Raw genomic sequence first — 125220 nt, forward strand, 5'->3', positions numbered from 1 at the left:
CGAGGGGTGAGTGACCTGTTCCTTAACCGAGGAGCACTGAAATACCTGACATACCTGTTCCAGTCTCCTGGGGCAGGATTGCCAGTGGAAAATACCACCCCGCCCGGCCAAACACAAGTCTCCCAAGGGCCAGCGGCGAAGGGAGACTTCTGACTGGAAGGACAGGGCGGTTAATTTTTTTCCCCCCGCTTCACTACAGACCGGCTCGGCCTCCCCCCCCCACCAAACCTCCCCTCACGGCCCCTTTAAATCCACCCCTTACACCCCCCCACCCAGACCTCGCCACCTCGTCCCCTCAGGCGAGCCCGGCAACGGGGGAAGCGAGGCGAGGCGGGGCCCGCGTTCCCCAACGGCCGCCCCGGCGGAGGGCAGCGCGGCGGCCCTTTATAAACGGCGGGCGGCGGAGCGTGGCCGCGGTTGGCACGGCGGGGGCGGACGAGGAGGAAGCTGCTGCGGCGGTGAGCGGGTTGGCGGCGGCGGCTGGCTCCTCGGGTTGGCGGCGGCGTGTTCTCCCTCGCCCGGCCGGCGAGGCCGTTGTGGGCTCCGGCTCTTTCAGCAGATGGTCGCGCTGCTGAGGGAGGACGGGGAGCGCTGCAGGCAATCCCTGTAGTTGCGGAGGGGGGGGGGCTTCACTGGCTTTCGTGCTTGTAAGGAAGCTGGTGTCTTGCAAAGACTTGCCACGGAGGTTGCTAGCTTTAGTCCTGTGGTTTGGGGGTTTTTATTTATTTATTTGTTTCTGATGGTGCTTTGCTGCTTGAATACAGTCTGGAGCTGTGTGTCTGCAGTGTAATCCATGCAGTTAGAAAGTATTGCTTGGATAACTATCTTGTGCGTGCATGCTTATATTACAGGTAATAACTTTTTAGGACTAATAACTCATTTAGCATAAGCCTTCTGTAACATTCAGGGGTCAAATCCATCTCAAATAGCTAAACTCACTGTAATCTGGAGTATACTGTGTGCCCAGTATACTCGCAATGTTGTTAACCAATAAAGAATTTAATATGTGACTTTTAAAGCCTGTTCTCTAACAGAGAAATATCTAAATATTTAAAGTGATGCGTTCTTTTATGGAACCTTGGCTTTTGATTTTATTTCAGTCACACTGCTAATGAAAAGCAATCAAACTTGCTTCTGACTTTTGCAAAGAGTTTGTGGATGAATTGCTCTACTAACCCAGTGTCCTTCAGGGGTAGTATTGCCTCTGTCATCTTAATGATGTTCGGGGAACAACAATGTATGTTTGATAAGGCTGATTTCTTTCTAGTAGAATTGAAGACCTCAATTTATTCTATAATGAGGGCTGGACTTCATTTTTAAGTAGTCTGCCAATTGAATTGCCAGTTGCCAATGGAATTCTTCTAAGGAGATGCTTCCTATTTTTATCAGTGTAGGGAAGAATTTCTGAGAAGAAGCAAAACAGGAATTCAGAAAACGAGACAGTAGAGGAGAAAAGGTGAAGTTGCTGATATGCCTTGGATTTTTTTTTTTTGAGGTAAGCTCTGCCACTCTGTTTTAATTTCTTCCTGTAAGTATGGAGAGGTAGAAGGAGGGATGCTAGGAAGAAGTAAGTGGAAGGATTCGGATGGTTAGTTTAGCCTAAATAGCAGGAAAGGAGACTAGTAAGCATTTCAGAGTTACAAACCTCCATAATGCTATGTGAGGCCTTTACCTTGGGATCTCTCAGAGGAACAGTGTGCTATAAAACTTCTGCATTAGGGTATCCTATACATATATCAAAACTTCAGCTAATATTAGTAAATCTGTGTATGAATTGAAAACTTTGTTTGGCTGTGCTTGCATACTTCTACATTGTGTCAGTGCCCCAGAATTGCATAGAAAAACTGAGTAGCCTTCCTTGCCTAGGCAGGGTGAAATACAAAACAAACAAAAGTACAGATATATATTTTAAGGGTTTTTTTTTTTCAGTGTTATGGGATTTGTGATAGATGAATGTTTGTTTTGATGTGTTGAGGGGAAAAAAGTTAACTCTATTATCATCTTTGATAAGTTTCTCAAAAGCAAAGATGCTGTGTGTGGCTGATTAGTGGGGAAACTGATCTTGGCTTTGTCTCCCTTAATTAAATGATCTGCCATTAATCACAGCAGGACAGGAATATGAGCGTCTTGGAGCTGGAAGCGGCCAGCCTCTGGCACAGTGCTGTAGCCATGTAGCTCTGCTGCTTTCATATTGAAAAAGCTCGCATAGTCTGTGCCAGTGGGTCCTGATCTCTGTCTGTACTGTGCTCTTTTTGGCAACATAGTGGGTGCCCTTACTTGTGTTTTCTTTGTGGTTTTTTTTTTTCATCAGTGCTGTTCTCTGCAGTCGTCTAAAGAGTAAGATGGATTTCTGTGGGCTTAGTTTTTGAGTATTTGAAATTGTGTGCTTTGAGCTCCTGGGGGTTTTTTATTGTATTGAGTGTCAGAAGACTGAAGACCCAGGTTAACTGCTTCCGAAGTAAAGATGACAGAAGGAAAACCAGGGCTGCAGCAACTATTTGGGCATGCCCAGTGTCTGCTACTTCTGTTAACTTCATTTGGATGCTGGATTATTGGCACTTCTAGAGGAAGTGACCAAAGAATGTTTATCTTTACAAAAGGTGGTGCTAAGTAACTGGTGTATTGGCGATGTTTTCCAGCTGGGCAGTACAAATGAATAAACAAAATAACAGGGGATGGAAGTGCCAAGGGAAATCGTTTCAGGTGCAGTTATTCCACAAAAGTAATTGGCAAAAAGGTAACTGTAGAATCCAATGTTTAGGAGGATATTATAGAAAATGGGGAATGGAAAGTATTTATATTATGCGGAAGGGGAAAGATAAGCTGTGGAGAGACCTACCTGGCTTTGCAAAGGGCAATCTTGTGTGGGCTGGACTAGTCTGGTTTTGCAGTTCTTATCTCTTTTCTAAGATAATTGGATTACTTTAGCATTTTGCAAAGCATATGCCATAGTTAATTATGATTTGCGGCCACTTGGACAAATTCACTCAATTGACCTCTAAGTTAGAGCAGCCTTTTTCACTGTAAAAGGCCTTAGGCACCCGATTACGCTATTTCCATATAACATTCACAAGGATGAATATTGTGAACACTGGTAGCAGAAATAGGCCTTAAAGTATGTGCCTCTATTTTCTGTACAGGTATACCAGCCCATGTTAATGTTGATGGGGGGGGGGACAGGACACAGAAGTTTGGTAATGACTGTCCCAAAGTTCCATTTGATTGCAGGGTGTAGTCAAAGTAATTCAGCTTGGTAAGAATCATTGGAGGCTATTCACTGCAGTGCTCCTTAAAATCATGCCTGGGAGACAAACTACTTTAACCTTGCATGCTGATGATAGTGGTGGCCCAAATATGTAGCGGAGACATTGATTTGAACCCAGATGCCTTTGTGCAGTATTACTGACTGACTTCTGATTGTCAAAGGTATTAAATGCTTTTACCCTTAGCTGGTTTGGAAGGTCCATCTTAAATGAACAAGGCACAAAGTTTTATTAAATGTTAGCATGTATAAATATACAACAGATGTAGTTATAGAAGCATTAAATCATTGTCTTATTTCACAGAAAGAAAAATCAATAATGTCAGCACTAAACTGGAAGCCCTTTATCTATGGAGGTTTAGCATCAATCACTGCAGAATGTGGTAAGCTTTTCCTTTAACTGTTTACATGATTTCTTTTACCCAGAAAATCCCTTCCAAAACAAGCTTGGTTCCATGCTGTCAGTGACACAGTAGCATATGGTGGTCTACAGAATAGGAGGTTTTTTCTTTAATGCTGACTGAAGAGTTGCTCAGGACTCTGTTACAATGTCAGAACACTTCTGTCTGTAAACTGATGTCCCATATAAGTCTTTGTTTGTTTTTGTTGGTTGTTGTGGGTTTTTTTTAGTGTGGGTTTTGTGGTTTTTTTTTTTGGGGGGGGGTTGTTTTTTGGTTTTTGTTGTGGTTTTTTTTTTACAAACTTTGCCTTTGGATTCTGCTATTTGCTGTTTGTTGATGTGTTCTTAGACAGTGGTCATAAGTATACACAGCTTTTGTTTTTCTCTCCTAGACAAGTTAAGCTCTTAGCTTGTAAAATTTTTCTCTTTTCTCAGTAGCTGTGTTGCAGTTTAAATTATCTTTTCTTGAATGCGAGTGGCTGATTAGATTTGAACACTTAGATTCAGTTAGCGTGCAACATAGAATAATTGCCATAGTGAGATGGTGTATCTGATGTTTTAGTGCCTACTCTAAAGACAAACCTAAAATACTAACATCCTTTTAAAGTCTTACCTGAAATGCATGTACATGACTATAAAGGAAATCTGTTTTTTCATAGTAGCAGAGTGTAGTCTGACATGGTGGGCTTGCATGTGAAGTCTGTCTAATAACATCGATGTAGTATAAAATTACACTTAACTATTTTGTTTTTCTATTCTACCTTCTCATATGAATCCTGTTCAAACTTGAGTTTGAAACCTCTCTGACTTGACTTAACATGGCCAATAATACCAAAAGCTTTGTGTGGAAGACAAGCAATTCATAAAAGCCTTGCTTGTCTGGTAAACTGCGTTAGAACAGATGTAGTTAATACTGACTGCTGTTAGTGTTTAGGTGAGTATTGAATGTTGAGCTGGTCTGTTTTCTAAAGATAAGGTCTGGAAGAATATGCTTTCTGAACCCTTTCATAAAGGGAAGATGGAGAGTATGAACTTGACATAGCAGTAGGCTACAGGAAAGCAATAACAGAAATGGATACTGCTGCTACTGGTTTTTTAGATTCTAGACTCGAATCTGTATAGCTTGTCCTATGGGATTTCTTTCTTTGCTTTCAAAGAAATGCTCTTCAAAGATGTTGGTAGAATACACACCCAAACTCTACTTGATTGTGATTGCAGAGTCCTGTTCAGTGTGGCTGTTTACAACCAGGCAATACCATGTTGCCTGAAAATATAGTGGATGCAAAATGTAAACATGAGAAGTAGGTAGGGCTTCTGACAAGCTTTTAGAAGCAGCAAGGTGACATAAAATGAACCACTTGTTTAGAAGAAAGTCTTGGTAAGGGAGACTTTCTTCCTTGGGAGTATTTTTCTATGTTTTAGTATATAATGAACACTGTTTCTTATTTCATGTTCTTTGTTGTCTTTGGTTAGGTAAGTACTTGATTAATTTTCTCTCTGATTTTTCTTCAAGGTACTTTCCCCATTGATCTGACCAAAACACGTCTGCAGGTTCAAGGTCAAGTTAATGATGCCAAATATAAAGAGATACGCTACCGTGGAATGGTGCATGCGCTAGTCAGAATATGCAGAGAAGAAGGATTGAAAGCCTTATACTCTGGGTAAAATTAACTGACTTGCAGTAATGGTTTATGAACAGTATATTGATAAGTATAAGCCCATAGAGTGTGAATTCTTGGGCCTCAGATTTACAAGGTATTTGGTTAGCTTCAATTAATCTGGAAGTTGATTGCTTCAATCTTTGCACTCTGCAATAGCATTTCATGTTTTCTAAAAAAAACTTGAAAAAAACAGCTAAGCCTAAAGTTATTCTATACCATGCTGCTATGGCTGTTCCGTCTCTCAGAAGAAAAACTGAATTAACCTTTGTGTATAAATGGCATACTTTTCTTTAAAACATGCAAGATGGTGGGGGAAAGATGTAATCTGCAGATTATGTTTCAGACAAGCTTGCCAGTTACAGATCACAAGGTGAGGTATGCTCTAATAGTAATTCTTCCACAGTTCATTCATGTTCTTGCAGGCTTTATTTAAAAAAAACAACACCCAAACAACAACAACAATAATCCCCCCCCAAAAAAACCAAAAACAACCCCAACTGAAAACAAAAACAACCCCAACCCAAAACAAAAACCATGAAAGCTTGTTTTGTCTATAGTGAATTTAAATTGTTGATTTAAATGAACAAACCTTCCTCTGGTAGGTATCTTGTGTTCAGTCTCTCCTGCTCTAAAAAGTATTTGCTAATCAGTCTTTTGCAATTTTGAGCATAAATATTATCACTGCCTATTTTTACAGGATTGCACCTGCAATGCTACGGCAAGCTTCATATGGAACTATAAAAATAGGCACTTACCAGAGCTTTAAAAGAATGTTTGTTGAGCATCCAGAAGGTGAGTGGGTTTTTTTCAATTTAATTGAGGACTGTTTTGCTTGAAGCTGGTTGTTTCCATTTCATATCTTACCATAGTGGTTTGAACCAAGGCTACTGCTAAGACATTCCTTGTACCAATTACAGCAAAGTGAGTCGGCAAGGAAAACTTGTCAGAGCAGTTTTTAAGGCTTCTGTAATTGGCACTCTCTCTGGTTAAAGGAGGGGTGGCATCATCCTGGCCTTAGGCATATTAAGCTTTGTAAATCTGCAGCTAAACTCTTTTTCTTTGTTTATGGAATAGATGAAACCCTGATGATAAATGTTCTATGTGGCATTCTTTCGGGAGTAATCTCATCATCTATTGCTAACCCTACAGATGTCTTAAAGGTAATTATGTGTTACGTAGACTTTGTCCTTGGTTTTTGTCCTCTCCTTGAGGAAATGCAGAATCTCCTGATGAATATAGGATTTGTTGTTTTGTAACCCTATTTATTCTCATCTCTTAACTTTTAAAAATCAGTAATGTTCTGAATTCTTGGAATGTCCTTCTGGTCTATACTAATTATTTGGAAGTATGCACCAGGAAACTGATGGCTGGGGAGGTAGTTGGATCCATATAGCTTTTTCTGGGGGTGGGGAGAGAATAATTTAAGATGACTCTTTTTAACTTCCATGCTGTAGTGTTTGTGTGGAAGCCACACTGTATATTTTATCTATACTTTTTGGTAACACTTGCACTAGGATGTTTCTAGAGCTCAAAGTAGGTGAAGATCAATTCAGAGGCAAGACTTTCAGTGAGTGCTACTTGTACTGTGTGATTCTGTAATCCTGTAGAGAGGCTTTGCAATCCAGTGTCCCATGGAAACAGTGTTCCAGCATCAGTCCAAGTGAATTGGTGAAGGATCACCTCTTTAAGAAGCTGTTAGCTTAATGATAGTCAATGACCTCTTTTCCAGTTACTTAGAAGGGTTGATGGTATTTAGCTTGCAAAACTGTAGCATGTGACTTACATGACTGTCTCTAATGAAAAATTCAAGAAAACTCTTTCTGTTCTTCTAAAACTACTAAAAACTTTATGCTTCATAGGGCTAGTGTGGTTATGTAGAGGCATTTCAAATATAAGCTTCTATTTCAAGTGTAGCTTCAATTAGTTATTTCCCAAAATTATGTCCCTGTACCAACTTGCCTGTCACCAAACTTGTATTTGGTGATTACCATGGCAAGTTCCCAAGGACATTCTTGGGAAGTACCCAAGGTCAAAGACCATGAATCTCACTAGCTGAAACCTTAATCTTTTTAACCTTTCCTTTTCACATGTTCCTGTGAGAACACTGTGAAGAACATCCTGCAGAACCCATCTGTCAGTCTAATCTAAATGGAGTAGTGTACAAGTACAGAAATAGAAGTGACTTAATGCAGTTAAGAACTACACCACGTACTCGTTCAAAATTAGCAGCTGCATTTGGATAGTTAAGGCGCTTCAAAAGATTGCATCATGGTTATGATAATGTCAGCTCTTAATCTGTAGTCAAACAGAAGTTGACTTTACTACCTAAAAGATTGTAACTTCAAATGTTAATGAAACTGTATTAAACTATTATGGGTTGTATGTTTGAAAAGTATTTATTTTCTAATTTTATCTTCAAATGAATTTCAGATCAGAATGCAAGCCCAAGGTAGTGTGATTCAAGGAGGAATGATGGGCAACTTCATACAGATTTACCAAAAGGAAGGCACTAAAGGATTATGGAAGGTAAGTTTTTTTTAACTATATCCTATGCTTCAAGTACGCTTTCTTGCTCAACTGAATTTCACGTACTTCTATAGTATTCTCAGCCAAAATACGGAGAAGTCAGTAGCTAATATGTGTGTAATTTGTCATGACTACTTCACTGCTGGTGTCTTGGTGCATTTTGATAAAGAGTTACTGCCACTGTTAAGTTCAAGGATTAGCCACTTCTTAAAAAAAGGGGAAACAAATGGAGGCTTAAATTATGGTGACTGGCTCTAGGATCAGTTCAGCAACCCTTTGCAAGGCACTTCTCTGTCTGTATGCTCTGTTCTTTTTAAAAGATACCTTTACTTCCTAATGTTCTTTAGTGTATTAATGAACATCCCCTCTAGCTCAGGAATTCTTGTACTCAGTCTTGTACGTTGTCTCTTATGCCAGTTACAGTCAGTGACTGTAATAACTGAAGACCAAGAACAGACAATTGTTCTGAAACAGCTGGAAAATAGAAATGTTTTTCTATTGGTGTGCTTTTCTCTGCAAAGTTTCTTGATTTCCATTTTTCTGTTCATCTTCCTTTGTCAGTTTTTCAGTTAGCAGTGAGGGGAGCCAGTATCACCTGGTTGTTGAGGTCTTAGCTGACTGTTGATGTAAGAATTCAGATGTTAAGCAGAGATGGGATAGCATAAAGGAACTGAAATTGCCGTTCAGTGTGGAAAAGTGATTTTGAATTTGCATTTTTGGAGCACATATGCATAAGAATTTTACTAATTAGTCTTATTTGAATTTACAATGTTCTTAATGCATTCATGGTGTGTTGCTCCGTATTGTAAAAGCTAGGCTTTTCTGATGGTGCACAAAAGTTCAATTTAAAATTTCAACTCTATCCTTTCTTCTGACAGGGAGTATCATTGACAGCGCAGAGGGCTGCTATTGTTGTTGGAGTGGAACTGCCAGTGTATGACCTTACCAAGAAGCACATAATTATGTCTGGATTTATGGGAGATACAGTATATACTCACTTCCTGTAAGTTTGTTTAATGATAACTGTTTGCATAGCTCATCGTTGTTTAGTTCTCATTATGAGGGATTTTTCTGTAATCATTCTAGATGTAAATATACTTCTGATGTGTTTATACTTTTTAATGCAATAGCATCTCAAATGGTAGCACATGGCATGGAAGCTAATTTTATGTAGGACTTGGATTTAACTTTATTTTGAATATAGAATTTTGTTTTGTGGATGGTCTGAATCATTCAGCTTTGCAAATTGAGGTTAGAGGAAAGTTCCATCAAATATTTGCTATTTTCAGAGGCACAAACATTTCTTCAGGTATATCAAAATTGTATGTAAGGGCTGTATATCAAATCTTCAAAATGATGCTTTATAGTAAATAAAAATGATTTTTCACATGTATTAGCTGGTGTAACTGTGGTTTAAGCCCAGCCAGGAACTAAGCACCATGCAGCTGCTCACTCACTTCTTCCCCCACCCAGCAGGATGGGGGAGAAAATTGGGAAGAGAAGTGAAACTCGTGGGTTGAGATAAGAACAGTTTAATAGAACAGAAAAGAAGAAACTACTATTGATAATGATAACACTAATAAAATGGCAACAGTAATAATAAAAGGATTGGAATATACAAATGATGCACAGTGCAATTGCTCACCACCCGCTGATTGACGCCCAGTTAGTCCCTGAGCGGTGATCCCCCACTCCCCCCAGTTTATATACTGGACATGACATCACATGGTCTGGAATACCCCTCTGGCCGGTTTGGGTCAGCCGTCCTGGCTGTGTCTCCTCCCAAATGCTTGTGCCCCTCCAGCTGTCTTGCTGGCTGGGCATGAGAAGCTGAAAAATCCTTGACTTAGTCTAAACATTACTTAGCAACAACTGAAAACATCAGTGTGTTATCAACATTCTTCTCATACTGAACCCAAAACATAGCACTGTACCAGCAACTAGGAAGACAATTAACTCTCTCCCAGCTGAAACCAGGACAATAACTTTTAACTAAAAGCAGTAGTCACTCATTATTACTACATGTTCTCTGGGGAGGGGGAATTCTTGTGCACCTTTAAATGTGCTAGGTCAAATTTCATTAAACCTTTCTTTTATTAGCTCAAGTTTTACTTGTGGGTTAGCTGGAGCCGTTGCATCCAACCCAATTGATGTTGTGAGAACACGCATGATGAATCAGAGAAGCCAACATGGAGGACACTCAAACTACAAGGGTACTTTGGATTGCTTGTTACAAGTAAGTAGTTCATGTATCAGCATAAGTAGAAACTGGTGCCATCAAGCAGTGATTTTGGTGTAGAACCTGAAATTGTTCCAAGTTACCTGGATTAACTTTTAAGGAAACTTAAATGTGCTTTTTGCCCTTATGCTCAGAAGGACTGTACTGCCAGTAATGCAGTTGGTGTGAAAATTATCTACTGTCTTGACAGAAGGGCAGGAAGAAAGTTAGCTTGTACTGCAGGCACTTACTTCCTTTTGGTACTTGGATGAGTAGACTAAGTCTCTCAGCAGCACTGTCTCTTACTTAACTTTTTATGATGTTAGGATATTGATAGGAAACGGTAATTTCATAGGTCAGTTCTTAAAGAACAGCATTTTCCAGGGCAGATGCTTTTCTCTGTTGCTTACTGCATAATAGGAAGCCTAGTACAGCCAAAGGCAGTGTCAGTCTCTGATTTTGGCTTGGTTTCTTCAATCCCTAAATTGGGTATGAGGTAGGAGCATGATGGCCTTTTACATGGGGAATAGTGGGTAGGAAGCTGCTGTTGACTGAACAGTCCAGTTTAACAGTCCAAGTCACACTGTCCAGTGCAATTTTGTGAAGTCCATAAAGCAAACTGAAAAATTTCAAGGGGGTGCCTAACATGAACTGCAGGCTTACATGCTGCTCTCCGCAAGGTTTTTGGGAAAAAAAACCACAAACAAGTCCAGGAATGCAATTAGGATGAATCTGGGTTGGGTACTAAATGACATGGACTACGTCTTTACCTGCCAGGTAATGCTGCAGGCATTACTAATCTTGGCTTTATCTAGTGAAATGTGTCCTTGTCCATCATACAATATATTTAAATCAAGGTTACAGCACTAAGCAGTCCTTCAGTGGTATAGAATCTTGTTAGCTGAGCTGCTGTTTAGATTTCTCACTAATAAAGAATTACATAAGTGTGTTCTTGCTGTGTGTTTTTTTTTTTTTCCAGACATGGAAGAATGAAGGCTTTTTTGCTCTATATAAAGGGTTTTGGCCAAACTGGTTAAGACTTGGTCCTTGGAATATCATTGTATCCTTTTTTCAAAGGTGTGCAAAACGATTAAGCTAGCCATACAACAGCAAGTATTGACGGACAGTTTCACAGAGTGCTCTGTGGAAAGTGTCATGTCAGCACAAATATTCCTGTTTTATGAATGGAACATGGTGTAGTTGACCACTTTCTTATCAACTGTTGCTGGTCAGATTGAATTTGTGATTCACACAGTGAATATTAGAATGTCATCTTGCAAAACACTTTTCTGTTCCGCCAATTTCATACCTGTCCATTTCCTTAGTTTGGAGCCTAGTTTTAAATGAAATTTACCAGATGAATTAGAAATGGGGGCTACTTCTAGAACTAGGGAAACTGCTGGCAGTTAGCCATGAAGTCTTTTTCTATTTATCTTAGTCTCACACAACTTGGTTTGTGTTTCAAGAGCCAGCTGATTGGAACCCTGGGAAGTGGGTTGGTAGTAATTTTTTTTTATCATGAGCAAATCTACTTTAGCTTATCAAAGCTAAGCAAGTGAAGTCTCTAAGGGCTTTTGTAGTACTCTCCTGTCAGTCCTGTGTTTAAGATCCTGAGGAACAGGGATGGGAAAGCAGGTGGCATCACCAGCCTTAAAGCTTTTGATGTACAGGAGTGCCCTGAAGCAAGTTTTACTGTTCTGCGTAACAAAAATGGTCAACCACCACCATTACATAGGAGGGAACTAAGAGAAGAGCAAAATTTCACACAGATGCTGCTGCCCTTTAGAAGTGAAGTGACCATTTTGCACTGTGTGAACAGGAAACAGTTTTCCTTAATCAGCTGTTCCAGTTCTTTTTGACATACGAACAGCTGAAGAAATTAGACTGCTGACATGCTGAACTGTATACTGATTTCTGTTAATGTACAGTTTGAGTTCAGAGCAACTTGTAAGTTACCCTGAGTATCTGCTCTTTATTGTCTGAGATGCTGCCCAAAGGAAGAGGTCATTACAAGACTGTTGCAAATGAGAACAACTTGGAAGTGATTTCAAGGCAAACTGGCTCCCGTAACAATGGCTTGCTCACGAGATTCAGTGGATGCTGTGCAGTATTTTCTAGACTGAACCAAATGTGGTGGAATACCTTCTGTCAACTGTTTTAAGTCGTCTTGAATGTGAAGATGTGTAGTGCAACTTTATGCTGTTGAGACTCAGATGCATGGTGTTTAGAGGTGTAAGAGACAGAACAATCTTTCTGTAAAGGAAGATGGGTAGTTCCAAGGAGGTGGGCTTCTCCTGTTTTCAGAAGCGTATACAATTTGACTGTAATAGCTTCCAATGAACTGAAAGTGTCACATGACATCTTTGCAGGCTTTCAGTTCAGCAAAATACCTGTTGCAATACAAAAATCTGCTTCTGGTTTTGGAGCTTTCCTGTGTTCCAAGTCCTTAGATGTCTGCATAATTTGCTGGGAATTACCCAGCTTCATTTGAAAGTGTGGTTGCTGCAGTTGTCAGTTTTGCATAGCTTGAGGAAAGTTTTTTCCAATGTATCATTCTTGATTTTTGGCATAAGTGATTCTTCAGCATATTCATATGTAAATTGCAAGTAGGAATGACGTTCAGACAAGTCCATGCTCATCTGCCTGTCTTGCAGAGAAACTTTCCATGCTTCTTCCATTGTTGGGAAGAACTACTTGTAATGGTTACTGGCTGTTATGTGTCATCTGAAAGATGCAAGTTTTATCCTGAGCAGCTCAGGCTGTGTCACGTAGGTGCCTGTGTGAAAAGAACCAACCCCCTCCAAACGTTATGTCCTCTATAAAGGCTGCTTTCCTCCCTTGAAAAGACACCCAAACCCAGAACTACAGAGCACTGTCATATAGCAGACAGGCCCAGGTTGCTGTTACACGCAGGGAAACACTTTGTGTAGAAATCAACTTCAAGTTCCTTTAAGCATTACTTTTTTAGTGAAATGTATATCAAAACTTCAGGGTCATTAACTAAAGTTACATCAAGGTTCTTATTAAATGCTGTTGATGAATTCCAGGAAAGGCAGCGGGTGAGATGCAAGTTGTAGAGTGGTCCTTCTGTGTTCACAGAGGGTGGCAAAGCAGGATGCATAGCTCTGCATTTTTGTGGCATTGTGTTAATCTCTTAAATGTTTTTGGTTAATCATGCATTCCACTTAATTTTGAAATCACAATGACATTTGCTATAATCACTTCAAACTATTGATTTTGAGTTCACAAATGGATTTTTAAATGCACAAGGCACTTTCTTTCCTAAGGCACAATGTTTTTCTATGTATATGGGTATGCTTATGTGCAGTGTTTTTCCTTACAGTCATTTCTATGCATTAATAGAAGTATTTGTAAATATTTTTTTGTACACTGTGTAAACTAAGTCTATGTTTTACATTTTTTAAGCTTATTAAAAGTTTCAAAATCCTTATGTAGTGACTGAACTGCTTTAAGTTTCTAAGTTTCAAGGTAGGGGAAGAGGGGTGAGTTTCCAAATACTGCAAGGTGTTTGAGGAAGGAAAGCCGTTGCTGGCATTGAACCGCACGATGTTGTTGGGTTATTTGGGCAAGGTGGACTGAAATTGTAGTTGAAAGCTTATGTTTCTGTATCTTACTCCCCCAATAACAGGTGTTAAGCACATATAAGCAGCTCTGAGGGGATGAGGAACAGGGCGGGAGCGTGCCCCACCAGTTCATCCGTGGGGGAAGCCGGAGGGGCACTGGTGGACGATGTGGAGTGTGAAACGAGCTGCCAAGCAGGGAGGGAGCGGGAGTTCGGGATCTGGGGTGGAGGCGGCTGCCGCAGCGAACACCCACCTCCCTCCAGCGCTTTTCCGAGCTCTCGGAATTCAGACGTGCCTTAGGATATAGTTTAATGGCAAAAGACTCGGTTTTGGTAAGCGTAACAGCCCACCCGAGGTCCCGAAGGCCGGTTTCCACGGTAAACCATGAACTCTGCGGCACGGTGGGGAAAGCAGCTCCGGTGCCCGCCCTCAAAATGGCGGCCTGCCTCCCTTCCCGCCATGGGTCCTCCTCCCCGGCAGGGGGCGCCATTCCCCCCGTGACGCCACTGCCACGCGCCCACCGTGCTTCCGGCTTCCCCACCCCGGAAACGACGTCACGCTCCGGTCCGGGTCTTCCCCCCCCGCCGAGCAGTATGGCGGAACCGCCGACCCCCGAGCCGTCGGGGAGGGAGCTACGGGATCGCCTGTGCCTGTGGGACCGCCGCCCGCAACCCGCCGCCCCCCTCAGCGACCGGCAGACGGATTCGGTGTTGGAGCTGAAGGCGGCGGCTGAGAATCTGCCGGTACCGGCCGAGGTGAGGCGGCGGGGCCGGGAGGGAAGGAAGGAGGGAGGAAGGAAAGCGCCGGGCTGCCACGTCGCCTGGCGGCTCGGCCCGGCCCGACCGGCTACAGGCCTGCTGGGCCGCCGCTCTCCCCTGTTTTGGGGTGTTTTTACGTTTTTTGGTTTTGACGATAACGTGTCGTTAGCGTGGAAGGGGTGGTCTCCCGCTCACTTACAAAATGTCAAAACTCCGGCAAGGTGGTTCTTTACGAATGCTCCCCTGTCCGCAGAGGGAAGGAGCGAAACGTTTGCGTTCCTTTCCTGCGCTCTCCAGGGGAGGGTTTGTATTTGACGAGGGTCACGGCACAGTGCCACAAAATCCACAAAGCTGGCGCTCAGCGGGTGTCCGAAAGCTCAAAATAACCAAGGGGAGGGGGCAAGGCAATCCCTTCCTGAAATGCACCTGCTTCACAGTCACGCTCCCTGGTTTCTTTCTGGTGTCAGCTGTGTGCAACCCTACTAAAGTAAATCCTGGCAGGCATCCCAAAGGATTGTAGAAGGATGTGCTGCTGCCCGCGGGCGCCCTTAAGGATCTTCAAACAGCTCTGCAACAAGGCAGGTACCAGATTTGCCAGTCAGGACAACAGGGATGCCGAGACGTTGAGTACTTCAACTGGTCTAGGCTCCTGCTGAAGTTGATTGGGACAGTGGCATCTTGTCTTTTCCGAAAAAGCGGGTGCTGATGGACTCGTCTTTTCCTCAGGAGAGAAGCCCGGGCTCCCCAGCTAGGGTCCTGCCTGTTTCGGATGGCGGGAGGGGTGCGGGAGACATGTGGAAGTTGAACAAGATAGGTCAATCTGTCTTTTCTCAAATAGTTGAAATCCTGATTGTTCTGTCTTTGCCGGACTAATGTTACCAGGCAATGGATATTTTACTAAGCAAGTAATTTTCTAGAGAGATACCAACTTCTTTTTAAGTAGTGTTTTCTGGTTTTATGTTACTGATGTTCTCAGCAATAGAAAGCATACTTTACTCGCCAAGTGAATTAATTGCATTCATTAAGAGTATATAATGATATTTGTTTTCTTGAATTAGTTTCTTCCATATGAGCTAATTAATAGTCTCCAATCATCCCTAAATACAATTTCTTTCAAGTTACTTTTTTCCGTATTTTTCTTGCTTAAAAAAAAGCGTTGTGGCCGATAATTCCCATTCAGTGGAGCTATTCCTTGTCTTCTAAAAAAAGCCTTTCTTTTTAGCTTGGCTTCTTCAGTAAAAGGCATTTGAAAGAATATGTGACACTATTTCCTGAATAAATTCTGGCAGTGCTAAGTCTTGAATTTTCTCTCAGTTTCTGGCAAAAAAACCTGACAATTCCTGTGCGGTGGTGTTGCCGTGTAGTGTAGATAGTAGTGGCATTTATTTTTGCTTCTGAATGCATTCTGAATTCTTATGTTCTCAGGTACTTTTCTAGTGCATTTCTCTGTGTATAGAACCAGTTAAATTGGAAATCAAAGTATAGCTCATCACGATGTCAGGCACATGTACATTCAGTTTCTGCTCTTACACAAACGTGTACTTACATAAAATGCTATATAATGTTTTCTGACTTAAAAAAAAAATTAGGTGTTTCTGGATATATAGATATGGTAGTTGTTGGTGTATTATCCTATTGGTAGATAAAATGTCCATTGCATTTGTTTCTTCAAAACTAGATGCCTGTAATTTTCTCAAGTTGATGCTTTGGATTGTGTCATTGTAGTTGAGCTGAATACACTTATTCTTGGTAAGTTCACTAACTAAATTTTGTGGGTTTTTGTGAGCAGCTTCCAATTGAAGATTTGTGCAGCCTCACATCCCAGTCGCTAACTGTTACGCTGACGGCCGCAGTGCCAGAATCCACAGAGGATGTCCTCTTGAAAGGATTTGCCATACTGGGGATGGAGGATGAAAGAATTGAAACAGCACAGCAGGTAGGTGATGCTGAAAGTAACCTCCAAGTTGCAGTGATCTTCTTCAGAGAATTCTGTGAGTTTCTTTGCCTCTTGCCTAGCTTTTGGTGGGTTTGTTAAATTTTTTTGGCCTTTTTCCAGATGCATGAAGAAACTTGCGGGGGGGGGGGGGGGTTGGAGAATCGTTAAACTCTTGGCTCTTAAGTGACAGATACTTTTCCCATTTCAAGTGGAATCTTATGTGAGATTAAGGCACCCCTTCAGTAAGGTGGTGTTGCTCATCATGTAGAAGCGTGCCGTGCCCTCTCCCCCCCTTTCTAATGTGACAGGCTTGTTCTTGTGCAAATAAAAAGAGATGAAATTCAGTCTTTCCCATTTTAATTTGGTGGAGGAACAGAATAGAATATTTCAGTTGGAAGGGACCTACAATGAGGAGTTAATAGTTTGTTTTCTTGATTAATAATAAAGTTCTGAAACAGCTCTGTTTTTAACAAAAGCTCATCTTCATTTCATAGATCTGATTTTTCTTTTTTTTATTGATTGCATGTGATATCTGTGTTGTTCACACCATAAAATCTCTTCTAGTTCTTCTCCTGGTTTGCTCAGGTACAAACACAGATGGATCAAGATGAAGGTGCCAAGTATAGGTACGTGTTCTTCCTTAGTTCCTTTCACTGTAAGCAATTTCAACCTTGAAGGACTTCATCTTGTCCATATAATGTTAGCATGTGTTCAGATTCAGCTGGCGGGGAATGGGGGAGTGTGTTGGAACAGCTGAAGCTTTCCAAGGCCGTGTGCCCCACTCCCATCCTGAAGGCCATTGCCCTTGTGGAAGAGCAGTTAAAAGGGACACAGATTTCCTTCTGAACTGCCCAGTACATTAAGACAGATTAAAATTAGTTTTGGCTTGTAGACAGGGCTGTAGAGAAAGGCAGTCTAAGAGCTTTCATATGCCTTTTCAACTGCCGCTGCTGTTGAAATGGCATCCTCTGAGGGCGAGACTGTGTGAGCAGGTGTAGCTGATAGTCATTTCTTTTCTAGCCATTTGGTTCACCAGTGCCAGTGGCTGTGATTTGTGATTCTCTATCTGCATTCCCTGCATTCCTTGACACTGAGCTCAACTCCAGTTTTGAGACTTGGCATTCTCATCTATTTGTGTCTAATTGACTTTTCTGTCGGGCTCCCAAGAGCTCCTTTCCACTGACTTCTGCAGTTACTCCTCAAGAGTCTGAAGTACAGCTGAATTGCTTTGCCAAATCTGCTGATGGCTTTTATGGAAACTGGCTTGTGTTTTGAGACTTTATAAACTTGTCCTTGGCCACAAAGTGATGCTGCTGTGTTCCCCTCTTCTGTTTTTCTCTGCTTGTCTTTGGTCTGCCTCTTCCTCTCTTGCTCTGACATTTGAGGATGATGGTTCTTAAAAGTAGAGGTTTAGGCATATACTGAGCCCATGATCAGATCATTAACAACCTGAAAAGAGTAGCACCCTTACGCTTTGTCAGTTGACATGTTCATAATAGCACACACAGATACTTAAGTGTGCCGTGGATGCAGAGTGGTCTGTAGGATGGCCAATATGTAATTGTTTGCAGGAGGCCAGAGGAGCAGGAGGAAAGTAAGTTCTTTGCCTGTTGTACACTAAAGGGTTTTGCACGCGACTACGGAGAATTGTGATTTTACTTGCTGCTTTGTATGTGGTAAAGCAGAGCTCAGAAGTTTTAGCTGAAATCCAAGAGTGATTCATTTTAAATGATGTTTTAGTCAAGCTCAATGCTTGACACATATTTAGTGATCATTTAGAGTTTATATCTGTGTTGAGCCTTAGACAAACTTGGTGACATTAGATACTGGATCTATTTCATTTAAGCCTCTTTCAATCCTCGCAGTAAGTTTTGAATCCTCTGGATAATTTCAACTACTTTAGGAGAGTGAAACTAATTTCTAAATGGAAACCGAAAATTGTGTAGGAGAGACCCAAATTAACACCCCTACTGGAAGGCAGGCAGGTAGAATTTGCCTGCTAGCAGTAGCCTGCAGTAGTAACTATGTTTGTGCTGTCCATTTAGACAGTATTTGTGTGCTCTAGACTAGCTGTGGTGCATGCTGCTGCTTTCTGGGTATGCTTGCTATAAGGAATGTCAGGGAAATGGAGTTACTGCAGTGGCTATTCCAAACCCTATAGCTGTGTTATTTCTGTGGGTCACGGAACTTCTGCTTATTGTGTGCTCTTGCTTGATGGAAGTGGTCTTTTATTCCTAGAGAGGGAAAGGTAGTGGCAGTGTCCCTGCAGGCAGCCGGATTTGCAAATTCAGAAAGTGAAATTTTACTTCTGTTATCTGTTGATTCTCTTTTTCCAGACAGATGAGGGATTACTTGTCTGGCTTTCAGGAGCAGTGTGATGCTATCTTGAATGATGTGAATAGTGCCCTTCAGCACCTGGAGTCACTGCAAAAACAGTATCTTTTTGTGTCCACAAAGACAGGAACGCTGCATGAGGCCTGTGAACAACTTCTGAAAGAGCAGGTAATCTTTGATGGGAGCATTACTGGAAACTTCTAAGATACCATAAATGAAAGTTTCTTTTTCTCAGGCTGGGAAGAGTTGTGAGCTGTGGTGACAATCCCTCCATTTGCTTTGGACCTTGTTTTTGGTGTGTTTCACCTGCAGCTAGGGTGTCAGGCTCTGTGCAGTAAAATGTTCAGTATGTGTTGATACACGCTTTAATCAAGAAGGATAGCTAGCTGAGGTGAGCTTTTGTAACGGATGGCTGACAAGTGCAAACTTTATTGAGATTAATAATTCATATCCCTTAAAAGTATTTTAGCTGGTTATTGCAAGAAGAAAGATTTTTTTAAAAGTTACGAGCTTATTTCCACATACTTTCTTTCTCCTCATGAACTGTTCCAATAGCGATATAACAAATGTGTCTTTTTAGCATAACTGGATAAGGGGGAACTTTTAAAGGCTCCAGTCCTGAAATACAGGTTTTCTACAGTTCTCCATAATACTGATGACAGCATTGCTCTTTGTATGCAATAGTATCTGTGGAATGCTGACAAACCTGTAGAATATATGTTTTTAAATACACTATTGGGAGTAATGTGTCTTTTCTCTGGTAAGAGAGAGCAAGAGAGCACAGCTGTATTCTGCATCTTTTGTTGTACTTCTTTAGTTGCAGGTTATCTAAAGCTAGTTAACACTGGTGCATGCTGAGAGCTGAAAGGGAGGCTGAATAATTTTATATATATATATTCTAATATATGTATATAAATATATATTTAAAGTACTTGCTAGGTTGCTGATTTTCTTCTATATATTGTTTTTTAATAGTCAGAACTTGTTGACCTGGCTGAAAACATCCAACAGAAACTTTCCTATTTTAATGAGCTGGAAAACATCAACACAGTAAGTATTATTTCACTGTTAATAGTCTTAGAAAATGAAAGCATACCGATCTTTTGAACTTTGCGGCCAACATTAAGTTACTTGGGTTCCTTACAATGATGCTTTGTCTTGTTTTCCAAAGAAATTGAATTCCCCTACGCTGTCCGTGAACAGTGAAGGATTCATTCCCATGCTGGCTAAGCTTGATGATTGTATTGCATATATTTCATCACATGTAAGTAATTCTATATTGATTTTAGTTAAATCTTAATAGTTTCAAAACTATGCATTCATACTATTTTTGTGATGTGGTTTTTTCCCCCTATAAAATGTTCTTTCTGCCAAATACAGTGAGAAAGCAAAGATGATGGTTTGTAAACATAAGAAATTTTTACTGAATATATTTAACATTCTGCTTAATTTTTATAAAATACTGCTTTTCATTCATATAAACTAGCATTTCTAGCTAGTAAAAAGAGTATTTTAAGTTTTGATAAACTTTCGACTCTTACTGTTTGTATTTAAAATGGATTTTTTTATTTCTTTCAGCCAAATTTTAAAGACTATCCAGTATATTTGATTAAGTTTAAACAATGCCTTTCTAAAGCTATGCACCTTATCAAGACGTACACTGTGAATACACTACAGAACCTCACAAGCCAGTTAATGAAAAGGGTAAGGTGAATCAGTAAGTGGTAACTCAAGCTGTACTGAAATGTCTATCGTAACACTATACAGTTTTCTTCTCTTTGTTTTTTTGAGAGTGGGACGCATCAGCAGTTTTGTGTGAAAATAGGTCAGTCCTGTACCACAGTGTTTGTGTAGGTTGGCCAAGTTCCAGCCGAATCTGACAGAGACCTAGTGATCCAGAAGATTTAAAAATAGTAATAATTAAAAAATCCTGGAAATTGACGAAGGTGAATTAGGTGAATTGAGGTAGGTGAACAGTAACCTCAGTGAAGGCCAGGGATGGATAAATGGTTGTGTTGGAGAGGCAGCAACCAGCTGGCCAGGCAGCATGCCTTCCTGAACCCATTTGTGCACTGTAGCTCTGAATCAGCTGCAGTGCACGCTGCTATCTGTGTTCCCAAATGGGGAGGGCGCACAAGAGAAGTATGGCTACTGTGGGGGTCTCTTTTGGAGATGGATCGTTAAGAGACAGAGAGGTTGCAGGGAATACTTGAAGAAAGTATTCAGGAGCTGGGTGTTGTAGGATGAAAACTGTTAAAGCGCAACAACTCGTGAGTTCATGAAATTACTCTTTCAGTGTTATATTCCAGTAAGTATTTTGGGTTTCCTGCTCATCTAAATATTTCTTTTTGATCAGTCTGCAGTGCTTTGCATTGCTGCAGAGAATAACTGTGATATGTTCCTACTAGTATTGGTAGTATCGTTTGGTTAGTTTTAAAATGGTGACAGCGATGTTAGAGAGTCATTAGTGCTAGAACTGCCTAAGTTGAAGCTGCCTGCCCAGCTATGCTGGGGAGCCGCAGGGGGAACTGCGTCAGAACTTGATGTTCCAGTTGAAGCTTGAATGTGAGCTGAATCTTAGCTTCTCCACCCTGGGACTGGCAGATAAAAGGGAAATTTTGTTCCGTTTTAGTACAACAGATTAAGGAGCAACAATCAGTACTACTGTGGCAGGTCCAGAGAAAATTGTTGTCTCTAATGGAGAATGCTGTAATTACTGAAAATGTTACTTTTGCTGTAGAGACTGTTGGTTGAAACTTTTGTTTTGGGTTTTGTTCTTCCATCTGGCTCTATCCAAGTTCTGAAACAGGCATGCCTTTCTAGGTGGAAAGTGGCAAAGAGCTGTCCCACTGGCAATATAAGCATAGAGAACCAATATCCTGTTTTAGAGCCTAATTATCTCAGCCATTAAATACTAGAAGCCAAATATAGTATTTTCCTTTTTGACCAATTACTCATCTCTTCTTTCAGGATCCTTCAGCTGTGCCAAATTCTGACAATGCCTTCACGCTGTTTTATGTAAAATTCAGAGCAGCTGCTCCCAAAGTCAGAGTAAGTAGGCTGGTAACTAGCTGTTAAGAAGGAAGCTATGAAAATGGGGTTTGAATTTATTAGTAGTGTGAATGCAATGATTGCATATTGTGCAAGTGTGAATGTCCAAAGATTGCATATTGTGTCCATGGAAAAATACTGCAAACTATTTTCCAATTATTAGAAGAAAATCACTTACTGATAATACTTTTTTCTTTTTATTGGGCAGACTCTTATTGAACAAGTAGAGCAAAGATCTGAAAAAATGCCAGAGTGAGTATGTCTACGTAATTTATTTTCAACAATTTTAGTTTTGAAAATCTTTACTTTTGTTTAAGTGCTGTTTAACACATTATTCGTTCAAAAGAAAGTTTTAAAAATTGAAATTACGTAGACCTTAAAGATGGTATTAGAATGAATTTTGTGTTTAGCAGAAAATGAGCTTCAGGATGCAGTTACTGTTTTAATTTCTTGGCTAGGTATCAACAAGTTCTCAATGAAATTCATCAATGTTACCTTGACCAGAGGGAGCTTTTGCTTGGTCCAAGTATTGCTAGCACCGTTACAGAATTAACCAGTCAGAACAACAGAGATCATTGTGCACTGGTAGGTAAAGTAGTCATGTGTTGTGGGGTTTTTGTTATGTTTTAATCCCCTGTCCCCCAAGTAAAATGTGCTTACTTAATTTAATAGTTTACACGTAGAATTGTCACTTTTATTTGTGGTTTTGAATCTGTCGTAGTTTAACCCCAGCCAGCAACTAAGCACCACGCAGCTACTTGCTCACTGCCCCCACCCAGTGGGATGGGGGAGAGAATTGAAAAAAAAGTAAAACTTGTGGGTTGAGATAAAGACAGTTTAATAGGACAGAAAGGAAGAAAATACTAATAATGATGAAGATAAAAAAAGAATTAGAATATACAAAACAAGTGATGCACAATGCAATTGCTCACTACTTGCCGACTGATGCCCAGTTAGTTCCTGAGCAGCGATACCCGCCAGGCCAACTCCCTCCAGTTTCTATACTGGGCATGACATCCCATGGTATGCAATACCCCTCTGGCCAGTTTGGGTCACTGCCCTGGCTGTGTCCCCTCCCAACTCCTTGTGCCCCTCCAGCCTTCTTGCTGGCTGTGCTTGAGAAGCTGACAAATCCTTGACTTGGTCTAAACACCACTTGGCAACAACTGAAAATATCAGTGTGTTATCAACATTCTTCTCATACTGAACCCAAAACGTTACACTATACCAGCTACCAGGAAGAAAATTAACTCTCTCCCAGCTAAAACCAGGACAGAATCATTACAATTTTACTAATATTTTCAAATAATGCATGTTTTGGGGAAGATTATTATGTAAAAATTCTGCTCTGCTACAAACCTCACAAAGGAGTGTTTGCAAAAGCATAAAATGTGGTTACTTAAATTTCATCTGAAACGAAAAGGGACAGAAGTTGCACAATGAGCTTGTATTTGGCTAGTAACATCTTTTCAGTCCTTAGTTTTATAGTTGATCTCAATAATTTTGAGTTCCACAAAGCTTCAATTTAATCATAGCTACTGTAGTAATAATACAATATAGAATATAATGATTTAGTATATAATAATAATAATATCTGTAATACCTCCTGTGGTACTGATGCAAGGAAAATAATTTAATAATCAAGCATTTGCATTTCTGTGAATACAGGTACGAAGTGGTTGTGCCTTTATGGTCCATGTATGCCAGGATGAACACCAGCTCTACAATGAGTTCTTCACAAAACCAACACCAAAACTGGAGTAGGTGGTACATGCTGGTTTTTGTTTTACTGCATGTTGTATTTACTATGCTGTGATATAGCAGACAATGTTATATGGCAAATAGGGTTGTATTGAAGTGGTTTGGTAAGAACCAGCAAGAAAAAAACCCTTAATCACTTCCTGCATTGGAATTTGATGTTCTTTTGTTTTCTTTTTTCTTCAAGTGACGCTGATAGTTTACATTCTCCATAAGTAATCCGAGTAATGTAAATGCTCTGTAGATGGTCTGAAAGAAGTAAAGAGACACAGTTGCTTTGGAAATAGCTGTAGAAGTTTACAGTGCTACAGATCTCAGCTGTTTTTATACTGCCTCTGTGCCAGTGATTTGCACAGTTAGTTGCAGAAATGCTTTTCGTTTACATCGGTGTAAAATTAAGCTGCTGAACTCCAGCCATTTTTCATCAAGGATTTAGAGTTAGTGAGCTGCCCTTACTGTCATGGAATATTTGCATGTGCCTGTATGTGGGCTGAACGGAAGGCAGGGTAGTGGATACCTGGCAAGAACAGTATCTGTATCTGCTCTGCCTAGATCTAGAAGAGGGACAGGTTGTTGTCTTCCCATGGTAATTGCATTATAAAGGTATTCTAAGTTTTTACAACAGACCTGTAATATTAGAGCAATTGAGTAGATTATTCCCCTTTTCCAATTTGCTGGTATGTTTTAATAATGATACTTAATTTTGAAATTTGGGCAGGTCATGTTCCCTAGTTATGAAGTTCATAAATAAAGTGTATTCCCATTAATATAACTGAGACACTGGTTTTGAGTGTTGTATTATCTCTAAAATCAAGCACAGCTTGAGTTGAATAAGTGTAACGTAGAAAAAAATACTGCCCACTACCCTCCCCATCCTCTAAAGCTAAAGGAAAACCATAAATGCGTAAAGCTCACTAGAAATAAGCCATAGTGCCAGAGTAGTATCAGCCTTTCTCTTTTCTGAGAAATCGAGGTGTCGTGTAGGACATGCTCAGGTTTTGAGGTGACCTGACTAAATTGGCTTAAGAACCAATTTAGCTATCTCAGTCCAAATCCTGAAGTAAACAACCCTAATAGAAATCAGTGTAAAACGTTGTTCAGACAGAGATTTCATCACTATTGCTCTTCATACCAATAATGAGAATAGACTTCTGATTATTTTTGATTCTTGATGGAAAGTAGTTAACCTCCTTTCGTAAGAACTTGCTTCCCTTTTTTTGCCTACGTCTAAATAAAATAATTTGAGGAAAATGTTTCAAATAGTAACTACTTTATCAGGTTTTTCTTAGCTGCATAATAAATAGCCTCATTTTTTTTCTGAAGTGCTGAGGTGCTCCGAGGACATAATAACTAGGTGTCTGTACAGATAAAAGAGTTTACCAAAAATCTAGCCAAGAGTAGAGATCTGAGGTCGAGTGTTGTATTTAATAATAAGGCTGTTGAAACTTTCTCCTTTGTTTCTGCTTTTAACATGCAGAGTATAGAGTTGCTTGTAAAGCTATGGAATACAACAGAAGAGAGGGGTTCAAAATGTTTCTTCTGTGAGCATTCTTTTGTGAGCACTTTTTGTCTATACTCTGAAAGGAACTGAAGTGTCCTTGTCCTATTGTCAGACATTCTTAGTGAATTAGAAAAAAAAATATAGTGCAGTAAACTCAACAACTGTACCACACTGTAAATACTTAATATTCTTAGTGTTTATATTTCCAAGTCTAACTGGGGAGCTACTTGAATTTTCAGCTACTGGTGACAGCATTATTATCTAATCTGTGATTAGTGAAGGGAGCATTGAGAATGGCAAAAAGGTCTAGGATGAATGCTACTGGTGTCTTGACCAAGATAAGCATCAGTTTGAACAGGAAAGGAAAAAATAAAGCGGGATTTCTGGTGTTTCATATTGCATTGGTATCGTAACTTCAGTTAGGTTGGACAGCGTGCCCTGCAATGTAGGAAGCTGTAACAGAAAAGGTTACAAAGCTTCTCCTCCTGTGTCCCTCTCTGTGTGGTCCTGGTTCTAATAAACTATTGAGTACTTGGAATCAGATGAGCCTTTTCTCAAAGGGAGATTGCAGGTATGATTCTGAGCTCACCAGGAGCATTTCTTTACACAGAAGCCAGGTAAACCAGTTTGCAGTATCTTCCCTTTGTGACAGGTTGAGTCGTTGGTTGTTTTTTGAATTTTTTATTTTTTTTTTAATTTTAAAATTAATTCAAAACTGCACCACCATTTTAAGCAGTGGTATCCTACATCTCTTAAAAGACTTTGTAGGAAATGAGGGGTTCATGTGTTAAACAGTCCTTTCTTAAGTCTCCTATGATGCTCTGTTGCATTGTTTTCTCACCCTCCTTTTAAAAATCTTTGCCATAAAATAATCCATGTTTGTGATAAAATTTTATTTTGGTATTGCAGGTTCCTGAAAGTGTTTTGCTTTGTTTTATTTTTTTTCTTCATAGTGAACTCTTGGAGAAGTTGTGTCTTTCATTGTATGATGTCCTGAGGCCAATGATCATCCATGTCATTCACTTAGAGACACTTTCTGAACTCTGTGGGATTCTCAAAAATGAGATGCTTGAAGATCATGTGCAGAACAACGGTAACTCATAGATGGAAGCTGATTGTTTTTAACTGTCTTCTTAACTGATAAAATTATTAAATTGCATAGGCAAAGAAATCCCTAGATTTTTTTTCTTTCTAATGGGTCTTCAACATGTCAAAGATGAGGTAAGGTTATTTTAAATAAATCAGTTTTTTTCATTTATAATAAAAGGGTCTGTATTTATGGGTCTGTGTATATCTTCATTTAAATTAATGTACTGATGTTGTACAGTCCTGTTTTCTCTGGATTGTACAACTGCAAGCAAGCATCCACCCAGTGCGTACACGTGCACCAGGATTGATTTAAATGAACTTTTCAAATGAATGAATTACTTCGCTTGGTGCTGCTAATGCATCATCCGTGTAGAGCTTTCTGCATACATGATGATAAAACAAAGGAATGCAAACCTGATTTTTTCATTCTCCTTGATGTGGTGTTTCCCAGACTAGCAATTGCAACTTCAGCAGAGGAGTTACATAGCTGGTAGAGTTTTTCAAGGTTTGGAAGTGTTCAGAGCTCATAGTCTCATAGAAGTGAGCTGACCGTTAGAAAAAAATCCGATATCTCATTTTCTTAGTATGACCAATGCATAATGGAATCATTTCACAGTCTTAACCATGCACCAGGTGATAAACAGAAATCATACTTGGTAGCTGGTATGTAACACAGCGTACCCCTTTGTCTCTGAAGCTCTGCCAGTATCGTGAAGAATTGCTGATTTTCCTGGAAGTAGAATTGTAACACTGTTGGGAGCGAGGAAAAAATTGGTGACATAATCTTTCAGCTCATCTTAAGTGACTCTCTACTACTTAAACTCAGGCTGATATAATAGTTCTTAAATTGGATGTGAGCTGCTTTGGATTATCTGTTCTGGTAGGTAGGTAGATGAGTTAGCTTGTCAACTCCTGACAGTCACACTGCGGAACGAAAGCATGTTGGTTTGATGTCTAGGCAAAAATGCCACTCGACGTACCCAGGTCTCAAATAATTAGAATGCTTAATTCTAACATGGCGTCTGATGTTATCAGTGTGAGATTGCATTTTCACAATCTAATGAAAATTTGGGGAGCTGAAGCAACTGCAATACCGAGTTCAGTAGTTCCTTGTTTGTCACAAATTTGTCTTCATGCCGCTGTTGCGAAAATAGTCTGAGTTCATCTGCAGTGAGCCAGTTTTCTGGCAGTTCTATACGTGAAACTTCAAACTTTGTGTCTATAAGCTTGTTTTGTAATTAAATTAACAAATTTGTGCCTTTTTTTACCTTTGTCAGCTGAACAACTGGGTGCGTTTGCAGCTGGTGTCAAGCAGATGTTAGAAGATGTACAAGAGCGTCTTGTCTATAGGACACATATTTACATTCAGACTGATATCACAGGCTACAAGCCTGCTCCGGGTGATCTTGCATATCCTGACAAGTTGGAAATGATGGAGGTATAGCATCAGCTTTTTTATTGTTTTTGATTGGTTTTCTTTTTATATGCAGTATATATAATTGTGCAGTGTAGTGCTTTGCAGATGGGTTTTTCCATTTCTTGGGTGTATTTAGTATTACTGGGACTATCAAACTGGCACCCGCTGATTAAATTATGACCTTAAACTAGATGCCAGAGAACACTTTACATCAAACTCAGTAAAACTGGTGATAGTTCTCAGAGTTAACAGTTTTGTCTAAACTTGAAGCTTCTAAATTTTCTATCATAGCAGTACATTTTTATTTACTTTCATACCTAATAGTAGGCATTACCCAATGTATTTTCTAGTTGAGCTGGAATTGAAGAGAAGCTTTAGACAGGCACAGTTAGCTGCAAGTTTGTTTTCAGAATTACTGGTCAACGAGTGTTTGGTATGCATGTGTGCACACTATGCTCAGGCAGTGTGAAGGGAGACTTGCTTGTACCTTCAAATAATTTAACATGGCAGCAATGGGTTCCAGTAGCCTTTTTCAAGTTCTTATCAGTATTAGCCATTTTTGTAGTCATTCCAAGCCCTTTGAGTCAATGTTCCTGCTGAAAGGAATCAAACTACTTCTACTTACTTTAAAAGGTTAATACTATATTGATGAAAGATTTCAGAATGAAACTACTCACAGAAATAAAAAAGTGGCTGATGAAGTTAGTTTTTGACTAGAGCGAACTGCATTTGATATGCAACTGAAAGGTAGCATTGCACAGAAGGGATTAAGCATAATAAAGATCCCCTCCCTAAATAACTGTTGCCATTCACTTTATGATGAGAGGCCCAAGCTGTCAAAGGATTGAGTTGACTAAGAATGGCAATTCCGACATGGACTGGCAAGATCCAGGTTTTATTACTCTGTTCTGCTTTCCGTCTACGTTCTGGAGTAGCTGGTGGTCCTTAGAAAATTGTGGGACTTACTTGCAGCTGACCAGTTGGTAGAGAAGCTGTTGTTTGACTTCAGAATCAGAGCATTACTTATATATATGTATATTTTGCTGTGGGCTGGAAGAAATTAATATTGTATAACTGTACCTTATTGTGTTCGATTCTTGCCTGTAAACAGACAAACACTGTGAGAAACTTCTTGGTACTGAACTCAGGTTGCTATAATCTTGTCTTTATACATGTCTAAAGCTTTTATTATGTTACAGTTTATGCTTTGATGAGTATAAGGAACATTCACAGGTTTTTAGCAAAGCGTTTATAAATCCTGAAGCTAGTGAGTTTGTAGAATAGTTGCCCTTTATACTGAAAGTTTAAGGACTAACAAGATTTTGAAGACAAAGCAAAAATAGTAATTGAGAAGCCCACCACACAAAATGTAGCTAAATGGGATTCCTCTGTTAGAACAATTAGGGATCAGAAGTTTTACCAGTATAACTGTTAAGAGTGCACCAACGTTTGTTTGGTTTGGCTTTTTTTGCTAAAACTGTGTGAATAGAGCAACAGGATAAAAAATGATTGTGAGAACCTTTTAATGTTAGCCATAATTTCTATAGGCAAGCAGTACAGATACTTAGTCTATAGAAGGCCTTATTTTCTAACTAGGGTCCTGTGGCCATTCAGTTAGGAAGAAGAAGAAAGTAAGTTTTACAGTTCATTCTAAATCGAGAAATTACACTGCTCTTCATGTGTCCTCGTAAGACTCCAGTTTTTGCCTGGTTTGAGATTTGTTTTGCTACTTGATGGCTTTTAAACCTCAAAACCTTGCTATTTAGAGAGACCTTCTGTCTGAGTAAATGAATTATTAAAATGTTAAAAGCACAGGGCAGAAATATTTCTTATGCTGTTCTGCTCAAATATTAATGCAGTTCTTTGCCCGTTCTTGCTGCCTCTCATTGCTTTGAAGCGGATCAAGTAGTGAAAAAGGTTGAAGTGTGGAAGTGTTGAGTAATGTTGGGGGAAAGCTTTTTGTTGAACTCCTGCAGGGAATAAACTAGAGAGTATTTTGGGGCCATCTGCACGTATCATTTGTAGGAATAAAGCCATCACAGAAATTATCTGTATGAAATCCACGTGAGTGTTGAATTGGGTTCCCCTATTTTGAGCTTCTCTTTCTAGGTGGCTTCACTGGTTATTATTTACAGATCAGTAAAACCAGACAAAATGGAAGAACATTGCTTTCCACAGATCTGTGTAATACTTGTGAATCTTAAATTGATATTGAAATGCTTCTGCTACTGTTTTGGAAACATCTGTCCATTTCTTTTAATGTCTTTGAAACACTGGGGAGCTGAGTGTAGCTGACTCCTTTTGAAATTTAGTATGCTTTTCTCTATTTTCTCTATGTAATCAAAGCAGCGTAATGCTGCTTAAATTAATGAGGAAAAAAAAATAAATTGTGGTATATCTTCCTCTGCAGCAAATTGCACAGAGTTTGAAAGAGGAACAGAAGAAGCTGCCATCTGAAGCTTCATTTTCAGATGTCCGGCTAGAAGATCCCGAGTCCTGCAGCTTAGTTAAATCTGGTATGAAATATATCTCACGTTGTCAAATTAATGCATAAATCTCACAGAGAGTGAGCATTAACTTGAACCATCAGTGAGAAACTTGCATGTATCTTAAAGGGTTATTTTCCTAGAGACATTCATAAGAGAGTCTGAGGTGAACTTTGTCTCAGGGTTCTTAATAACTTTTTTTTTTGTTGTTGAGTGAGAAACAACTGAATCTTGTTCTTTTGGTAGCATTTCTTTGTGCTCCCAGTGCAATCCATTCTGTGAAGCAAATGCTTTTGTAGTTGACAGCATCTATTTTACTTTGTATAAAACTGAGCTTCTGTATTCTCTACTGCAAAGTAGCCCTACCATCAAGATGTATACTTAAGGATGCTTCTGTTTGTTAGCTGTGCTAAGATGAGAAGGGTGGTTTGGTGTGTCAGGCATGTCTCTTAAATGAATCCTTTGAGCATCTAGGAGTGTCTTTGTGCGTGCCTTTACCTGGGAATATTCTTCCTTTGAATGTGTTTCCACTTACTGAAACCAGTTAGTAATTTTAGCTGTTTACAATAATTCAGAATATAGTCCTTGACTTTTAAAATGTGTGAGACCATGTGCCTGTAAATTACAGCGAACTGGAAGCAAATTCCATGAAACGTGGCTCTTTTGATGCCAGTCATTTGAGTGTTACAACCCTTTCAATTTTTGTCTAAGATCCATGAAGAATTTCTCCCTTTATTTTATCATTTTTCAGAATAGTTAATTTTCCCAGCAGCGCCTTTCTCAGCTCTTTGTCAGTTGTTTCTCATATTCCTTTTGATTACAGGGTAGTTTCTTGCATTTGGCTTGCAAGGCCTGCAGAGGTCTTTCTGGCTGTTTCTAGCTGGACTCCACAAATCCCACTGAGAGTGGAGTTCATCTTGCTTCAAGCCAGGTGTGTGGCATTCGCAAGTCCTGTAAATCCCACCTGCATTCAGGAGACGGAAGGAAGCTATATGGTGTAATTTGAAGATAAGTGTCTGAGATAATTGGGATTATTTGCCCTTCACAGGTGCCTCTCTCCCATTTCAATGCCTGCAGGAGTATCTGAAGTGACTAACAAAGAGCCTAGGAACCTCAAACTGACAACTAGTCTTACAGGCCTTCTAATTACTGTTGCAATAAATTTATTGTTGCAAAAGGTAGAAAGATATCGCTGAATTATTTTAGACAATTCCCGCACTGATCACAGAAATGTTTCCCAAGTGCTTATTCCATCATTAGGTAAAACTTTAAAAATTTTACTTTTTTGAATGGTTGCTAATTGGAATCAGAGTTCTGATGCTATTGACTCAGCTGTTTCCCAGGATTTAAGGACAAAATGAAAATAATACAAGACTTCTGTCTGTCAGGTGTTGCAAGAATCCATTTCGAGCATACAGAATTATTACAAAGGTTACCCAAGAGGAGCACGTTTTTATGTTTCCAGCCCCCTCATGACAAAATTGGTTTTGCCATTATTTTTGCAGGTATTAACGTTAAGTTTAAACTCTACACTTTCTGCAACTGTTTAATCCATGTGGGATTATCCCCAGCAGAAAGGAAAGCATGAAGAAGTAAAATTGATGGAATGTTTTTTTTTCCTTTTTTTTGCTGAACATCTCCTGTAGGTCCATGATAACTAAACATTTTTTTTTTTTCTCCTATGCTTTTTTTTAAGTAATTGTTTGGTCATTTCCGCTGTTGAGCTAAATAGTGTGTGTGTGCATGTGTCATTGGAGACATGCCTGTAAAACTAACTCAGTAAAAAAGTCCAACTGGGCCACGCCTGACAGTGAATTCTTGTCTTTCACAGCCATGTGGTCTATATAAGTCAGAAATCTAGTACTGACCTGCTCAGAAGGAAAAAAAACCCTAACCTGTTTGGGTGCAATAAAATATGTCTTACTACTGCGGAGTCAGTATAAAGTGCAGTTGATATTGCAGTCTCCTTCTGTTAAAAGGACAGATGGGCAAGTTTTTTCATGGGTGTATTATTTTACTTTTAAACAGGTTCAGCAGAATCCCTTAATCCCAGGCACCAGACCACGATTTCACCAGCAGATCTGCATGGAATGTGGTATCCTACCGTCAGAAGGACTCTAGTGTGTCTCTCCAAACTGTACAGATGTATAGATGTAAGCAAAAATTTCTTTATCTAAATTTTTTAAGTGAAGTTACAAAGTGTGTAGCACCATGTCTAAATATTTTAATGTAAATTAGGAATGGACAATTACTGGCCTCTGTTGTCTCTTAACTTTTTGCTGCTATCTTCATGTAAAACACGTGAACTGACAAAATTTAGATGATCATTTCCAAGAGAATTTTGTATTTGTAGAGTTAGAAAAAAGACACTAGTTTGTACATCTATTGCTTTTGCTACTACAGAAATACTTCAGTATCTGATGCTCAAGATATATATCACACCAAAGTCGAGGACTGAATAGGACAAGAAAGAATAGAAAGTTCTGGGTCGATTATAGAGAATGATTTTACTGCTGAATTTACTGGGTAATGTGTTTCTTGCTATGGGCTTTGCAGGCCATCAGACAAGGTAATGTTTCTGGTCTTAAAAATGGTGACTCTACTACTTCTACATTTTGGAAATGTCCTCAGAAATTTTTTGTGGCTCATCGTTTCATCTTCCAAAACGTAGGAGACATTTCCGAAGTTTAAGACAGTAGGAATTGCCTTGTCTAACAGAAACAAAAGCAGTGCTTACTTCACAAGTATTTTGAGACTTGCCCTTTAGAATCTGATTTATGTTTGTCACCTAATAGCATAAAAGACTAATAAGTTTCTAAGAAACATAATGCCAGTGTTTTTGCTTTTCTGTACGTGTTGTATCTTTATTAGATACATTTAATGCATTTCAAAATATCTTTGGTAGGTGTTATGTGAAACTGCTACCAAGATGCTATTTGCTTAAAAAGAAAGCTGGAAATATTAATACTTTATTGCTTGATATATCAGTCTCATTAAAGATAAATGAGTATTTGCCCTTGTTTTCAGCCAGACCTTTGGAGATGAAGTCGTTTTTGCATTGTGTGCAAGGCTCATTTATAGTGTGTCTGCACAGTGATTTATTTATTTTTTTCACTGAGAGATTCTAGCAGAACTGGTATGCCTTGCCTGCACCCTGTAGATAGGAGAAGACATGAATGAAGTGACACTGGCAAGTCTTGGAGCAGTCAGGGCTGTCGTGTACGACGTTGGAGTGCTGGTGGAGGCTGTTCCTACAGCTAGCTCAGCCTTACGATCTAGTTGCTGCAGCTTAATGAGTTACTCTTTGTCACCTGGGCCATGGCATCTGTCATGTTTGTTTACTAACCTGGCGCAAATATGAGGTAATTCGAGTTTGCTTGAGGTTAAGCTCCCCTGAACGATCTCATGCCTATTGCAAGTATAAATTGCGCACGCAGATAGTTACCCTGACACGTGAACTGTCTAGTCAGGTTACCCGGTAAGCATCGTTCATGCCATTAGCTGTGAATGCATTAGGTGTCACTGACCATGTCGCTACCCGGCTGCAAATTCAGAGCCGGAGGGTGGACGGGGCATGCGTGAGTGTGTACCTGTATCCACTCTGACTAAGTGCTGTAGCAGGCTTTTGTATACGAACGCTCCATCCTGTCTTAATGCATTTAGATGACATGTTTGTAGCTAACTACTGTGGAGTTTTATGTGCTGGTTAAGTACATCCTTCACAAGCTGCAACTCTTAAATTCTGCTTAAGCTTTGCTAACACCTGTGTTTTTTGGTCTGATTTCCTCTTCTCTGCAGAGGGCAGTGTTTCAGGGATTATCGCAAGAGGCCTTATCTGCCTGTATCCACTCGCTGCTGGGAGCTGCTGATTCTATCAGCAAAAACAAGGTCAGAATCTGTACTTTGGGTATGATTTCTTTTTTTCCCCCCTCCCTGTTCATCTAAAGGCATGAAGCAGTTGTTCAGAATTCTATTGAAATCTCAGTGAAAGCATGTTGCTCTGCCCCGAGAGACCTGATGGATTTGCCAGCTTTTAGTTACGGTTAATGTATTGTAAAGCAAAGATAATGATTCACATGGTAGCCTATCTGAAAAGGTGGAATACAAATGGTAGTAATTGTGTTTACAGGCTGCTCTAACTCATGTGAATTCAATCAAGTGATACCTAAAGAAAAATTTCTGCTAGAAGTCTCTGCTCCCTGTATTTGTTTTCACTGCCTGTTACTCTGTTCTCTTTTTCTCTGCCTCCATTGTTTGAATTTTCAAAAATCTTTCCAAGTATTAAATTCACTGGGAAGATTTGTTAAGTATTCTCTGCTCAGAACTGTCTATTATCAAAAGGTTTGATCTGATGTGTTGCTCAGAATTCAATGCCATTTCATCAAGTCATTTTAATTTTAAGTGTTACTTTAAGTAGTTGGAGTAAGCCTTCGAAGTATTTCTTTCGAGTGTCCTTTGAAAAATATCCGCTAAATGTAGTATCTTTAAAAAGAAATTCAAACCACGTTTCCTTCTAGCTTGAGCAGAAACTATTTCATATGTAATTGATTCAGAGTTCTACAGTTAATTATCCATTCCAGCACTGTATATCGGGTCAGCATTGACTTAAAAGTATTGCAGAGAATGAAACTCATCCTGCAGCAAACCCTAGATAGGTTGGCCCAGGACTAGGATCTGTACCACTTTGTTCTTGATGCATGTTAGTTTAACATTATCTGGTGAAATCATGCATGTAAAAATAAAAAAAAACAAACCTCAATAAACCCTTCCACCACTTATTTTTAGTAAACATTTCTATTTGTTAAAACTGCAGATTTAAATCTGATTTCTTCTTTACGGTTTTATTTAACATTATATCAAGGAGAGTTCTCTTCCAGCTTGCAAAAGCAAATTTGAATTCTTGAGTCCTCCTCCATTTACCTCAATGAGCCATGAATTTCAAAGATTAAAAGCAGCACGCAGTATAAAGCACATAGGTAAAATAACAAGCAGTGCAAAACTGATCGTCTCAGTGGTGTGAACTAGGCCTTGTTTTATTCTTTGTATCTTTGCTGTACTGTTTAGAAATTAACTAAGCTTTGCATTTAATGACATGAGAAAAATGCCTTGTAAGACCTTTGCACAATAGCACAGTTAATCAAGGTCATTACAGAAACATTAACTGTTTGGCTTTTTCTTAATCATTGTAATGATTAAAAAAATTCTGGAACCTCATGTTTTTCAACTATAAATGAGATTAATTACAGGAAATAATTCCTGGCTCTTATGAAGAATAAGTTTGTATCTTTCAAATAATGGATACCTGTACTCCGTGTGGACATTTAGTAATATGGCTGTGTAATCTAATTCTTCTAAGAAATGTGAATAAAGTCTGCTGCTGTAGAGCAATGTGTTAGGAACAGTACAGAAGCGGGATTTGGTGGTCCCAGAGTGTAGTTAGTGGCACTACAGACTAACGGAAAAAGCTTGTTAGTAAGGTTATTAGTGTTAATTTTGTTATAGGAAGTAACTAATAAAAGTGGAGGTGTTGAAACTTTGCTCTTCGTTTAATTGTTTTGGGTTTTTTTACATGTAATGCATGTTCTTTCTCTTGTTCTGCTGTAGACCCAGGTTGATGGACAGCTTTTCTTAATAAAACACCTTTTGATTCTTCGTGAACAAATTGCTCCTTTCCACACTGATTTCACCATTAAGGAAATTTCCCTGGACCTTAAGAAAACTAGAGGTACTGAACAGTTGCTGGCTACAGAATGGGATGGGATTGTCCTCCCTTAATGTGCCAGCAAAAGTTCTGGGTTTATTTTATGTTCACTTGCAATGACCTGTATGCTTGTTCTAATCTCTTGCTTTGTTCTTATCTTCTCTGCAAAAAACAAACCATTCTCTTATTCAGGGTGATTCAAGGTGAATCTAACAGATTCTTTATTTTTGTATGAAATGCGTTTGACTGCTTTTTGCTGCTGACATAACTTATTTATCCAGTCCCTTTTAAGGACAGCTAAGTAATGTACATTTCTTTTGCACAGAGATGTCTTTCCCCTTTTCTGACCCTTTAAAGGAATATCTTTTGTTACCACTGTTTAGCAGGTGAATTTAACAATACATAGTTGACTTGCCTAGAACAAATTAAGATTTCCTAGACCTTTCTGTGAGGTTTTGTTTTGGAAAGGATTTCTTATGTTGCAAGTTCAATAAACAGTATTGTTGAATAGTTTTATGTAGCAGCCATGTCTGTTGTAGGAAGGGAAAATAGAGAGTAGTGGCCCTGGTCATGATTTTTAAGATTGTACTATGGTTCCTTCGTAAAATGCAGAAAAACCCCTCTCAATACATAAGTGAACTGTCACGCACTTGTCAAGTTTATAAAGATAATCGGAAAAATAATTGGAAGCATGTCAAGTTTCTCTCCCATTCCAGAAGAGAAAGCTGAAGAAATAACTTTTCTTTCCTGCCACCTAATGTGCTGCTGTTTTAACTCTGAAGCAAGCAATTCTTACACTAACCATTTCACCTGTTGCATTTGAACATCAATGAAACCTCCTACCTGTTGAGTAGTTTCTAGTTGACTGGAGGTTAAAGGGCAAATACATCCTTTTGGTGTCTTGTCCTGGCTGACACACAAGTTTTTTCTCCATCTTCATTTAATTGAATAAACTTCTGTGCCAGCCAGTGCTTTGCAGATGGTGGTGGTAAGTAATGGAAAACGCTTTCTTTATATTGGATGGTGATGGTGGTGTTGAAAAGATGTACATTGCACTTAATTCTTAACGTAGTTTAGCATAGGCCAGTAGGGCTTTTGTATTGGGATGGGTTGTAGAAGAAAAATAACATGGCTAATAGGAGTTTTACTGTGTTCTAGCCAAGCTTTCTGCACATTGATTTAAGATTTAATTTGGGATTTATAGATAAAGGGACACTGCTTAATGTAAAAGTCATGCTTCCGCCCAATTTTTTTTTAAAGTAGTATAAGGCTAAGGTTCGTGCAACTGAAGTATACAGTGGGGAGAAGTGACTTTCACACTGACTAGCCCGTAGGCTTCTGATCGAGAACACAGGCTCTTTTTGGAATTGGTGAAGTTTCTGGGAAATAATTAGGAGAACAAACTGAATCTTTCTCTGTGGTCTCCTTTAACTGCATAGGAGTGCAGATTCTTAGTTCAGTGCAAAACGTACACATCTACATATCTGGTGTTCCCTCTTTGTTTAAAGCTTTTACAGCACTTCTTTAACTCTTATGTCTTGTTTCCCTCCCATTGTTTTATACAGCAAGAGGGGTGCAGAATTGCTTCTGAAATGAAAAAAAAAAAAAAAAAAGGCAGATGGATGTGTAGGATGGTAAATAAATGACATTAGGGCAATAAGCCATTCTGAAGCTGTATTGATAATTTTCCTTTTCCCCAATTTGACTAGATCTCAGGTTGTCAACATCCTGTTAACATTATAGGAATAATTTTAATATCTTGTGTTAATTACCGACATTGTTGCTTTTCCTTCTTGGGACTTCTGTAGAGACCATAAGCATGAGTGTATATCAAACTTGATGTTTTGTTCTTCAGTCCTAACTAAAATAATTAAGCCCAGAGGAAAGAGTGCCACTTCTAAGTTATTTCATGCAACTGTACTTGGTTTTCCCAGGCAACATGGGTCAAATTCTGCATATTGTTTGTAAATGCTTAACTACATAGCTTATGTAAAAGTCTTTCACTTGTAGATAGAGTTACAAAAGGAAAAGAGCTCAGACAGTTTGCATGCTATCAGCACTACAGCTAATATCAGCCATTTGTTAGGTTCATATAATGTATTTATTTGTTTAGACTGTGCAACTGTTAATTCAGGTTTACTGTAAGTGCAATTAAAAAATAGTGGGTCACGCTTTGTGTGCTTCTGTGCATGTGCACTTGTGCATCCACACCTAGTGGTAGTGGAATCATTAACGTTATAGTCCTAATCAGCTAGGCTATTTTTTGTGTGTAAATGAGTGATTAAAGTTTTTAATTTCTGGAGCTGAATCCCATTGACTTAAAGCATGAGTAACTTTCTGATTCACAGATGCAGCATTTAAAATCCTGAACCCTAAGACAGTTTCAAGATTTTTTAGACTAAACAGCAACAACGCCTTGATACAGTTCTTACTGGAGGTAATACGGAGTCTTACTGCATTAAGAAAAATTGGGTCATTTAAGCGGGTGGTGATCTCTGGCAAATAAAAAGGAGAGAATTGTTGTCTTCTGTTCAAGGGTACTCCAGAAATCAGAGAACATTACATCGACTCTAAGAAAGATGTAGATCGTCATCTGAAATCAGCTTGTGAGCAGTTTATTCAGCAGCAAACCAAACAGTTCATAGAGCAGCTGGAGGAGTTCATGACAAAGGTACAGACATGTTGTATGTTCGTTAACTTTACTGAAATACTGGTAGGACAAGGGAATTAGTATTTAAATTGGATATAGGAGAAGCTGCTAGTTTTGTCTGATTAGCTGATGGCATTTCCCATTAGAAGGTCGTGCTTCCCTTTAAGTTCCAACAACAATTTTCCAGGCATTTTTGAGATTAATAGGTTAAAGGAACATGACATAGTTTGGTTTTAAAAGCACCCCTTATGCTCTTCGATCAAGAAGCTCTAATGTTTCACTGAGTTGAAACAGGTCTGTGAAAGTTGGCAGGAGCTTTTCTGTTTGCAGGAAAACTACCTTAACTGAATTTGTAAGCCTTCAAAAACAATCTTGGGTCGTGCGTGTTCTTGAGGCAGGTCTTAAAGCATGGCTGTGAAGCGTGTTAAAATTTTATTTTCAGCATATTTTACACCAGTGAGGTGCTTGCTAAGCAGGACTTTCCTCCCAAGTCCTGTTTGTGACAGAAATTCCGGACAGAAGTTGGTCAGAAAGATTAGGCATCCTAGGGGATAGGAACAAAAAAGATGTCTTGTTACAGTACACTTCTTGCTCAAACGTGCTGTAGAGCTCAGGATTTCTGGGCATCTTGAGAAAACCACACAGCAGGATCTATTACGTCTGGAAAATGAAAAGTGTGATGTGGATCTTCATGTACTGAGAAGAAGTGGCATGGCCTCTCAGAAACTGGGGCTACAGCATCGCGTGGACATCACAAATATCCCAGCTGCTGTTTTTTGAGAATTTAGAAGATTACAGTATTAAATTTACTGATGCCTGTCATGTTGGGGTGAGCCTAAAATATAAAGGGGTAACCAGTGAGATTGATAGATTGTGCAAGTGATCCCAATGATTCGTTGGGAATCTGGGGAGTTTGACTAACCTCCTTAAGTATAAATCTCTTTTGAGGTTTTGTATCCTTAGGTGCCTAAGCGTCTTTGTAAATGTAATCCCATTTTGAATTTTACTTTCAAGAAGTGATCATGGTTGTAATTTTCATTTGCATTTCTGTCAAGCTGCTTCCCCTGTGTGTTTTTAAATCAGGGCATAGAAGGGAGAGAGCAAGGGAGATTATGTACACTGCAGCATCTGAGAGACTTGTGCAATTGTTATTTGGTCCCTTTGTTGTGAATTCAGCTGAAAGAAACATCATTATGTTGGTTGTCCTTGTTTTAGGTAGCTGCTTTAAAAACAATGGCCACTCAAGGAGGTCCCAAGTACAGCCTTTCGCAGCAACCTTGGGCGCAACCAGGTATTTGCTTTGGTTTATATTCATGTTGTCTCTGAAGTGCTTGTAGGCTAATAAAGCCATGATTGTTTGCTACTTTGAGATGACTTCTAAAAACTTCTCATCAAATGGAGAAAAAGACCCTTTCCATTCACCATTTTTGGTAGAAATATATAAGCTGCATTATATGGGGCTCGAGTATTTCAGAATGTCATTTGTCTCTGTGCCTGACTTCTAAAACACAGGAATCTGAAAAGCAGGCCAGATTAATTTGGACTGTAAGACTGTGATTGATTTGGAAGAATTCTAAGTACTTAAGAACTGTCTACCTTTTTCTTGAAAATCCTGGCTTCTATTTTTACCTGTGTGCTAGTTTAAATGTCTTAAGATACCTCTAGATCAAAACCTGATAAACTTCAGAGTATGCATTTAACTGGTGCAGTAGATGAATGACTCAAGTATTTCTCAAGCTGTGACTGTTCTTGCATGAAAACAGCATTTCCGCAACTGCATACAGAATGTGTTTAAGGAATTATTTGATTACATTAAGATAAAGCTTTTGCTTTTGTAGGAAAAAATGAATCTGCATTGAAGCTTTTATTGTCTGTACATTTGGTACCTGCTTCCTTTTCAGTTTTCCTGTTGCTATGCAAAATGGAATCCAGCTTTGTTTCCCTTTTCTTAAGAATTCAAATGTGAACGCTTCATACAAACATTTGGTTCCTGGGTTGTTTTGCTCTTCACATCACAAAGTTGTGCTTCTGGGTGACACTGAAAAATCTGATTATTCCAATTCATACATTGGAACCTTCTGTTGCGTCATGTTCTTAAAATGCAAAGCTGGCCACATTCATTCATAATTCACTGCTGCTCCATGGGTCAGACACTCTCTCAAGGGCTAACTTGAGCTTCTACTTAACATCTCCTGCTTCTTCAGGAGTATTTTTAATGTTTGTTTGGAGATAATTATATGTGTAGAGGCAGATCTAAGCAGAGCTTCTGCTGTTTCTTGGAGTCATTTGTCTGGGAAGCAGGAGTAGGCAGAAAATTTAGATACAGCAGAAATTGGGGGAAAAAAATAAACATAGTATATTAACTTTGGTACTTACATGAAATGTACTTTTCCCCTGCCCTGTAAGCAAAGATCTTGTAAAATCATTAAAATACCTAGCAATAAAGAAAGAAGGTCTTGTCTGAAAGAGGATTCCTGCCTGGTTGATTCAAAATCCAGATGGCTGTGCATCCTTTCTTCTTACAGACGTGGTCTGTGGTCAGTAAGGAGAATTTATGATATGTAGTTCTCTTTACTTGCACTGTTTATTTCCCAGCAGTTGCTTTTCCAGGCAAGTTTTCTAGGGGGGAGCCTGTGGAGGACTTGTTGCTGCTGGAAGGCTGTGACTTCAGGAACCTCAGGAAGATGTGGCAGCTTGCAGAAATGGGTTAGATGCATTTTCTGCAGGGAGAGAGAGGCTGATGTCTTGAGTAGGTCCCAATAGAAAAGTCTTGTCTGGCATGTTGTCATCGTATGATGGGTTGATGCTGCACAGCCCAGTCACCCCCTCTTTCCCTTTCACACAAACCTGTGGTTATGATCAGCCCCAGTAAAGTGGAGGTGATATTCTGGAGTGTAGATTTCAACTAGCAGAATGCCATTTTAGCCTATTAAGCATATTTTCTTTTACTTTCAGCAAAGATCAACGATCTGGTCTCTTCCACTTATAAGACAATAAAAACAAAGCTGCCATCAACGTTACGAAGCATGTCGTTATACTTGTCCAATAAAGATACAGAATTAATTTTGTTTAAGCCAGTTAGGGTGAGTATTGTTAGATGTACTTCAGCATGCTTTCCTGTAGGTGTTGGGCCTTCATTTAGTTAGACTTTAAACACATTTTGTGGGATCGTTCACCTTGTATTTCTGTGTGTGTGTCGTTATGTGAATAATACATCTATATAAATATACGTATGCATGCATATATTTGTAAGTGTATATATACAGACACACGTACATACATATATCTGTATATCTGTAGAGTTATTCTAGGCTACCAGTCCAGCCAGTAAACGTGACAAATGCCATGCACCAAATAACAAACAGACTATTACAGTTGCTGTGGTGTCCCTGATCTGAGAAGCTTGTTAAAAAGACATATGAAATACAAATAAATAAATGTAATAATATGTTTTATAATGATATGTTTAGCATAAAAAACCCAAACAAACAAACCTAGCTGTCCTGCTCTCCATTGTACTCGGCCTACATAACATACACATGTTACAGGGAAGTAACCAGTTCTGTTCATTCTGCACATCTTCTGCTTGGCGCCACATGAGCTGCTATACAGAATATTAACTCTGTCCCAGGCAAAACCAGTACAGCTTGGTCAGTTATGCATGGGCAGAAGCACTGGAGGCAGAGAGGATGGTACAGATTCAATGGGAGACACACTGTAAACCCCCCAGAAAGAACCAAGCTTGAGTTTTAAGCTTGCAGATTAAGTCTGTAGGACTCAGTGTTTCGGCTTAGCACATCTTAGCTGAAGTTTTTATCTCACAGTCAGCGTGGATTCCTAGTGGTTGTTTTGGGGCTTGTTTTAGAAGGAAAGCTCTTAAAGCTCAACCGCTTCTCCCTACCTGGTCACTTCAGTAGCTATTCCATGTACATTGTGCTTTTTCTGGTTCATGTTTGAGATGCGTTTTGTGTTTTTTAATATTGAGGTTTTTCTTCTTTCCTTTAAAAGAATAACATTCAGCAAATGTTCCAGAAACTCCACGCTTTGTTGAAAGAAGAATTCAGTAATGAAGATCTCCAGATCATAGCTTGTCCTTCAATGGAACAGGTATATATTGAAGCTCCCTGTTTTATCAGTTGCTCTTTCACATGATTGGCTTTTTTAAACATTATTTTTTTCATTTTTAGTATTTTCAGTGTTCAGAATCTTTATTTATTTATTATCACCCTTAATCCTGGATGATTAAACTCAGGGCTTTATCTGAACTCTAGGCTTTCAGCTAAAAGGGGCTTTTGTTTGTTTTTTTTATGAATATCTAATAGAGTTTTTAAACTGAAGGTGGTGATTGATGTTGCTGGGGATTGAGTTGTACAACATTGCGGCAGAGTCTTGCTGTTTCTGGGCTTGTCTTTTTGGAGAGATATCAAAGCTAGTGAATACGCTTTAAAAAAGCCCATGTGTGTGGAGGCAGTCTTGCTTTTGACAGATACAAAAAGCAGCAACTTTTACATTTAGGAAGCATGTGAAAGAATTACAAGGGTTCATTTGAAGTAAATTGCATTGGGAAAATGTGCAGATGTTTATGAAAATGTAACCCTACATGATAAGGTCTTTAGTCTCACAGATGACTGGGGTTAAGAATTCTTTGTATTAGGTTGCTCTGACAGAAACCAAGTAGGTTTTTAAAAATCTCACTTTGACCTTAATGGTCCATGGAATGTGGATAGAATCATGATTATCCCAGAATGCCAATATTTAAACAGACACTCGGATTAGAGGACGTTGCCTGCGGTGAATGTGGCTACAGGGATGCAAGATAACTATCCTGGAGCACAGAGTGGGAGCGATGCACTGGAAGGAGGTGGGGTTATCCTAGAGGAGATGGCTTCCTCTAATTGTTTATCTGTTAATCCTTAGGATCGCTTCTTCTACAAACTGAAGCGTATGGGAAACTGTATTGTAATCTGTGGGAAACAAGTATTGCAAAGGATCCCAAATGTGTTTCAGATCTCTAAGATGAATGTTAACATTTTTTGCCAGTGCGCTTATTTCTTGGAATTCCTTGACAACGCTGAAGTCATCCTAGAAACTTTGATATAGTAGGTTGTGACTGCTGAAATGACTAGTCAACATGGTCAGCAATTGCATTTTAAAAAGCCTGTGAGTAGGCATTTGACTGGAAATTTTGCCCAGTTGTTTTGTACCTGTCTTCTCCGGGTTCATATAAGACTCCATGTGCTTCCTGGGAATCCTGTTTGAAGGTTAAAATACAGGACATCAGTTCCGAAACTTAGCTGCTCTGTCTAATGTAGGCTTTGCTTTTGTCTTTCAGGTGAACTTACTTTTATCAATGTCCAAGTAGCCCAACAGTGGGGCTGTTTGAAGTAAACTTCAGCTGAATGCCAGGCAGTGAAGGCAATGCAAAGACATTCGCTTGAAGTAAACGGAGGATCCCACTGTGCAGTCCAGTCTGCATCAAAACTATCCAGGCTGCTTAACTCTGTTTTAGGAAAAAAAAAGAAAAAAACAGTTTTATTGATATGTTAAAGGTCTTCCTGGTCATTGGCTTGAGAAGTGGGGGGAGGAAGAAAACAAAACAAAAACCCCTTTGCCGATCACTTCTATGGAAGCTCAGTTACTGCCTTATCCAGATGTTTTCAAAGTTGAAATCCTGTTTTTTTAAATGTAAAAACCTTTCTTGCTTTCCTTTAATAAGCTGATGTATGCAGTGAAAAGCCGTACTTTTCAAAGACGTGCTGGAAATAAAGCGCAGGGAATCAAATGGGAGCGGTAATAGATATTTGCAAGGCTTGGAGATAAGCCCATTAGTATGACAATTTGACTTGAGCAGGCATGCTCTGATTTTTCTTTAACTCTCCCCAAAATCCTGGTAATTCATCACGTGCTTGAACATAATTCACAGGTTTTTAGTTGGGAAGACTTTATTTCCCGCATGTGAAGCGTTTCTTGAAACACTGGATATGCTGTTTTTCTTACACTGTTGTGATTGGGAGCTGTGAGGTCAGACCTGAAGTTTCATGCTCTAACCTTCCTCCATGTAAAGAATCTCAGTTCCTTTGGATTTGCAATGGAAAGCTGTGCAATGTAATTTCTGGTGTTTCTGAGGGAACTGCATGTTTTCAGATGCTTTACAGCAAAGCTTAGCATTGAGATTCTCAGGTCCTTTGGTTTAGGTTAGAGTTGTTTTTTTGGCCTTGCCCAAGATCAGATGGTGGTGTGCATTGTTTAAAATGGGAACTGGGACTGGAACTTGTACAGCCTTTGTGCGCTGGAGTAAGCACTAATAAGGGGGTGTGGGGATGCCAGAAATTGAATGTGCAAGCCTGTCAAATCAGCATTGTCAAGAGAGGATAAGTACTTGGTAACTGGTAACTAATGCACGCCGTTCAGTATGCATTAATTGGTCATCGTTGCAGAAAGCTGAATGCTAAACACTTGGCCATTAATGGAATGAGACACTGCTAGGAGCTTTAGGGTGTCTGAGTGTGTAAGTCTTTATTGTGCAGCACTGTGAAAGAAAAATGTGGTGACTTATATGGCAGATTTTAACTTATTTATAAAACCTGCTCTTTAGTTTTAGAGATGTAGAAATTTCCATGCACATCGGTGGTGTTTTGATTTAATAATTTTCCTGTTATAAACCATATAGCTGGAGACTAAGATGGTGGGTATTAAAGCTACCACGAGAAGTGTTGCAGCAGTGGTGCTGAGGTACATAAATGGTACTCGTAGGACCTTACATGACTCCTTAAAAATTAACTAAAGGAACTAACAAGGAAGAAAACTTGCCCTTTCTTTTTACTTATGTAGAAATACAGGCTGTAAAATAATGTCCAATGCATTGTAATATATGTATATTTGGTTTTTATAAAGTTTTACAGGAGGACTGCATGGTCGCTGTATAGAGTTATGACTGACTTCATACGGACATTGTACAGAAAAGACATGAAGGGTAAACCATTGCAGTAGTCACTCTTGTGCTTGGGATCTTTTTCTCTCTTAGAGTACTCAGCTCTAGGACAGCTGGTTGAAAGATTAGAAGAGCAATCAGTTTATACAGCCTGTTTGCTAAATGAACATTTGTTTAAACATGTACAGTTTCAGATATTTACGTTTACAAATAGTGTAAATACTTTCAAAAGATTAATTTAAGATGCTTTGTATTATCTGACTAGAAACTTGCCGTTTTTAATTTTTTTAAATGAAAATGTTGCCTCCTATTTTGGTCCAAGAGTAAAGCTTTATTCTGTATCCTGAGGCTTGTCTGTCAAGATAACTGTAATACGGAGATAATAAACATCCTTGTAAGCACAAGCAGTGCATCGCTGAGAAGAAGTGTTCTTTTTTAGCAGTAAGAGAATTGACTTTATTTGGCAGAGATGTATACCTGAGTGCTGAATGTACAGCTAATTGTTGAAGTAATGCCTCTTTATGGTTATAATAAAAGTAAATTTGTATTTTCTTTACTGACAAATGATATTGCGTGACTAAATGGTCTCTTGGCTTGCAGTTTTGTTGGGGGGGGCGAAATCGCAACTGTAATACAAGAACGTATTTTAACTAGTTGGCTTTTACTAAGAGAAAACTTGGGAGCTGGTGGCAGAAAGCACAAGTAGTATTGTGTTTGATAGCTGTTCTTGTTGCCTGGTTAGTCACAGCTTCATCTACCCGTAGTTTTTCATTACCACATACGGTTCTTCTGGCTGTTGGTGTTGTAGAAACACATCATCCAGACGCTTGTGGTTTGTCCCCTCTAACGTCCGTGTGAAGCTTCCCTTCACCCTCTGGCTTTGACAATGTCATTTGAATGAACTAACCTAAGGAAAAACGCTCTTTTCTTGTGGAATTCAGCTTCTCTCTGCCTGGTGTGGGGCAGTGATGTGTGACTGTTGCTTCCTAGGTGCTCGGAGCCTCCTAAAGAGGATTGGCCCTTTGGATTACATCCCTCGTAAACAAAATGAATGCCAAAGCAGCTGGCCAGGCATTCACGCTTCTTTTTGTACAACAGCGATGCCCACAGCATAGCTTATGCTCTGCTGGGTATTTTCCAAGCAAAACCAATTGTCCCTTCCTCGAACTCTGCATGTTTGGTGTTGGCAAAGGGATGTGGGTAGGAAAAGGGGAAAAAGTCGGTGCTGCTGCAGCAAATTGTGCGGTGACTGCAGGTAGATCCAGCCCTGTGTCCACAAACACTGCTTTCTCCTACCCTCGTGCATTTTTATCCTCACGGAACCCTAAAATCAAGCCAACACTGTGGAGAAAATCAGATCTTTGGTACAAAGACCTCTGAATAAAACAAAACCAAAAGAAAAAAAGAATCGGTTGGCTCCTTACAGTGGTGGCCAACCATGCCATTGAGCTATCTACCACCAACTGGAGCCCTTCAACCCTCATCTTCCCTCTCCTGGATTACTCCCGGTCCCTGTACCCGAAACCCTCATCTTCCCTCTCCTGGATTACCCCCGGTCCCCGTACCCAAGCTGTTGTTCGCCATCCCCTCTCCACCAGCCCGGGTGTCTCCGGCTGGGAGCCAGAGCAGGCTCCTCAGTCACGCTCGGTACAACAAATTCCCAAATTCCAGTTCATCAGCTGTAGGAATGAAGCCGTCTCCTTCAAACGTTTCGGCATATGACCCCACTGATTGTACCAGGATCCCTCAAGTGCTTTCAACCGAGACGAGTTTGGTGTTACAAGGGCTCGATGTACAGGGAGATGGGCATTGGGAGCTTGAAAAAAGGAGCTTTATTTTCATCGCAAAGTGACCGTTACCTCCTTGACGAAGGCAAAGTTGATCTGAAATGCTGATGTAACTGCTTGCTGCGAGTCTCAATACCTTCATTTCGATGTTTCGTGCAGATAGAAGATGATGAAACACGAGGTGCGACATCACTGAGAGAGGGGTTGCCAAAAGCACCGCAACGCTGTCCGTATTTTGAACAGCAGGTTCCTGAGCTGAATCTTTTTAGACTGAAGGAAGAGCTCCTCTTCACTTTCTGGCCGCTTCAGCAGGTGACTCGTCTCTGGGTCTTTTAACTGCGAAGAGAGCCCGTCCAAAGCGAAGAGTGTTAATGCTGAACCCCCTGAAGCGGGGCAGCATCCCTTGTAACCCAACCTTTCATGCTTATCCGCGTAGCGTGTCCGGGGTGCCCTTCCCCTCCATGCCCATGGAGCACGATAACCCTACGGCTTCCCTCGGGAGGCGATTCTCTTCCAGCACACGTAGAAGGAGACTGAGGAGCTAAACTCACGGCTCTTGCCTCCTTTGGTGGGAGTGGGCTGCCCAGAAGCGGTGGGGCAGGGAAGATGACTTCCTTACCTAACGTAGCAATGGGTCCTGGGAAGATGTCTGAATTTTGGGGATGGAAGAGGAGGTGCCAGATACCACCAGTTCCACATACTGACCTTGAGTTGTTGCCACCTTTCTGAATAGCTCCCCCAGCTATCTGTTTCCATTAGCAAGACATCTGTGGGCACGTATAGACTTATTGCTACGAGGGCTGCCAACATTTGGGTCGTGCCTGCGTTGGGGAAGAGAACTTAAACCCTTCGCCCTGAGGACACAGCCCCCAAGCAAGTGTGAGCTCCCGGTGACGTGACCTGCGTTTCGGAGCTGGCCGCTCGTGTTTGCATCCAGTGGAGGACTGGGATGGACGCCAGTAGGCTGGGACGGTCACAGTGGCACCGAGCAGGGCTAAGCCCTGGCCAAAACAGCATTTCCACCTCCAGGGAAGGGTCAGAGGTGGAAATTTGAGTGACAACAAATACCAAAGGATTTTGGTGCTCCTCTCCCCAGATGCTCGTTTCATGTTAAGTGAAATGCTGTTTAGATAAAATCAGGAGCTTTGTGTTTGTATTGACATTTAATATAAATGTTTTGAAAAGAAATAGTGTTTCAGAATAAATTTGCTGTTCTTGCCCTTTAGCGACAGCATTTCAATCTTATCTAAATGCTTCCCCCGAAAGGGAATTTCATTAAGATTCACAGGGGCAGGAAATTTGCTTTTGAACGAAACGGTGATTTTTCCACCTGAAAATTTGTGACCGGTCCCAAAGCTTATCTCCACCGGGAGGTTTCCCTGCTGCTGCTGCTCTCCAAGGAGGTGATAGACAGGAGGTGGCCGGGCTGGGTTACTACAGCGAGCGCTCACCTTGAGCCGGGACCCCACGTTGAAACGAATACGATCGCCGCGGCTGGTGAACAGTAAGTCGATGTGATCCTGAGCCCGGATTTTAAGGGTGAGGCGGCCGTTCAGTTTCACGGTGATGGACTGGAAAGGAGGGCTGTGAGTGTGGTGGCTGAAGTCGTGCCACTTCCAGCGCTTCTGACTGTTCCCTGCCCGGTCCAAGCAGATCCCGGTGCAGGGATCCAGGGCGACCCTGGGGACAAACGAGAAGCTGGATGAATCCAGAGCTGACAATTTCCCAGCTCCAAATGCCATCTTTTGTCTGCAGTCGGACCAAACTTCTTATTTTTGCCATCCAAGAGTCACGGCTGGGACCTGATGCATCAGGTCAGGGACTGGGTTTTTTTGGGTAATAGTTTTTGTCCTATGCTAAAAGCACGCTACAGAAATTGGCCGGCTCCTGGGAGAGCAACGAGTGCCCGAAGGGCAGAGAAAATCCTCGGGCAGAGCGTGGGCTCTGTGTGTGTGTGAGTCTCCCTTTTCCTATTGCACATCAGCATCTTCTGGAAGTCCCTGGACATGGTAATTTCTTTTGCTCTAGCAACCTTTATGCTAAAAGCAGGTCCTCCGTGCGTGCGTGGCTGAGTACGGGAAACGGCCTTGCCAAACTACAAAGGAGAGAGAAATGCAGCGTGTGGGGGAAAACAGCCCCTAATTACGGCATACAAATACAAATTGATACTCCCCATCTCCTGACAGGCTGAGGAGGCGGCTCTGGGCGCTGGAGCATCCCCCAGCCGTGGCACGCGGAGAGTTTTTATCATTCACGGCGTACGTTACGTTGAGTTTTTCCTGCCTAAGCGTGAAGAAGTTGATTCTCAGCAGGCTGCGAGAGCGGCTCAGCCTCCCCCAGCGTTACCTCACGCTGCAGCTCGGAAAAAAAAAACAGCGGGGAAAAAAAATAAATCTAACTTTGCAGCTGTGATGTGCTCCAGCTCCAACCGTGGACAAGCCTGAACCGGTCCATACGCGGGACAGACGACCTACCCACAGGCTGGCGTTTTTCTGTTTTCCTCTCATCAAAGCTATCACATTCTTTTTATAAATAGCATCACTGAGCATCAATCGGTCACCGAGCATCAGCCTTAATTTACAGATGCTGGGAGAGGTTGGGGGGGGTCGTAGCAGCTTGCCCCAGCTTGATGGCAAGCCAGCAGCCGGCGCGTGGCTAACACCGATGGGGAACGCGTGGTCCAGCGGGGCGAGGAGACCCGCGGCGGGGTCGGCGATGGTTTAGTGCTGCTACGGATCGCCTGGGTGCCGGGCTGTAAAAACCTGGCTGCTGCGTGATGGATGAAAGACCAAACATGCCTGCAGGCAAACGGTAGGACTGCAGGAGTCTGATGGAAGCATTATTGCAAAAGCTATTTGAAATGATTTGTAATAGCCGGTTAGACATTTAAGATGTCCATTCATTAGCCTCAGCACGGGGAGGACTTGTAAAACTGAGATGGGATTTACTGATCCCCCCAGATACTAGCTTTCTGAAGGGAAACTTTGGGGACTGGGGATGGGGTGTCGGAAAATTAGTATTTGATGGCTCGAACGCCAGCAGTTTCTACTAAAGCCATCGGTCACCTCATGTTATAAAGACTGCAAGATATTGGTCACCTAGGTCATTCTTTAGTGAGGAACACTCACTGGATATTAGAAACAAACCAGAAGCAACGTTGACCTCAAGCTAACCGACATTGGCTCTTGAGGCTTTCGCTTGTGTGCAGATAATAACCCCACGTTTTTCCAGCGTGGCCACCTGGGGCTCTGCTGGAAACCAGTAAAAAGTAGATTCGCCCTGATCCCTGCACTGTAATGGGGCCAAAAGACCTCCGTGGCCGTGTGGCCAGTCTTGGCTGAGATGAGTCCTTGCGCTGGGGTCTGTGGACAGATGTTGGTGGCGATGGAGATGGGACAATCCCCACGTGCCCTCATGCCAAAAAAAATCCCAAAACCAAAAACCAAGAAGCCACTGCTCCGGTGGGCTGCAGCACAGCCCTCCCTCCTTTTTCCTGCACTTTCTCATGGAAAAAAAAAAAAAAAAAAATTGGAACAGAAAAATGAAAATGCTTTCAGCATGCCTTAAAGCCCTAGGGTGCCACTGGGGTGAGTCGGGGACGAGCTGGGACCCGGTGTCACCTCTGGGCTTGCCGGCACTTACCAGAGGTGGCCGTCGGGGTGGAAGCAGAGCCCGTGGCCGTGGCTCCCGAAGGCAGCCCTGATCTCGGGGTACCTGCTGTCCTCCAGGACGCAATAGGTGAACAGGGCTTCCTTGGTGAACGTGATGAGAATGGCCAAGTTGCCCGACGGGTAGCTGGGAAACAGTTAAGGAAAGACGAGCCCGTAGAAAGCCCACCGAAAAGCAGGCTTGAGAAGAAAACCATCACGGGACAGTGTCTGGGGGGGGTGGGAAGTGACCCAAGCCTCCACCACCCTTCAGACACCCAACCCCAAGGCCACCAGCTCTGTAGACCTCATTCCGTTGCAAGAGCAGCACGGGTTGCGTAGCCAGCCAAGCGCTGTCGCTGCTGGATACTAAACCTGACCGCTTCCATCCGGGAACAGGAGGAAAAATGTCTGTCCGTCAGGATAACGTCGTCTGACGGGCTCGGGAGAACGGCAGTGCTGTAGGAGCAAAACCAAGGTGGTGAGAGGCAGGTAAGTCGTGGGGATGCTCTGCCCGAGGTCTTCCTCTCCCCACACTGGTACCAAGCCCAGAGCACTGCCAGACCATCACACTCCGCGCTTTCCACCTAGCCTTGGTTTTTTTTTTTCTTTTTTTTTCTTGTTTGCTTGCTTACTTTTTAATTAAATCCTTTTAAATAACTGAGGAAAACTCATCCTTCACTTCTGTGGGTTTTTTTGCATTTCATGTACAAAGCGCAGCTCTCTTATTTTATGTTATTAGCTGCTCTCTGATGATATAATTTGCCAAGAGCCCTCTTTCCATCAGACACGCAAGTAATTTATCCTGCAACATACTGACAAGCGAAATAGAAACATTTCTTTGCTAAGGGCTTAGCTCCCAGCCTTACAAGGGAGCTGGGTTTAATGCTTTCTAATAGGAATGAGCAGCATTACCGCCTGCTTCCCCGGGAAGAATGGAGAGCAGCTAGGAGACGGGGGAGACCTCGCTGTTCCTTTTTAACATCTTTGTTAAAAGCAGCAGCTAATTCTCATGTGCAGAAAGGGGCCGTGCTCGGGTTTTGTCTGTCGCAAGGACCCGAGGGACTCGTCCGCAGCAGCTCCCAGGTGGAGGCATTTTGTACACGTGAAGTGGCTGACTCCAGCCATAACTGCGGCACTAATTTATAACCTGAAGATGCACATTTTGGCTCTGCAGAATAGCTAAGAATTACTTCCCGGTCGTAAGGGATGGAGGGGAACCAAAAAGCAACAAACCGACGATATTGTTCCTGCTTTCATTTTTCAGGGTTTTTATGAGGCTAAAAAGACAGAGGGTCCCAGGCAGGAGGATTTGCTACCCCTATATTTCAGGAGGGGAGAGCAGTATAAGGCGCTTCTATGTCAAAAATAAAAAAGCCAACAAAACCACTGACTGTGTGATAAATCACAGGTACTTTTCTTGCACACCCGCAGAAACTGCAGTGCTTGGGAAGGGAGAGGAGAGGCAGGGGAGGGAAAAGAAGAGCCGTGCTGCCGGGGGCTGAGCTGGCGAGGGGGGTCCCATCCAGTCCCTGGCTGATGGAGTGGGCCACCAGTCTGTGCTTGCCCTCTTGGAGACACTGGGGCTCGGACAACTGGCCCTGGGGAGCTGCTTCTTGTAGCAGCTGGGGTGGAGGGGACACCCCGGGACACGCCACCCCTTGCTGGACACAGCGGTGACATCCCTACTGATGAATTCAAGGCTGCCTGGACCCGTAAGGCTTTTGCCCGTGCTGTTAAATTGTTGGATTAAGGCTTGGACCAGGGACCGGGAGCGCTCCCCCAAGTGATTCCTGGCTGAGGATCCTGGATCTGACGCTGCTGGGCGGTTTGGATAAGGCAGCCTGGTTTGGAGGGTGAGGGATGAACGGTATGGAAGTGAGCAGACCAGGGTCTAAGGCTTCATTTTGGGTGGTGATCACTGGTGGTGTTCAGCCTTCAAGCTGCATAGGATGCTCCATAAGTAAAAGCCTTCATACATGGGCACTGTCCCAGTAAAACCGCAGGGACGCCAGACTCAGCTTTCCACCCCAGCCACGAATATCTGATTAAATCCATCTTCAAACAGCCCCCAGTTGGTACGTCCCATCAACTTAGTGCACCCACCGATAATCATTTTATTGTTTCGCTGAATCAGGATCTTCTCCCTATCTCACTGGAGATATCTGAATGGGCTTGACTGGAACCACAGGACTCTCACGGGGTATGACACCATACAGGTCTCTACAGTTCCTGCCCAAAAAGCAACAAGAAGAGACCCACCTTTAAGTGCTCTGCAACAAACTCGCTGTCTGGCTCCAGCAGGTCTTCTGGAGGTGCTGATGTCGGTCGGTGCTTTTTGAAAGGGACAGTTTTCAGTCTGACAGCGTATTTGTTCTGTTCTGAGAGTCTGAACGAGATTCTCGTCCCTGAAAAAAATATTAGAAGGTTGGTGTTGAGGAGAAGGCGATGCAGCTCTGTTTCTCCAAGCCTTGTATCATGGATTATTTGGAAAGGAGGGGGGATGGAGGGAGAGACTGAGGACGTTTTTGTGTGTTTTGTCTTGTTTGAGGAGAAATAAGTGGAAAGGTAAAATCTTGCCTAACTAGAATGGGGTGGGATCTGTGATGCTGCAGGATGGCTTTCCTAAGAGGTGTAAGGGATCTCCTCGGTTAAAACAATGAAACGTCCAGCCCATGAACAGCTGATAACTACTTTTAGCAAAGGATGGATTAGACATGGACTAGCAAGTCTCTTCTGTACCATCTCCTACTCCTCTCAACCAGAGGACATATGGTGATGACAGGCCTTCTAGACAGGGAATTATGCAGACCTGTGTTTTGAGAAACTGTGAAGGTTCCTGGCCACTCGTAATTAAGATTATGGCACCTTTTACTACATAAAGGGCTGGAGTCTCTGCTTCTTCTCTAGGTGCACTGAAGCTGCCTTGTGCTTCTGGCTCCAGGTCAAGCCCAGCAATCACAGCAACTCACTAGGAAAGGCACTTACAGGCAACAAATCTCAGATACTGCTGAAATATTTCCCTGTAGCTCTCAAAGCCTCCTTCGCCTAACCTAAGATTAAAAAAAAAAGGGAAGTTAAAAATAAGATCAAATTGTTGGCTAATGACACCACCCACATAATCAAAGGAAAAAAAAAAGTGTCGTGGGATGTTGTATCAGGATTCACCTGAAGCAATGCAAATGTCTGCATATGAGATTGTCACTTTTATATATATTTTATATAAAAAATATATAGGATATATATGGGATAGGGCGAAGGCGTGGGTATGGGCTTACAGAAATGAGGTGAGTCCCAACCCTCAGGACATGCTGCCCATGTGTGGTCGGACACCCTGCCCCACTCCACCTGCGCCTTGTGCCCCTGACTGCCACTCTGGTCTCTCAAGGCAAAACTCAGCTTGCGTGGCTGGTGGGACCAAGCGTTGCACGCCACGTACGCTGCTGACCCATCCAGAGGCAGAAGACAGACCCTACCCAAAAGGCTCAAACCAGATCCCACCTGGAGACCTGGTTTAGTGAGCATGGATGATGGTTGGACTCGATGATCTTGAAGGTCTTTTCCAATCTAGATGATTCTATGATTCTATGACCTGAGTGGCGCTTGAACCTCATGCTGCTCCTCTGTACCCAAGGGAAATTTCAGTGTGGGCTGTCGATCCCATGAAGATATGATGGCACTTACAAGTCAGACCCCAAAGGACCAAAATAGCGGGAGAAAAGGGGAAACAGCGACAAACTCAAAAGTGATGCGGTCCAGTCTCTGCCCACCTTGGTGAGGTCAATATGCCCCAGCCACGGCCACCCGTGGTGTGCCCTGGGAGAGATGCGTCCCCAGGGGGGGTGAAACAGGAGTTAGACCCTTCTCCTGCTACTGAGCAGCCTGGGAAGAGGTTGGGAAGTCACATCCATGTCCACCAAGGCTGCTGGGTGTGGGGACCGAAGCAGCTCTGGTGGGAAGGTGTGTAGGGGCTCTGCAATGGGAGGGAGACCCCAGATGGGGTCAGGTGCCTTCAGGGTCTCTTGGCAGAGAACAGTTACCCGGGGTTTGACTTGGGAAAAACTTTTGCCATCTGGGAAAGCATGTGGCTCCATTCTTCTTTCTAGGGCACTTCCTAATCTGCGAACGTCACACCTTCAGTGCCGAAATTGCAGAGATGGAGCAGCTGATGGCTGCTGAGCCTTCAGCTCCAGCTTCTCCTTATCAAGCCATCCAGTGGCTCTCTAAGGGCTCTAAAGATAAGCTGCATGAGGACCCTCAAGCGAGTATTGCCTTGGCAGCACTGAACCGTCCTGGTCCAGCATTTTATTCTGACCCTGTTTGGTACTGTTGTGTACTCAGGACATCCTGCCCGGGACAGGCGATGGATCTTTCCTGCCAGGTAAGTCCATCACAGGACTGACATGAGGATGCCTCAGTGCTTGTTGGTGCACGTGGGCAGCAGTGCCATGCCACAAGTAGGTTTCCACCAGTGAAATTCCCTGGGATCTGGGAAGGGACGTGGTGATGGGGCTCCTCTCCTCCCACCAGGGCCTGGGGCTGCTCTCCCTCAGTCCCTTACTGTTGCAGCAGTTTCTTCTTGATGCTGCTCCTCAGCTCAGCTTGGGAAGGGTCAGCACAGGGAGTCGTGTCCAGCTCTTCCTCCACTTCATCTTCACTCCTCAGCTCTCGGATGACGGCGTCAAACGCTTCCTTATATCTCCTGCAGCAAAAGAGCTGTGGGGTGCAGCGCCCATCAGGAGCCGTGGGGTTGGCATGGGGCACCTGGGTGGACCGGGGACCTCCTCACCCTCCAGCTCCCACTGCCCACATCCCTCTCCCCTTCCTCTCTGCCCCTTCCATGGGGTGGTTGCTCTCCCTTTTGCCAGGAAGAAACTTATGTTACAGGCGTGCTCACATGGTATGGGTAGACTCACATTTTCCTGGGGCTGTTCCTTCAGATCCACCACTGTTGGGATCGGCTTTTCAGGAGCGCTGCAAAAGGTGCACTTTGCAGAGTCTTTGGTCCAGGTGGTCTCCCCAGAGGACAAAGGAAATTCAGCATCAGCATCACTGATTTTTTAAAAACTAAATTGGGCTTAAGTCTAGGCTGTTCCCATAAAGGCAACCAAAGAGCAAAGAAAGGCTTTAAGCCTTTTTGAAAGGCTTAAAACTTTAAAACAAGTTTTAAAAAGCAGCTCCTGTCTCTTCTTTAAAAACAAAACCCTGAGAAACTACTGGAACAGGCTTCCTAGAGAGGTGGTTGATGCCCCAAGCCTGCCAGTGTTAAGGGCATTTGGACAATGCCCTTAACAACATGCTTTAACTTTTGGTCAGACCTGAAGTGGTCCAGCAGTTGGACTAGATGATCATTGTAGGTCCCTTCCAACTGAAAATATTCTATTCTATTCTATTCTATTCTATTCTATTCATGTCTCTTGAAGGGGAGAGCATCTCCCCTTTGGAGCAATGTTTGCTCCATTATCAGAGAAGAGACACTATCGTCCTTTCTCCCCTCACAGCTGCAGGAGCATCAAACCACGTCCGCAGAGCATTCTTCTGGAAGCTGCATGCCTTTTCTGGAAGACGTCTTGCCAGACAGCTGGCAAATCCTGCACTGCCTGGCTCTAAAGGCAGCAACAAGAAATTACTGGGGGGGAAAAACATGTTCAGTGGGAACCCATGGCTCTGAGGTGCACCACTGGACAGGGAGGAGGAATCCTCCACCAAAGCTGTTCACTTTCTCCGAATTTATTTAATGCTCACCTCTGGTGCCATGGTGCTGCTCAGCCTGACTTCTTTTGTCTACAAACAGCAGCGGCAACTCTCCAGCCTGTTCCCCCAAACAAGGATGCACCCAGCAGAGAGAGGTTCTCCTCACTGTTGCCCACCCCGGCACCGACCTGCAGCCAGGCACTGCTGCAAGGTGTTGCTCCCCAGGGAAAAAACACCTCTGAAAAAGTGCACGTCACGGTAATTCCTGGTTAACCGGCCGGCTGGGTCTCACCTCACCCGGGTGGAGGGCAGTCACAGCCATCCCCTCATCCTCACACTCTCCTCCCGTGGATGGTGGGTCTTCATCTATCTCCAGCCTTGGACTCCCTTGGGCAAGCTCAGTAGGCTCCCATGAAGCTTGTTGCAAGGAAGAGTTGCCAGTTAGCTCCTATTTATTCAAAGCAATGTCTCACAACTCTGCGTACAGAGAAAAAGGCTTTGCCATCCATTGCTTCCCCTCCGCCTCCTCTCCTGGGACCTCAGGACTTCTGCGCAACTCTTTTTGTACCAGGGCCCAGCTTCAGCAGAAGAAAGGGCCACCATGACCCTATCCATCTCTCACTGGTCCCATACAGCCTGGTGGAGGGGGCAGACAAACATCCCAGCAAATGGCATCGCCCCCCCCGCATCTATTTGTGCGAGGGGAGAGGGAAATGGGCTGGTTAGGCACAACGGCGTCCATCCCCAGGAGCACCAACTGATCTCTTCTCACATGCCAAGAGCTTGGGACACTACGTTTCTTCCCTCTTCTTGGGACCTGGCACTTCAAATTTGAGAGGGAAAGCTGCTAAATTAGCCTAAGCACCGTCCCATGCTTTTGAAATATTCATAAATAATCTCAAAATAGCAGTGAGCAGGGAGAGGAGCAGTTTGCTGATGATATTCAGGGTGGTTGAGGCAAAGGGCTGGCTGTGAAGAGTTGCAGAAAGACCCTCGTGGCACTGAATAAAAGGGTAATAAAATCACAGATGAAATCTGATGTAGATAAATGTAAAGTGATGCGCATGGGAAAAGACAATCCTAGCTTTACATACAAAATAATGGGCTCTGAGCTGGCTATTTCCACTTGGGAGGGAAATCTTCAGGTTATAATAGATAGCTCTATGCAAATGTCAGCTCAACACTCAGTAGCAATCAAAAAAGCAAACAGAAAGCTAGAAATTATTAGGAAAGGAGGAGAGAGCAAAACAGAGGAAATCATTATGCTGCTGCGTAAATCCATGGGCTCCCATCTCTTGAATACTATTGTGCAGTCCTGATTCACCAATCTCAAATATGATACAGAAGAAACAGAAAAGTTACAGAGGAAGGCAATTGAAGATGATCAAAGGCATAAAAGGGCCTCCATTCAGGGAATGACTGAATAGATTAAGACTTTTTATCTTGGAAGAAAAAAATGACTGAAGAAGAAATATGAACAAGTTTTGTGATGGGAAGAGTGGCGTGACTGGGGAACAGCTGTTCGCATTATTCAGTGCTCTTCAAAGGAAGAGAGCGATCGTCAAAGAAAACTATCAAGTGACAAGTTCAAAATAAACAAAAGAGATTTTTAGCTGTGGCACTCCTTGCCATAGGCTACAGTGGATGTTTAAAGTTTGTGTCGGTTCAATAAGGGGCAAACTAATCGATGGGAGAAGAATCCCTCAAGCCAATCAAGGGCGATTAAATGCAGAGGTGGTGTCTACAGTTCAGGAGGTTCCCCAGTCACAGACAACTAGGGGAATGGAGAGTATTCTGCGAAGCATGAACAAATATTTGCTCTATTTTTGTATTGCTTCCTGAGCACCTGCTGTCTCTCATCCAGGGCAGGATGCTGGGCCAGGCGCACTTTGGGGCCGACCCTTTGCAGTCAACCTTACGTCCTGCATTTTACACCGGGCCATTTCTCCCACTAAGGCCAAGCAGCTTAAATGTAGCCCGAGGTGTCTGGTGCTGCTGCTTGTCATCATTCCTGATGCAGCCCCCTGCTTGGCGGCTTTCCAGCCTGAACACACCAGGCGCGATTTTCCGGCTTAAAAAACCCTTCCGCCAAGAGCTGCAGGAAAGTGCATCCCCTTTTCCTTTAGCAAAAGCCTCTGTAGGGCAACCACTTCAGAGCAGGGACCCCTTCTCATGGGATACCCCCGCCGTGGAAGTCGAAGCGGTGACCTCTGTGGCTGTCGGTGGGAGCCCTGAAGCGGACCTGAGTGACCGAGGGAAAGCACCAAGCCGCCTGCTATCCCCAACAAGCACAGGGACATAAAGCAAAAATCACCCCCTGCAGAAGCCCGGATTGCACCATCTCTTCCCATCACCGGGTCTGGGACTTGAGGAAGCTGGTCCAGTCCACCTTCTCCTGCAGGGACAAGTCTTCTCCGCAGGTCCTCAGCTGGAGGCCGAGTCGTTCTGAAACACGGCTGATAACCAAGGGATGCACCTCGTGCTCCACGCAGATCTCTAATTTCGCTGTGCGGTGGAAGCGTGACCTGGTGGTGGCTGTGGCTCAGAACAAGGATGTTTTATGGCAGTCGGGTCACCTTCCCCTAGCCTGACCTGGATCATCTTGTTTTTTATCATTCTAAGGCAGCATTCAAAGAGAGCGGCTCCCATTCTGTTTGTGATGCATGGCTACAAATGACAAGAGAGTGAAAAAAAAAAAGTGCAGCAGTGGCTCAAACACTTGGTCCAAATCTGAGCGATTCACTCAAGTTTTCCCCCAGTAAATTAAAAACAAACACTTGGACGCTCCGATGACACAATATATGAGTGTCTCTTCTGGCTGAAAACTCACCACCTTAATGATTGGGACATTTATGTCCCTGTGCACTTTTCCAAGGTTGCCTTAAAAGCCATGCCTTGGCTGTTTACCAGCTGACGGATACAAACTAGGAGCCTCACTTTGCACCTCCTTTCCAGCTAGAAATGAGAGTGAGGGATAGTGGCTATTACAAGGTAATCACACCCCGGGGAAAAATTCCTGAGCTCAAGTATCTCTGTTCCCCACATCAGGGTAATCTCCTCGCACTCGGCTAGCCTTTGGCAAAGCTTGTCAAGCTAGGCTGGCTTGTCACTCTCAGCGTTTAGGAGTCTGCCCTATTTCTGGAGGCTGCTGCATCGCCTAAGCAGCCTCGTGTTGACGTTGCGTGCTCAGTAATGTGGAGGGGAGGCTTATTTTTCTGAAAACCCAACCTTTTTCACCTATAAAGCCTGATTTAAAATAAATGTAAGGCCAAATTCTATTCTTATTGACACCTGTGCTATTTTGCAGCAGCTCCGAAGGAGTAATGATGATATATGTTGAAACAAGAGGACAATCAGACATCTGTCTGGTCGATTGATCTGCAGGAGACGGAGCACAAAAAGCTCCATTACACACACTGAAGCAAACAATCTGATAGCGATAGTTATGGGGAAAAAAAACCCCAAACCAAACCAAACAACCAAAAGACACCCCACGCACATTTCTCGGCCCTAGATTTCCATCGGGAAGGAGTCCCTGCTGTGTTTGGCTCTGTAGGATTAGGGAGAGAGATGAGAGCCTTGAACGTAGAGAGCCAACCGCAAGTGGGCAAGAGCAGGTCTTGGCTGCAACCTGGGGAAAACGGGTGGCTTCCCCTTCCCCTTCCTCTTCCTCTTCCTCTTCCTCTTCCTCTTCCTCTTCCTCTTCCTCTTCCTCTTCCTCTTCCTCTTCCTCTTCCTCTTCTTCTTCTTCCTCCCTCATTGGAGCTGCCCCTCTCATCCTCTCCTCCTCCTCCTCCTCCTCCTCAGGGCTCCCCATCCGTCACTGTTTGGGGGTCCCGCTGCCCCCAGTTTCCCCCCCAGCAGACCAGCAGACCCCAAGCTGGTCCCCCCCGATGTGGGCTGACCCCGTCCCGCCGGTGCTGGAGGGTTTTTTTTTAGCCACAGAAAAGCAGAACCTTGGCATCCCATGGCCACACTGCTGGCACAGGCTCCTCGCTCCCGCGATGGCCTTATTTTAATATGTTTGCGCTGAATAATACATATTTCTTGTGGAGAAAGGCGGGTGTTTCCGTGCAGGGGGGAATTTGGCAGCTCTGAATACTGAGCAGCTATTTCCTCAAAGCAGTAGGATTCGACCTGGTAATCAACCCTATTAGCATTAAAAGGAACTGTCTAAATGTCAAGCCAGGTTCAATAAATAAGCACTAACACATTTAGAAATGGCTTAGAAAGGGGAATTAAAAGTTTTGCTGCTAATTATGCTCCTTGTTTTAGATTTTCTGTCAATTGTAGCTCTCCCATTCAAAGGAGACAATCATTTGCTGCCAAGATGAAGGACATGAGATGGCCTCAAAGTTGAGGGTGGGCAAAGCTGTTTATAGATAATGGAGAGCTAACGGGGACCTCAGCCCCTGGAAGCACCGTAAGGATGGGGTCAGCAGCCCTTTTTGGTCAGGTCCTTTCCAGCCTCCCGTTACAGCGGGTCCCAAATCCTCTGACACCTCTTGATCCCACCAGCGTTGGGAAATGCCAGGAGGCAAAGGAGAGGAGGGCAGGCTCCTCCGACCAGCTGAAGGCACGCAGCCCAGGAGGTAGGCAAGCAGAAGCAGGGAGCACAGCTTGCTGGAAGCATATTTTTATAAGCAGCTTCAGAAACCAGTGCTGGTTTTACCAACCAACCCTACTCTTCTGGACCCAGCCACCTCCAACGCTGCCTGAATGGAAGTGGCTCACCCACATCTGGTGCTTCGATGCGGTAATGACATATAACTGATACTGATGGCAAAGGCTAACCCACTCTGGTCCATAATGTCCCCAGTCAATCACGCAATATTCTGTTATTGGAAAAACTCATTTTTGCCCCTCCGATGGTAATCAGTCTATGCCCTGAAGGCACGAGGCTTGATAGCCTGTGTAATTTGCAACCTAGCTAAGTGTAACTGCAGATGTTAATCCTATTTATACAAATGCCTGACAAGCAAAAGTAGGGATGGAGGGAGGAGCTGCAGGGTGTGGGAAGGCGTAGAGCTGGGTTTCCAGGAACTCTCCTCCTGCAGATTTCAAGCTGCCGGACCCCAGCGCTGGGAGACCGAGAGGATTGGTGTAGCACAGGCAGCGACTCTGCAGTTGTGCTCCTCCTTTTGCCTGGTATCTGCTCTGGAAAATGCTGGAGCAGAGCTCACCATGGAGCATGTCCCCTGCTCCAGGTAACCACCCTCTACCTAAGAAATGTGTGTCAAAGCTTGTGAAAATAAAAAAAATAAAAAAAGGAAAAAAAAAAAAAAAGAAAAAAAGAAAAGCAAGAATGTCTTATTTCTACCCTTTCCCCTTTTCTCCCCAGAATGAGCACTTTTCATCCCAAACAGAAGGGAAACGCTTTGCAGTCCCAGGTCTTGCTTTCACAGCCTGATTCCTCTGAGGACTGCAGACACCCAGACAGAAGAAGAATAGAGGAGTTACCTTCTCTGCACTATTTTGTCACCAAACTTTCCACGGACAACCAGTAGAGTTGTCTTGCTGATCCTATCTCCCCTGCTCTCTGGAATCAGGTGCTCTTTGCTTTGCAGTTTTCGTTTTGCAGCACTGCTAAATTTCTTCTCCTTCTAATTTATACCCCCCTCTGCTTTCAATGTCTCACTCTCTGTTTTTCCACTATGCCCCCGAGTCTGCCTGTCTCTTAATTCCTATTCTTGTTTTCCTCTCCTCCTTGGAGTCTGTCCTCCTTAGTTTTTCATTCATATCCCCACAGCTATTGATAGATATTTTTTCATTCTTTAATCCCATATTTCTTGTCCTCTTCCTCAGATTCCCAGCTTTCCTTCTTTCACCCCCTTTCCCAAACCACATATTTTTCTTGCCTCCTGTGGTCTCTGACACCCCATGTCCCACCCAGCTGAGACGTGGCAGAACTGAAACCCACTGAAATTGAGGAGGAAGACCATGGGAGGAAGAGGGCTGCGACCCTTTGGTTTAAGGCTGGCACTCCCAGGCATCCACTTGGCCCTTTTCTTGAGGCTAACTCTAGTATTCGGACAAAAATGCTCCCATTCACATTTCCTTTCTCATTTTTATAATGGCCTTAGATGACTAGACAGGATGACTTGTCCTCCACGGCCACCAAACTGTGCTAATCTCTGATCCACAGCAGCAAAATGAGGACTTCAAATGCTTCGGCTCTTCTTATGAACAAAATGTTTTTTTAGTTTAGCCTGGGATTTTCAAAGGATGGCAGGTGGGCACCTAGAAAACACAAATTTATCTCACAGTGGCTGTGATTATTCCAAATATCGCACTGTACCTTGCTCATACAGTCCTGCTTGGCTATTCTCCTCTCCATCCTCGCCCGCTGCCTCTTCCTTGGTTTCGGCTGGCTCCTTCTTATCTCCATCCTCGGGGTACACCTCGGTGTCCCTGGAGAGCGCTTCCACGGCTGAAGGGAAGAACAGAATTTCCCGTAGCGTGAGGACACGGCGCCGAAACTGCTTCTGCAGCGTTGCAGCCTCTGAAGGGTGCTGGATGGGGTGGTGGGGACCATGGGTGGGCGAGCTGACCACGACCTGCCTCTGCAAATACCTTACCTGCGCCTTTTGAGGAGGGTGTCCCGTGGGGCAGGAGACCTGTGTGAGCTGAACCAAGGCCCACGGTCATCCCTGATAGGTGAAGTGCCTGAATTAGGAGCCTAATATTGTCGACAGCAAGGAACAGGCACCTCCAGCAAGCGATTCGGAGGAGTAGGCACCTAACCCAGGGCGGGTGAGATGGGGACACGGTTCTCTAGTTACACACTCCTAAAAGGGCAAGAAAAGGCATTTCTTCACCTCGCCGGGGTGCAATGCGACCTAAACACATTAAATAATATATTGTGGGTGAACTGCACCCTGAAGTGATGCTCGGTTTCTCTACCCGGCTGCACAGTACTGAAATCACCCTCCTAATCGCCTGGTGCAGGACTAAACGGTGGGAAGAAGGGTTATGGGTTCAGAGAGGCGCCGAATCTGCTCCCATCGCAGGTGGGTGCTCAAAACGCGCCAGTGATGGGTACCTGTGCCTGCGATCGCTCACTCCACCTATTTCACCGAGGAGGGGGGGACGAAGGGAGGTCACTGCTTTGTAACTGCAGGAACCCCCCCCGATTTCTAGGAATTCACGCCTCGGGGTGAAATCTCCCCAAACAAGTCTCTCAGGGCTCACAGAAGAGAAAGGTTTGATGCTGGCAAGCCTGGGTTTTGCAGGAGCTGTGACCCGCCGATGACGACGGTCCCATCAGGACAGGAGGGACCCAGTGTCACAGGGACCCAGCCGCCCAGCAGCGTTTCCAGCCGCGGATTTCCCTGGATTTTTTTCCCTTCCCGACAGCGCCGCAACACCGAGCGCCTGCACCCTGATGCGTTACTGCTGGCACCATCCCTTGTCCTGCAGGATCAACGAAATAGCAGCATCTCCATGGTCTTATTCCAGGTTTAGCTGACCTAAACCAAGCACCCCAAATCCCCTAAACCCCAACCAAGGAAAACCCAGCTCCACAACCATGTCATTAAGAATGGAAAACATAGTTGCAGACTACACCGAATTTGTTGTGCTTTGTTTTCCTGCGCTTCACCTCTAGGGACGTCTCCCGCTTGGGCGAGAAACATCGGCTGCACCAAGAGCACACGCTTGTGGGTGCACACAACGCTTTGCCTCACCGACACATCCTCTCCTCCTGCTTACACCGAGCCTGGTTTGCTTTTCGGAGCAAGGCTGTGACGGCTTGGCCCTCTCGCACATTTCCGTAGCTGCAGGAGCCCCGACCGCAGCCAAGAACCTTGCTGTGGTTCCAGCTGCAGGGTTTAAGGACAGCAGCGAGGATGGGCTGGCAGGGACCGGTAATATCTTTAAGTATATCCATTAATACAGATGGAAAACAACAGATGAGCATTTGGGTATTTTTGCTGCTTTCTTTCAGACCTGAGAAAGAGTTGGTATGGCCAAGAGCAGATTTCCCACCCCAACTGTATACTACAATTGGTCTAATAAAAATGTATTTCATTTGCCTACAAAAATCACTCTTCTGGGCACTTTACAGCTGTAAAGCACTCTGTTTTCCATTCCTGGCTTCCTTTAAAAGGCCAAGTCTTGCTGCTTATATTAGTGAATGCACCAGACACATGGTACAGCCAAGTGAGCAGTGCTGTAGGAGTCTTCACGTTATAGTTTTCTAGGCTTGATCCTCCATGCACTTAAATTGATTTTACACTCATGGTCCTCCTGGGGCACCCAGGCAGCTGCTTCAGGTTTTCGCCAGTTTAAGTAAGATTCGGATTGGGCCCAAGAGCTTGTGTGCCTTGCAAACAGCCTACGTGTTGCAGGTGCTTTTACTTCGGTGAGCTCCTGTCTGTGTTTCCAGGGGACAAAGAGTAGAACTGGGATCCACAACTGGGATGACTGCAGTACTGATGGTCAACTGTGGGAACGGGCAAGCAAACTCAGATGAAAACAGGCAAAACTGGTTTAGGATCTGGTTGTGATGCAGGTGCCGGCAAGTAGCACTTGGTCCTTTTGGCATCCCTGAGATCATGTGCAGAGGATGGTTTGGTCAAAAAAAGTGTATTAAAACCAGAACCTTAATGCCGCTCACCTTGGTCTTCTGTGGGTTTAAGGCTGCTCCCGCCACCCACAGCCTCTGAGCTCGTCTCCTCTCCTATTACTGAAACAGCCTAAACATCATGTTTTAGTTATAAAGTGAGTTTAGTGGATGGAAGGGTGGGAGGGGAAGGGGGATTAAATTTACTGCTCCAGTGACTACAGATCTGAAATAAATCTCCAATTCAATGATAGATCAATAACACCAAGATTGGGTTTAAATTATTAATAAACTATGAGAAACGAGGATAATTATTCTATGAGTCACAGCTCTCTAATGCACTGCACATTTTTTTCTCTGAGACATCTGCATCGAAGCACAACCTGCCTATCTCTTGGCAGAAAGCTGTAGCCAAGAAGTTAATGCTTTTTGTTTTGCTAGCTAAGCATTTCATAAACCCTCGTGGACTGAGGCAGCCTAGTGACAATGTTGTGCTTCTCTCATAGAGCAAATTTTAGGCCAGGATCCCCTAAAACATTTAGGTGTCTAATGTGCCCCTGGGAATCAATGCGGTAGACTGCAACGACAGCACCGCCGAAACGCTCGTGAACTTCAAGTGAAGTTGACTCCACTCCCCTTTTTGGGGCAAATAACAATATTCCTCTATTCTGGGTCGTGACCATCTCGGTTGAGTGAGACAACCCGGGCTGGCACAGGCATGGGCTGGAGATGCTGAACACCTCTGGGCACCGTCCCACCTCAGGAGGTGTCATCCCTCAGCTCCAGCATCGCGGCTTAGGGCGGTGATGCAGAGCAAGTCCGACTTCGAGGAGCAGCTCGGCGCAAAACCAGCTCATCCCTGCTCTTTGACAGAGCAGGATGGGGTCGTATGGGCTCAGGGCGCTCTTGATGATGCTCGTTAGCTGCCGGGCTATCGGGCGAGATGCTCAGCATTGCCCTGGTTTACCAGGAGGGTGCCTTACTTAATAGGAGAGGAACAGAATTCAGGATGTTGGTAAGAGGATATTTATCAAATCAAAATTTCTGCCAAACAAAGCCTACCTTGTGTGTATTTTTTTTAGTAAACTGATGCCAAAACGCCACTTTTAAAAAGAAATCTACAGTTCTGAGCACTTGGGATTTTGTACAGGGCAGCTTTAAATGAACTTACCGTCCTTCCTGGCAGCCAAGGACTCATCTGAATCGCTCCAGTCCGTCTGGGTCATCTCATCTTCCATGTCGTGCCTTCTGCTGTGGCCGGAGACAGGACAGACGTCTACACGCTGTCTGCAAAGAGGTGACACCGGGTGGGATGCTCGTAGGCAGTTCACGGCCAGCGGCGAAGAAGGCTGTGGGGTTTAGGAGCAGGCAAACTTTTCCAGCAGTTTCCAGTGATTCTCGGTGGCGTTCCTTTGGGCAGGGAAGCACCAGTCACCTTAAATGAGTCCCGCCTCAGAAGACGGGAAAGTTAGGTCTCTGCAGCGTGCGGAGGGGAGAGATGCGCTCGCAAAGGCAAGGACCGCAGAGTGGCGGGGGGCAACGGCCAGCCCCCCAAAAATGAGCAGGAGGATTGGTAGCAGCTGTGTACAGAGTCCTCCGTGGACTTACTGCTTTCCTTGCCTCTAGTTCACAAGGTTATATCAGTCCTAAAATCCCTCTCTTGCTTATCTCTGCTCACACCGTTCTGCAAATGGCGTTAGGTGAGCCCCGCTCCGCCAGGCATCGCTCCGCACCCCACGCGGGTTGGGGGTCTACTGGGGCACCCCTCCTTTGCCACAGCACCTCCAGCAGCAACTGGGGCTTTCCCCTCCCATTCTCTCCTCTCACCTGAAGCTGTCTGGCAGGGTGTGAAATCATTCCGAGCCTACAACACGGAGCTATCAAGGTGTCCAGCTGCTTCTATCTGTGTAACGCAGGGAGAATTTTTTGATTGCCCCTGTGATATACTAATTTAAAGATGCCTGTGGCCTCGGCAAGTGAAAAAAAACCAACAAAAAACCACACCAAAAACATGAAAAGAAAAAAAAGATGCTGAACAAACCGTGGTTGGGGCATGACTTGACCCGATCCAAGAGAAGGAGTGAAGGGCTTTTGATTTTTTTTTTTTTAATTTATCTGCATTAGTAATTCAAAAAGGCCTTTACACATCACTGCTTTTTTATTAGTTATCTACAAATAGTAAAGGATTCTGGGCACAGCACACACATCCACCCCAAATCACGGCCGGTTCCTTAAGGACGGCTCCGGCCAGTTCTGCCGGGAGCTGGGATGCTGAGTCCCCTCCAGCTCCCACAGCAGCAGCTCCTCATCTCGTGGGAATGCACAAACCTCTCAGATGGGCTGGAAATCTCGGTTTTTCTTGCATTTGCGTAATGCCTTTCTGTTAGCCTGGAAACCATAAGACCGTTTTCCCTTGATATCGCAACAGAGGTTTTATCTCAGACCGTAACATTTTCATAATTTGGGGAAAAAAATAGAGCCTGCACTCTTTCAGGCTGCAAGTTATGAATTTATAACCTTATAGTGAAAAAAACACCTCGCTGCATGTTCATGTAGCAATACAACAGCCTTTCCTTAAACAGCTGCTTATATGCATTTCCCTTGGTGCCAAGTGCATGTAGTAACATCTTTCAGGAAAAAAAAGCCAAGCCATCCTTCAGAAATTCACGTAAGGAATGTTATCAATGAACTGAGTGCCATTTAAAGTACACTGCAGAAGAATTTGGTCTTTATTTGTCTCTTGAACAAGCGTGTCTACTCAATTTCTCTTCTCTCCCCTTCTCTCTGTCTGCAAGGAAGATTAGATATGTCTAACGTTTATATAGGACAGCCGAAAGGAGTGAGCTACATCCCCGGCTGATGTAAATCCATGTTGCTGCAGCAGCATCGGTGGTGTGAAGGGTGGTATTAGGCTGATTTACCGTGGCTGGGGAATCAGACCTCCCTTTCCTCCCCAGCTGGAAGAACAGCCTGCAAAATAAAATCACACACTGCAGCTGCTTCGAGAGATGCTGCACAGCATTTATCTGTCTAACAACAACAACAACAAAAATAATTAAAAAAACCTCTGCAGAGGCCAGCAGCATCCCTTTTAATACAGCAAATGTTGAGGGGCCCAAAGACAACCACTCGGACAGACATAACTTCCAGTTTATTAACAACAGAGGCACAGCAGCGGCTGCCAGGCTGTGGATGTCTCAGGCATACTGTAAATCTCCAGTTGTTAGATGTTCCTGATGCTCGCCCGTGTATGGCATAAATACAGCCTAACGTGACTGAATTATATAGAAAAATGTTACCAATTACTCTCCTTACTTGGATTCCTTCCGCTTAGAGCCAGTGGGCTGAGCTGACAGGGAATCTGTCGCTGGTGCTGGAGGGGAGAGAAAAAGCTTTCTTGAAAAAAAATCCCAAAAAGATCCTCTTTTTGTGTAGAACAGCAGGGTTTTTTTCTTGCCTTGAGATTTCTTGCCATTTCATTATTTTGTATTTCAGATAAAACCTTCCCACCTTAACGACGAACATTTTTCCCCATCAGTTTTAATGGTATAATAAATTGCGGGAGAGCGAAGAAAAAGCTCCCAAAAATGAGCTGTAAAAAAAAAGTTGCTGGAGACCCAGGGCAGGCTTTGCAGAGGAAGAGGCAAGAGTTACAAGCTAATTTACTTTGCTTTTCTGTTCAGGTTTCATCTGTAAGCAGCTTGGGTCTCCTTATTTTACCGACTCTTTGGGAGGGCATATTCCTATCCCTGTTGCACCTTCCCTGCTCGTGCCACAGGCTGCACGTTTCCCTCGAGCACAGCAGAATTGGGGTCTGTTGCGGCCCCCATTTACTGGGTTAATTCCACATCTTAGCTCAGCTCAAATGCTTTATCAGATAAACCAGCGCTTAGGCAACCTACCTCCGTGCCACCTTCTCAAGTGGCATTATTTCCGAAAAATCAGAGAGGACAGAGGGAGAGATTTAGGGCAGGCATATGCAGAAGGTGGTGGGAGAGAGGAGAGGCACCGTGGGCATATAAGAGGTCTGGGGAAAGAGCACGGGCATGGAGGCATTTGGGGAGGGCAGTGGGGTGGCAGAGGAGGTGGTGGTGGAAAAGAAAATGTAGAAAAGTGAGAGACGTGGAAAGAAGAGAGGCATGGCTGTGACAGGGTGACAGAAAAAGCATTGGAATGAAGGTTACTGATCAGATTACATAAGCCACTCTTACGAAAGACCAAAAAAACAACGAAAAGAGGTTGAAAAAGGCCAAAGAAGCCCTGTGAATCACTGTACTGTACAAAATTCTTGAAGACATATTAGCTGTTCACTCTAGGTCCCTAATGAGGCATTCCCATATTTGATTTTCCTTGGTAAACCTACTTGTGTCTAAATACTAGCCCTCTACTGGAACAGGCTGAGAGAAACTTCATATTTCATCTGAATTTTAAATTCTGATGTGGAAATCCAACAAGCGATTGCCTGGGATAGCACTGAGAGAGGTTTCAGCATGCATTTGCTTCCAGTCACTTGTGGCTGTTCCAGATCCTCAGCCTCTTGCAGGGGCAGATTTGTCCTCAAGGATGCAGCTCACGTGTATGCCTGCTAAGAATACTTGATTTCCACACGGAAAGCTCTTCAAAAATAAACCTTACGTTTGCAAACAGTCGATTTTCCTATTCTTGGGAGCTGACAAATTTGCATTGAGAAAAATGCAAAAGTGAGCAGAAAAACACTTCTGTTGGCCAACCCCCAAGGAAGACCAATGCATGAATTCTGTAGGAAATAGGTAACCCTTTACTTCAAGGATTAGCCTGGCTCTTTCATGCCGGCTGTGCCAAGGCAGGCTGTGCTAGGGGCTCTCCTACAGCAGGTGGGATGCATGCTCATAGCGTGTTCAAAGAAGAAATACGGAAAAAGTCCAATCTTCCCCCTAAAAACCTGATTTATACTTAGGATAAGGCCAAGTTGTCCCACTTGGATCCCAGTTTGGGATCCAGTCTCTGTTGCAGAAAGCTAGATTCTCCCTATGTAGGGAACAAGTTGCTGGTCCCCACGGCTGCTTTGTGGTCCATTTCCAGTGGATTTTGATGGGGCCAGTTGTCCCTTCCTTACCCAGTCACTGGGAAAAGCTGTGACCCTGTCCTGCGTACAGCCACAAGCCACATCCTGGCTTGCAGGCAGAGGAGATGGGCTGTGTCACCACATGCAGCCAGAACCAAAACGGGACAAGTTCTTGCCATCCTTAAAAAAGGGGTTTTTTTCCCCCCTATAATTTAGAAGGTTTTCCTTTCCGTGGATTAACTACATTTTTGTCCCTGCTATCCGCCTCTGAACATTGGCTGGATTACTTAATGAGCTGTAAAATATTATTAAAAGTGGAGTATATGTATATATAAAAAAAGTAAACATAGCTTGAGCTATCTAGTAAGAGAGATAATTGTCTAATATTAATTTGCTGGCATTTACATGCAACAGAGCAACTCTGCTCCAGACAAAACTAATCACAGTATTTGGACTCTGAACACCTCGGAAATTCAGGAGTTCTGCCTAAAATGGATGTGTGGGTTTTCTGTTTACACTCTATCCTGGCTTCACTCTGCTTCTGCTTAAATTCCTGTTGAAATCCCATTTTTTCCAGCTGGGACACTTTGACTAGCACCTTGCATTTGTGATGAGCTCTCTGACAATCTCCATGGTTAGGATTCAGGTCGGGGTGCTGGTGCTCCTTACCGTGCTCTCACAGCTCAATACCTTTGCCCCAAACACGGGACAAACCAGCCCAGAAGTCCACAAAACCACAGCCTTCCAGGCAAGGAAGGGCAGGCACATGTTGCTCCTCCAAAATCCATCACCATTTTAGGTGTCCATGCATGGCACTCATATTTACCATATGCAAACAGAAAGGTTGGAGAGATCAAGGACAGCTGTCTTTCTCTCCTTCCCACTAACAGACCGCTGAAAAATACCTGTTAATAGCTTATCTTTCTTTGAAATTTCTTCAGAGGTCTTCCAGCAAACTTCTTTGCTATTTTCGCTCTGTTTTGCAGGAAAGGATGAGGAGGATCCTTCAGGCTCTGCTTCCCAGACAAGCTCTGTGCTGCTTTTTCTACTCGTGTCTTTGTTGAAGTGAGTGAGATTAGTCTGCTTAATATAATCTTGTATTCTCTGCTTATTGAAGGCTTCTTTAGAAGTCATGTACTCCTTTTCCAACCTTTTCCACTGTGAGAGCAGAGCTGGAATCTGATGAACCAGTCCCAGGGGGAAATATTTTTGGTTGGGACTGGTTACTGCCAGGCCCTGACAGCTTGCATCCATTAGACATATCTGCAATGCATTAAGGAGATGAGAATCTTCAGCAACAGGCAAAGTCAATTCATCATTCTGGTAACAAAGAAAGAAAGAAAAGAGAAATCCCATTAGTCATTTACTCCTGACGGGCATATTGATTGATGTAGTTAAAATGTTCACACTAAGATAACCTTATTAGATTGAAAATCACTTTCTTTTCAAGAGGATCTACTAGGCTCCAATTCAACAAAGCACTTAAACAAATACCTGATATTAAGGGCATGCCCAAGTCCCATTGGTGGGATTTTCTTAAATAGGTTCCACCTAACGCTTAAACACCAAAGCTTAAGATCGCTAAAAAACATGGCATAATGCCTATCTCTGCTCAGACAGGCCCAAACTTGAGCAACCAAATACCTCGCATCATAACATACAATGGTACCCTCGTCTCCACTAAGGCTGTACTAAAGATTGCATCAGTGATTTCATTATTAACCTAGTTTGCTTTGGCTGTAAAAATGCTGTACAGCTGAAACTTACTGTATGCAGGCTGGAACAGAGTGCACTTTATGTTCATTACTAGTACTCAGACAAATTATTTTGGACATTTTATGCTACACGCTGATGAAGAAAATAATAAAAACGTACAGTGGAATCTATTGAATCTGTTTAATTGGACCTGCTGGTGGCCATCCGACCATGCCAATTAAATAAAGACAAACAAAAGCAGCTCTCAGAGGACTTGCAGTGAATAAACCCAGGGTAACTACCACATGATTTTTGTTATTGCATTATTCTGTATAGTTGTGTGTCTGAAACATAAACTAGCCATAAAAAGCTACTCGTCCTCCTGTTTGCAATATCTGGTTAATTGCGTCTGCATCTTCCCTTCATCCACTCAGCCTGTTTAATGTCAAAAGAGAAAGAAGGGAAACATAATAAGGTTAGTTCGGCAGAACTAGAGCTTCGCAACCTCCTCTTCCCCTTCCCTGCCAATTCCCATCGGGCATGATGCTCCTCTGCTCTGACGGACTGCAAACCGAGATGGCTGTTTCCAGGTGTTTTACAGATGCAGGATGCCCAAAACCTTCCAGTGCCCTGGGTTCCACCTTTGGGGCACCCGGAGATCACCTCCAGACTATGCATCCCTCTCCGTCCACATGGGCAGAGTGGTCTCTGCCAGCTGTGGGAGCCCACGGAAAAATAAACACGTGGGCACCATCGACCGCTCGGTGGGACGTGCTCCTCACCCCTCGACTGGGCTTCCCTGGCAGGACAATTTCTGAGAAGAGAGTAGGCAAATGCCGAGCAATGACCCAGAGAGATCCCAAAGGTTTCTCTTTTACTACTCTTTGGTCTGGGCCAGAAGTCTACGTCTGATTTTAAAGCACCTAGCTTTACCAGTGGCAGTCTTACACTGCATCCCTCATTGCAAGTATCTCATGATCATGTAATCTAATTACGTCACTTGATGTTCATCTCCTTAGAGAACTAGCTTTGGAAAAGTCTGTCCTTTCCGCCTTTCATGAACAGTTCTGTCGTTTCTCTTGTAACAAATTAATGTTAAGACTCCTTTGCTTCTTCACTGTACTTTAAAGCATCTCTGATGTCGTTAACTCTACTGATCATGGTACTGCTGTCCTTTTGCTTCCTGTGTCACGTTTTCATGGTCATGGACCTGTAGAACAAGCCAGGCTGGAAGGTGCCTCTGGAAGTCACCTGCTCCAGGGCCCTCCTCAAAGCAAGTCAACTAGATCAGGGGCTTCGGGGTCTTGCCCAGTCAAATCTTAAATATCTCCAAAGATTGAGATCCTACAGCCTTTCTGACTCCGGTATTTAATCAGGATTTCCCGTACTCCAGATGGTGTCCGTTGCCCCTTCTCCTACAGCTTCCCAGCTTCCGAGTCTGTCTGTCTTCCCTTCACCCTCCCATTTGGCAGCTGTAGGCAGCAGTGAGATGTCCCTGAGCCTTTTCTCCTCCACGTTGAACAGTCCCAGCTCTCTCAGCCTCCTCATAGACATATAGACTCCAGCCCCTACGTCCTGGTGACCCTTCACTCCAGTACCTCCACGTTTCTCGTACTGGGGAGCCCCAAACTGGACACAGCACGCCAGACGTGCCTCACCAGCGCCAAGCAGAGGGTAATAATCACATTCCTCCACCCGGGGTTTGGAAGTCAGGTGTCACTTGACCATTTTGGTTGCCGCTTCCTCCAACCCAGCATCGCCTTCGTCTCCCCGCTCTCACGCCCTGTAATTGCCATTTGGATTGCAGTGCATGGATCTGGGCAAGCTCAGCGACTGCTCTGGGGCAAGATGGTGCCATTTTCATAATATCTGCATGGTGGGGGCTGTCCTAGCCCCGCATCTCTGCATGACGCTTCTCTTCACCTCCGACCAGGTACCTGGCTGAGTCCCTGCACACCATCGCCGCTTAAAACTGGCTGCCGCCCTTGAACTCATCCTGTTTCGCCAACATTTTAAAGGACGTTTGGTAGTATATTCTTAGTAAGGCTTTTTAAAAATTTTCTCTTGCGGTCTTGAAAATGGGGAATTTGAATTAATAAAAGCACAACTGGAACGAGCACTTTTCAAACCCAGCAGAGGAGCACAAGCCATGAACAGGCGGGCTGAGCTCACCTGCCTGGCTGCAGCAGCAGTGCCTAGGGGCAGGATCTCATCCTTAATATACAGCTTGTCTATCTGGCCTTTGTCACCCTTCCTATCCCAACTTCCCCCTAAAGCAAAAGAGAAAAATCAGCTTATACAGCAAGTGTGGACAACTTCTCTTCCAGCAGTGGAAAATCTTTTCAAATGGAATTTCCCGTTCTCCCTGTGCCACCCCGCACAAAACCAAATCGCTGACCCTATGGGAATTGTATACCAGGAGGGTAAACCTTCAGGACAGACAGCCTCGGGCTCTGTGCTCGTACCGTACCTGCCAGGCTGAGCTTTCACGCTCATCGGGACGGTCCTACTGAGTAATATGAATTACAGGAGCTTTTAGAAGACCCTCTCTTGGCACTTGGCACATCAAAGCTGCGCAACTCCCAGATCAGCAGTTTCCCCACAATTTGAAGAAATGCAGTACTTAAATGTTCATGTTGAACTTTTCCAGGAAACTGAAGAGGATCAAATGAAGCTTTTTATTGAATTCTAAATAGAGGGGTTTTTTTTTTTGTTTGCATGCTTGCTTTCATAAAAAGAAATGTTCGAAACAAAAAGCCCATGGCAAATTAGAGGCATGAAATGCCACATTTTGAAAGTGCCAAAATTAAAGATTTCTGCTTTGGAAGTTTGCCTCCTCCTCTCCGTCATGAGCCATTCTGGGATTTTGATATCAAACCATCACATTTTTCACTTGACCTGATACATATTTTTGTTACAAAGCCCAATCTTTTTTTGCAAAATGCAAATAAACACTTTGCTAATCTGGCCAGATAGGATTGCCACACAAAGAAGAGTGCTCTTGCTTTTGTAAGCTCATAGTTCATGGGGACCGGTATTAAATAGAAAATTCAGTCACATCAAAATGACAGGCTTAAAAATCTAATAGATAATGGTAAGCCTCCCATTACAATGTCACAGGAGATTGTCCACTAAGTATTCACAAACACATCTGCAGCACAGCGACGCATCTTCTCCAAAGCCATATCTGTCCCTGACATCAGAGCTCGCCATAAAAAGCAAGTGAATTCAAAGCAACATTTATTGGCTGCTTCCTCTGTGAAGCTTCACTTTCTCTATAGCTCTTCTGTTCTCACAATAATATGCTGAAATCCAGTCGGAATATTTGAATCTTAGAGAAACAAAACACAGCTGAAGGCGCTGGAAGGCGAAGGGCTCGGGAGGCAATTTCCTCTGATTCATCGGGAGACAAAGGCAGACCGATGACTGTGTTTGTGTTAATAACACTAGAATTGCCTCCCTGGTGCCGTTACCCCCATATTTTTTTGACTCTTGTTGTCGTGTCCCATCTCGCAGCCCCTCACTCCTTCGCTCTCGGCCACGGCCAGGCTGGATGAGTCCGTGGAGGGTCACGGCAGGACCTCCTGCCATCTCCACCCCGGGGCACTGCCCTGAACCGAGATACCCGGCCCCCCATGGATATACCCATCGCAGCTGCCAGATTCGCCATGAAAACCTTGTTTTCCTTACTCTCAGCTCTCCCGTCATCCCCCGTTAAGAATCCAGCTGAATTCGCCGTTTCTATGATCATGGTCGGGGTCCCCCGTTGGGTGCGAGGATGGCCAGGAAAACGTCGGCAAGATCTTTTGCTGAGAGCGTCTGGTGGGACCCATTAATCCAGGCTGCTCCGCTGGGTGCTGCGAACGCACGGTCAGAGATGATTCCTTCCCAGCAGGAGCGTCCCAGGGGAAATGTTGTTATTTGCATGGCTGTAACTCCCCAGGCAGCAGCAGAAGGCAGAGGGTGCAATGCCATCAAATGAGGATTAAACTCCTCGCCGTACTGCAAAATGCCAGCCGAATTAATTCCAGTCGTAAGCTCCCTGCACGTATCCCAAAAGGTAGAGGAGTGCTGTGTACACAAGGCTGGAGAGACCTTCATACACAGACACTGCAGGGGAATTTCCACACCGCAGCGGGTCTGGAGAGAATACTTTGTAAATATGAATTTAGTCAGCCCCTGCTTTCCTTTGCTATCTTCAAGATATTTGTGCTTGTAGAGGGAATCTTTCCCTCTAAGCAATGCCTGCTTGATCCTACGAGATTTATAATCTCCTGCTCTATAGTCCACCGCAATGAAAGGCATCTGACAGTGCCTCTGCTTTCCTTAGATGTGATTTTTGAGGCAGGGCTTTACAATACGCCATCAGATCTCAGGAGCTTTCAGACCCACAGCCCAGGAGGGACCGAGGCCCCAGCGAAGTGATCGTGGGTGCTGTGATGTGCAGATCTACAGCTTGATACCACCCACCGAGGGCAGGCTGGGCTGGTGGGAGTCCACACTTCCTTGAAGAAGCAGCTATACGTGTGTATATATGCATATACATATGCATATATGTATCCATTTACAGATCCAAGGAAAGTAGTTGACTACTTTCCTAATAGTGTGTACATTGTACACACTATTATTATTATACACATTACATACATTTATACATATAATATCATACAATACAATATTATATATATATTTTAAAAAGCATTTATGGGCTTTAATTGCAGAACAAGCCCATCAAAAGCAAGGAGGAATTTTCCCCTATTTCTGCCATTGCAGCTGCGTCCAGCCTAGATGTCCAAATTCCGAGTTATAACCACTACTCTTGTAGGGAAAACAATCTCCCAAAATAACTCCGTTTCTGCACTTTGCACTTTCAAAGACGTTTGGAGAGCGATCGGTTGCCGTAAATCACACAGAAGACTCTTGAGTGCTCTCCCGTTGTGCAGCCCTTATGCCTATTACATCCCACCAGGCCCGTAAGCACCAGCCGAGCCAGTAATACTCATCTCAGCAGCGTCTTTCAGTTGGAAAGGCTGCATCCAAAAACCTGGATCTCACCATAGCGGTGACATCGGCTCCAGCCGAGGGGCTGCCTACCTCTCTGTAAGCCGCGGTGGCCGTTATCAGGCTTATAGGAAATACAGAAGGAAATGGCAAATATGTGGTCATCCGGGTCCTGGAGAATTCACTCAACTTCAAGGTGATAAAGACCACGCTATTTCTGCAGGTTCATGGATGAGAACCACTGCCTCTGCTTGGCAGCCACTAACACCCCCAAATTAAGAGTTAAACCCATTTATTCTGGTAAATTGGGAAAGTAACTTCTTTTCCTTCGCATTTGTAATACGTAGGCATAAACAGCTTGGGAGGGGCATGCAGAATCAGACCACCAACCTCTACCATTTAAAATAAACCTGATTTTAGCAGATGCCATTGCCTGGGCCGTGGAGCGGACAGGACACCCGCTCCACGCACAGCTGAGGAGCTACAGTCCATGAATATTCTTCGGAAAGCCTGGCTCTTCAACAAGATAGCAATTACACGACACAGTAAAACAAAGCGGCTCCAGCCGTAAATCACGGTTATTAGTGTGTGTTCTGGGATTTGTGTCACGAGAGACAAGAATTAAACTGAAGTTAGACGGAAAGCGCAGAAATCCCCGAGTTACTGCCAGCTGCAGCCTTGATTTCTAGCACTGCAGCGAACAGCAGGTAGAAACATTTTGTGCTCGTTTCGGCACGCGGGACCCCATCCTCTCATCCACGCAAAGGTCTTTCGGCAGGAGAATCCCTCCTGCTTCACGTCCCGCAGTGCAAGAAGGGAGCCCGGGCACCGCTGCCTTTTGCCCTGCCCTCCGCAGAAGTCCAATATTTTAGCAGAACGGCGCTTCTTACAGGTGGTGAATAACGCATAACTAACCCATTTAGCCCCTAAACGCAGAGCTCAAGGTCACAGTCATGATGCACCCAGTGAAACGCCAGCGGTGTAAATTTGCAGCAATACGAAGTAACTACAGTTACTGTAGGTTTAGAGGCAGAATAAATCACAGAATCACAGGCAGTTGTATTGAGAAAGAGCTGAGAAGCTCTCTCATGTCTCCTCCTTCCCCTGACAGAATAAACTACTGCTTACACTATTCAACTGAGCCTCTTTTTTATGCTATGCTCTCTAAAGTGTGCATCTAGAAATATAAATGTTATGGTGAGTCTCGGGAAACAATACATATATTCACGGAACGGTCTATTAAAGCTACAGGTTCTGAAGTAGAAATTTATGGTGGCGTAATCTGATAAAAACAAAAGAAAAACAAATAAATTAGTGTGAACACTGTTTATGAAGAGAAAAACAGAGAATGAGAAAGAAGCCAAAGCAGCCAGCAATGACCCAGCTGAGGCACAGCCCTACCAAATGCCCTAAAAACCACTTGCCTGCACGTTATCCATAGGCACCTGCAAGGCTGTCCTGTCCCCGTATGCCATTTATAGGGTCTGCCAGCCTGAGGGTCTTTGCTGGTGCCCTGGGGTGGGTGCAGGTGGGGGCACGGACTCCAGCTCTCACCAGGACCAGCTCAGCAGATTTGGAGAATGAAAGTTTTTCTTTTTTTTCCCTTTTTTTTTTTTTTTTTCCCTTTTTAATTAAGGTATGTTATAGCATGGTCTGGTCAACTGTTGCTCCTATATTTCAAGAAAGTCTGATTTCAGGGAGGGCTGGGGGGTCTGAAGGGGGGAGGTCTGCTCTGTGTCTCTCCCCCTTCCATCACTGACCCTTGTTTTTCCACCCCTGCCTGCCGCGGGGAAGGGGACAGCTCTTGGGGCACCCTGCAGCTTCCTCCTCCTCCTCCTCCCTCCATAACCCCCTTACAGTGCTTGGGTTTTTCATGCGGGAGTTTGATTTTCGTCTCCTGGGAGAACGGGAAAACAGGGAAGGAGAGCAACAAAAATGAGATCAACAAGGAAAGACGGAGGTAAATGGTAAAGCAGCATCTGACAGCCACAGTGGGGCCCCAAAAAAGCTTTGTCCCCATAAAACCCTGGACAGGCATCCCAGGACAGCCTTACCTCTCTGGCCAGGAGCATCCAGGAGAGTGGGAGAGGAACCCCCTCCACGAGGGGCAGGCAGAGACCCACTGGTGTTGGTGGTGGGGTGCCTGGGACACCCTCTTGGTCCTCAGTGGCCCTGAGGGTTGGTGGACCTCTTCCCTTTGTTGTCCCATTGTCCCCTCGTTCTGTCCAGCCCCGTAGCAACGGGGGGGGGGGGACGGACACAGGGATATTGGGGGTGATGGGGGAGATGGAAATTTTGGCAGGGAACCTGGCGCAGGGCTGGGGGATGGAGGGGACAGGGACTTGCGGTGGTGGAGGATGTGCGAGACCGCATCCAGGGATGTCGGGACCGCCCGACTTGTTGGAAGAGGGATGCCGACCTGCGAGCTCATTGCAGGATAGGATCCGTACCACCAGCCCCAGGCAGGGGAACCCCCCTTCTGTGTTTCTCCACAAGGAGAGCCTGGTCCTGGCTTGGACCCATCCATCTAAGTCACAGTGGATGGTTTCCACCCAAGGGTTCCCTTGCCGTTGTTTTTTTTTTGCCGTGTGCTGCATCCCGAGCCTTCTTTGGGATGAGATGTCCCCGGCACACCATCATCCTCACCCCATCCAGCTGCTGGTGCTGAGGCATGGAGTGAATTAGTAACCCCTGCTGTCCTCAGAAAGAGCTCTCCAGCTTGGTGGGTTTAGGTCTTTTCTATATATGCCTTTTTTCCTCCCATCCAGAGGTGAAATAAGGCTGCTTCTAATTCTGGCAGCCGGGCGTCTGAGCTGAAAGGGCTTGGGGTCCTGGGGAAGTTGCAAAGGCCAATGACTCAGGCAAAAATTGCTTCTTTATTTCATTCAGAGATTTCTTGAAAGGAAAGCCAGGTTTAAACGGAACGCTTGCTTAAGTCAAGCTGTGAGATATACCGGTGTTGTCAGGAATTTGTGGCCCCATCTCTGCTTGTGTTTTACCCCCTTCAGCTGTGTTTTACCCTTTGCAGCCAGTTTCGCACTTAAAATCCTCTGTCAGACTCTGCCAGATATTTTCCACGTTGGCAACTGTGCTCGTGGTGGACCCAGGGGCTGACATTACAAAATGCACAGAGAGGAATTCGCCTTGTGCTTGGCAGAGTCTTGGTGGTTTTTTTTTTTATTATAAGGGAACAAATGACAACAAGTGAAACAAACAAAAAAAAATGTGGCCAGGTCAGCGGCTGTGCAGCCAGGCTGCCTGCAGAGCTCTCTGCTTTTCCTGCCCTGCCTGGTTTTCCTCTTTTTGTGGGACCAGCGGTAAAAATGGAACAAAAATGTCAGCGGGTTTGACCTTTGCGTGTGGTCTGAGAAGTTACAATTGATAAGTTGGCGTCTGAAGGGCCGGTGGAGCTGGAGGAAACTTTCCTCCTCCCGGCTCTTGCTGCAAAGGGAGGAGAGAAAGAACTAGACGATGGCCAAAGACGATGTCTGGGGCCAGGGACGGTGTTCGCCTCCTCTTCCAGCCAGCCGTGATTTCGATTTTCACCTTGTGTCCCCGGAATTTCCCTAAGGGCACCCAGATGTGGAAGTTTCTGATGCAATGGTGCTGTCAGGCTTGGGCTGGGGCTCGGCTTCCCTTTGCAAAACAATGAGTGGTTTTGTGGAGGCAGGGGGCATTCCCTAATATACAGTAATTTAAATCAAAAGCATGTATTGTACAGCACATACCTCTAATATGGTATAGATTTTTATAATTGACTCAAATTTCTCACTAGGAAAAAGTCAATTCCTGCATGGCAGGGCAGCCAGAGGAAAGAACGCTTTAGTCTGCTCAGCAAACAGGGACCTATTTTAATCCAAAGGCCCTCCGTTAGTTCTTACCTATTTAATGTAACAGCAGGATTTACTACACATACAACTTAATCCCCTTTTTATATTTGCATAGAGATCCCGGAGCATGTGTATGAACAGTTTTTGAGATAAGAGAGAGAAGGCCTCGGGAGTCAAAGTCATTATTTTTGCATGAAGTATTTAATGCTAAACATAAATATTGAGAGGACTGAATTCCCATGCACTTGCAGACTTCACTCTTGTGCTCCTGAGGATTTTTGCTTTACATCCAATTATTAAGAGCCCGGTCGTAAGTGAATGAGAAAAAAAAATTACAGGAAGCCTTTATAGCAAAGACACTTAGCAGGCTTCATTTTCCAGCTGAAAGGAGAGACAGGCTATAGGCAAAACAGAAGCAAAGTTGGTACATGCCTCGTCTCCCCCGAAAAGAGCGTGGCTGAGGAGTTCATGTGCCAGGCAGTAGAAACCCAGCCCTGGGAAAGGACTTTCTCCAGTGATGACCTCGAAGGAGATTGAAGCTGGAGTTCCTGTGGTGCACATTCATCAACTCCGCTCATTGTAATTCGCATGATTTACGTTCTCACAATCATGATTAGGTGGTGAAAAAAAAATGATGTACACGCGGGTTGACTTCAGAAAGCGACATTCTTTGTCCAAATCCAATCAAGCCCCGCGGCAGGCAGTCCTTTTGATTTAGCATTAATTTTAATACGCGTGGCCCTGAAAATAACCCTCCTGGCTTTGGAAACCTCAGAGATGAAAAGACTATCGGGTAAGTGCTGGGCAGAATATTATCTCCGAGAGCTGTCATTCCTTCCTCCAGAGGCAGTTTTGCTGGGATGAAGAACGGGATGCTGCACTGGCATGAAATTAATTTAAAAAATGTACTCAGAGGCAACTTGGTGGGGAATTTAGTTCTTAGATGTAAAAGGGGGTCCAGAGGAGCTCCACCAGAATAGCTTGTGGAGTTGTGGGCTCAACAGTACCGTGCAGTGAATAGCAGACTTTTGCCTTACCGGGGGCCACGTAATCGGATTAATTTTTGCTCTTTTGCTTCTAATGGCTATAATAAGACTGGTGAAATGCGTCTACCTTTGAATGTAAAAACCCTGACTCACTTGATGCCGTTGTGACTTCAATGGGCCAAGATTTCACACTGAAGCCTCCTGCTGCTGCTGCTCAAAGCTTTCCAAGATAGTCAAAGAACAGCCTGGTTCTTGCCTGCCGACAACTGGGCTCTTCACTGCAAATCAAAGAACAGAAACCAGCAAAACTGCACGGGTATTGGTTTTATCCTCACTCCTAAACCGGGGCAAAACAGGGAGGTAAAAACCCACGCAGCATCTCTCCAGCACGTCTTTCTACGTTGCCTTGCTGTATCAAACTTCAAAAGCAAATCTTGACCAGCGCTAATGAGCAAGAACAGTCTGTGGCCAGTCATCCAGGCAACCAGCCCATGGGTACCGGGGAGGAGGAAATCAGAAGAAATTTGTTATTTAACTACTGCAGGCTGAGAGAATAAGTTTGAACCCCAAACTTGCGTCAGGTTCAATCAGACAGACAAATGAACAAGAGCGTTTTTATTAGCGTGCTACATACCAAAATTAAGGAACTGTTCTCTCCTAATAACGTTTTTGAAATCATTAACCAGTCACACTGCACCGGTGACAGCTTTTTCCTATGCTCTTGAGTGGTTCTCCCGCCCTACAATTTTTCTCCTATGAACAGAAAGCTGTAGTGCTGATTGCAAAGGACAGATACCTAATTATAGGGCTTGTTATTAGTAGAGTCTGGGAAATAAAAAGTCTGCATTTCATATAGCGTAGAGAATGATGAAGCATCTCAAATCGCTAATGTGACTTCAAATGGGGTCTGTTGGAATTTGCACATTTTTTCCCCCATTAAATCCTTGGGAAAGCCTATTTGCAGCAAGATTTGGAAGTCTTTGCAGTTCTTTTTCTTGACTTTTGCAGAAACTAAACTTTGAACGTTTTCCTGACGCCTTTATCCCATCGGTCTGTCAGTCAGACTCACAATGCCCTTCATGCAAACCTATCAGGACGTTCTATAATCCGGTGTTTAATAGATGTCTTGAAGGAAAACAATGTTTGACAACACCGCGAAGGCTCAAGATCCTGCTGTATTGGGGCATATCCCAGCAAGTTTCAGGGGCGCGTTGTCCCTTTGCTACCCTCGGTGCAATCTCGCGGCTGATGACGATGTCACGGGCTCGTTGTCCTCAAATGTGTTTAATGGGGAATGACCTTGGAAGGGACGGGAGCGGGGCTGTTTCCAGTTGGCACACACCTCTGTCCCTACTAACAGTCTGCTTTATAGTTGCACTCAAACCAGATATATCATCTAAAACAGGGAGGGGGGAGGAGAGAGAGAGAGTAAAGCAAGCATCCAACAGTAAAGATGTGAAGTGAGGGGAAACAGGCATTTCTTTCTGTGTTGCTGAAGGCTTCGTAAAGATAACAAGCCATTAAACTTTATGACCAAGCTCTCAGGGTAGTACTGGTTTGGTTTTTTATGCTGCAGTTGCCTGCACAAGTTTTGGACTGCTTTTGACCCCTCTCCTCCCTTCCTGCATTTTCCTCCCTTCCCCCTGCCCGTTTCTGTGAGATATTCGGTCCTTTGAATAAATTACACCTATTCATTTCTCACAGGCTTGTTGTCAAGTCCAGCGCCCGTCTCTTAAGGACAGTCCATCAGGCTGAGTTAACCTCATTTGGTGATGGTGTAAAGCACATCTGGGCTTGTTTCTCTTCAGTGGATGTTCCTAGAAATTTTCTGTGCTGGTACTCACTCGGTTAATGAGCACTGTGTCTTTATGGCCTGAAATACCCGGCTCCAAAGTCCCTCCTAGATGACACATGGTATGCATGGAGATATAACTTTGGATTTTTCCATTATTTTAATCTGGGTGAAAATATAGAGGAAAGGGTCAATTCTAATTTCAGACTTTTCAGTTTTCACAAGAAAAAATACAGATCCTCCAACCCTTCTTCCTCTTCACACCCTCTTTCGGGATTATTATATCTTAGGCTAGTTCTAAATTTTGGCCAAAACCCAGAGGGGACACAGCTCATCAGCAGCAAACTCTGACTTGTCAGACATAGAAGTATCAAATGCAAAAGGAAAAAAATGAAGGAAAAAAAAGAACGGTACATTCTTGGAATTGGATGAAAGGAATTAGACTGTAGCATAATGTGCAAAGGAGTAACAGAGCAACTTAGGTTACAATGATGTGGCAGCTGAACCCACCTAAATGTTGGAAATCTTAGTTAGTCCTTGTAACTTTTGTGGGAAACCCAGGGCAGTGTCTCAGAAGAGGAATAATGTGATCTTGACGTTGCTAATGAGCGGGTGGCTGTGGGATTCTGAAGCAGCTGCAAATGGTATAAAGAGTTTACCTGGGAAATCAAAGATGGGAAAAAAGGAGCAAGGAGAGAGAGTGACAAAACTGTGTTTCAAGGATTCTGGTTCTCCTTGACATAACATGTCAAAAGCTGGAAATATCCAGGCATGGGCTGTAAACAGCTTTGACAATCTGATTGATGTGGGCATTAACTGAAGTTACAACACAAAATATATGATCCTGCAAGTGCTTATTTTTCCCCATGAAGATGATTACCACAAGCACTTTGCGCAGTGACATGTATGTGAACTTGTACCTGTGGTTTCTCAGACACACTAAAAAAAGATGTCAGTATAATGAAGAGCCACTATCTCTATCATTTATTTTATAAGTATATGCAAGTGACAAGGCATTTAAAGCAAGTATCTTTTTAATAAACTGCATGGTCCGACCAAATTTTTGTTCAACTCTTTTTACCCACATCTGCCTTTTTTTACTTAGGAAGTGTTTCAGTGATTCTGTCTTTTGGAAAAAAAAGTTGTGTGATGTTACTTCGCAGGTACTGGTGTTTTATATGTATAATTTGCAGGAAATGCTGCTTCAGATTTCTTTGAGTGTCTGTACTTCCAGTGCTGCGTATTTTTCCTCCCTAAGAACACAGGTATCCCACAGAAGGGTACAGTTTCACTCGATATTAACATGCACCTAAATCTCAGCAGCAGTCCCTTTGGCAGACCTCCCAGGAGAGCTGCAGTTCAGCCTTAGCCATCACCCAGATATGTCTGTGCTTTGGTGGCAGTTGTGCATCAAAGACGATGTGTTTCAACAACAAGGCAAGCAATTTCTGGTCTAATTTGCTCAAGCAGGTTTAGTGCATCTGAATTTTTTGCCTTTAAGGAGTACTGCCTGGGACTTCCTCAACAGAGGCAATGTGAGGGTTATGTGTGAATATGGAAATGGTTGGAGATGGTTGATAAGGGCTCAATGTTTGGTGGGGTGGAGCTGGTGCAAAGAGAAAGAAATGGAGATAGTGGCAGGTAACAGAACTGGTAGGACTGTAAGGGCTGCTGATAATCACACTGGCCAGAGGAGCTGGAGGTAGGTAGCTGTCGAGTCGTCTATCTGCTTTTCTCTTCTGAAGCAGAGTTACATGAAGTAGATGGTCATAATGTGGTCTTCTACTCCCTATATAACAAGGAAACACATTCTGGCAAGAAAATCACAGAGCAAAAGTAAATATGACAAACCGAATACAAATAATTAGGCAGATGTCTCATTATCTGTAAGAGAGCATCCGCTGTCATCAGAAAGAAAGTAACTTTCTGTCTCCCATGGGTGTGAAGGAAATTTGACCTCCATAAAGATCCAGAATCCAGATGTCAAATGAAAAGCACCCCACTTTTTTTTCCTAATTTTTTAAATTGCCTTTATTTTTAGCACTTTTTATGATTGTTGAAGGCTTGGGGTTAGCAAGGCTGAACCTAGTCAATGAGACTGTAGAGTACAGCAGATAACGGTATGTTTGATCGATCAGGCAAAGCAGGTAAAGAGGCACTGCAAAAAATTGGCCCGCAAGCCACAGAAATATCTTTTTTCTGTCATTCATCAGTTCGTGGGATAAGACTTGTAGAAATTAATCAGCATTGGGGTGGAAGGTGAAGGAGATATGGCTGACGACACGTACCCTGTCTGTAAGCTTATGACAGGCTTTGGTTCAGTCATTTCAGACGAGGCTTCCCAGGTCACTGGAGTGTGCCCCTTTCTGCCTCGAAAAGTCAGTGTCAGGCCACTGTCTTCTTATTAGTGTCAGGTAGAAATCCTCGCTAGAAATAGGAGGACAGTCTCCAGGTACCTCGTTAGATACAGGAGATGTGACAATCACAGCAGCAAATAATACAAAGCATTTTGTGGCTGAGGAAAGACTTTGCTGTCTCGTAAAAAAAAAAAGGGTTTGCAGAGATTCTGCAGCCAGAGCAACCGTTCCTTTCTGCGCAGTTCCAATATGTGAACAAACATGCAAGCAGGCACACGTTTAGAGGAGCAGTCGTGCAGCTTTCCACAAGCTACAGACTAAGGACAGCTTGGCTTCAGACACGAACTATTGACCCGTTATTGTCTTTCTATTATAGGGACAGGAACCAGTGTCCTTGGTGTTTGTCCATTCAGCAGTGGTACTTGCAGGTGATAACCTGCAATGCACTGACGAGTATAAGCAGTAAATCATATTCCTGATACTCTGTCCATGCAGAAAGTGACTTTGGTAAGATAGGAAGAGTAACATCAGCACGATGCCGTAACCTCAGTGTTTGTATTATGCAAAACGGTGTTTCAGTTAATGGGCTGGCTGCCACATACTGTCTTGTAGGACAAGGTTACGGTTGTGTCTGAGGAGTGTCTCTCCCCATCTCATCACACGCCTCTCCCCACCTAAACCTTTTTCTCAGACTTTGCTCACTGAATCGTTGACATTACAGTAATGTGAATGTCTTCAGGGAATTTGTCCCGTCACCTAGCCGAGATCTGTGCTTTGACTGAATTATACGCTTTTTTCCCTTCTGGATGGTTAAGAGTGAAAGCGCTACACCAAGTAAGGAACAACAATAGTAATAAAAAGTAGTATAGCATTTTTAAAGCCCAATAACTCCGTGCTTGCTCCTGCTGAAATACACCTTACTACGAAGCTTATGCCGCTGATGGGACCGTTCATTTGAGCGAGGCAAAGCAGCAGGGACATTATAATTAATAATGCTTAGCAGGAAACAAGTTATTGTGCTTGGGGCAAGAAGGGCAAAAACTGTTCTCTATTATTTTTTGAAGAGTTAATTGGTAGTAGGCAAAGATTTGCTGCATTGAGCCAGCAGGTGCTGCTTTATGACTACATTAATGTTAATGATAGCCTCCGGACACATACGAAGACAGTTTAACCTGTTTCTTTCTCATTGTATTTTTCTGGGTGGATGTGTGTTCCCGTTCCAGTTATTTTTCAAGTGCCACCACAGAGCACTTGGACATGCAGTGACCCCAAATTTGCAGATGTTTGCAGGTAGTTTTATAAGACCAGGTAACTTCTGTAACCTCCATTCACCCTGGGACAGACTTTGCAGATTAAAAGTTGAAAGAAATGGGTAAAAGGGGCTGCTTCCCTGGCATAAAATCATTCCTAGGGGTTGCATAACATTTCTAAAATTGCCCGTTTGACTGTTCCTAGGTGTGCTGAACAATAGTACCTGGGATCTAACTGTTTATTCTCTTCTTTTATCACTGAAACCTCTCTTTTTTTCTGGCAGACTGTTAAAAAAGTACTCTGGCAGCGAGTTAAACCCTGAGATGAAGAGGTGTTGAAATTGTGTTCCTCTAAGCAAAGCGTGCGGTGGCCCATCAAAGCGTGACACGCGCTAGAAAAGGTAAACCAGTGGCTCCACAGACCTTGAAATGGTCTCATTTCAGCACCGCTCCACATTTGAAGTTTTGTTATGAGCCCATATTCTCTTTTTTTTCCTGTGCTTTTCACATGTCTAGTTTGGCAAACGTACACTGTCCGGCAATAGGCTTCAGAGACCCTTCAAGCTATTTATATTTTTCATAAGATGTTTGTTTTGCACAAACCCATCACCTAAGTCAAAAACTGGGTGCAACTGTAGCAGGCAAAAATGCTGTGGAGGGACAGTCCTTGGAGCTGGGTGTGGAGTTCTTCGCAAAGAAGATTGACAGTATGGCCATCCCCTTGCGTCATATGTGTCTCCCTATAGCATGGCTTTGCGTATAAAAAAATAACTTGTTATTATTGCTATTGCAAATACACCCTACTTAATTCAAATTGTGGAGATGTTACCAGTCCTGCTGGTGACATATGTAGAGATCAACGCGGTTGTATATAATCAAATTTTCTCAGTTCATCTCTTTAAAAAAATGTCAGAAAAGGTACATGCACAAACACATGTCAATGGAACATTAAGGCTGTGAAGTCAAACAGTCAAGAGAGGAAATACCTGAGCTTGCCAGTATTTCTAAATAAGACATGTCTTTCTTCCCTGGTAGGTTTCCACCATTTAATTATCCGGGTTAGCATCTGAATGGATTTTTATGTTGCTTTCATGATTCTTTGTTTAGCATTGTTTATAGTATAGAGTCTAGTAAATCCTAATGAGATACTAATTTTTTAAGATCTTAACTTCCTCCTCTTTACAGTTTTTAAAATAAAATGAAATGGTTAGATTTCAGTTAAACAGATTCTTATTAAAGCAGGAGCTAGTCTGATAATGACTTGAAATGGTGCTACGTGGCCATCACATGTTATTTGATAAGCATTCCATTATAATTAAGAAGTGGCTAATAGACAATTAATATACAGGATTACAGACTTAGCTAATTAGATGATTTTAATTTTTTTTTTGTTACATTAAAATGTACAGGACCCCATAAATCACTATTAGAGATTGTTTAATAAGCCTGAACCCTCAATTTTCTCCCTGTCAATCAGGAACGGAGCCGCTGACTTTTCCTCTCACCCAGAGAGACTCGTCACGTGGAAGAACCGCTGCGTTCAAAACGAGCTGCGATGCCCTCGACTCCCAAACATTCCTCAGTGTTCCCCCATCCCTGCACCTTTTGCAGCCTCTTGCCTGATGCCCCTGAGGGACAGGGATTTGGCACAGGGCTTTTTGTGACCCCTGGGAAGAGGATGCTTATTTTGAACATGTTCTGCCGAGCCGTCGTTGGCTGGGCAGCACCTTCCCTTGCAGGGTACATGTACGAGCCAAGCTGAGCTGGAGAGCTCTGCTACGGTGGGAGGTTCTGCTTTAGCCACCTCATCGAGGAGGCTAACAGCTCCAGACTCCTCCATCTTTAGGAGGTGGCACGCCACGTCCGACAACACCGCGGCCAGGGAGAATTCACCTCCAAACTGTAGACAACTCCTTCGAGATGTCTACGTGTAATATCGACAGGACAGCAAAGTGTTTAAGCTCTCCTGCCGTCAGCAGAGTCCTCATCAGCGCGGTAACGAGGGCTGAAGCATCGCTTGATTGACAAGCCACCAAGGGCTCAAATCTGTTGCCTCAAGACCGGTGCCTGTTGCCGTTTGGGGTTTGTGGGTATCAGAGACCAGGACCAGCGGGTTCACACGCAGGATACCCCATGGTCACACATGGCACATTGAGGCGACTGTACCCATCCGAATCGTCCTGGTGTAAGCAAGACCAAAGAGCTCCTTCGGGTGCAGCGTCAGCTCTGCCCCTCCATCACCCTTGCTGAGCGCGCCTCTGCCCTCACAACAAAAATAAGTGCCGCCTGTGGTCATCGCTTCTAGCATTTACTCGACAATAAACACCTAATGGGCTGTTTCAGCAACACGGAGTGCTCTGTAAGGTTTGATCAGACTGAAGTAGGAGAGTGATACGGTAATTGGGCTTTGAGTATTTTGTTGGCGAGGCTCGCAAGCAGTGGATCACAGCGGCACAACGCGAACGACTAGCTTCGACAGGCAATGGCTTAGAGTTGACCAAGGGACTGCATGTGGTTTTGATAGGTTTTTTAAATATTCATACCTAAAGTAGAATGAAAGTGAGGTGGGAATGAGATCTAAGGCGGAACAACACAAAGCCTGACATCTCTGTAAGATGTTACTTACTAGCAAAAGTCAAATATTTTGCTTCAGCTTGTAAACAATGTGTATATTACAATCGTGGGGATAAATAAGAGTGGTGCATAGGGCTTCTTTACTGTAGTGTTCTTCACGTTCAAAGCACTTTACAAGTAAGAATTAATTTCTCTTGACAGCTTGCATCAGAAAATCAGTATCCCAAACTCACTGAGAACCCGAGGAAATGGGTGTACGGGAACAGATGACTTGCCCAGTGTCTAAAATCAAACTAGGACCAGAGGCAAGGTATAAAAGCAGATATTTCCACCTCTCGTTTCAGCTGCCAGCTGAACCAACCATCCTGGCCGGTGTTGATAGGAGTTTGCGGAGTTATGCAGAGTTTGGTGTTTCGCACGGCATTGCACGTGTGAGGGTTACAGTGAGGCACACGGGCAGCGGTGCTGTGGTGGTGTCCTGCAAGGACAGTTAGTCCGAATAGATGGTGACATAGGTGTGTGCCTCAAGCCATCTATCTGCCTGAAAAAAAGCTGCTCTGGAGGTTTTCATTACTGATTTTCACACTGCTGACCAAGTGCATTCACCTCTTCCTGGCAGAATACAATGCTGAGGTATCACCACCTCTCCCTCCAGACACTTCACTGCCTCAAAAACTGAGAAAACACAATTTTTACTCCCTATCTCGTTATTGAGGCCAGGAGATGATTCAAGATCCCTCAAATATGCAAGAATCTTTTTAGGGACTCAGTGGGATTTGCATCCAGGCTTAATGCCCTGTAGAGCAGTGGATGAGTGTGTGGTGAGACGAGGCTGTGCTGACACGAACAGAGGCTGGCATAAATGTGTTTGGGGTGGTAGAAAGTGGCAGTGGATGTTTTTGGTTTTATCAAATAAAGATTTGGGAATATAACACACTTATAAAAGAGAAAAAGAGAGAAGATGCTCCAAATTCAAAGAAACATTATGCTTTTACTAAAAAAAACCCCTCTATTATTTTGACTGCAGGCACTTTAACAGGTCTTCTAAACCCAAAAGCAGAGGAAAGGGCTGAACTTGACTGTAGGTACACACCACCATTCCCAGTGGGAAGGAGGCTGGGATGGGGTCTCTAGGGTCCTTCCTGCAAGATCTTCATGGCAGCAGTTCAGATCTCGCACTCCCACCCCTACTGCCAGCCCATCACTGGATGGTGACCTCTTGCAGCCCAGCATGGAGCTGAGTTTCCAAACTGGAGAATATTATATGAGCGTGGGTGTGTGTGATCATCCACTCTCTCCCACTGGATCCTTTCCAGAAGAAGATAATCTCCAAGAAGGACAGCAAGGTCAGCTGAACAGCCTGGTGTAGAGGTGTGCAGGTAGGATGGGGAATATGGCTTAGGTTCCAATTAATATTTAATTCTTTGTATAGTGAAACAGCTTCACCTGGAGAAATTGAATAGTCTGAAGCTGTGGACAAAGCACTCAGTTGGGAAGTTAGTTCAAACCCTTCTTCCAGAGCAGGGGTTACTTGCCTCTTGGCAGGAAGGGGAACACACTCAGCATTATTTCTGCCTTTGTAATCTTGTGAATGACATCTCCGTCCTTTTGAGAGTCCAGCTCAGGAATCATTGTAGCTGCTATAAAAAATTCTGCAGTGAGCTGTTGCAGCATTTCCAATTCTGACGGATGTGTACACACATCTGATGATATTCACTAAATTTGATCCAAATATATTGGTATTTGAAGTCATAATTTTCAGCAAATAAATGACTAGCTGGAAGAACTTTATCCAAGTTTAAGAAAAATATTGCATAAAAAAAAGGCGAAGGTATACTGCTTAGTTCTCAGCGGCTCTGGATTAAGTAGGCTTTGTCTGCCGATCAGTGCTATGCTGCACTTGTCTCTATTAACTCAGTTTCCAGTCAGCTCTTAGACCTTAAAATGTTCATCAGAGGTCTGATTCAGTGGTCCACAGCCTCAGTTCTTCAGAAGTTCGGATCGGCCATTTCAGTCACCTCTCCCGAAAACTGGCTGCACCTGGGGAGCACCCTTAAATTCCCATCTGATGGCAGGCCAAGCACAAGCACCCCATGATAAAATCTTTTCCTTTCTCTTTTGAGGACATTTTCCTGCTTTCCTGTGCAGGATCCTGGAGCTCGAATAAAGGAGAATGCTCCCTGGGGAGTTACCATAGTAACCTGTGATGTTTTTTGTTGTCTAAGATTAAATATAAGTAAGGGAGAAATTACAGAGAATTTTATACCTGACTTTATCATTGAACACCAAAGCAGAATGGTACCTCCAACTTCCTAAAAGCAATAACAGTCACCTTGAGACTGATGTCAAGTCGGTAATTTTCACTGGAAAATAAATTAAGTGCTGTATTTATTATTCAAGAACCCTGATTAGAAAAAAAAATTCCACATCTGAAAGATGTAGCAAATAAGAAAGAGAATGAGATCATTAGAAATGTAAAGACATGGAAGTGGGAATAGCTGCTACAAATAATATTGAAACTTGCAATGCATGAGTGCCCTGCGTATTCTATTTTCTTCTTAATAGGGTTCAGTGACAGTCTGCTCTTAAACTTACAGTCAGAGAAAAACTCCAAACCCATTTTGTCCTTGGAAAATAACTTCAGGTCTCATAGCGCATCCCAGGAAGTGATTTTTGAACATATCAGTATCAGTTCAGCAGCAAACATAGTTGGAAGGTTCGGAATAAAGACAAAATTTGTTTTAAGAGGGTGTGATGGAGAAAGAATCCACCCGAACTTCTCTCAGTTATGAGCATCAAAGGCAGATCAGGAAGTCTGGGATCAGGAAAGGGCATGAGAGCTGAGCTACCCCAAAGATCATTTCCATGAGAAATAACCCAAAAGCGCCATGCTGGGAAAAATCAAAGGCAGTCCCGGGAGGCCAGCGGGGAAGGAGCACAGAAGTGGGTTGTGCACGGAAGGTGCTCAGGAGCTCCCAGCTCCCAGGGGCCGTGTCCCTGCCAGTTCTGGCATCACAATCGGTCCCTCCTGTCCCCCCCCCGGACACCCCAGCAGCAGCCAGACCCTCAAACTGGGCTGCTTGGCAGCGGCACGGGGAGAGGGAAGACCACCGGCCCCGCTGAGCAGGTAGGCACGTGCCAGGCGTTTAATTTAGCGCTGCTAAACCATCCAGCCCGGCTCGATTTCGCGTGGCTTCCCCCTGCCGCTCACCCAGCATTTCCTGGGATTATTTAGTTCAGAGATGGGGGGGAAAACGATACGGGAGGTGGGAGAACTTGAAGCATCTCTCTGAGGTCTGGGTTGACGTCTCCCCCGCAGTGCAAAGGAGCTGACAGAGCTGCTGTCAAGTTTAACTGTCCCCAGGATAACGTCCTTCAATGCCGTATATATTATACATTTATCCCGAAAACATGCCGTCTAAACACTTTAAGCCTAAGTGACTTTTAAGGACTCTAGCTGCTTGCCCATGATATGCAGTGGCAGGTGGGTCTGGGCTTACGATGCTGGATGTTTTCTCCTTCTCCTCGGGATATTTAGGGGTCCGGTCCCCCTGTGGCTGATTTACCTCCCAGCTTGGGGCTGTTGGTGGAAACAACGGGACTGGGCAACCCGAGGGAACGGGATGGGTCGGAAAGGCGGCGGGGGGAGAGGGTGCAAGGGAGGGAGCGGTACACGGCTCTGAACATGGCATAAGTGGAAACAAAACCCTCCAAAACTGGGAATTTTGGGGGAAATCCCTTTTAGCAGAGGAACGATATTACGAAAACACAGGTCTGACGTGAGATAAACCAGCTGGTGATGTGGAAGACAACCCTGAAAGTCAGATGGAGACCCTATTGCAGTAAAATCAAGTGCTACTGCAAACAGACATATATTGCGGTTTCCCTCTCCTGCATGAAGGGATTTTGGATTTTAAACGCGACCAATAATTCTCTGAGCTTTTGGGCAAGCTTGGGAGGGGGGTGAAGGAAGCATCTATGGATATTGGCTCTCAGAAGCAACCTGGAGCAGCCCAGAGAGGCAGTGGAGATGGCAGGGAAAGCAGGGAGCAGCAGGATTTGGAAAGGAGAGGGCGAGAATAGGGCAGGGGGTGCAGAGCTGGAGGGTACGAGGAGCTCGTGCCTAATGCTGGGGCCAGAGACACAGCGGCAAAATTCATAAAGGTAAAACTCTCCTTACCAACAGAAAGGCAGACCTGGGTTTGCCAAGGGACAGGAGGGCAGCTGGGGGATCTCAGCAGGGGAGAGGGGTAGACCTGGGTGAAATTTGACAACCAACTTTTTTTTTTTAGCTGGAAAATAGCACGTTTGTGCTGCTAGAAACACTGCGCAGAAACCCTAAGAATTCCAACAATTTGGCTATAAAAAATAGTTCAACCTCAGTTCAAATGACTTCATCATAAAAATCACACAAATTTAATTTTGGTGAAAGCGGCAGAAAACAAGATATTCTCTGGCACAAAACACATTTTTGTGTGGTGGTTTTTTTTTTTTTTATTTTCTCTTGTAAAAAGACTGAAAACCTCCATTTGCCCAGGTTTACTCATGACTAGAAGGTGATTTAAGCCCCAGCATTTCAGGCAGAGGGAAGGAGGGAAGAGTGCTGATCAGATTAAGTCTGAGGTTTCTGTGACTGAAATGAGAAGCATTGGAGGTAAGGGGTGCAGTGTGGATTTTAAAGAGATGGGTTTTCTGATGATGTGAAAAAGAGGCAGATGGACTGTAGGAAAGAGATGAGCAATCACTATCGCAAGGCTAGAAAGCAAGAAAAATAATGGAGCTATCAAAGGGTATAAAGACAAGAGTGATGGGAGGAATGAGAAGGAAAGATGGAGAATTATCTATGGGTTGTGACAGTTTCTGGACCATGGTGATGGGAACTTGTCAGAAAAACATGCAAAGACCAACAGAGCTCTCCTGGTCCCCATGTCCCAGGGCTGGGGTTTGGAGTTTTAATTATCTGTGCATATTGTATCACTTGGTGCTTTTCCTCTTCACAGTTCTGTGGGTTTTAAGATCAAAAAGCACAACTGCCACTGCAGTTTTGTGGTGTCCTGTTAACAGAGGCTACTGGGCATCAACACAAAAAGCTTCTCTCAAGGCCAGTTTTTCACTGTGATCCTTTAAAAATGTTTTATTTTGAAAAGTTGGTTTCAGCCCCATAACAACTTTTAATTCATTTATCTGTCAGTCATTTGGGAACAGGTTATTCTGAGGCGCAAGATATTCTTACATTTTACTCCCTTTCATGTCTGTCAAAATGAGGTAGAGAGATAAAAGGAGAGCCCAGGGTTTTATACCAAAGCTTGTGGTGCTGCCATAGAGCTGCTTTATCTACCAATGCCAATTTTCTCAGCTTTTATAAACTATATTTCTAGTGTATTCCTTACCTTTCAGAGCCAAAGGGGCAACACGGTCGACTATGGGAACTGACTTATTTGCTTTTTCCTCTCGTCCAACGTACTTTAATTCTGACCTTGAATTTTGGCAGTAACTCTGCGCATTTGTGTTCCCTGTCCTTGCAGTCCTAATCAAGCTTCTCCAGCTCCCCTGTGTCTCCTGCTCCTTGCCAGTGGACAGTGGCCTCTTGCAGAACTCCTGGAAGAAGTCTTTTTCACCCAGTCCTCCTCAAAAGAAAGGCCATGTCTGTTTTTGATCTGATGAACCAGAGCATGCAGTGTACAGATCCTGAGATAGAATATATCACCCCACGGATAAAACTGAGGGATGAGGTGTTTGTGGATGGTAAATGGGTGAATGAGATCTACTGCCAGCCATCCTTCACATCCCACCGGAAAGTCTTCAGCAAGAAGGTACAGAATGAGTGGAGCATCTGGGAGGAGAACAGAGCGCTCTGGGAGGAAAACCAAGTCCTCCAGCTTGAAAACAGGAGGCTCTGGGAAGAAAACAGGGCTCTGCAATGTCTCCAGTCACAGACTGTCCAGGTTATTTACACTGATGCCATTCAGCAAAGCCTCCAGAAGGAAAACAAGCCGTTCCTGTTCTTCCAAGAGAGGAACAAATGCTTTCAGGTCAGCCCAGGCAACAAAGCTCTCCGGGCGGTCCAGGAAAAGAATAGAGTCTTAGAGGATTTCCAGCAGGAGAATGAAACAATCCCCATCATCTGGAAAGACCAACAAGCCACCACAGTCCATGAAGAGAGCAAGGATGCCAGCTCAGATCTCCAGAAGGATGCTGACACCGTCGCAGTTGTGGAAGAAGGTAACCCTGGCTCAGCCCCCCGGGGGGAACATGAAGCTAAAGAGAAGAGCACCACTCCAACCCAGAGTAAGATCAAGCCTGCCCAAAGCACGCAGAGCGAGTATGAAATCCTCTGGGCTCTCCAAGATTTATATGAACTCCTCCACGTCTTCCTGAAAGTGAACCATCTCCTTGGGGAGAAACAGGGCTGTCACGTTCTCTACGATGTGAACAGAGCCTTCCAAGAAGATTACAACAAAATGAAGGTGCAGCTGAATGCCATTAAAAACACCGTGTCAGACATTACGGCTCAAATGGAAATGTTGGAAAAGGAGCTCATCGCCATCACTTCCCCAGTGTACGAAGCAGCAGGACAGAAGCAGGCATCTGCGCATCAGCTTGGAGAGATGTGAAGCTTGGTGCTAAGACCTGCTCGTTCAATTCCCTGGAAAGCTTCTCTCCTTGTTTCAGGGAACCTAATAAAATCCCAGTAGAGCCTGAAGACACCTGGGGAACATTGTGTCATTCTGAAACTTTCTTACATTATTTAGATATATTTCACCTTCTGATTACATAGTGTGGGTGACTGTCATGAATTTGCCTAGTGTCAGGAAAACACTTTTTTCAGCTTTTTTTTTTTTTCAAAGTTTCTGATAATAAGGCCTAGATTCTCAAAAGATAATTCATGCTTTCCACACTTAATCTGAGGTACCTTATGTTGGCCGTGTTTTTCAGAGGGATGGGTGCCTCCTGAAAATGAGGACCCCAACTGTAAGCTGAATTTGCATCCCCGGTGGTCCCTTTCCTTCTTATGTCTGGCCAAGTTTAATGGCTTCTGCCACGCACCAGCCTTCCCTTTCACACATGGTAAGGAGTGGATCATGGAAAATGTAGCCTCCCAGATCAGACAGGCCCATGAAAGATAACGGGACACAGAAAAACACACTGTATGTGCCATATGTATACATTCTTGCTGTGTCGTTTTCCAAGTCCCACATTCCCATTTGAATTGTTGTCTTTTTCCCTCGTTTAAAGCTCTTCCTCAGAAGAGAATCTATCTCTTTTCTCGGAGCATAACAGAACCCTAAAGCAAACATCGCCCACCAGAACAGCATGTCCCCTTCTGCCTTGGTTATTTGTAAATTACCCTCATTGTTTTGTACCTTAATTAAGCCTAATTCTTCTCAAATTGCCTTGTTTTTGTATACTTGAATAACCCTACTGATTTCAAGTGAGATTATTATTTGCTGATAAATGGCACTTTTAGGATGCAGTGCGTATAGGAAAGACTGCTTAGTGTCTTATTTATAGCTCGCTGCTAAAGCAAAATTCCTGTAGACTTTGGTGGTCTTTTTGGACCAGCTCTTCTTTGTGGCCAGGAATTAAGCGTGTCTTTGTCTGCGAAGAGTCACGTGTAGTTACGGGGCTAACAGCTCTCTCTCCTGGAGGAGCATTGATATTTCTAGTGGTACCCAGGGCAAGGGAAAGGGCGATGCTCTTCCCCTGCGCAGCAGAAGCCCCCCGGGCAGCTTCGTGAGTCTGAGCTGTCTTTCTGAAATCTTCCATTGGACTCGGAGACGCGAAAGCAGGACCGCACGTACCACAGTAACTTACCGTCACCTGCTGAAGACTGGGTTGGGGTCAGCATGCTGCGACGTTCAGTAGCATTCACGTGGGTGCTGAGGCTGTGGGGTCATTATTTTGGGGGAGAACTGCCTGTTTCTGGACCATCGCTGAACCGTCGCGTGCAATCGTAGCCTGGCAGGGGCGGACGAGAAGGCTACGGTGAGAAATGTGGGTCCCAGCTCGTAGTCCGAGGGCACACTCACAGCCTTCTGCTACCAAGTGCTGATGGATGAGGGAGGATAACTTCTCCCAGGCATCGTGGTGGGGCCACAAGAGCGAACGGAGCAGGCAGCAGGGCCACATCTCCTGCACAGAGCACTGAGGTCCCTCTTGATTTCTTGAATAGCCAGGTAAGGCGGGTTTTCAGCTGCTCCGTAGGTTGCCAAAAGCAGCATTTTGGTGGCCGTTCCACGGCTTAAGCTGGTGCTTGGCTGTATATCTGCTCACGCTATGAACAGACACACCAGCCTCAAGTGACCTGCAGGAGAAGGAGAGCCTGTTGATACGCTCATGTTTAAAAAGTCTGGTCTCAGTTGTGTGGCCAGAGTGTCTGGAAATGCATTTTCCTCTCTGCCTTGGACATCTCTGGTGCAGTGCAATTTGTCGCAATCTTTCAGGCAGAATACGGGAGAGTCTTTAGGTAATCTAACAAGACAGGCGCAAGGAGACTTCTGCAGAGCAATTGTAGAAGCATTATTGTAAAGCAAAGGGAAGGTTATCGTGAGGTTTCCCTCTTTGCAACAGGACCTAAGCAGCAGCTTGTCACTCTAGTTTATAGGTCTCTAAGTGATTTGGCACCAAATTACCTAAAGGATGAATTATCTTTCACCTTGTATTTCACTCAGACACCACCAGGTCAAATACCAGCGATGACTGTTTACTTCAGAGGCTTGGAGTAAGGGGCATTTTCTTCTGCTGTTAGGGCTTCAAGGAGCTGAGGCAAATCTTCTCTCACGGTTGAAGGTAAGGGGCTGGCTCTCAGCGATGCAGGGGAACGGAGGGCTGTGTGTGTAAGGACCAGGCGAGAAGAAGAGAGCCTGGAGCAATGGCCATTAATAGAAGGATGTGCAGCCAGCAAGTTGCTCCTGCTTAATGCCAGGATTACAACTATATATAGATAAATACCTCAGCCCCATGCTAGTCACCTTGGGCTTCCTTTCTAGCCTGTAGGAAGAAACGGGCACCCTCAGGCTGTGATTTCTCTGACCTCTCTTGGACAACCATTTTAGGATGGTCTGAGTCAACAGCTGGAGTCACCTGCTTCTCTCTGTTGCCTCCGTAATTGCTTTGGGGGCAATTAGCTCCAACTTAGATGTTCAGTTTGGAGCTCTCTGAGTTAGAGGGGACTTATCCTGCTCTCTGAGTATGGCAGTCCTGAGTGGAGAAGGTGCTTCACCAGGTGGTGAAGTGGCATTGCCCGTCCCAGTCCCTGGCTTTGCTTTCTGTGAGATGCCTCCATTAAGCAGCTGACTCCGATCTCTCCATTAGGAGGGGAAATTATTACTTTGTGAATAAAATTGAGTTAGTTTGGGCAGAGCCTAACCGTCAGGAACACATGTAGGATCCTCAGGGGAAAACGCTCATTCTCCCAAATGCTAGCAATGTTCCTGGAGGGAATTAGGTCTTGTGAGCCCTTTGCACTTTGATCGCTGCTTTGGATCTTTGATCTTCCTGGTTATAAAAGGTCTATACCTGGTGTACGTTTTTTGGCATCTCTCAGAGAGAAGTTGAATTGTCTCCTGCCTCAGAGGTTTCTCAAGTCTGTCACGTGCTGAGATATCAATGCCCACAACGACAGCCCAGCACCTAATCTTGCAGAGGATTGTGTTATAAGCAAACTCTCAAAATCCCAGAAAGTACCAAATCTCCAATCTGCATTTATCTGGTTACAAACCAGACAGTGTTGGTGACAGTGGTGGAGGATCCCTTCTGAATGATGGGAGAAAAGCAAGCGATCATGAGTATTGCTCGGTCTACATGGGTACTGCTCGATCTGTTACTCAACGTCAAGAGCATGGATGGTGAGACTCGGCTGAGTTGCCTGCAGAGCGTCACAGGACGGCACGGGGACAGCCCTAGCACTGCCATGCTCTGATTTGCTCCATGCCCCCAGTGAGTGGCATTAACCACTTCAGTGGGGCCGTCACAGCATCCTACAGGTCTCCATCCAGGGTGGGTGCTGGTGGGGAGAGCTGGGTCCACAGCTGTTGCAGCCTACTTAAAGTACAAATAGAGGAAAAAATGCAGCAGTAGGTATTTACAGGAACAACTCATTAATTATCATAACATTGAGGCAGGTTTGGGAAGAAATGGAGTAATCTTGATTTTTTTTTCCTAGCCTGTTCACTGATTTATAAGTCCCTGGAAACTGAGAGCTATTCTGGTTTGAAACGGATGGATGTCATTCTTATGCTGCACAATTTACCTTTTGCAGAGAGACAAACTTTCTGTCTCCCTCCTTCTTATTGTTGCTGATTAGCTCCTTATTTTTACACTACTCATTTGTCAGTACTATTTTTGGAAAGCTGTTTTTTTTGGCAAGGTCGCCATCAGCCTCTTGCTTCCCTGTAAATTGGATTATTGCCTGTAGCTGGGCTCTGTGCAAATGCTGACTTTCCTGTTCTCGTTTCTTATTAGGCAGTCTGACACAGCTGGTTTTCTACTGTCTTCGTATAACACCCACCCTGGCCTTTTGTGCTTGTCTTAGCAGCCCCACCACATCCTCCCATCCCTAGATTACAATTTAGGAATTTTTTTCAGGGTGTTTTGAGCTTCCTTGAGTCCTGGCTTGCTCCTGTTCACTGCTGAAGACAGTTTTCCCAGAGTGTTGCTTATGATTTCATGAAGTTGGGGATGTGCTTCAGAAGCTGTGGCACTGGCCAAACCCCATGCTCTCCGTGGTGGTGCAGGCTGTTTGTTGGGGTTCTCAGCAGCCTGGTCTGATCTTCCCAGTGTCGGTCCCAGTTCAGCACATCAGCACAGAATTAGCTATGTGTATACTTTTAAATGCAGGAAACAGTGGAAGTCATTCACTCAACCTTTGTGCTGAAAGGGGGCTAGTCCTCTTCTTTTTTTTGACGTTCACATTTGAATGCAGACTACTCACCATATTCGTGAAGTGGGGTGCAAAGAAGGTGGAGGAGCAATTCTTCGGCTAAGCTGCAAGAAGAAATTGTTGCCCACAAGAGGCCATTCGCTGGTTTTAAGGCAGACAGCTTCAAAACGCTGCCATGGTTTCCAAATCGGTATTCATCCCACCAAGGTGGAGGCACTGAAATGAAAGCAGTAATTGAGACCCATGGCCACCTGAGGTGGCTTCTGCAGCTGATGGAGAGAGACAGAGAGACCTTCCGTGCCAAGAGGGGATGAGCCCATCTCCAGGGGTGCAGGTCTTTCCCTGCCGGCTGTGGAAAGCCTGGAGTGGCCAAAGTTAAGTGGGAAAAGCCTGGTCCTGAGCCATGGTCGTGTTCGGTCCTGCGCTCCTTGATGCCCGTGGCAAAACTCCAGCTGAGCCGAGCTTCGGCAGGACGGAGGATCGTCGTTAGACTGCACAAATAGCGCAACCAAATCTCACCAAACTCATTGTAAACATATGCGTTTTAGCTTTTCAGCCTTTCTATGCCTCTGGGTTAATAGGTTTTGTTGTTATTTGGGCTGCAGAAAGTAAAATAGCAGAACTTTCAATTTTTCAGAAAAATATAATTGACAGAAATGTTTTCTAAATGCAAATTTAACATCTTCCTTTTGATCGTGGGCTATGCCAAAGCTCTAACATACATCTTTGATCTTATGGCAGTGTCTGGAGAAATTATGGGATTCTAATGTGGAATAATAGATTCTCATCAAGACTTCTAGCTTTAGGAAATTGTTTAATCTCCACTCTCAGTGGCTGTTTCTTTGATGCAGCTGTGACTGAAGGGTCCCAAGTGCTGGTAAAAACAGCTCACCAGCTCAGAACAAAGCTGATTATGTAAATTGTACATTAAGATTCAGCTTCAATTTAATTTTATTCTGTAAATAAATATCCCATTAACATCCATCTGTTAAAAGTCAGGTAAAACATTTTCAAAACCTCCACTGCTATGACAGATGTGACTGTACCATAAATAGTGACGGGGTGGTGGCATGAGGACATCAAAGTATAAAGTGCGAAGCACATTTTAAGAAGCAGGGAAAGTGATAACATTTATTATTACAAAAGGGACCTTGTCTGATTGTTTGAGACAGACAGCACTTCCATTTGTGGTTGTACTGTTTGCATCATGCAAAATGCTTTCTCTGATCACTGTCTCAGAGATCACTAATAATTATATCTCATTAATTCACTTAAAATAAAAAAACATTTCAGCTGATGAAGGTCATTACTGAATGATGCCCAAGCCCTGGCTTATTATCTTTTTATTTCAGCAGCTTACTTGTGAGTAGTCATCTTCCCTTGGTCTCGCTGGTACTCCACCGCCCACATTTTAAAAGATTAGACTGATCAGGAACAGAATGATGAACCCTGACAGGTTTTCTAAATTACTCTTGGAAGAGTACAAAAAGGTTCGAGTGCTCTTAACCCATAGCTATTTTTAACTATTTTAAATAATCAGAGATTTCAGGGCCGCTGCAAAAGAGCACTCGACAAAGAAGCAGGTAGGGTATTGGAGCAGATTTCACTTATACTGGAAGTATAAAACTGTGTGTCTCTGTCAGCTGGAGATGAGAAACAGGTTCTTCATATATTCTTTAACATCCTAAAGGAAGAATTGTAACAGCACTAATTTAATTCCATAAAGAGAATGGAAAAGTTATTTTCTTTGGGACACACGGTAGGGAATGGTTAGAGGTAGCGCATTGTTGCGCGCCATCAAGATGGAACGAGCAAGGGAGAAATCGCAATTCTTCAAGGTACTGTCAGACTTGAATGCAACCTTCCAGTGCTCTGCTATTCCACCGAGGCTCCTTGTTTACAGGAAATCTGCACCATATGTGCAAACCCTTACTGCTTGGCGGAAGCTAGCCTTAGGCATAAAATTGTATGCCTGTAAATACCTAATTGTTGGTACAACAAAATACTGTATGCCATGCTAAAGCTGACAGCCTAATTCCCAGTAAAACCAGTGCGCGTTAATGCCGCACTGAAACCTTTTTACCAGAGCAAATAAAAGCAGAGTCTGGCACCGGGTTTCAAGAATGGTTTACTGCTCAATTTAAACGTGTTTGCAAATCTGGGGCAGCTCAGTGGTTCTCCAGGTATCACATATCACAAGCCGCGTCCTCATTCCTGTCCAATTTTCCATGGAAAGCGAGAGGTCGTGGGGACTGTAGATACAGCTGAAGAATATCAGTGGCATTACGGGCTCTCCCCAGCTATTGGTATGCAGCAAGTCTGTTTTGACTGTACATTTTTTTTCCGCTATCTTAGGCTTTCATCTTCAGCTGGACCTCCGGCGGTGTGGGTGTAGGGCCATGAGTAGAGGACCGTGGGGCTTTGATCACCTCCCACATCCCCCAGCTGCCATAGGTGCAGCCAGATTAGAAAAGGGAGGTTATCCCACCCCATCAGGCCAGAGCCAGGGCTCTGACCGGCCACGAGTGACCTCTGCAGAGGACATGGTTGGAAGGAACCCTGAGCTTCGTGGTATTCGGCATTGCCTTCCAGCCCGTTGCTGGTTGAGGTTAGGAAGACCAGTGGGGTTCCCTCCTTGAATATCCACCCAGCCCTCCCCTTGTCCCCCATGCGAATTGGTTCTTCTGCCACCACACCTATAGGCACGTCTTGGACAGAAACATCATCTTCATCACCCGTTCCTCTAATCCTCCCAGGCTGAAGAGGTACCAGCAATCTGGGGAAGTTGGAAGATAGTAGGGGAAGGTGTATTGGACGTTGTTGCTGCAAGAAAAGCTTCGTTCAGGTGTGGGCTGAGAGACCCTGAGGGGTTTCTTGGCTCTAACACCACGTGTGAAATGCAACGCGCAAACGTAACCCTCCTCAAGAAGGTCGGACACCTCATTCACAACGTTATTCAGGCTTGACTATGCCAAGGTGGGGCAGGGGGAAGCAGCAAGCGACCCTGCTAGAGAACATTTCTAGAGCTGCAGCAATGGATTGACCAAGACTGCCCAAGAAAGTACTATTTTCTGGCACGGACACCAGCTATTCTGTGAGTGGAAAGCTCAAACTCCTTCTAGGAATAAACACAGATAGAGCGTGGATGCACACAGTCCATGGAGTTGTTCTTCTCTGCACAAATGAATGGCCACAAACAAAGCGAGTGTTGCACGCTCTGTGCTCTTTTACGACATATAATCAAGGTTTCATCCGGGCTGGTTTTCAGAGGATTCAGATGCAAGACGTAAGTTAGTCTTCAAAAAAATACTTGTGTTTCTGTCCTCTTGACAGCCCATGTCACAGATTTGCTCTGCCCCTCTGCACATGATGTGACACCATGGTTATCCATTTCCTCACTATATTCCTAATCTCTCCTCAAATCCTTTCCCACTCTTATCTCCTAAACCCCAAGAGCTGTACGTGGGACAGGTTGCTGTAAGTCATATAACACACATGTTGAAATCGATACTCTTCTGAGGGATGAGGTTCCTGGGGACCCTTGGATGTGTGACTGCTTTTGCTAGGATCTAAAACTGGGCTTGGATTTCAAGCCCAAAACTGGTTTCAGGAAATGACTTGAATGCAGGACGGATCAGAGCTATTTCTGTTTCACTTATTTACTTTTGGCAGGGAAGAAAAACTTGCCACAGCTGATGGGTTCCGCATCCTGCGGCAGGCAGACAGCAGTAGGGCTCCTGGGGCTGGGTGGGCTTGGTGAATGCCCACTTCACCCCACACTCACAAAAGGGACATTTCCGATTCATTACATGTTGCCTATCCAGAACGAAAATCTTTTTAAAGGAGGATTTTTAGAAGACACGCGTTATTCTAATCAGATGCCTCTGTGATCTTTGCAGCAGAGAGGCCAGGGATTGTTGGCAAGCTTTATTGAGTATGACTTAAATGCATTAGATTAGAAAGCACTCAATTTAGCTGGTTGTTTTTCCTGATTTGCTTGGCTACTCCAACCATCTCCCCCTCCCGCTCCTTTATTGTGATGGAGATGCCGTGAGGCTGGCACGCAGAAAAGACTACATGTCAGCACATCCAGGGTCCTAAAGGCGAGGTGCATCTATGATTGCATAGCACAATGATGAACAGAATTCCAGGGCTTCCTAATTAACCTATCTAATTCATCTTCCCACCATATGGTAAATCGGAAGTTAAATACAAGAGAGGAGTAATTCAAGGCCTCATTTTCAGAAGGTCAGCCTTGCGATTTGCACGGACTCTTTCCACCTGGGATGAAAAGCAAGCTCAGATAAAACTGATGCCACCTCCAGCCGTTTGCTGGGGTAAAGGGGAGTGGGGAGAGCTGCAGGTACACAGGGAAGTCCTTTGCGAGTGCAAACACGGAGGTGCAATTTTTACAGGTGAAAAATGTCGTCAGGCAAAAGGCAGGACCAGGCCTTGCCCCGTTTGAAATGTTTCCTCTTAATAATCTAGCTTTGAGATTTCTACCACTGCAACTTGAGGCGAATCCGTCGGGTGGGTGCAGCCACAGGGCTGTTGCTCCAACACGGTGGGACTTGACGTAGCTGCGGTTCCGAAATGCGTAGTGGTAGAGGGCTGTGCTACGCTAGTGAGACCTGCCTTCTCCTTTTAAACCTCTTCCTTAAGTCTCAGCACGACAGACTTGCTCAGGCATGGGGCTGTACTAATTTCTCCGAACAGATGTTTAGGAGAGCCAGGTATGGCTGAAGTCCCTTGCGGTTGCCTGTACCCAACTGAGTTCTCCGTTAAAAGGGAGACGTCTCGTTAGAAAACTTGGTGTACTGAGATCCCGTATGGATTGCAAGGAGTATTCCTCCTGAAGGCAAAAGGCGTACTAGTTCTGGCCCTGCAAGAAGCAGTTTGGGAGGTGTGTGAGGGAGAGGGGGTTTAGGTGAAGGACCTGATGACAAGCCCCTTTCCCAAGGCTTGCATCCTCCTGGGATGTCAACCATCGGTCCTCAATCCTTCAGCTCATCCACTCCCTCCTGGGAGACCCCCGAGCCTCCCACCGTAACAGCACCCGGTAACAGCTCTGTGCTGCTCCGCTCCTTTTCTGGAAGGGAACGCACGGGTTTCAATAGAGAAAAGAGGCAAAAGAAGGGAGAGGGGCAGGGAGGGAGCTGTGGCCACCCCCAGTGGCTGTGACGGAGGGGCAGGCAGCAGCCCCTTGCTCTGGGAGAGACGGGGTGAAGGCAGAGACCGAAAGGCAGCTGCTTGGTAATTTTTATTTTTTTTTTTTTACGGTGGTTTAATAAAACATATCCCCAGTCACAGAGTCTCCAGGAAAGGGAATTAAACACATGCAAAACGGTCTGAAGACCTGCTCGTCTTACCTTAGGGCTTGATGTGCCCTGGAAGCCGGCCAGGCTCCTTGACAACTGCTTCTTGGTCTGCAGAAAATGACTTAACTGTCTGCCGTGCCCAGCCTTGGAGAAACGAGTCCCAGGTCTTGGGCTGCAACACCCCTGCAGCCTCCCCCAGAGCTCGAGCATTGCTCCGGGACGTCCTTGTTTACCGGCAGATTATTCATTTACAGCTGTGGCTTTCCTTTCTGCCTGGCCTATGGCTCTCCTGCTATTAAACTAACGAGTAAATAGCCCAGAAAACACTGTGGGTGGAGATGTCCCGGTCACTCGAGGAGACAGGACCCTTCTTGCTTCCTCAGTGCTGTAATTTAGCCATCCCACATCTGCGTTGCAACAGGCTGAGGTGTCACTAACACCGGCAGTGACAGTGGAAACAAGGCCCTCGCGCCAATATACATATCAGAGGTAAAATGAAGGTGAAGAGGCACAATTCATGCCTGGTTAATTCTTCTTCTGGATCACCTATTTCTAACATAATTCCAAGTTATTTCATATATTAATATATATACATCTAAAACACATAAGCCATATATACACATGCATATGTGCATGCGCATATGCCCATATGCTCCGACACACACACACACACATATATATGGAATTCTTTATCATTAATTTCCAGATCCTTTACAGGCGTCTGGGAATGAGCATGTAATGACCTCTCACAAGATGGGTTTTGTGGATGTTTACAAAGGGTAGCGATATGCTCACGTATGCAGCAGTAAGGCTGGTGATGGACAGTCTTGAAATACACGGTCCCAATAAGACTTACACGGCACTTTGAAGCTTCAAAGTGTGCTGGAAACACAAATAAATCTCACGAGCTGAACAGTTTGGTAGCACTACCTGACTCTTTCAAACGGATTACAAAGGAAGAAGTGCCGCCACCGTCAGCAAACGGCTTCAGTTTTTCACTGAAGGAAAGAATCAAGGGCTTGAGCTCGAAGCTGAGAACTTGAGGTTTTCAAGTTTTAAGGAAAAAGTAGGCTTACCCTCGAGGCAAGCTGTGGGAGCCATCGTGGCTGCTGTGAGGGTCTCCAGTGCCGGGGCAGGGGGTCTCCTCTCGCCATCACCCGCGAAGGGGACCAGTGGCAGCACCCCACTTAGTGCTTATTTCCTTGGTGATAAAGGAAGCCAGGGTAATGGGCTTGGATGTAAACATCTACATTTTAAACTATGAAACTGAGTGAGACATCTCTGATTCCTCGTGATACAAGATTTGCTACTTCAAAGTCCAGTTTTCTGCTTAAAGAAAAGCTAACAACAGCAAAAAATTAAAGAGCTTCTACACTGTCATTTGTTTCCCTTCACTATAGGAAGAGATAGCTTTAGCACAGACACATTTTTCCATCCTGAAAATGTTTACAAACCATTTTACTAATAACCCACTGAGTATTAAACGCATGTGTAAGTACTCTGCTGAATGAGGACCTAAAGCAAACAAGTTCAGTCCACAGAAAACTCAGCTAGTGAAATGAAAGAAAAAAGGAAAAAAAAAAAAGCGACTAATCTTTTTTTGTGTTGTCTGTGACAACGGCTGAAATGAAACCCTGTGGGATTACTCTTCACTAAAATAAAACTCGCAGGAGAGGCAGCAAGAAAATGGTTGTGAGTCAGTGGCACAGGTTGCTGGATCCCTTTTGCCTCTGTGTGCGCTGGCAGGCGAGAGCTCTGCACAGCCCCACGATTTCTGTGTGCTTTTGGGAATGATGCTACTGCTGACCCTGAAAAGCGTTTCTGCGTGATCCATGTTTGCAGCGTTAGTTCCTAATATGCAATTTGCTTTTAGGTAGAAAGCGTTGGAGAAGTTAAGCCGCGAGCAACCAAGCTTGAAGCGATGCTGCAAATGACACTAAAGGTTCCTCGCAATGTGGTACCCCTTTCAGAGCGATATACTCTAGTTTAAAGGACAGGTGACAACAAATGTCTTCGCTAAGTTTTTCCCTTCTGCTTTAGCAGCTCAGATAAATTGTAACATCTCTTGCACTCCTTTCCCCTCAGAGCAGAGTTTTGATTTTAAATTTCGTAGTATGCTGGAAAGAAAACAAACAAAAGCAAATGACAGAATAAATCTACTAGGGAAAAGAAAATGATGGAGAATTTCTCCAGTCACTTCCGAACGTTAGAGGTGTCCACTTGATTTCGTGGGTGTTACAGTCTCAAAGTGGTCAGAGGTACCTCGCTGTATTACAGTCACTGCAGTTCAGGCATGAAGGTTTGGCTTCCACTTTAACCTTTTTAAATCCAGAATGAAAAAAACCCAAAAAACTGAACATAAAAAAAAGGAAAAGCTCAGGTGACAGCTTATTTCCTGGACTTTGGCCTGCCAAAGCATACAGCCCACGTTGGGGGCTCCCACACCGTTCATCTGAGTGAGCAGTAAGAGTGGGGACAGAGCGCTGAACATAAAATTAACAAATCATTTCATTCTGACAGGGCTTAAGCTTACTTTTGCTGCAAAACGTGACCAGTACTAAAAAAGAGGGAACCATAAGCAACAACCCTCCTCGATACCCTCACGTCCTGTTTTCTCACTGGCGACCTCGGAAAGCAATTGGATGTCCTCCTAAAATTCATGCCATAGCTCAGCAAGGAGTTCTGAGCTCTGTGTGAGAATACTGAGTGAAATCAAACGGCCCTTAATTCTGTCAAGGGGCTCAGACTAGACAGTTAGTTCCTTCCTAGCCCAGAAATTTATGAGTTTTGTACCAGCAGTGGCTGGCACCAGGAGCTTTAAGCCAGGAGAAAGTCTTTGTCGCAGGGGATTTCTCCCCCAGCTGGCTACCGTGATCCAACCCTTTATGGGGGACCAGAGACAATTTGCCTTATAGAGAGTGGCAGAAGTTATCTTTTTATAACGGCTACAGAACTGGGAGAGGGTGAGAGGATATTCTAGACGTCAGAGCCAGGAACAGCAAGAAATGTCTCTTTGAGGCTGTGTCCGTTAAGATGCATACAGATTTAACCATCCTACTCAGCTACAGCTTCTCAAACCTGTAGGGTTAGGGAGATGGGATCCAAGCAGATGACTGTGGTGAGGCTGTCTCTGTCGGACAAGGGAGAAGTTTTCCTGCCTGAGTGTCCTCTCGACACCAGTGTGTGATAAAGCAGGCTCAAGCAACCTGAGTTGGAACTATAGTAAAGAAATCATCCTGATCTGTCCCTGAAATAACGTCTCTCTTGCTCTTTCCTCGGGCCCCGAGGCTCTTCTGATGCCATCAGCGGAGAAGACTGATGTAGGTACGTACACTGGCTTCGCTTTAGGAGCATCTTGGGAGGACGGACCAAGTCTGTCTGGATTCAAACAGCAAGTCTGCAGCAGAGATCTCAAGCTCAGACGTGGCCGGCGTTATCCAGAGTGAAGGCAAATAGGCACCTTCAAGGTGCAAAACCTCTCCTGGCACAGAGGTCCAAAAGCAGCCAGATGGGATAGATGCTAAATGTCCCCATTTCTCCCCACAGACAGCTGAGAATGGGATGCTCAGGAGGAGACGACTGCTGTGTTGGCACCCCAAGCTAGGTGAGACAAATCCCTGGCCCTTCTAGCTCAATTAGCACCATCCTATTCCTCCAGATCAGCTTCACTGATGGAAAGCTGTGATGGTCCCCCCGTGTCAGCGTGCCACAGAGGTGGGCGAGAGCATCGGTCCCTTCTTAGCAAAGGGGAAACTTCTGCAAGGTGTGCAGAAGGTCAAGATCCTCAGCTCCAGCTCCAAATTAGGAGGGTTGGTGACCCCAAGGACAGATTGAGGGAGCTGAGAGGTGAAATGATGAGTGACCAGCAGCCCGTGGCCAAAGCATGTCTGAGAGCCTTCCCCGTTTTTCAGCAGAAAGGAGCTGGTCAGGCTCTAGTGTCTCATCCAGGCAGACAGTAAAACCCTGAACCATGTTTCTTTTCTAGCACAGCCACAGAAGTGGCCTGTAATGCACCATTCACTGTCCTCACATGCACGCCTTGCAAGCACATCCCACCAAAGACAAAGCTATTCCGGCTAGTCAAATCAAGGAAATAATCATTACTTGTAAAACTACTGCAAGCTGATTTTCTCATTAAAATTTCATTAATGTCTTTTTTTTTTTTTTTTCCCTGACTGTGCTAAATCCCATACTTTTAAAAGCATCTCATTCTATTAGATTTCCATTAACACTACCCACCATATTAATAGCTTGAAAACACAGGTTGGTACATTTACGCTGCTAATGAGCACCGCCCTCCCCTTCTCAAAATACAGTTACGCAGTGCAAAATAAATATTACAGCTAATGCTTTGCATTCCTCCCATGGACATGTTTTCAAGACATCAGCAGGGTTTCCAGTTGATCTCAAAGGTCTCATCCGTGTTTGGTTTGGAAACAAAACGACACCGAGTTATTATTGTCTCCATCCGAGCACAGTCAGAGCCCGGCTGACAAAGAAAAAAAAGTGTCCCATTAATGCAGTCTGCTACTTTGCCATCTTCTCTGGGCTCTGAGAAGGGTCGTTTCACAGGTGGAATCTCGTCCTGGTGCCCCAGGGCTTGCTGAGCCCCCCGGTGAGGTGGGTTTCTGCAGCGGGTCCCCTGCCCCATGGCAGCTGCACCTCTCCAGGAGGATTTCTCTCCTCCACCTTGTCCTCCAAAACCAGCCTTTTCCTGCCGAAAACCCGCAGCCCCATATGGAGGCACTGGCGAGCGCAGTGGCTCGAAAAGCTGAAGGAGGGGAATTCGCCAAGCGTGACAAGGACCGGTTGGCACCAGTGGGAACTGGAAAAAGCCCCTCTGCTTGCACGCCTGCCTCTGCCCTCGCTGGAGTGTCAGACGGGAAAAAAATACACCAGGGTCTTACTGGAGGGAAGGACGGTGGGAGGACGGCAGAGGCGAGGGTGGATTCACCATGTACCAACGTTGAGCATCTTCCCAACTGGCTTATCCCACTGGCTGCCGCCTGTCTTACAGGGCTGCCTCTGTCCCCATCCCGGAGGACATCAGCCATCGCAGACCCTGGCTGCGGGATTTGGGCTCCTTAGTTCAAAACCCCTAAACGCAGCCCTCCGCCGAGAAAGCAGCCTCTGTCCCGCCGATACGAAAGGCAGCTTTTAGGGATGCCAAGATTTGGCTGGACGGGGAGCCTCCAGAGAGATGGGGATCACGCCTGGCCGCACGTAGATCGTGCAGAAAAGAATCCCATTAAAAAAAATCGCTCCTAACGACCAGAGGAGCGTGCGAGACCCGAGGAGGCGGAGGGGCCGCGACGCCCGCTTGCTGCCGGTTCACGCCGGTGGAAACGGGAGCAGAAGTTGACCGATCGCTTCGGCATCTTGCAAAACACCATGTCACCCCCCCCCAAGGGCTGGAAAAGGCCCCTTCGCTCAGCTGTGTGGGTAGGCTCAGTGTGTTAATAAAGCAATCAGCACCCAGGCAGCCCGCTCCGCTATTCCACTTACTGTGCAAGCAGCAGCGTTTACTTTCTTATACTTTCCTAATTAGCGGGGGAGAAAAAGCCATATCCATGCACGGCATCTCCTGGGAGGAGATTGAATTTTAACACGTAACTTAAGGAAAAGATAGAGTTATCTTTTTTCAGGACCCAGGCTAATCTCCCCTTTCCACAGGGGGGGATTAGGGTTAGGGTTGCAGGATTTGCAGTTTTAATCAGAAGAGCCTCGACAACTTCCATTGTCTGCTCCAGATTACTCGGGCGTCTCCATATCCTCCCATCCCTCTGAATAATGAGGAGCTGCGGACTGAATCCTATCTTACTGATACTGCCGGACTTTTATGGCTTTATGGAAATTGGCAGGAACTTAGGCTGCTGCCTCTCTTTTCAGAAAAAAAAATGAACGTTTCGTTGGCATTGAGCTCTTGCCCTGCTCCCTTCAATGACCCAAACGGTCTGGAGAAATTAATAAACTTTTTTCTACTGGTGGTGGGAACAGCAGGTCTGGTCCTGCCTGACATGAGTGATGGTGGAGAGATGGCCCAGAGCAACAGCTACAGAGGAGAGGGGAGGAGAAGAGTCTGTTTCTCTGACTTCACCATGGGTTTAAGTTCACAACCTCAGGAAGCCCAAAGGTTTAAGGGGATGGATGATACAAGAGATTGATGAATGATTATAGATGGTTTGTTTTGCTTTGTTTTACTTACAAGAGTAATGTCGTTAGTAGAGGCCAATGTATTTTGGCAAACCGCTATTTATTTACACAGAATGGAAATGAAATCCCATTCCCCTTATTGAAGTAGAAACAAACACGCCTGGCTTTTTCCTGGCTCAGAAATCTCATTCTGGTGAGTTCTGTGACCAAAAAAATCTCATCTCTCTCCTTGCATGGCCAACCTGCCACTGCTCCACTGACTTACTGCTGCCAGTGCCCTCATGGGGCAAATCTAAGGGCTCAGCTCTTGCTTGTGCAATCAGAAAACCCCATGACCTGCATTAACCAGCAATGACCAGACCTTGAGATGAAGATAGTTTTCTCGGTTGAGGAGCTAACACGGTGTCCACCTACCTGATAACAGAAAGAAGCTTCATTTATATTTCAGCTGGGATGTCTGGGAAGAAAATGTGTTTAGGTCAGTTGCAAAGAGATTTTTTTTTTTTTAATTAAAAAATGTATTTTTTTGCTAGGTTCTAATTTTTTTTTTTTTCCCTGAAGAAGATATTTTGTGGTCATGTATTGATTTTGACTGTTTTCCCATTCTGCTTTAGTGAAGTTTGAGGTGGACTGTCTGGTTATATCCTTGATGGAGGGAAACAAAGGGGGAGAAATACAGGAACACCAGAAAGCCCTGACCTTTTCAATCTTCCAAAGGACCTTTTCAATCTGTTTTGACATAATCCCCTGCTGTGAAAACCATCAGAAGCTATGGGATTTCTTCTAATGGGAAAAAAATTAAAGCAGATTTCAGAACTTCAAAAAGTCTCGTGACACCAAAGTGAATTGCCCCCCTCCAGCTGTCCCACGTGCCTTGCTTCAACCTCCCCTACAGCTGGCCTTGAGTCAGAGCTGACCTGCTGGCCACCACTTATCCCCCCTCATCCTCACGAAATGAATACTTTAGCTTAAGTTTAGCAGCTCTGTCCCAAAGATGACAATAAGTAGCCCCAGAAGAGGGTTGAAGAGAGGAGGTAGGAGATCCCTCTGTGTGGGAAGTAGAGTGTCCATGTGGGAAAAAGCCTGGCTTGGAGCTCTTGGAGGCAGAACACATGCAGATGTGCAGCAGGACCCAGCAGATGAGGACACTTCTGGGTCCAGTTATGTAGATGTAGGCATGGGGAAAAAACCCACGCTTTCACCTTGGGGTGGGTGTGAGGGTACCTGGTGTCCCACATGAGGACCTCCTACTTGCTAGGAAAAATAGCCCTGAATGATTTCTCAGGAGCAGCTGATCCAGAGACGGGGAAAGCACGTGCATAGAAGGTTTTCTAAGTAAAAAAATTAATTACTCCCTCAGCGTCGGTGTATTTATATGGATTGCACACAGATGTGCTTCTATTTGGCGTTGGATACTCTCAGCGTGGGGATATCAGAATCTCCATCCACTGGTACGTGGGGGCTGCTCTGATTCCCTGAAGTGTGCTGATACGGCCAAAAAAGGGCTCTAAGAAGCTGGCATTGTACTTCCTGGGGGAAAATCCAAAATTTGCACAAGACTTTCTTGTAGCTGTGCAAATTGTTTTGGATTAATCTCAGTCATGTCAGTGATCCTGGCGGGACGGTAACTGGCCTTTTTCTGATTTCTCCTGTATTGTTTGATGTAGGACTGATCAGCTTTCAGTCAAAGCTGATATTTTTATAAATAAATCTGAAAGCAAATTGAGTTTACATTCAGTCTCTTTGTCTATAATGCAGTTTTCATTGATGCAATAAGTTCGCAGAATGAATTTCTTCTGAGCGTCTTTATTATATTTGTTAACAAGAGCAAGGCTATTCCACTGGAGCATTTCTACCATAGTATTTTAAATACAGAGACATGTTAATCTCTCAGATGCGCTCATTAAACTTAGTGGCTTAAAAAACATGACTCCGTGTGGACAGTTGCAGACATGGAAAATTTATCATTTGTTCAAAAATACTCCTATCCTTCCTGAATCCACCCTTGTTTTGCCTGTAGCTCTGGGAAAACCACTTCTTTTTTTTTTCACAGATGTCTGCAGCCTCCTGCATTACCCTGTCACTTCCAGAAAATAGGATTTCTCACCTACAGATGGTGAGGAGAGAGGAGGATAGCCGTGAACATTAGGTTGAAATTACTTGTCAAGTTTGATCAATTCATAGAAAGACAAAAATCCCTTTTGAAAAGGCACAGTTGATTTTCGAAGATTAGTAGCAGTGTCCTTGCAGCTCCATTGTTTGGGTAAATTATACAAGGGTGCAGTTTATTACCGAAATGAAAGATACATTTGCATGTAGATGGTACATAAATTATTTCATTCTACGCTGGACGGTGCAATAAACAACCCCTCTCCTATAGACACGTGCACAGAAACGCACACACGCCTTCACCTACCCGGGACTTATGGCACAGGGGGTGGTTCTTTCCTTTGTGTTTTCTTTTTCCTTTTATTGCTTTGTAAGTATTATTATTTGACAAAGCACTAGGGAAGGAGTACCTGAATCTATTAAAGATAACAAAGCTGCATTGTGACCTGAAACTCAGGAAAGCAGACAAATAAATCTTTCATAATGTGGAATAGCTGGTCCCTAGCTCTTCAAGCAAAGAAGAAGTCGATCTCGAAATGAACACTAATCTGAATCCTGCTGTTCTTGTGGTGACTTCTTGTTGCAGCGATTTCTTCTTACAATTTAGTCATGTCATGATGCATTAATTACCATCTGTGTGGCTCTGTTTAATGGGAGCATTAAGAGACAATACCTGTTTCGTTCCCTCCCAGAGTAGTATTTATAGGAGACAAGCGTGCGTGTGCCAGAAAACAGCTCCTGATCTGCTGCATGCTTTATGGTCCACCAATGCAGGCTGCTAACAGGCAGGCAGTTGGCTGTCTCCGACAGGGAAAAAAAGGTATGTTTCGTAAACACTTCTACCTTCCTGCCCTGATTTGCAGCCTGGAAATGGAAAAATGTGGTTTACGCAGCCCTGCGCCATGCGATGCCCTCATCGTGCCCCAACCATTGGGAAATTTTGCCTGGGTGTACCAGAGCTGGGGGTGGCTCAGCCTCACCACTGGCATCTGTATCCAAGGCTGGATTTCGGTTCTCCGGTGCCCATGATGCTCACAGATGCGACCAAGGTCTTCCCTCTGCCCCATCTCCCTCCCAGGGTGGTGGGATATCTCATCCCTGGGGAAAATCCGCCTGTGAGCTATATGGGCAGGCGGGGAATTGGGTGTCCCACGAAAGCGAGTGTCCCGGGTTAACCTGGAGCTTCCAGGTGGATTTCAGGAGAAAAGCCGAGGACAGGGAGCTCCCAGCGGTGCCTGCAACAGAGGACAGGCTGCATCATGCGTGTGGTCCCAGGGGCAGAGCCTGGGAAAGGGCCATGAGGCTGCAGAAATGTCCCCGGCTTGCAGAAAGGTCCAGCTGGAGCTCACAGTCCATCTCTTGCACAAGCCACGTGGCTAAGCTTTGGGCTGGAATAAAAAAAGTGTGGATGCGACAGCCCCCAGCACCTAAAAACTGGGGAAAATCAAAGTTCTTCTGTGTAAGAAGTATCCTGATCTCCCATCTTGGGGCCGTGTGGAAATCCATCTGAAATGTTATAAAAGCCCTCTCTGACCCACTTTGTTTGCTGATCACGTGCGAGCAGCCTCGGGAAAAATAAAGCAACTCTTGCTTCTAGTTGTTTTCTCCTTTGTCCATTAACATTTCATTTTCCTAAGATTAAGGAGAAAAAATTGAAGCCCCAAACAGCCTCGTGTTTCTCAACACCTTGCAGCAGCAGCAAGAAACTAAATGAAACAACCCCTTAAATTATTGCATTTTCAAAAAGAATCATCATCTCGTCATACAGACGGTGTGCGCCAAGCCCTCATTAGCATCCTGGTCTATTTTTAGCCCCCGTTCTTGCTGCGCATGGAATTTGGCTGTATTAAAAGAACTACCACGCTGCCTTCCCCAAACATCATTTCGGTCCACAGAAAGCACTCTGCACCTTCCTGCCTTGGGTTTTAAGGCACAACTGCCTGCTCTGCAAACCAGCGACTGCTCTGCGGCCAAGAGTGTATTTGTTCATGGGGAAGTGAAGGAAAATCACCTGCCAGATCTCCCCCCTCCATCACCAGCTCTTTTTTTTTGTGTCTGACACAAAAAAAAGTTGTTAATCCTGAAAGAAACGGAGTCCTCCTCTTCAAACCTTGTTGAAACAGAGTCTAGGATTGTGCTGGCAGGCCAGAGAAAGCGAGGGCAACAGAAATTAAATTTTTTTTTGCTGCTCAGCTGGGGACCGATGCTAACCCACAGCCCAGGATGCTCCTTTGGTAACCTTTTGTTATTGCCAGCTGGTAAATGAACAATTTTCCTGGGGAATTTTAGCATATGGCGGGAGCGCAAGCACAAGGTGCTTTGCTTCTAGCCTGCCGCGTTTGGGGTGGGTTTCACTCTGGTTTTCCTGGAGATTTGAGCCCCCAGCAATGAGCAGAGGTTGATGCGAGCGATGTAACGACTTTATTCCTCTCCTCCCAAAGTAGGTGTCTAAATAGCTGCAATGGGGTCACATCCTCAAAGTGGCCTGCCTCCACGCTGGACAAGGGGAACTACTGGTGACCTGTGCAGATGCAGGCACTTGGCTTCCAGATGTCTAAAATCAGAGGGGACAACATCCATGCTTCACGTCCAAGGGGAGAAGCTGGTTCTTGTAGTCCCTTCGAGTCCACTTTCATTTGCACATATGGCAGGGAATTTCAGGTGCCTCCGCTCTGGACCAGATACAGTTTTCTTTCACCGTTTTGCTGAATTATTTAACATGAGCTTGATGTCCCTCGCAGCTAGGTTCCAGAGGAATGAGTGGTAATGAGGCAGTAATTTGTATGAGAGACAACAGGTCAGCTGAAGGTACCCTGCTCTGAGAAGAGGGTGGAGGTTGCTCCAATAAACCATGAATATTCATCTTGCACGTCTGGTCAGTTTTGATCACTCAGCTCTTTTCAAGGCAATTTCTATCAAGCTTCATGAGTGCCTGAAACAGGTTTTGGCAATAAGAAAGCAAAGGAAAAGATTGATGTTAAAAGGAATTGACAGGCAATAGGGCTAGAGATGCTGCCTAATTCTGATCTTGCAAATAACCAACCTGAAATTAAAGAATTAATATGTGAAGCTCTTTGACAACTTAAGGGGTAGTGCTAAAGTATAGTCCCTGTTAATTGTCCAGAAGAAAAAACCAACCAAACAAAAATCAATGCCCAAAGCCTGCAAGAAATGAGGAGCAGCTTCGTGTTGTTTCCATTTAGTGGAATGGCAGAAAGATTAGAAAATACCAAGAACCCCTTGCTCTGTTTCCCCACATGACCAGCTTTGGGCTAGACACAGAACCAAAGCTCTGATTCCCAGGTAGATTTTCAAGCTCCCGCCACCAAATGCCAAATCCAGCTCATGAGGGCAACTGGGGACAGCCCAAACTGGGAGTACTGGGGCCCGTGTTTTGCCTTTAGTGATGGTGACATTTTTGTTTTCAAACTGGTTGTGACTGTAGAAGATTAAAGGTAGGCAATAACAAATCGTAAGGCAAGCTTTAGCAGGCAGTGCACTTTGGCAATTGTTCTTTTCTTCCTAATATTTCATTTCTAGCCTCTCACGATGCACTACCCTCTTCATAAAAGTAGCCCTCCAATGCAAGAAGGTGATACAAGCTGAGAATGCCAAATAGGACTTAATGGCGTTTTTCATGGCAGACATTGTGAAATGTTTTACAGATACCAATGGAAAGGTTTATTGCTGCTCTTTCATGTAATACATCATCATAAGGTTTTCTAGAAAATTATATACATTTGTCCAGATTAAGAAATTCTTTCTGAGGTATCATTGCACGTTAAAGCAGAGCACTTCATACAATGCAATACATTAAGTCGATGTCAAATATTTTTGGGGGGGGGACAGTGGAATATGACTGCTAACAAACACATGTATATGTCAAAAAACATACGGAAGAAAACACTGCTTAGGATTTGTATAGTAAATTTCTTACCTGTTCCTACACCACTTTATTTAAATTCCAATCTGGCATACCTCACCTGGGTTCAGGCAGGTTATCCACGCTTATCTTCGAATCTGTGCTTAGTCCTTCCCTGTCCATTGAAATGCTTAACCACATCCGAAGATCTCCTGACTGAAGTCCTAGGGAAAAAATTGCTATGCATTGGTCCTTAAATGAAGCAGCTGCTCTGGGAGCTTTGCCGTCCTGAGAATCTCAAGTGGCACAGCCTTGGACTGCTCATCCAAAAAGGAACACTTTCAGTTTCTCAAAGGATTAATTTTCTCGAGGCATTAGCAGAGTGATACTGCTTGAATTTTAAAAGAAAAAAACAGGCTTTTGAAGATGCTGTCATTGATGCTCACCGATGGACACACCTCAGCATCTCAGAGGTTAAGCATTCAGATTAAGTGACCTGAACTGTAATTAAATCACGGAGTAATCATGTTCCAGGAACCCCTCTTTTCCACAGTCCTCTGCAGAGCTTCAGGGATGCCCACCTGGCCAGCCCTGCTCCAAGCACTCCTTGGTGCACTCCTTGATGCTTCTTTCTAACTAAATGAAACTGGAAGCCTGTCTCACAGTTTCTTGCTGGTTTTCTACCTGCTGCACGCTTTGCGATGCCTTGTGCTAGTTTGCCTTAGGGTTAAATGTGTCTATCCTGGGAAATGACACTGTGTTATATGTGGCATCTAACACAAGGCTGAAGAGATAGCCAGGATCCCTTAACCCTTTGGGAATATGAAGTCTTGTGCAATTAGGTTGACGTAACATAGAGGTGGTTTGCGTTCACTTTTTGAGCTGGAAAGTTTTCTTTTTAGAAGAATTAAAGCCGGGGCCTTTAAGCACTGCAAGGGGATGGGATTGCTACCTGTGGAGGAATAAGGATCGTTTTGTGGGGTGTTTGGGCTGGAAGCAAGGCTGCTTGCCAGGGAAGGAGACTGCTCTAGGGTGGGATGATGAGGGGACAGCCAGCTCTTCTGCCGTAGGGGTGGTGACCCCATACCCTGTGAGGGTATTCAAGCTGGACCTGCAGCCTGGAGGGACTGAGGACCACTCTCAGGACCATGTGTCACCATGAACACAGTCAAAATCTCCCCAGGACGAAGTGATTTGAATGTGGTGGTCACCACCAGATGAGAAGAGAGCAGTAAGCCATAGATAGGCATTTTAGTGACAACGAAAATGCTTCCCAGCATCACCACTGTTATTTCTGCCTTTCCCTAGAGGACCTGAGACCAAACATTTGTGTAGCTGAGGAGTCAGGAGGACTTCTCCTGACCACAGCCTCGTGTGGGAGCTAGCCAAAAGCAGCCTCTAACTACACAGCCCTATTCCAACCCACTCCTGCTTGACAACAAGTCGGTCCCCAAGGCAGCTCGGTTAGTGCTTCTCTGATCAGAGACAACTGCCATCGAGTCTTTTAACACGCAGTTATGCTTTGAAAGGTCACTCCGTGAAAATGGTGCCGTGAGGCTCCATGTTTATTGACTCCCTTCCCTGGGCAATTTGCTCAGTTTACATGTAATGAATAAATGCTGTTCTTGGCTGCTGCCCAGCCCAACAGATCTGAAAGCCAAGCTGTGTCAGCTTTCTGCCAGGGCATTATCACAAAACTAAAGGTTCCTCCAGAAAAACCTCTCGACCTGTAGCCTAGGAGTGTCTTTTGCCTGTCATGTTTGCATTTGGGCACTTGGCTGTAATCCTCCTTGTCAGCATCCACCATTTCTTCTTGTTTTCAGCTGCTGATGAACTCCACCACTCCTTGCATGCGAGTCAGATTTTGGTGCCATTTTGTCCCACTGTCAATTTTCACCCGCGGCGTAGCCCCTAACTTAGCCGCGATGGTTCAAACCTGTCTCTAGAACTGGTTGTTCTGTCTGCTCAAGACGCCCAGGAGAGGAAAATGGGGTTTGCCATGTTGGATAGTGTATTAGCCTTATAGATGGCTGCAATCTGTAGGGTTAATTTAGCTCCAGGATGGGTGGCTGACCCGTTGTGGGCTAAACAAGTGACTTAACCTGCTAAAGTGGTGGGACTATTATGGCAGGGTGGCTTCTGATGCTTGTGCTGGCTCATCTGGAGTCAGATCGTGGACTTCACAGCAACGCGGTATGAACGTAACTGCTTTACAGATTTAGGGCTGGAAAGGATCATTCTGTCTTGTGGCTGAACGGTGCAGATGTGGTTTCTGCAGCAAGCCTGCGCCTGGGGAGCATCATCAACTCTGGAGAAGAGCTACACTGTGCCTACACAGAAAAGCAGTTATGTCACTCACCGAGGAACTGAGAGCCCAAAGCGTGGCCCATTCGACCTGATAGCCATCGAGTCTGAATGGGCAGTGCAACCATCACTGCACAGAGAAATTTCATGAGTCATGGTAGAGCTTTCACTTAGTTTGCAACTTGAGTGAAGATGAGTGCATTTTGCGGAAATAAATCCTCTTTTTCTCTCTGGATGGGAGGATCTCTGAAGTTAAGGGTTATATTCAAAGTCTTCTCAGTATTTGGGTCTGTTATATTTGGAGTTTCTCTCTATGGACAGCGATGAGCCCTCCAGGATGGACACCCCCGTGGTTCTTCTGTGCTGGCCTCGGTGGCCGGGACACCAGCATGGCCAGTGACTCAGCTCTGCTTCCTCCAGGTTTCCAGCAGAGAGAAGAAGAGCAATCAGGAGGCATGGGTGAGACACTATCCAGCACAGACGGTACGATTAAGTGCTCACCCTCAATACGCTGAGGACATATCTCACGCAGAAAAGTTTTTTCAGCGTGACTTCTCAGTGTATACATACCCACCAGTCAACGTATGTCAGTCCTGCATAACAAGCTGTGGGGCTGGCGAGTTTGCCATAACCCACAGCCTGGTTGTCAACATCAGCCGGTACAGACGTACACTGCTGGAGGGCCCGGGTTTAATCTCCGCCGGTTTCCAACGTGGGAGTTATCACACGCAATCGCTGTAAAACAGCAACACCAATTTACAGGCTGTCAGGAATGCAGCCAGTCCTCCTCAGACCCGCGGCTGTCCCTGTCTTCTGCCAATCCAGCAAAGGAGCTTCGTGGAGGCTTACCCAGAGGAGGCTGGATAAATCTCCTTGGCAGCTTTCACGCTGGTCGCACTGTTCAGGGGATATTTATACTCTCTTTTTTTGCAGTCCCGGTTAAGTATTTCTTTACGAAAACTCTGGAGGTGACAGAGCAGGGGCTGTGAAGTGCCAAAGTTCAACCCTTTCTGCCTCCTGGAAATCCTTTTCCAAGGACATATGTCACAAGAAACTGCTGCCCAGAGGCAACAGCATTATATTTCTGCTTCACTCAGGATTCTCCTAGATAAATTTTTTTTAGTTCAGCATTTCTTTGAGTAATCAGGGCAGCCCTGAGACTGCCACTCTTCTGGATGTCTTCCTCCACATCTCAATAAGGCAAGAGCACAGGCATCACCTGAAGCTCATTTTGAGTAATGATCCCTTTCAGTATCAGCTGCTACTTTTAAAGATGTTATCAGCCCTAAAAGGCCTCACTGCATTATTATTTTATGTTAGTATATTATATGATTATTCATTTATATTCCTGTAGTTCCCAGAGACCTTTCTGTGGATCAAGACCCTACTGTGGGAGGTATGGTAACACCGAGCCGTGTTTTGTAGCCTACTGTCATCGTCAGAAGCCAGAGAGGAACCCATACCCCGAAATAAGAGCCACCTGATGGAGATATGAATGTTTCTGTGCAAGATCCTGTTTTAATTCTCGCAGCTGAGGGAGGGACTCACATCGATTTTGGCTGCTGTTGGACTGAACTTCTCCAGAACTGGTGGCATCCAGTTCTGTGGTCCAGCCATTTGCCACAGGTTATTAGGAGAGACCCAAACTGATCCCTGCGGGTGTATCTAGTGCATCTATCCTATTTGAAAGGCAAAGACGTAGGGCTTGCCTGCATCCCTCCCATGCACACACACCAACGAGCCTTGCAGAGCCTCAGTGGAGCCTCGCTGTCTCGTGCCCTAAAACCATCTCAGCCTAAAAGTCGATATTAGTAGATTTTTAGAGAGCAGTCTTAAAGTCATCAAAGGTTTCAAGCCAGCTGCCTGACAGCTGTTATCTTCAATAGTTGAAGCAGGGATTGTACCATGAATAAAGTGTCTACAGAGGTTGCGCTTGCTTCTCTGGATTCACCCTGAACAGGTAGGAGCTGTAGAGCTCTCCCCACAGTCTGCTGGCCAGGCAGTCCGGTCTGAAAATAAAGATCCTTTCCAGACTTGTTTCATACATGACAGTGTTTGCTTTACTTTTTAGAGTGGTCTCCCTCTGTAGAGAAAGGAAGAATATCTGAGTTTCTCTTGAACTCAAGCCAACAGGACCTGACTGGCAGTGAAATGACTCTTGCTATGCAGACATCCAGTCTGTGGCAATAAGGAAAGTGCTTTTAAGATCACCTGCCCCAAATCTCACGTTTGCATTTGAATAAGTTTATTTCTTTGTCTAAAAGCTCTGATTTTGCAGCCTGCACCACATGGATGTTGAAGCAGTTCATCACTGTTGCCATGAAAGTTCAAAGCCATTTATCTTCAATAAGGTTACTTGATGCAATTTCTAACAGCAAGAACCCCTCAGTCCTGGGGCTTTCTACAAGATTAAGTGATGTATTCAGATAGGCAATGTCTCAGGAGGATTTTCAGTACCTGGAAGATATAAAGCTCATTCTAGTCGAAGGACAGCAGGCTTTGCAATTGGTGTTTCCCATTTGCCTCCCACTAAGGTTTGTTAAGCTCTTTTTTGGAGCCTGGCATTGTCAGACTCTTTTTTGGAGCCTGGCATCCCTTTGTGAAGGTACTGCGAGAACAGCCACCTTTGCAACGAATGTTAGTCCTCATCCTTCTCTTGAAGATGATCACTGCCTGCATTAGTGCCTTCACGTGCATGTTCTGGAGGGGCAGAGCCCAAAGGAGGATAAAACCACTATGCATTAGCCTATTGCCTTTGTGGAGAAAGAAAGAATGAGTGATCATAGTCCTAACCAAGGGTCTGAGGTACAGGTTTAATTTGACGGTCTGCCAAAGACTTTTTGGGTGGTTTTCAGCAAATTCTTTCCTACCTTGGTGGGAGCTACGCAGGTGAAAGATGACAAAACTCTCGGGTGCCGGGGCTTGGAGGGCCCACTAGCAGCTGTAGGTGGCTGGGTACCCACAAAAAGCAGAAGAGTTGTGGGGCAGGATTGGGGCTGGGTGTCTGCCCTCACTTTGAAGCGTCAGGACCATCCACATGCAAACCCACAGTGCCAAGGGCTGATCCTCTTATCTCTGCTGCTCCCAAAACAAGGCTCCCAGCAAACGAGAGACCCTTCTGCCGGGTGGAAGGCGCCGATGTCTCTGCACAGACCCTCAGTTCCCTGCATGTTTGCTACTCTCGAAAGGTCTGATTATTTTCCTGACAGCCCCCGCTGTGACCTCCCTGCGAGTGGTTTCTGTTGAGTAATGTTTCTGTCCGGAGGTTTTGCTCTGCCCTCGGTTGTACGTGTACCGCTCCGGAGGCTGCGGGCGCTGCCCTGTGCTACCCTGCTGTGAAACCCCCTCGTTTTCCGCAGGGTCATCTCTGCAGAAGATGAATCACCTTTTTGTGTGAATGGTTCTGGTGATGATACGTGTGGCAATCTTTGTTTTCCGCCCTTCACTCAGACGGTGTGAGCCTGCGGAGTTAATTGGATTAAGGGAAAAAAAAAAAAAAAGGATTAAAAACTTATGCTTGTGTCTGAACAGTTCTGCACTCCTCCATGTGAGAAGGTGTTTCTGATCCAGCTGGAGCAGAAGTGCATCTCTGAGTCTGTTCTGACGGACTCTTCTCTGATCAATGTGTTTTTCAGGTGTGTTCTGGGCTGGAAAAGCAGATAAATCACCTATACTACAGTACTGTCAATCAGGTTTCATTCCTCTGATGCCCAAAAGAGAGCGAGCCATGTGGCAGTGTCCAGCAATTTATTGTAAACCATTCATTTTGTTATAACCCTTTCATTGTCCCTCCTTTCTTCCGTAGCTTACTGGCCAGTATTCGTAAAGGATGGTGTCAGAGCCCGGTGGGAAGAGGACCACTGCCCTACTTCTCAGCAAGCCCTCCGGCTGGCACTGGCACTGGCACAGCAAGATCCTTTGTCATCTTCAAGATGATGAGACTAGGGATGCTTCAGCTGATTTATAAGCAGTCATGGATATATGATGTGAGTTTAATTCATAATGGGATTGAGCTGAAAGCACTAATGCTGTTTTACTGCAGATCTGACATTAACATTCACACTGTGTCTGATGGATAGTGCAGAAGAACCAAAGTAGGTTTTCTAGTGGGTCTGGTAGCAACCCATCTGGCTCAGCTTGATGAAATTACTGTTGCAATTTACTAATCTAGGCACAAGAAAATCCATCCATGAACACAGATATGCAAAAAAACCCAAACCAAACAAAACACCTCACCATTTTGTCTATGTAAAAAAAAACCCCAACAAAATAAAGAGGGAACACTGCTTTCAGGTGGGTAGGAAAGCAGGATTTTGCAACAGCTGCATAGTGATTTTGCAAGAGCTGCATAGCAATTTTGCAAGACCTCATTTTCTCCTGCACCAAAGGAAGGGTACTTCCTTACTTCAAAGAGATGTAAGGCTGTGTTCTTCACATTTTTGAAGGAATTTGGAGCGACTGGGTATAATATTATAAAGATGCAAAATATTAGAGTACAAAATGAATTCTAGGAGCCCCAATTTCAGCCCAAATTTGCAAAACCAAGCTACAGCTGCCTTTCAAACATGACTAAAGAGCTGTAAAAAGTGCTATATTATGGGCATTGAAAGAGTGCATGTAAACTGAATTTCATTGTTGATCCCACTTGCCAGCATTTTAGGATTTATGTCCCACCATGCAGCATATTTGCCTCACCTTTGCTTTATGGCAGTGAAGGGTTGCTCATAGGCTTTGAATTATGACAGAATTAGACTGTCTTCCATGGTAGAAAGTCCTTAAATATACCCTTAAACATCTGAGTTTTATACTGAGATGCCTATGAAGGGTAGAATTAGGCACCCTTATACCCGTTCTCCCAAAAATGTGTCCTCCTTTTCTGTACTGGGAGTCTTACTGGCCAGATTTTCATTAGTACTCCAACATATCTGGATTTCTGAAATCACTGCCAGAGCTGGGGCTTTGCAGCTGTGGAGAGAGCCGAGCAAGGAGGTTACCTGGTTGGCTGCAAAGAGCAGGAAAAACAATTTAAGCAACAGCACCCAAGAGGCAAAAGCGGGAGGAAGCAACAAGTGCCACGGGCTCTGCAAGCCGAAGGCTGAAAGCCAGGTT

At 44.3% G+C, this 125220-nt stretch overlaps 4 protein-coding genes across 8 annotated transcripts; 3 read left to right on the top strand and 1 right to left on the bottom strand.

Moving 5' to 3' along the window:
- The first annotated feature begins 346 nt into the window (after window positions 1-346).
- Window positions 347-13518, top strand: SLC25A30 (solute carrier family 25 member 30). Of its 4 annotated transcripts, none has more exons than XM_075046181.1 (11): window positions 347-458; window positions 1390-1495; window positions 3567-3645; window positions 5176-5323; window positions 6021-6115; window positions 6398-6483; window positions 7754-7849; window positions 8728-8852; window positions 9950-10085; window positions 11047-11127; window positions 11917-13518. In XM_075046181.1, the coding sequence occupies exons 3-11, from the start codon at window positions 3582-3584 to the stop codon at window positions 11956-11958; spliced, it is 873 nt and encodes a 290-aa protein (XP_074902282.1). In that variant the 5' UTR covers window positions 347-458; window positions 1390-1495; window positions 3567-3581; the 3' UTR covers window positions 11959-13518. The 4 variants fall into 4 exon arrangements, with proteins under 4 accessions (XP_074902282.1, XP_074902285.1, XP_074902284.1 ...); XM_075046183.1 differs by having other exon boundaries at window positions 441-458; window positions 1395-1495; XM_075046184.1 differs by lacking the exon at window positions 1390-1495 and having other exon boundaries at window positions 420-458.
- Window positions 13519-14196: 678 nt separating this feature from the next.
- COG3 (component of oligomeric golgi complex 3) lies at window positions 14197-45667 on the top strand. 2 transcript variants are annotated; one of them, XM_075046185.1, is made up of 23 exons: window positions 14197-14406; window positions 16199-16345; window positions 16910-16971; window positions 18682-18847; window positions 19655-19729; window positions 19851-19943; window positions 20258-20383; window positions 21650-21730; window positions 21939-21982; window positions 22189-22315; window positions 23399-23490; window positions 25943-26082; window positions 27356-27516; window positions 29906-30011; window positions 32010-32134; window positions 33780-33869; window positions 35586-35706; window positions 38031-38119; window positions 38219-38353; window positions 39548-39623; window positions 41288-41415; window positions 42341-42439; window positions 43665-45667. In XM_075046185.1, exons 1-23 carry the CDS (start codon window positions 14245-14247, stop codon window positions 43692-43694), a joined length of 2475 nt encoding a protein of 824 aa, XP_074902286.1. In that variant the 5' UTR covers window positions 14197-14244; the 3' UTR covers window positions 43695-45667. The 2 variants fall into 2 exon arrangements, with proteins under 2 accessions (XP_074902286.1, XP_074902287.1); XM_075046186.1 differs by lacking the exon at window positions 14197-14406 and adding an exon at window positions 14638-14987.
- A 1516-nt stretch (window positions 45668-47183) lies between these two features.
- ERICH6B (glutamate rich 6B) lies at window positions 47184-71259 on the bottom strand. Its single transcript, XM_075046187.1, is given in 15 exon segments — window positions 47184-47386; window positions 48502-48730; window positions 50693-50845; window positions 51068-51156; window positions 52960-53105; window positions 53686-53750; window positions 55259-55413; window positions 55614-55712; window positions 56684-56808; window positions 62690-62821; window positions 65009-65087; window positions 66103-66241; window positions 68270-68327; window positions 70904-71154; window positions 71156-71259. Coding segments are annotated over 15 exon segments (1971 nt in total). The 3' UTR covers window positions 47184-47239.
- Window positions 71260-95125: 23866 nt separating this feature from the next.
- On the top strand, window positions 95126-96097 carry CBY2 (chibby family member 2). The gene has a single exon (XM_075045839.1). The coding sequence runs from the start codon at window positions 95126-95128 to the stop codon at window positions 96095-96097; it is 972 nt and encodes a 323-aa protein (XP_074901940.1).
- The last annotated feature ends 29123 nt before the right edge of the window (window positions 96098-125220 follow it).

This window comes from Buteo buteo, chromosome 14, assembly GCF_964188355.1.
Source record: "Buteo buteo chromosome 14, bButBut1.hap1.1, whole genome shotgun sequence".
NCBI classification, from domain to species: Eukaryota; Metazoa; Chordata; class Aves; order Accipitriformes; family Accipitridae; genus Buteo; species Buteo buteo.

Excerpts from the sequence above, each read along its gene's own strand:
- SLC25A30 (XM_075046180.1), top strand. The coding sequence starts at position 3,507 with ATGTATAAATATACAACAGATGTAGTTATAGAAGCATTAAATCATTGT. Across the intron at positions 10,086-11,046 it reads CTTTGGATTGCTTGTTACAA|ACATGGAAGAATGAAGGCTT; the intron begins GTAAGTAGTTCA and ends TTTTTTTTCCAG. Across the intron at positions 11,128-11,916 it reads TTGGTCCTTGGAATATCATT|TTCTTTTTGACATACGAACA; the intron begins GTATCCTTTTTT and ends CAGCTGTTCCAG.
- COG3 (XM_075046185.1), top strand. The coding sequence starts at position 14,245 with ATGGCGGAACCGCCGACCCCCGAGCCGTCGGGGAGGGAGCTACGGGAT. Across the intron at positions 30,012-32,009 it reads CTGCAGCTTAGTTAAATCTG|GTTCAGCAGAATCCCTTAAT; the intron begins GTATGAAATATA and ends ACTTTTAAACAG. Across the intron at positions 38,354-39,547 it reads TGGAGGAGTTCATGACAAAG|GTAGCTGCTTTAAAAACAAT; the intron begins GTACAGACATGT and ends TCCTTGTTTTAG.
- CBY2 (XM_075045839.1), top strand. The coding sequence starts at position 95,126 with ATGTCTGTTTTTGATCTGATGAACCAGAGCATGCAGTGTACAGATCCT.